The sequence below is a fragment of the Centropristis striata genome, chromosome 18 (assembly GCF_030273125.1).
Source record: "Centropristis striata isolate RG_2023a ecotype Rhode Island chromosome 18, C.striata_1.0, whole genome shotgun sequence".
NCBI classification, from domain to species: domain Eukaryota; kingdom Metazoa; phylum Chordata; class Actinopteri; order Perciformes; family Serranidae; genus Centropristis; species Centropristis striata.
The window spans coordinates 22,297,915-22,419,810 of record NC_081534.1 but is presented as its reverse complement, the minus strand read 5'-3'; the positions used below and the strand labels follow the sequence as shown (position 1 = coordinate 22,419,810).

Genomic DNA, 121,896 nt, shown 5'->3' with positions numbered 1-121,896 from the left:
CAGCTCATAAACTGTTAAGTGCTCATAAGTGTGTCATCTGAGTGCGTGGATGCATCTATTACCTATTGATTAATTTATTAAGGCTCGAAGCTTCCATCGGATCATATCGTTTAACCTTAAAATGAGCATTAAAGTGGTTTTATTGTCCTTTCTGGCCATTTTAATCCTTATATATCTGTAAGACAGTCATCTGTAGAAATAATTTAATAATAAGACCACGTAAAGTTTAGATGCATTTATTCCTGTTTAATGACGCTGATTAATGTTGGAGCAGTTGGTTTCTGTTTCCATGGTGTTTTTGTTGTAAGTTACTAGTAGTTTCTCTGACAGCTGTGGTGCGAGGGCTGCGTCTGACAAGCCGTGACGTCACTTTAGGCGGGTTTTTCATGGAAAGTGCTAGAAGAAACGAAGCACAACCTCTTGGTTTTAGATGTCCCTCCGTCAGGTTAAAAAGACCCTAACTCGTTGCTGTAAAATACCCGATTTACTTGTGATTCCAATTTAATGTATTTATTAGGTATTTAGTGTAGATATTTCTGCCTTTACAGTACATGGCGACAGCTACGTAGATTTGTCTTTTACCAAAAATCTGGCCTCTCAGTGTATCCATCTATCTAGTATTGTCCTTTAGCATAAAGTGCCACAAGATGGCAGCAATGATGCGCAATGGTGGAAAATTCATTCAAGTCCTGTACGATTAAACATAATCGAATTACCCCAATAATAGTGTGTATTGACTACCTTTTTATACGTGTGTTTAAATAATCTCTTTGATTTAAGGTCCGTATATTTAAACAGTCGTATTTGTCTGTTTTCTACCCACAAACTAGCTCTAGTGGTACATGGTGCACCGCGGATGGATACGGCCGCACACTGAAACGGTTGTGTATAAAGATTCCGGTCTATTAAAAGGAAGTCCCTTTCCATTTCCCTGCGTCAGTGAGCAGAAGGGACAGTGTATTGGTTGCATATTATTCAAGATAAATCAACGGAATTAAGAAAAAAAAACACAAGGTATGTAGAAAACTATTTTCCCTACATATGTAGCACATTGTGCGCCTTTTACATGTGTGTTTTGCTAAGCCATCACTGAAGTATGGCTGGACCACGATGCGAGCTCATGAGTCACGACGATAACCTTCGCTTCATAACCTCCTGTGAGCTAGACCCTGTCTGTTCATAGATCACTAATATGGTGGTTGATCCTTGCACTGTGGGATTTTTGTGTAACTTGCTGATAGGCAATTTTCGATGTACATGTACACCCTGTACATGAATGCGGCACTGTGCCGCACTGAGGCCCGGCACAGGTGTGGTGAAAGATGACAACGGTCACACGGTTTATTTAATGTTGCTGTGATAAAAACATGCACTAAATCCGACTTAGGACCTAAAACAAGACCCTCTTTTTACAGTCTGATCATTTCACTTAAGAAATAACCGTTAACTGTAAGACTATTAAAGTAACGGTTGCCTGCGGTTGATTTCAGTTGACGTTAGGGCAGTTAACGTCTGCTTGAATGTTACGTAAGTCACGTAACGTTAATATAAAGCAACTTGTTTGGGTGTTATGGATGTGTTTTCTGATTTATGCTACACGCTATCCTGAATGACAAGTCATTGTTTTGGCTTTTTCTTCCGTTCACGTGAAGAAGCCGCTTTATGTCAGCGCTAGGTTGATCGTCTTCGTCACCCAGTGGCTTTTAATGTAACACTTAATAACGTTTTAATTACGAGTGGACTTATAGTGCCGCATTTCTTCACGGTGTCCTTATTTTTGTCTGTCGCCGTCCGTCGGCACGTGTTTGCGGAGTCCATTGTCTATCAATCGACGCCATGTTGGTTAAATGGCTACTTCCGCCGATGTGAAGCAACACTATGGCAGCGGGCCTTTTTGTATGAAACCGGCTTGTGAACATGATCCCGTTTATTTCGAATGAAATCGGAAGAATTGGCATTTATGAAGTGGAATGACTCACGCCATTTTAGTCTTTCAAGGTCTGATTGTACTGATGAGTCACTGTTATGCTTATCCTTTTAAATATGAACACATTGCTTTCCATTAACACCAAAGACACTGCTAAGACGTGATTTCCTTTTTTTGTGCAGATGCCTGAAGAAATGCACCAAGAGGAGGAGGCTGAGACCTTTGCCTTCCAGGCAGAGATCGCTCAGCTGATGTCCCTGATCATCAACACCTTCTATTCCAACAAAGAGATCTTCCTCAGGGAGTTGATCTCCAACGCTTCTGATGTAAGGCTGCAGAATATTTGCCTAGTTTTTCTGATCCTACACAGTAAAGGGCATTTTAGAGACTTTTTTTTATACTTTTAGTTGCCTATGTTATGACAGGTAGTTTAATGTTGCATGTAGCTGTAATTATATTTCTTATAATGCTTCTAAACTGATGGTAGGCTCTGACGTGGTACATTGTCCTGAAGTATTTTGTCAATGTGTTTTTTTTAATTTACAGGCTTTGGATAAAATTCGCTATGAAAGCTTGACTGATCCCACCAAGCTGGACAGTGGCAAGGATCTGAAAATTGACATCATCCCCAACAAAGCAGAACGTACCCTGACTCTCATCGACACCGGAATTGGCATGACCAAAGCTGACCTGATTAACAACCTTGGTACCATCGCAAAGTCTGGCACCAAGGCCTTCATGGAGGCCCTGCAGGTACTACAGTGGAGCATGACTCAGATTGCACCATGTGGAAAATGAGGACTTTACTGTTATGTAGCGTTTTATGAAAACTAGGAAAAGCCAACATTTCTGCCATACTACAATATCTGGTCGTATCAATATATTGCCCAGCTGTAATGTGGCACATTCGTATAACCGCTGTAGCTTTTTAACTTTGGCACACCTCATTTTCCATAGCTGCTTGACCCATATACAAGCCCTTGTTTAAAAAGTTGATAAATCCAGACTATTTAAACTGCTGTAATCTAAAGTTTTTAATTGTTTTCCCTCTAGGCTGGAGCTGACATTTCTATGATCGGCCAGTTCGGCGTGGGTTTCTACTCTGCCTACCTTACTGCCGAGAAGGTTGTTGTCATCACCAAACACAATGATGATGAGCAGTACGCCTGGGAGTCCTCTGCTGGAGGTTCCTTCACAGTCAAGGTCGACAGCGGTATGTGTCCTGGCACACTGACAGAATTGAAAAAGCAGACAACGTCAAATGTTGCCATTTCACCTATTTGCAACAATTATTGACTTTTGTGATTTACATAGGATTATGACATGCTAGTAGTGCAAACACAGTTGCTGCCACTGACATCAGACCCTATGAAAACAGGATGTTGAATGCATTATTCAGGATGTTACCTCACAAACCTGTAGAGTGACTTGACCACTAATGAAGCCTGGCTTTCTCATCCTCAAACATTTTTATTTCCTCTGCTCATGACTTCAAATTTGTTTACAGGCGAGCCTATTGGCCGTGGAACAAAGATCATCCTGCACCTGAAGGAGGACCAGACAGAGTACATTGAGGAGAAGAGGATCAAGGAAATTGTCAAGAAGCACTCTCAGTTCATTGGCTATCCCATTACCCTGTTTGTAAGTATGAATTTTGACTTAAGTTTGGCTTGTTTAAAATTTACAAAGCAATGAAGTTAAACTTTTTTTTTTTTTTTTTTTTTTTTTTTTTTTTTTTTTTCCCCCCAACCTTCGTAGGTTGAGAAGGAGCGCGATAAGGAGATCAGCGACGACGAGGCTGAGGAGGAGAAGGCAGAGAAGGAGGAGAAAGAGGAGGGTGAGGACAAGCCAAAGATTGAGGATGTGGGCTCAGATGACGAGGAGGACTCCAAAGACAAGGACAAGAAGAAGAAAAAGAAGATCAAGGAGAAGTACATCGACGAGGAGGAGCTGAACAAGACCAAGCCCATCTGGACCAGGAACCCGGACGACATCACAAACGAGGAGTATGGCGAGTTCTATAAGAGTCTGACCAACGACTGGGAGGACCACCTGGCTGTCAAGGTAAACTGTGCAACCCAAAATTGTGTGGAACATGATTGATATATATGCCATCCAGCATTGTGGCTGAAAGTTAAGTCAAACTAAGATGAATTATTTTCCTTTTTACAGCACTTCTCAGTGGAGGGCCAGCTCGAGTTCCGGGCCCTGCTCTTTGTCCCCCGTCGCGCACCTTTTGACCTCTTTGAAAACAAGAAAAAGAAGAATAACATCAAGCTGTACGTCAGGCGAGTCTTCATCATGGACAACTGTGAAGAGCTCATCCCAGAGTACCTGAGTAAGTTGACTTGGCCCTTTTTTCTTTTTTTAAGCTTTGTGCAGTGATGTAGAAAACGACTCGTCTATCTACTACACAACACTTTTGATGGACTGCTACAAAGGTGGAATGAGTTTCTATAAGCCATGTTTTGTGATCATCTCCAGACTTTGTCCGTGGTGTGGTCGACTCTGAGGATCTGCCCCTGAACATCTCCAGAGAAATGCTGCAGCAGAGCAAGATCCTAAAGGTCATCCGCAAAAACATCGTCAAGAAGTGTCTGGAGCTCTTCGCCGAGCTGGCTGAGGACAAGGAGAACTACAAGAAGTTCTACGAAGGTTTCTCCAAGAACATCAAGGTAACTAAAATAAACCAGTTTTCAAGTAATGCATTGCTTTTAAAATATTGAAGTTTTTAATCTTCACAATGCACTCCTTATGTCTTCAGTGCACCTCTATGGATTCCAAAGGTTTACCTTTATTCTTTAATGTAGCTGTACTCTAGCTTTCTAAGGAGGTCTAGTCATAGCTTGTTGTTGGCCAGACATTTTAAGGCACTACATAGTTGAATAGTTGTAGTATTTTAAGCCATTTGCATAATCCCACATAGTAGTTACTTAGTGCTGTAGATCAGTTGCCTAATACTGCTATGATTAGTAACTCATAACCTGTTTGGTGTGTACTACAAAATAACTCACTTGGAAGAGGGTGTTTATGTTAATGCAGAGTTAAATGAGTTCATCCAAGATTTAAGATGGATAATCTATCTTGTGTTGTGATATAGGCTACTGGGCTATGGGATTGTTAAAATGAACATGTAGTTATAACTTTGTTCTCCATCTGTAGCTGGGCATCCACGAGGACTCTCAAAACCGCAAAAAGCTGTCTGAGCTGCTGCGCTACCACAGCTCCCAGTCTGGAGACGAGACTACCTCCCTCACAGAGTACCTGACCCGCATGAAGGAGAACCAGAAGTCCATCTATTACATTACTGGTGAGTTTGTCTCCCAAAAAAGCTGAGAAATTAACAATTTAAGGACTCTGCTGCACACTGCAACAAGTAAAACGTGTAGTGTTTTCTATGTGAATGGTATTAATCAGTCAGGATGAAGCTGATTGGCATTTACTTGCTTGACTTCTTCAGGTGAGAGCAAGGATCAGGTGGCCAACTCTGCCTTCGTCGAGCGCGTCCGCAAGCGTGGCTTCGAGGTCCTGTACATGACAGAGCCCATTGACGAGTACTGCGTCCAACAGCTGAAGGAGTTCGATGGCAAGAGCCTGGTTTCTGTCACAAAGGAGGGTCTGGAGCTGCCAGAGGATGAGGAGGAGAAGAAAAAGATGGAGGAGGATAAGGCTAAGTTCGAGAGCCTCTGCAAGCTCATGAAAGAGATCCTTGACAAGAAAGTGGAGAAGGTCAGTAGCCCTAATGAGCAAATACTCAGGTCAATCTAAACTTGTTACTGTAGGATATAAGTTCTTATGAATTCACAACTACAGTTGACAGTGTTTTGTTTGGCAACAGGTGCCCTAACTGGTCCTAGCTTATATTCTGGTGAGTTTTGTACAGTTGCAAGGAAAAGCCCCTTAAGTCTCGTCTGCCCGGAATGAGTTTTTGATTGACGTGTTTTTTGACAAGTGATGGATTCCAAATGATTGCAGAGATGTCCGGAACCTCTTGAAAAATTTAACTTTCGTGTGTGATCTCTAACAATGCCTGTTCCTCTTATTTAACAGAATGTGATAAGACTTGACTAAAGTTTTACTGGTCAGAATGTGTGTGTGTGTATATATAACTGTGCTACAAGGACTAGACATTTTAAGATGTGGTGGAATTGACTGTGCTGGTGTGGAGCATTTATTTCTAACATGACTGTGCATGCCTTAACTTTACTTTTAAAGTAGGTCAGCCTGCTGTAAAGACGCTCTGCATGTTGTGTGCTTAAAGTCTGAATGTCCTGTTTGACTGTCTCCACCAGGTGACAGTGTCCAACAGACTGGTGTCTTCACCCTGCTGTATTGTGACAAGCACTTACGGCTGGACGGCCAACATGGAGAGGATCATGAAGGCCCAGGCACTCAGGGACAACTCCACCATGGGCTACATGATGGCCAAGAAACACCTGGAGATCAACCCTGACCATCCCATCGTGGAGACACTCAGGCAGAAGGCAGATGCCGACAAGAACGACAAGGCTGTGAAGGACCTTGTAATCCTGCTGTTCGAAACCGCCCTGCTGTCCTCAGGCTTCTCCCTGGACGACCCACAGACTCACTCCAACCGCATCTACAGAATGATCAAACTCGGCCTGGGTAAGGACACGCAGCAGATTAAAAAGAGTCATTAGATGCCTGTTAGTTGTGGTGTTCTCTAACAAGAGCATAATCCTTGTACCTGTAGGTATCGATGACGACGATGTCCCCGTAGAGGAGGTTGCCTGCTCATCCGTCCCAGATGAGATTCCTCCCCTAGAAGGCGACGGTGAAGACGATGCTTCACGCATGGAAGAGGTCGATTAAACCAACCCTCCCCCTCTCAGATTTCTAACACTTTAGCCTCACTTTTCAATTGTTCATCCTTAAAACTGCAGTTCCTGCAAAACAAATAGTCATTCATGTTGTGTGGTGGACCAGTGTTGCTCTTGCGCCCAGAGCATTACTCTACAAGACCGTTTTAAGAAAAGCAGTTTTTGGTTTTTGCTGTATAAGTTCATGGTGACAGCACATATGTTTTAACAAGTACCCTGTTGCACTGAGTTTTAAATGTTGGAGCGGTTAGTGTGTGAACATGGGAATGGTACATTCCATTATAAGACCAGGTCTGTTGGCGGGTTTGGGGAGGTTCTGCTCATGTGCAACACTGCACGCTGCATGGAGAGAGGACTGTATGATTCCTTTGCCTGAGTCCAGGCTTGTCTGTATTCCAAGTCTTGTTTTGCAAAAAATTAAAGATGTAATACCTTATGTTTTGGTCTTGGTTGTATTTATGCCTTAAATTACTGGGATATGCTGATTTGTCTTAAAAAGGAGGAACTTTTTTATTTGACTGATCAAAATGTACCATCTGCTATTGCATTTTGTCTTGGACAGTTCTCTCAGGTGACCACTAGGTGGGGACATGCACCATAAGTTATAAGAAGTTGCAGGGAAGGTCTTCACAGAAATTGTACATTCATATCTGGATGTATTAAATGCATTTAATCAAAGCAGTCTGGTGTAAATCGGTGATTCCTAAAGTGGGTTTCATTGAAAAATAAAGTGATAAGTCTAAAACTAAAATTGTGCAAGCTATAACAAATTTTACATTCTTAAATCACATTTTCTTACACCCTTGTATGCACAAATGACTTGGTTACCAGACTTTGTTCATAATTTACTCTACTCACAACTGGAATGGAATTTTGACACAGCAGAAGTGTAGAGAAATATACATGGCCTCTAAATGTTTAAAATGTCTGTTTGTACCCTACTAATGCTCAGTTCGTCAACGCTCAAGATGGTGTGAAATTAATCTCTTGACGACCAAGCTAAGCACAAAAGTGACTTTTACATTTAAAAAAAAAAAAATCTGCCACACAAATTTACCCTTTATCCTTGGTTGGGGTAAAGGTAAACCTTAAACTTAAATTGGCCATAATTCCTATCAGGCACTACTGTAAAGTGTCACAGATGACCTTTAAACTTGATCTTATGTATGCACTTAAAAATTTTCTTTAAATCCTACTGACCTGTTTAATCTGGCCTCACACATGCATTGTCTCCAGTTGCTTGATGGGCAGTTTAACCTGAAAATGGATTTAATCAGACATGTCACATTATCAAGAAATATAGAAGCACTGGTTTATTCACAAAATTATCATTAACTTTCACAGAATGCTAAAATAATGGATCTAAATTTAATTTACATCCCATGAATTGTACAAAAATGTATATTAAAAATATAGGCATTGCTAAAACGGAATATACATTTATTTTTATGTAATTTTTCTATTGTAATGTATCTTTTTTTTAAATTAAATATATAAATAAAATACAAATGTATAAAGAAAAGCTTGCAAAGGGAAATTAATACATTAAAATGTTGAAAAATAACTTAAATAAAAAAATGATGCATAAAAAAATCAATTTGACACATTTTATAGACTAATTGACACCTACATTTGGTTAAATATTTTTGATAGATTAAGTGGCATATTAATCAATTTAGTCATTTAAGTATTCATTTGTTTGTTCTCTACAGTGACTTTAGCATTAGTAGCTGTAATTTGTCACAATCATTGATTGGGCAGAATCACAGGCATAATTTGAATCTGAGTTTCTTGAAAGTGTGAGGCATCATCAGCTGAAGTCTTTGGGGGAAACGTAAAGTGTGTAGTTTTCCTGGAAGTCATGTGTTTCGCACATGCATGAGGGGGCGGCGGCAGCTTTTCTGCTCTCATCAGTAAAAACGATGGAGCGTGGGTGTCTGTCCCTCCTGAGCGCACACTCAGTCTCCAGTCAAAGTGATAGTGGGGAACTTCAGCTGTGTCATTCAGAAACATGCTGAAAACTTTAAAGTTTATGTGACACAGCCAACACCTGCTTTAATTTACTGCGTCTACAAATCATTTGCATTACGGAGGAGAATTTAACTAAATATAACCCCGTAGGAGTACTCACTGTATTAGGAAAAAACATGTAAAAAAATGTTTTTTTAATGTGTTAACATGGTAAATCTACACACCACTGCAAACACTCAAAAGAAAGGAAATGCATATTAATCATGAAGGAAATGTCCTGATTTATGACTTGAAAGAGCAGCCAGTAGTGAGGTCTGTCGGGTTCAGCTGGTGGAAATTTCCTGATAGAGTTCATCAAGAGTCAGCGCAGGTTTCCCTCATGAAGTTGAAAGGTGCACTTGTTACAACAAAAGACTTCCTGTGGAAACATTTGACTTCTGTGTGTAAAACCTGCTCTCAACCCCCAAATGCTGCGTGCATTAATGGGGGCGGAGTGGATAACATTTGATTTCACTGTCACAGCTCTTGTGACCTTTGTATCCTATCATCTCGTCTTCTCTTTCCTTTGCAGAAATGCAAAGACACTGACAATTGTTATGTCGCACAGACTTGTCTCTACGCGTCTTTGTATATTTAATAGTGACTTTAGCAAGCGTGCCTTTGCTTTGATAACTGAGAACTACGGCTTTTGTATCACTGAAGATCTGCTGATAACATGACATAAAAAGGTGATGCTTGGCATTACAGTACATGCTGCAACCACACCATCCTGCAAGCCTCTGTGCAAAAGTGGTGCAAATAAGTTTCCATGACATTTACAACCCAAAAAAAACAATTACTACTCATAATCTGAAACAAGTTTATTGCGCATATCAGGTGTAGACTTATTTCTCATATTTGGCAGCGCTTGGCAAATACGAGACAGGATTAACACCCACGCTGAGTAGGAAGGAAGCAAGATGAAGAGACATAAAAACATTCTATTGTGAAGAATAAAATGCAGCAACCCACGAAAATGATGAGCTTTATGACTGGGTGTGAGAGAGTCACACATGGTCACAGGGTGTTTGTGTTCCACATGTACAGTAAAGGAGTGCGTGGTCGTGGTGGCCTAAAGGTTTGAAAGGTCTTATCTTATTGTTAATCATGTCTTATTGGTTATATCCTTGTTCCATCCCAGGGCTTTATGGTATATTATTGAAATAAACTAACATTGAAAGTGATTGGTAAGGGCTATCTTTTCAGGTCAAACTGCAAAAAAAAAAAAAAAAAAAAGGGAAATTGGCTTTTCAAATGCTGTTTGAATGTTTGAAAAAAATTCTGTGGAGATTTTAATGTCCTCACCACAAATGTGAGGGTGTATGTTTCAGGCTATAAGCTGTAGGTGGGTGATTTCAACATACTGACCCAGGGAAACACGGTGACATTTGACTTGTGGAAAAAAAGAAACTTCCAAAACCATACAACCTTTAGAAATGTCTCCTTAATGGGTCATATTAAAAGTATATTAAGCTGAGAAACTCTCAGAACTCTGAGAACATAGATATGCTCCTATCCCAAAGCTGATTGTTTAGAGTCCAAAAAAGTAGTTAAAGAAGAAGTTCAACATTTGTGGATGTGAGTGCCCAATCCGTTCTGGCTGCCTGATTCATACTGTGCATGTGCAGGAAGTGAGGCGGCTCACTTGTTACTACTTCAGTCATTAGCTTTGGAAAAAAACAATGCACATCATTGAAAATGTTATAAAGACTTATTAATAACGAGACTTAATATCTAGTTAGCCACCTAGCAAACGCTGGCTTGGTTTGGTGAAGCTCAACTTCTGTTTTCAGTGACAAAGACACTGACAGTCAAAGCAGTTTTAAATAATATTTGAGCTTGGCTATTATAAATTAAGTCATAAACATGTCTTTGGTGGTGATCCATTTTCTAAGGTAGATTTAATGGCGTCCTCTCCTGTGTTTCTGACTGAAGAACAGGTGAAAATGAAAATTGGCAGGATCATTTTTCACAGTTACTTTTTTTTTTCATCAGTGAAAGAAATGTTGGCGGTAAAAAAACGGAGCAACGGAGCAATTTTGTCTGTCTGGGCTTTCGTACCTCTTGTCTAACTGCAAAAAAACTGTGATAAGTGTATGACCATAATGTCAAACTTTTCTTCCCTTGAGTCGAATACAATGATTGTTTCGGGAAGCTCCCGAGTCATTCCGGGAGTTGCCAAAACAGTCAGATCCTCATTCCGGCTAATAAGAGTTAGAATAAAAACACTCATCCCTGCAGTCAGAGTGAGAGACCAGAGTGACTGGTTGTTGGGGGCTGAAACCAGAGGTCTACAGGTCTGCAGCCTCTGTCAACCCCCTGTCCTTTGTTTGTCATTTGCATTATTGAAAAGAGGACTCAGACGTCGACATCGTGACGCACTACTCCAAACCAGATGGGGTGTAGGACGTGAAATGAGATGTGCGGGGAAATTCCCCCTTTCAGCAGCTGTGAGATTGATAAACCAGGGGGAAATGTTTTCTCACACTTCACAGTCAAACACGGTCTTCAGTTTGATGCTCAGTGAATCATAATAGTGTTCTGGTTTATGAATCAGTGAAGAATGCAAAGAGCAGCTTTGTTTCGAAAATAACATAAGCTGTCTTTTCTTGATAAGGCTGGAGGGAGTGAAGGGAATATAGAGGAGCGTCTCATACGTAAACCAATTTGCAGATGACACCCACCTCTATGTCAGTGTTCATCTTGTTGACCAGAGCCCGTTTCTGACTTGAAAACTGCATCAGTTTATCACTAACCCAGATTTTAGTTATGTGGCTAAAGATAATAGGGAGAAAATTTGCAATTAATTTACAAAACCATTTCAGCATGTTACACCTCAGGCAAGAAATCTGGGTACTATGATCAACTCTGCAAGTAAGGAACATGACGAGAACAATGCGGGGGCATCTTAGTTTTTCAAGTATTAGTTGTGCTTTTTGTGATAGACATTGGACAGTGGTAATATGACCACACGTCAAATCAACTCACCGCTCTCTTTTCATCGACATCCTCTGTGCCTGAATCAGTTTCCAGGAAATGTGGCATTTATCCTTGTTGTGCCATGGTTTGGCTAGATCTTGGAGTGGTGGCGACCCATTGTGTGCTGATCTGATGGAGCAGGAAGGAGGCGGCACCCTGATAGGGGACATTACTGCACAAATTGTAGGAACTGTAGGATTGCATTTCACTCTAATTGGAACCTGTATTATTTCATGAGACAGATAAAACTATTACTGCAATGCATTGTTATCAGCTTTCCCTAAAATGTCAGTAAATCAATTACAGCTAAAAGCTCCAACTGTGCTGCCAATTTTTGCCACATTGTTGGTCCATGCCATTATATTTTGAACAGTCTCAGAGGATGAATCCACAGGACTTGGGTGATCCCCTGACTTCATGTAGCACAACCAGCAGGATAAATGTTCAATTTATACAATACTTGCAGCCAGCGCTGCTGGGATGGCTGAAGGCTTATGCCACATTTTTACTGCAAGGCTCTACTCAACTTTCCTTGCACTTTTGATGGTTTTCAATTTGAAAAAGTTGCAGATAGCACGGAGTCAAGTCGAGTAGTGTCGAACCATGCAGTGGAAATGAGGCATTAGGCCATTTAAAGTGCAACTTTTTAAAATTGTCTGCTCTGTCTTTTTCTTCTCAGTCATTATTTCCAATGTAAAGCACCTTGAGTTGCAATTTGCTACATAAACAAGGTCATAATTGTATTAGCTGCAAAGCAAACAGCTCTGACCAGGAGGCAAATTCTGTAGCACAAGCAATGTCAAACAGTAAAATCAAACTTCCTCACTTCATCGGATTAAGTTAATTTAATATGTTTTATTATTAATCCAGTTACCAGAGGAAATAGTAGAATGATAAAAACAAGGTACCAGTAACATTGCATTTCCCTTGTATGCATTCTGCGCTGCAAAACAAACCCCCGGCCTACATTATCTCCACATCCTTTATGACAGCACTGAGCATCATCATCATCATCATCATCCATTCAGTATTCTTCCAAACATTCACATGTAACGGTGAAAACACATGAAGCAGTCCTTTTACAAAAGTACACAACAGACAAGTTGGAAATAAACAATGACTAAGAGATATATTTACAAGACTTTTTTTAGCCCGAAGTTAAAACATTAAGTAAAATCTGTGTTGAGACAACAACAACAAAAAAAAATCTTTAAACAATGCCGTGCAAAAAAGTACCCACAGCAGCATCTGGTTCACTGATGTTGGGGTAAATTATACAACTTGTAAGTAGTGCGCTCTTTATTTCACAAAGTGTTTTTTACCACCCTCTATGTCAGATGGTACCCTCTGGAACATGTTAATATACATTAAAGGTGCTTTACACAACATTAAGAGCATTTCTATGGTTCAGAGCCTCCCCACAGCTCTCCTTCTCATTCCCAACTTGTATAAAGACAGACGGCCTAACAGATCCCAATAAGTGAAGCCAAAACATCTTGATTGACCCAGATGGGACATGAGCAAAACAAAAAGTTAAAAGTCCACATCAAAAACATTTTTAACAAAGATGTTTTCTGTCATTTTCGGTAGTTATCACGCTGATGTTTCTTGAAGTGTCCAGTTATCTGGTCAGCTTGGTTTAGATTAGTTACTTGATGCTATAAAAAGAGGTCCTTTGATTGGGTAAGACTCTGGCTCCAAATGACATCATTGCAAGATGGCAGCGCCTGTATCCAGAATATTCTGGCTTCACTTTTTTTTTTACAGTGGGCAAATGTGAACATACGCTGTCCATTCTTTATACAGTCTATGATTTAGACAATTATGGACACTCCTTGGCATCACATTTTAACGCACTGTGTACTCACATGCACAAACATGCACGTATAGTTGGACCAGCTTACACAACAAAGAGCGGAGAAGCTCGGATTCCAACAAAAAGAAAGGGAGCATGACTTTATTGTCTGGTCAGGACGCCCTTTCTCCACTGACAAATATTTGTTTCCTGCCATCTCCATGCTCTGAATGTCGTGCACAACACCTTTAAATGAAACAGTAATGTGTGCACCATGTATTGAGGCTATGTTTACAGCTTTACAAGATACAATCCCACTTTAAGACACATAAAGGCCCCTGCTCTCCAACATGGAGGACGGTGAGATAAGCATCTGACTATTATGACTGAAAGATAACTCAACAGATAAAAAGTGTTGTCATTAAAGAAGGTGACAGTCTTGTTTAACTATTTGGGATAAAGATAAAGTTGGGGTAGGCAATTTTTTGGCATTACTGGGCAAAAAATGCTTAATAACCCTTTTAGAATATTGTAATTCAAGTGGTTTGAGAGAAAACTAGACCTGGTTACTTTGGTTACAGCTAGCAGGCTAAACTACTGTTTCCTAAGTCTAGTACTAGGACCAGGCCCAAAGCCACTGCGACACCTACTTCAACCATCCAAACGAGGAGACACAAGAAGCAGAGGACATGTAAATCTGACAAAAGAGCCTGTATTGATGCAAAGCTACATGCCAGCAGACCGGCAGCTCTTCTGACTGTTTTCACAAAAAAGTCTGCTCCCTCTTCACACAATTTCATTCCTCTATGGACTCTACATACTGAATATAAATAGATGAAAAAAGTCCTCCTTTCCCAATAGTTAAGCATGAAATTATCCGTAACTGTGGCTAATCGAAGTTCATGTTTATGTTTTTCCGAGTCACAGTATGTGAACATGATTTCCGTAGAATTGCCACTATATAACAGCATCAGGATGATTGAAGTGGATGATGTCTCCTCTCTGCATGAATCACGTGCATATGCCTGTGCCCTGTGCCTGCTAGCCTGGTGGGAGGGGGGAGCTGCAAGAGGAGCGCTGTAGTTTCAAATTCTGGCATTTTTTTCTCTCCTCCAGAAATATATATACCCCAAATCCAGCACTTGAAATATAGTATTCTAAAAAATTATCAACAATTTTTGCCCAATGATGCCAAAACTTTAGGTGAGGGGCGATGTCATTAATGCTTGAAATTAATGCTAAGAAATAGAGCTCACATACATTTTTCAGAGTCATAATAACCTGTAATTGGCTGCACAAATATGGAGGTTTAGGAAAAATATTCTTCTGTTTAACTGTGAAAGAGGTGACGAGGCAGTTTTTTGCAAAGTTTATGGTTTGGGACTCGTGTATAAGACAATCTTACAGGCACTCAAAACTTCTGTGACTGCTGACCTGACAAATCACATGGACCCCTTGGGGGCATCTGGGTGTAAGAGTCAAAACTGCAAAATCCCTTTCTGTACCATTGCTAAGAAAAATAAGAACCAATGAAAAGAACAGTAAAAAAAACAAAAAACAAAACAAAACAATAGATACACACAAATAGACAAAAAAGCACCACAGAAAACGTGGCCTCAGTTCCCAGTTAGGCGCCACTTCCCAGTGCTACACCTTCTGTGCGAGCGGCAGCGCTGACCGCCGCCCTGACTTCATGCGGCTACGTGCATACACCCGTAAGAAAAGTGCCAAGAAAACTACCGCAACACCAAATCCACCTACTAAGGTGACGGCGTGACCGTAGAGGAAACAAGAGAGGAGAATGGCGATCGCCTGTCGCAGGGTCATAATGATGGTGAAGACCGCGGCGCCAAACTGGTTGATGGTGTAGAAGATGAAGAGCTGGCCGCATGCCGAGCACACGGACAGCAACACGGCGTGAAAGGCAAACTCGGAGTGGCGTGTCATGAAGGCCAGCGAGTCGAAGAAGGCACCCTGCTCCAGCAGCGAGCCGACAGTGAAGAGGCAGGAGAACAGGTTCACCCCGAACATCATCTGCACTGACGACATCTTGTACTTGAACAGGTTGTCCTGCCAGTTGGAGGTGAAGCTGTCGAAGACGATGTAGCCGATGAGGATGACGACCCCGCTGAAGGTGGTGACAGTGGACGGGTGCTTGCTGGGCGTGCTGGACAGCAGGAACATGCTGACACCCACCGAGATCAGCACGGCGGTAAAGTACTCCCAGTATTCGTAGCTCTTGTGGGAGACAATCTTACCCATGAGCATGACGGGAATGACCTTGGAGGCCTTGGCCAGGACTTGAGTGGGGAAGCTGATGTACTTGAGCGCCTCGTACTGGCACCAGCTGCTCATGATGTTGGAGAGCGAGGCGAAGGAGTACTTGTACATGGGTGCTCCGTGGCGAGGCTGCTTGAACAGGACGCACCACAGGCCCGACACGGTGAGAGCCAGGATACGGTTCATGAAGACCAAGAACTGAGAGTCCTTGAATCTCTCACCCTCCTCTTCTGGAGTCGTGGCCCCGTATGAACGCGTCATCACCCTCTCCTGCAGGACTCCCCATGTCAGGTACGATACCTGGGAATAAGAAAAAAAAAATTTTTTTTAATGACTTTAGCCTTTTAAGAGGGCATTCTTTTGGGCATTTCTATGGCACTATGTACCTGATCCTGTCAGCAGGCTTACAAAACGCAAGAAGTTCCATGAGGTTCATCATTTAATTACACCTTTTTGACTAAATAAGCTCGAAGTTTGGAAGATGGTTGATTTGAATGATTTGTCAGGACTGGGTTTGACATGGACATGACAAGAGCATTATTGGCTGAACTTACGGCTGCGAAAAAACTAGTGGCAACATGTTAGAAACCTCCACACTCACTTTCTTTAGGAGTATGGATTTTGGCATATTTGAACATTATTTATCTGGAGTTGTCGACAGCCAGAGTACATGGAGCCAAAGAGTTGGCAATAAAGGCTTGGAGTTCACTTCTAACTATTCTTCGTGGGCTTCAGGTGTAAAATGGGACTGGGATTTGGAGTTCTGGATCCAGGGAATGGGTGGGTTATATTTGGGGTTGTAACTTTTAGTTACTATTATTTTTACTGTTATTTTATTTTAGTTGTTTACTCACATGCAATTGTATGTAAGCGTATAAGTGTGTGAATATTTGTTTTGTGATCTCTGTATTTAAACATGCTCACATGCCTACGTATACTTTCAAAAATGTGATTAAACCCCCCCACCGAAAAAAAAATCTTTTCTTGGAACCTCTGTGCTATCTAGTGAAACAACCACATTCCCACCAGGATGTGTGATGATGATGATAAAGGATGCATCATTAACAGAGGGCGTTGGACAATCCGCAACTAAAGTAAACACTTGTAGCAAGATGGCAAATTTGCACTGATTACCCATGAGCTTCTATTCTGTTATTCCAGATATTTCCTTCTATTCTTAAAACAAGCCTGGATCAACCATTAATAAGTCCACTGCACACCCTGTTTCTCTTCTTGACGTCTCCATTATAGTTTCTCCATCCTCTTTCCAACCTGTAGAATTTAACACACCTCTTGATATCAAGATTTCCAATTAGGTCAAGGAAAGGCTGCAATTTTTTTTATTCTAACCAACTTGTTGTGCTCCAAATTAGTTTATTTTTAGTCAAAATGCTTAGAATGGATAGAAATGTGTTGCACAAACTGGAACAGAGCCCGGTCCTTGTTGTTGGAAAAGAGATTTATGTGTCAGCTGCACCAGTGTCCCTTGATCTGCACCTCCCTTTATACAAAACTAATTTAAGCATCTTTTTAAAAAGTGAGATCAGAGCAAACTGGAAAACCAACATTCAACCCTCCCACAGCTGCACAAACAACTCTGCCAACCACCCTTCAAATATGGGTGTTGCTGCAAAGAAACTACAAACTCAAAAACTTGTGTCACTGATTTAGTATCCGAACAAATGTGAAATACAGTTATGGCTTTGAAAAATGGTCAGAAATTTGTTTTTGCAGAAAACATTGTGATGTCACAGTGAATTTGAATATAAAATGTCAAAACTTAATCACTTCACCCTTCAGTCTAAGTGGACGTTTGTGCAACACTTGAAGAAATTCCCTTCAAACATTACTGACATATTGCATTCACAAGAATGGGATGGACAGGTACCGACAGACCAACCAACAACATATTACCTCCAGCCGTGCCTGTTATGGGCATCAAAATAACATGTGGTATTATAGAGAAGAGTCCACATGTAAATATGAAGATCCCCACCTGAAGTCCTGCAGCACAAAAGATTAACTTGACGACCTGTCTGACTGACGAGCCTGAATCACCCTCATTCCTGGGTGCTACTGACACGTCATCCAGCAGACCTGTTTTGGCCTCACTGCCAAACACGCAGGTCTTTATGATAGGGAAGCAAACCCCACTACCTGAAAGAAAGAAAAACACATGAAAAATGATTAACAAACTTGATATAAAGGTGGATCTGTTGAACTACAGCAACAAGTTGGTGTTCTTTAACTGTCATGCATTTGTAAATTACACGTCAGTATCTCACAAGCCCAAACCTGTTTCTAAGTAATTGGTGCGCTTGAAGTAGCTAATGAGGAAGTAGCCGGGGATGATGATGGTGGAGTATCCCAGAATGTTGATGAGGAAGCGGAAAAGCCAGACATCGTGCCAGCCTTCCAGTAGTGACGACTCCTCAGCAGCCACAGTGGAAGGCAAGAGAAGCAACACAAGTGCAGGCCAAACCCTACAGGGTGATAAAGCATGGTATATCAGACAACATTGTGGAGGAAAAAACTACTAAAATTGTAAAGGCTTACACAATTCTATTGGTTTACTACTTCATTAGCTATTTGAGCTCATAAAGCATAAACTAAGTAGCCAATACAATTTTTTTTGTAGTTAACTTGTTAGCATCTCAGCTCATCTTCATGACACTTCCTTCTTGTCACACTAGGTAAGTGTATATTGGATTTTATATATAAAAGGCAATTACTCAAATACCACAGTTAAAAAAACACATCATCATACAGCATAAAGACCCTGTAATCTGAAAAAGGTGTAGGCTGAAGCAACAGGTTACTATGCCTATTCTTTTTACAATACACTTCACATTCTACATCGGGAGAAAAAAAACTAAGTGGGAAAAAGAGACAGAAACTTACATTCTTCTGTACCTTTTCATACTTACAATAATAATGTGGCTTTCTGATCATACAGTTCTATGTTTAATAAATGATTTTGAACTCCTCACAGCAGCTGTTCCCTAAATTCATCCCTTTCCCTGAAATACAATTACTTTTTTCTTTTTACAGTGGTCCTCACTATTTGTTTTTTAAACATGCAAATTCCTTTTTAAATCATACTGAAAAAAGGAAATCAGTTCCACATACGCCAGATATCCAAACCTTTTTTTCACTAGGTTGAGACAAGCTTGGAAAACACTGGAGCCTACACTTCCCATAATACAAATACACAATACTAAATTAAGGACTGTGATGCTGTGGAGATGTCCTGACCCCCGTTTTTTCTTCCATTCTACAAACGTGTGAAAAACATTGTTTGGGACTAAGGATGAAAAAAATGATAACACCCTCCAATATTGTGACTCTTAATTGCAATATCAGTCAAAATATTCACATTTAGCTATTTTTCCCAAATCATTCAGCCCTATTTGAGATCGTGTTCAAAGCAGGCACCAAATTCTGTCCTATGAAAGCTGCTACACACGCCAGAAAAGCCTACATAAGCTCATGTTTATGCGTGGGAAGTCAATGTGAATCACGATATAAACGCGAATGTTGCAATACCATGTGCAGCCTCTATACCAAAATTGCTTCACAGCTCAGCTCTGTTCCCAGGTTATAAGTGGTATGACTGGTACAAACTACTTTTCACGTGTAATATAGGCAAGCTACAGAGACAGTATGGGAGGTATAAAATCACGGAAAACAACCCCAACCTGTCAAACTAGCCCTGACGAAGAGAGATGAGCTTCATCACCCACCCCCACAAGCAGCTTAAGTAACACTAATGACTCAAGCACACCTGTAATCAAAACCTAGCTTCCTATGAAAAAGGTGTGCTCCTTGCAGTCGTGGCATTCGGTGTGTATCCCATTCAAGTGAGGCCGGGCCTCCTCCCAGGGGGGCTGTGAAACTGACTCACACAGAGCCTCTTTGTGTGGGACTCTGCTGTAGCCTGGCCAGCCACTGCAGAGAGACCTGGGCTCTGAACAAGCAACTTATTACATGGAGGAATGCACTGAAGCACTGGCCGTCAACCCACAGACTGCTGCACCACAGGCACAAGGAGAGCAATGCCAAAAATGTACCTGGGGAGATAATGAGTGCTTGTGTCTTGTATGAATACATGAAAGCAGATCATATGGAGTGGAAAAACAGCATTCCATCCCATTTCATATCATCACACTGTTCAAATAATTGCTTAAGTCATTTTTTGTCAAAATTGGTTGTTTTTTTTGCCTAAATCATCTCCTCATGACACCTTCAAAATAGTGTTACCATATCTTGCTTAAGTCACAAAGGCATGTTCAAAAATTGCCTAAGTCATTTATTTCACTTAAGTTACATACTTTACACACAGTGTTATTACTATACCAATAGCCATCCTTTGTTATATCCTTTTTGAGTTAAATTATCAATAAATGTCATATGTTACACTTTTGGTTAAGTTTTTTGTGTTTCCTGCAAAACTTGAAAAAATGAGGCGACAGTATTTGGTTAGCAGCGTAATTTTGACCCTCCCGGGACACCATTACTGTTGACACCTATCAAACCAAAGTAGGTAGTAAAGTATAATAAAAGCACTTTTAGTGGAAATATAAGTCTAACTAAGAGTAGCTTAGTATTCTCCGTTCATGTACACAAACCGTACAGTTTCACGTTAGCCAGCAGGTTGTTTTCTGTCTTCAAAACACACTGACAGTCATTCAGTTATGAATAACGGAAATTAACGGTTAGATAACTCCACCGCCACGCGGACAAACGTAAGTTAACGGTCAGCCGAGCTCGTCCACACACTAAACTCATCTTTACCAGCACATATTTATCCAGGGAGCTATCGTTACTCTGTCTTCAGCGTTACCTCCATGAAAAAGATGACATTTTCCCCAGTCTCTGTGGCCCGACACCTGGCGCAGCACACCCGCCGACACACTCAAACGCCCCCGCTGGAACAGAGCATGAAGCCACACGGATTCGGCGGGTGACGATGGTTTTCTTTTTTTAATAATAAGGGATTGTCTTGTTTCGGACTAGCCGCCTTTAGCTCTGATGTCTTCAACTTATCCTCAATGGCCGATGTGTTCACTTGAGCAGGAAAGGCTCCCTCCTCTGTGCTCAACACCAGCAGTGGATGCCGGAGACGGTCAACAGCGCCCTCCCGGCGACACTGCCCCCTGTCGGCGTGGAGGAGGAACTGCGACACAAAACAGGGTTATTGTATTTCATGCACTGAAGTAATGATATCGTCACCCTGTCAAAAATAACTCATTTTTTAAGCTACTCTTAGTTAGACTTATATTTCCACTAAAAGTGCTTTTATTATACTTTACTACCTACTTTGGTTTGATAGGTGTCAACAATAATGGTGTCCCGGGAGGGTCAAAATTACGCTGCTAACCAAATACTGTCGCCTCATTTTTTCAAGTTTTGCAGGAAACAAAAAACTTAACCAAAAGTGTAACATATGACATTTATTGATCATTTCACTCAAAAAGATGTAACAAAGTAATAATACTGTGTGTAAATTATTATAGTTAACTTAAGCAAAATAAATGACTTAGGCATTTTTTTGAACATGCCTTTGTGACTTAAGCAAGATATAATAAGACTTTATTTTGAAGGTGTCTACATAAGAGTCACACAAGCCTGTCAGAAATGAGGGAAACTGGCTAACTGATGTTTTGAGTTATAAGGCAGGACATTCATTTACTTATGATTATTATTATTATTTAATTTTCCTTTTAAAAAAAAAAAGCTATTTCTCTCAAAGATGAGATTATTGTAAAAAATATTTTTTTGTTTTTGTTTTTACTACTCTTTACTTCTTTCCAGAAGTTTGTTTAGTTTTGTTTATATTGGAAAATGCGATGAAAATATTACAAAAAAAAAAAGAATAATGAGAAGCTTTCTCACAACAATGACTTGTATCTCAAAATAATTACTTACTACCTAAAAATTATGAACATTACCTTCAGATCTCAAGAAGCTGTAAGAGGAAAAAAGAAAGAAAGAAAGAAAGAAAGAAAGAAAGAAAGAAAGAAAGAAAGCAAACCCAAACAGTAACATAAGAGACAGAAATAGAGAGAGAGGAGGGGGTGTCATGGAGATAAACATAGTTTTTTAGTGAAGTGAACGGGATAAGCTGACAGAGGCACTACCATATTTAATAGATCAAGCTAAGAAGGTCAGATTATACAGGTAGTAAACAGGCCAGAGTCTGACTCTTCGTCTGGACAGGTTATTAAAATACTCAATAAATGGTTTCCATAACTTTATGAAATCATCAGTGGCTCCCCTGAGACAGCATGTCATTTTTTCCAAGCTTAGAATAAAAACATCACATCATTCAACCAGATTGAAAAAGGTTTTGGAGATTCCCGCGGAAGTAATAGCTTTCTAAGTCCCATGCTTTTAAACAGTTATAGAAATGAGGAAACACAGTGAGCAGCGAAGCAAAGGTCAAAATTCCAGGAACACTTGCAGAATAAAGAACAACTTTTATTATGATAAGACGACAAATATGTTTCAGCTTTTTTCCTGAAGGATCAAAAACACCTCTCCATACACAGCGGAAGTATTTGTCATGAAACTACCCAACAATATACCAAGGAGTTCAAATGAGTTCCACCTTGACCAGATATAGCATTTAAATGCACAGTAAACAGTAAAAGAATGACATAATGCACCAAAGAACATAGTCGATTAAAACAGCCATACTGCACACAAGTATTAACACCTTTGATGCTTTTTTAAAAATATTATGTGCATGAGCAACATTTTTAATACATAGCAGGAGAAGCCCAGGTGGAGGGAGCACTGTTCATAATGGCTCTGTTCCATTAAAGTAAGCACACGTGTGAGTGAGCACGAACAATACGAGACACATCTGAATGGAATGCATCACTGTTATTAGTTACACTGTTTCTGCAATGATGTGTCAAACGTGCACTGAGAGAAAAGGCCTCAGCAGGACTTTCACTTGTGTAATGAAGTGAAATTTACATTATATAATAAAGAAACTAAAGGATGTTGTTCCACCACTTCTTTTTTCTCTATAATTAGACCTACATTTAACCCATTTGTGCCCAAAGACTTTATTTAGTTTGACAAGGAAAAATGCCACATTTTGTCTGATTTGTATAAAGTCTTCAAATTTGGCATTGACATACTTTGGCCAAGGATTTACCAGTAAAATGTTGACATTTCTAGATCACATAACACTCTTATCAACAGTGAAAATCAGGAATTTCTGAGACTAACAATGGTTCTTAAATATTTTCCATATTAAATATCTTTTCAATGCATGTGTGTATTTCTTTTAATGTTTAACTTGTGAGTTCAGGATTTTGCCCCTTGTAGGCACACTTACACAAAAAAATGCATAAAAATGGCAACTAATATGTTGAGTGTTGTAACACTTATTACGAAAACTATGCCTCATTCAGAGAAGGAAAATGTGTGGTAGATTTGCTGATAAGTGAAACCGGCTTATCTAACTTTTAATAACACCTTTATGTTTTTAACGCAGCCCATGGCAACATCAGTATGGCCTACAGTAAACTGTATGTATAACACAAATAGGTGCAGGGAATAGGCTCAATGGGGAAGTAGGTATGGTTTCATAACTCTCTGTTCTTGCTGTTTACCACAGTCTGTGTAGGAGCTGTCACCATAATAAGTTGTATTTGTGCACATGAATCTGCTGCTGTCAGACCCTCAGAGTGCTGTTTACCTGACCACAGGGAAGCTAAATTATAACTATTACTGCTGAGAGTGATTCCGGCTAATATTCCTGCATGACAAGCTGCCAGCTTGTTATTCAAACAGCATTGTTGTTGGTATGTGCTTTGAAAAAGAGATACAGCTGAGCGGAATTTCCAGCCGCTCCACAGTCATTGTGTTATAGGAGCCATGAGGAAGAAGCCACTTACAGGAAAACAAAAGATACACCTAACCGAAGCATCTGACAGGAAACAAAGACGAGAACTCGGTGTTCTGTCATGAAGTGCATTTATTATTTTACCATTTAAATGTATGAGTGGATGTCTTCGCTGTACACAAATCACAATTGTGATTAAAATAACAAAAATAGTTCAATTTAAGCACTTTTCAAGTATTTTCAAGGTGCACTTTAAGCTTTTCCAGCACCTCACAGCTGTAGTATATTAAACACTTATATACAGCCCATAAAGTTTATACAACATACTGATTATTTCACTTCTGTATCACTTTGGATAATGTCATTGTGCTATAAAGAAAAACTAAAATATGTTTTATGAAAGGCTTCTAGGGTTAACAAAGTTTAATGTTTCACAATGTGTCACCTGTTCATAAATAGATTCTGCATCCAATATAACCTGATTTTAACGCAGCCTCAAGCACTTTATTCAAAACCCACACAACCTTGAAAATACCACATTTAAATTTCAGTGATCCCTGTCACCGATCTAACCTTTGATCTGTAAATCCTACCGAATTTTGCATTCCACTAAAATGGCATTTAATATTGCTTCTTCTGTCTCTTTTTGCACATCTGAAAAATCTTTCTGATGCTTTTTTATAAACCTACAGTAACCCGTGCAGAACAGACAATGAACAATAATGTTCATTATCATTAAAAATATATATACATGTACATTTTTTTTTTTAGTTGTGATGGTTCTAATGCTTTTTGTTTTTGTGTGCCATTTTCTCTCGTTTAATTGCTTGCATCGTATTCATATTCTGATCTTTTAACCTTTTACTCCCTCAAGTATTTGCAAGGTACCTAAATTAAAAACTTTCCGGATTCTTGAAGCCTTTATTATCTATCTATAAAAGCAAGCAGCGTCTGTGTGTGTGTGTGTGTGTGTGTGTGTCTAGGGCATATCTCGCTGACCGTTAGTCAGACTGATCTAAGATTTCGTATGTGGCTTGCACATGGCACGAAGGTGTGATCCTCAATTTTGAAGATTTTTGAATTCATTTTGAAAAAAATATTATTTACATAGGACGTGTTGCGTCATTGCACTGTTTTCCGATCGGACGTCTTTTAGGGGAGCTCCGCCCCATTGTGTGATAGGCCTACACCTGGTCAGTAACACAATTTGCTCTGGATTTCCACACCTGACTCATCTCATCTGTAATAATAATATATAATATAATAATATTCTAAAAGTTTCCAGCGAATATCAATGTTCAATGTGTATGTACTGGATTAGATTAAAATCAGGCATTTTTTAAGGAACACATTTAAATTCAAGTATGTACATTACCATAAAAATATAGCACTTAAAATTAAGCATTTACCTAACTTTCAAGACTTCGTACGAACCCTGACTGATGCATTAAACACAGGTTAATATGTCCTGAATATCCCCCTTATTCCCAGGAAAGAGTACAATATGCATTTTATTTTTCTTCCATTTTATTACAAAATAAACAAACTGCTTATAATAACTAGACAGGGCAGTGTAATTACACACCAAAGTACAGGAGCAGTTACTGCAGATGAAGGATAGGATGAGATAAATAAGAGAAAACCTAAAAAAAATCAAAAAGAGGAAGCTGCATTTCGTGTTATATATTACATTTTTTGTGGGTTTTCTCAGAAATAACAGGGTTGTGATTAGTTTGTCTTTGTATGATTGCAGGTTTCTTTGGGGAACACAGTTAGTTTTACATTTGGGTAATGGTCATTCATTTTGTTCTGCCTCCGACTGCACTTTTAACAGTGCAAGTATTTACGTAACCACAATAAAAGGCCAAGGAAAAAAGGCATTTCAAAGCACTTATACAAGTTGAAAAACGGCAATTTGAATGTTACATTTATAGCCATTAAAACAAGGTTTCTGTGATAAAGAGGTAGAATTTCTTATGGAAATTGAACATGTTGATAGAAAGTTTGACACTCACATTGCTGCAACCCCTTCAGAGGCAAAGAAAAATAATTGAACAAATGACTCACATTTTATCAGTGTTCAATTAAGCAGAATCACTCTCTTTGTCAGAGCGAAGTAAGATTTATATGGTGCACATATTTGTCTAGATAATGGCTAAATACAGGTCAAATCAGAATGTACTACAAATAGAGGCACTATTTAATGAACACTTTAGCTCAAATGCAGCTTTTTTTCTTTCTTTTTCTGTTTTAAACCAAAATTGCAGCCACAGTGAAGCTCCAGATAATTTAAAAATTGTTATTAAGCCTACGATTCAGCTCAAAACTTCACACTGACCACCGACCTCCCGGAGATCTGGATGTCATCAAAGGGAAATAGAGCAAGAATCTGAAAGATAAGGAAACAAAAAAAGTCTCATTTTACTGATGCATTCTCTTATTTTTCATTAACAGATGACAGAAATACAAAATATCTGCCACCCAGACTTTATACAAGTATACAAGCTCACATTATGAAGAGTGAAAACTTTAAAGAATATTCTATATTAATGTTGTTGTCAACAAATCCCCAAAAATGACAATGAAAACAATGATTTAGTCCAACAAATTTGTCAGTCCGTCTTTCACACTTTCCAACTTCTCAACCCTGTGTCATTCCAATTTCCTTCTACTGAATCTATAATCCATCATTTAACTGTAGTACTCAGACGGGAGCAGATAGTTGCCAGATAGATAGGGACTATTTTCACCTGCGTATTGATACACAATTGATGTTTAATGGAAGCAGAATGGTGTGTGTAGGACGGGGCCGTCAAAATTGGCCAAAAATAACGTTTGAATCACAAATGCCCTTTTCTTCTGCTGCTAGCTATCGTGTTCTTAATGTGTTGGCTCTGCTACTTAATAGTGTGTCTGAAAAGTTTTTCTTTTTATTTAAGGATGAACAATTTTCAATATGTATTGCCGTCTTTTGATGCACTGATTGGAGCTGAGGAGGAACTATATTTTGTTTCTTCCATGTATGAAAATATTCAGGGAAATGACAATAAAATTAATCTTGAATATTTCTTCTAAAAAAGCACGCACATTTGAACTATTTAAATATCAACTTTTGTTCACTATCTTCATAAGAGGGAAAACCAATTCACAGAGAGACAAAACTATAGGTACGTGTATACCATATAGGTATGTAAAATGTACTCAAACAATGTAATTAATTAGTGAAAACGGAGTATATATTTCCAATACAAAAGGTTATCAGTTTGAACATAAAATATACTGTCTTTACACAGTTTTCAATAAAATGTATGTCACAAAAGGAGCAAATTATCACATTTTAAATAATTACGTTTTAAACAATTTCTCAACATTTTTGGAATTACCTTTGAGAGATCGACAAACCCACACACTTCAAAATAAACAACTCAAATAAGCGTAAAACTTAAAACAAGCACATGAAACATGGAGCTCTATGGCAGAGTCTACCCTAGCTTCTGTATCTGTACCTTCAATCATAAGAACTTACATCATCATTGCCGTCGGCCAGATCCAGCGCTGTTTCGTCCTCCATGTTTCGCAGCATTGTGTCAGCTCCCGACTGGCAGAGGAGGTTGGCGATGTTGGCGTCTTGCCTCCCCACAGCGAGATGCAGCGGTGTGCAGCCGTTGAACATGGCGGCGTCCACGTTGGCGCCCCTGCTGAGCAGCAGCTTCACCGACGTGATGTCATGCAGCTCGGCGGCGAGATGGAGAGCTGTTTTTCCACTGGTTCCTTCCTGCGAGTGGCAGAGATGGAAAATAGTTCCAGAGTGGAGAAATGGGCCATAAAGTAGGGCAAGTTAATTGAAATAATTGTGTTACTCTGTTCAAAAGTATCCATATATAGTTCTGCACTCTACAAGCCCTAAGATAAGGACACAGTTAGTCACATGACAATAATATTCATAATAATAATAGTAGTAAATGGGATGTGAGGCAGAACGATATGTTTGTCCGGTGATTTAAACTGAGAGGAATGTCTGGGTTAGTTTGGGGACTGCCATCAATAGAAAGTTAAGAGTGTCTGGTGAGCCCGGCCTAATCATATCTCAAATCTAATTATGTCTCCATGAATCCTGCAGGAAGCCGGAGCTCAGCTCATATCACTATCAGCATTGCACAGGTGCAGCAGATTTATAGACAAGAACACAACATAAGGCGAGACGCAGTAAACACAGAGTGAAGTGTGATTATAAATACTGGAACACATGAGGGACACGGCAGGGAAACCCGACCAGCAGGCTAATTAAACAAACTAATGCTTTCTCATCCTCTCCTTCACTCATCATCTTCAAAACATATGTTAAAAAAACCCATAATGTAACATGTATCTTAAATCAGCTGCAGGTAGACGCTTACTGTTGATATAATGTAACTGTATTTTCACGCTGAATTACATAGAAAAATAAATCTAATTTCTATTCTGTGAGAAAACATTCAGTGTAGATTAAACTGCATTTAAGTACATTTTTTCCGTACTTTACTTAAGTATTTTTCTTTTATGCAACCTTATAGTCAACTCCACATCTCAGAGTCAAATATTGTTCTTCTTACTGCACTACATGTATGGTAGCTTTAGTTACTTCTTGATACATTATATATATAATTTATTAGTTGATTTAGAACATGTATTAATATTTATTACACAATATATTATTATAGTTTAAGCAACCAAACAAAATATGAAGAACTTGCAATTAGCTCTATCTTTACCTGCTGCAACAATAAAGTGATGCATGAAGTATAATCCAGTAATATAATATATACACAATTCTGAAATGGTCCATTCTGTATAATGCATAGATCTACTTTTGGCACTTCAAGCACATATTGAATACTTTTGTTTTGTAATATGCCAATACTTTTACGTGTAACAGAGAGTATTTCTACACTGAGGTACAACTCAGATTCCAAAAAAAGTTTGGACCCTGTGTAAATATGTAAATAAACATGACATTCAGAATTTAGATTGAATATTTAGAAAAAAACAAAAGTTTATCAGTTTAACATAAATTATTTTGCCTTCGTACAGTTTTCAATTGAATATAAGTCACAAAGGATTGGAAAATTATTGCATTCAGTTTTATGCTTTAGACCCTTTAGCCTGAAAACTGTAAATATCCATTTGATGCAGTAAAGTAAGGAGTCATTTCACAGACTAACCTGGATATTCAGGTCTGCTCCCTTTTTCACCAGGAGCTTCATAATCTGATGTTGTCTGTTCAGTGCAGCCAAGTGAAGACAGGCGAGACCTGCAACCACACACCTTCTTTAAAAGTTGGAACAAGGAGCTCTTTTGAGGTCAAGGGGAAGTTGAACAGAATTCTGCAGATTCATTATTTTCTTCATTCATGTTATATAGGTTAAGCAATGGCATCCAAGTTAATTATTCCCTTTAAAGAGCAGACAAGATTAAACATGGCCTAAATGCACCAAAAGGCCACGTTACATTTGGACACACTAAAAAAGTTGCACAATGTGGGAAGTTCAAATTCAGTTACCCATGGACAAATAATCACACAGATCATGCCTACACATAAAAATGCCCCTAAGCTGTTTGCTGATGAGGCCCTGCAGCAGCTGGTTTTTATCCTCACCTCTCCAGTTCTGGGTCTCGAGGACCGGCGCCAGCTTGCTGGGGGAAACCTCTCTGGTCATCTCAGTGGCACACTCTATCTGCCCGTGCTGACAGGCCACGTGGAGCGCCGTGTTCCCCTCCTGGTCCTGCAGCTCCAGACTGGCCCCTTTCTCCACCAGGCCCTTCACCACGTCTGTCAGGTTCAGGTAGGTGGCCAGGTGCAAAGGGCTCTGAGGATCAACACACAAAGGATGTGAAATGCAATCGGCTGCACAATAAAAAGCAAAAAAACATTTTTTAACTGCCGTTATGATGTCAAAATGCACAATAAGAACATCATCGTATCACAAAAACGACTCAATTGTTGGCGGTGAATTTAATATTTGGAAACTAATCGATTAATCTCTGCAGCTGTTGTACCTGTTGCATGAAAAAAAAAAAGAAACTGACAATAACTATTCCAGCTAAGAAAGTGAGAGTCGCACCTTCTGTCTGACACAAACAAGCGCTTGTGGTCGCACTGACCTACTGTACTGAGACTGCTGTGGGTGGAAGATTTGAGATCTATGTTGGCTCAAATATTTGAATATCATACAAAAAAGGGGCCGTCCACACCATGAATGATAACTGTAAGGATGTGAGAATCCACAGTGATGAATGATAACGGCACCAAACACACACCAGCTGTGTCAGACTCCCACATGTCCCTTGTTTTAGTATTATAATGCTTCCTAAATACATCAATTAGTTTACCTGAAAGAGGTACTCTTAAAATACAGAAACAAAACACCTTTTTTCTCGTATACAAATACTGTTGAAGTGATTGTTCTCAGTGTTATTGCTTTTACTGTCCTTAGTTGTTGTTGATTATGATTCTGTTTAAATTGTTTCTTACTTCTGTTTTTTTAATATGTAAAATGTCTTTGAGTACATTTTAAAGCACTACACAAGAAAAGTTAAAGAGCTGCTCAGCCGTACTGCTATGAATCTTTTAGCACCAGTACACTTTATCACACTTTTTTATTCACACATTTTAAAAATTCTTCTTACAAACCAGCTTTTCTCCTTGGCGATCGACACCGTGTAGATGCTGATTTTATGTGCATCTTATTGTACTTAATGTAATTTGTTATGCATTTTATTTTTATTTTATTGTGTTGTTTATTTATTGCTATGTACAGCACTTTGGCCATCTGTGGTTGTTTTAAAGCGCTTTATAAATAAAGTTGGATTGGAATATTATATAGAGTTTGTTTGTAACACAGTCTTAATTTGGATGGTTTTTGATTGTCTGTCAGTGTTTCTACCCCTAAACAAATCACCCTGAAAGTGATCTCAACAATATTGTTTGCCACTGTCGAGCTTGAGTTAGAAGAATTTTTAACCTTCATATTGTCTTCCTGTCGGTCATGCAAGTTTGTCCTGCCAGATCATAATTGAATAATTGACCTGTTTTTTTCTTGATTGCTCATAGAGCATTTAGTATAAATTATCACACAATTATGTGTTCCACCTTCATTCCAACTCTTGCCACAAGTTTTAAGCTTCTTTTTGGAATTTATCCATGTTATTTTGAGGCAGTTAGATCAAGAGATTCAAATGTGTGATAGAAAAACATTTGAAACTGGGTCAAATTTGCTCCCATGTCAAAAGGAATGTTGAAATTATATATTTATATTTTCCCTTAAAGTTATTGGTGTGGACCGGCCTCAAGACTGAATTGCGTCTGTGCAACACACAATAAAACTACAAAAATGCATCATTACTGGCCGTTTTTATGCAAGTATGCAAATGTCTGAGGGGGGATTTTCCTTTTAAAAACCTGAAGGGGTAAAGAAGAATTCTTCTGTGTAAAGTCTCCACATGTGAGGTCCTGGAATGACTACAGGGAGGAAATGAAGCAACCAAAAAATGCTCAGGCTAACTGAGTCACTGCATGAAATGCTGAGTCTTAACTTCTGATGTTTCCTTTTGACAGTTCTGTCAGTTTTCTCAGTCTTCACTTTGGTTTTTACACTGAGTCTGACATCTTGAAGGACTGGAACAAATCCTCCACCCACATCCACACATAAGGATCGACTCCACAGCTCCCTGTGGTTCCATTTCTACAGGAGGTAGAGGAGGGGAGTTTCCATTCAAAGTCCCTTCTGAGCTAACACTGGAACCACCCACAGTGACGTCCCCGAGAGAGGACGGACTGCAAATAAAGAGGAACAACAGCTCTCTGGAAGTACTGAGATATAAATAATGCCACTGTTTCCACGAGCACGGTCTGACTATGAGGAAGTCACGTTGGATTTTAAAAATTCCCGTAGAGGCTGCAGCGTGTTTGTGTAGTGGAAAGAGTCACGCTGCACTTACCTGATAGAGATTGTTTTGGATGTCCAGGACCTCTTTTGGGAATAGCTGTATCAACTGTTGAGCAATAAACTTGTCTTCATGGATGATTGCTAAGTGCAGGATTCTACAGAAATGGGAAGGTTAAAAAAACAAACATTATCAATCATGCTTACAAAATTCTGCACGCTTACTTTAACTTACATTAAGCAATCGACCCACAAAAGCAGTAGTAGAGCAGCATAGTAATGAAAAAAAAAGAGGCTGAAAGTGTTGCCTAACAATTTTCCTCAGTATTCATCTCAAGAGACTACCTCGAAATGTAACACCCAGTGGGCTGAATGGCAAGATTTAGTGGTGGTGTGTATTGAGCAATACAAGAAAGTTTTATAACACATGGCTGTTGGAGAGAATCAGCATGTTAAAACCCACCTATTAGTACTGTAGGTGCATCCTTGTAGGCTTTAGTTGGCAAAACAAAACAAAAACACACTAACCTCAAACCTGAGTGGGAAGTCGTAGCAAACAAATGTGCAAAAAGCAGGAAACGGCAACGAGCATTAGTGCTTAATTTAGACGAAACTAGAACAACACAAAGAGGGCCTTATCTGTAAAACTATTTTAACTGATTCAGATCAAAGATTCAAGCTGCTTTGAATGGCTCAAATGTCAGGCTTTATATATTGAGAGCTGGGGTTTTTTTAGTCACAAAGCAGCATGAGGATGTTCATTTATATATTATAGTGTAAAAAAAACACATGTTACTACAGTTACTGTGGTCACTTAAAGATCAGCAACGTGTTGAAATGTCATTGAACTATTCAGAGACAGACAGTGTGGGATCAAACGTTGCCACAAAGTCTCACTGCACAGACATATCAAGCAGTTAGATATTACACTTTTTTATCCTGTTTTTTGTACTAGTTTCAACTTTAAGTGGTTTGGTGGTTTATAAGGCTATTTTTGTTAACATTTAAGTCTGCAAAAACCTTCAATGCAACTATATAATTCAGTTAATTATCACAAAAGAATAATAAATTATTAATTGTGCATTGCCTGATTAATATAACACATATCTGCCTGCAATTATAATGGGTGCAATGGGTGATATATTGCATGTGTTTTTAACTGGTTGATCAAGGTTTTATTTATTAACTTTTATTATCTTGCACCATTGTTTCACATTTTTTCACACCCAGCAAAAAAAAAATCTAGGTTTAAAAAAAAAAAAATGAAAGTACAAGATTCATATGAAATGATTAATGTAAACCTTCTAAATAGTTTCACTTTGAATAAAAATGCATATATCATTTTTTTGAGGTTGATGTATTTATATAAGGGGAATTAAATTAAGTTCTGTTCAAAAACATTCAGAATTATTTTAAAAGGATTCATTATGAGACAAAACACGGTATTAGGGGGTGGAATCAAATATTAAGTTGTGATATAACAATTACATTATGTTCGTATATAGTATATTTTCTTGTTTTGTGACGATTACAAAACCGAACCAACATCACCAGTTCTGTGTAACTGTGAGGAAACATCGCTCTGACGTCAGAAAACATTTCTGAAAAAAGAGGGAACTGGTCATTTACAGTACCTATGTGGTGTGTTACTAAATATAACTAGAGCTGAACAAATAGTTGGTTAATTGTTAAGTAGTAAGTCAATAGAGAATGAATCAGCAACTATTTCAATAATCGATTCATCATCGTTAAAGGTCATTGTTCAAACAAAAAAGTTGACCTATTATAAACCTGGCGAGTCGATGCTGACTTAAATAACTGGATCAGATATCAGTGACAATGGGGCAGATCTAGTCAATTCAATTCTATGTGTACAGGCTATACACATTATAAACTCGGATATTAATTCATTGCACTGAAAATGTTTACACTTGAAATTATAATCCCGATTAATTTTGATGATTTCTTAGCAAGTTGCTTGTGTAGAATTTATGATTTTGATGATAAACAAAAATTCAGTAAATTGATATTAATGTATTTATTTTCTAAATTTAGTTTTACAAAGTTGGGAAAGCAATGTCTAAATTAAGCGTGAAGTTGCCTTACACTTAAAATAATGATTCCCGCCACTTTCACACAGCAAGGAATACATTTTATTAAATTATTGATTAATAAGCTCATTAATTACTGGTATCGGATCGGTACGCCCAGGTATCGGTATTGAGACTGAAAAATTGATAAACTAAAATAAAATTATTCCAGCATCTCTAATGTGAGGATTGCTGTTTTTTCTTATCTTAAATTATAGTAAACTGAATATATTTGGGTTTTGGACTGTTTTTGGACCGAAAATGTGCTGAGTAAACAGTTAATCTAATAAACTATCTGTGATAAATGGAAATGAATGAGTCGATAAATTACCCCTGTATTAGTATAAGTGTACTAATAACGTGTCTCCAAAGAAAGTACCACAATATGCAACTAAATAAATGTAATTTGTAACTACTGAGTGCAGCCTAATGTATCTGCTGTACAGAGAGTACAGCGAGTCAACGCTGTGAGCAAACCTCTTAGTGTGAAAGGGACTTCCTGGTTTGAGTAAGACTTGAATGAATAAGAACTAAAAAATCCCACGGAGGGAAAAAAGTAATGTTTGCATGATTCTCTCTCAGTATAAGCAGCAGTGTGGTGTGTTTCAGGTGTTTTTTCCCCCTCCCAGGTATCTATAGTTAGGGTGTGAGAATGAAACCATGTGGCCCCAACAACCAGCAAGCGGAAATGAAAAGAGGTCAGACACACAACAACACTTGTACAATGCTGGGACGACATCAATCGTTGGATCACGCTACTCGAGGCCGCAGGAGTCATTAGCGCGCCTGTGTTCACGTCAAAACAGACTGATGACATTGCAACAAAAGAGGAGTGGGTCACACCAGAGAGATGGGGCTGATAAGGCTGTGTGGGGAGGTGGAGGGGTTTGAATTGTGTGCAAAAAAAGCAGCAGTTTCATTGACTCAAACTGAGAGAAGAACAGCAGCAAACAGCCACTGTGAGAGGCAAACGACTGACGTTTATAGACTTTGGTGTGGTAGAAGAAAAGGACAGAGAAGACAGACAGCAGCTTGTGAATTGTGGGATCCACCAATAAAAACATGCACATACTGTCCCGTCCTGATCAACAAGTTTCTTGGATGAAAGACATCCACACTGCTGCTGCCTCACAGCATGTGCTTTGTCTTAGCTGCATGGGGAAGTCCAGGCCTATCTGTTTCACTTCTGCTTTCTCAAAGAGACGCCTCACAGGAGTCCGTCCACATTCATGACAAGGACAAAGTTCATTTAAAAAGTCTGCAGTATCACAACGCTATGAAATCCCCTTTCAAAACCAGTATCACGGGAAGAACTGTGCCTCAGACTCAATGTGATTTACAGACTCCATTAACTTCCATTTATGGGTGTTTTGATCCTCTACAGTGGAATAAAAAAAAAAAAATCATGAGCAAGAACTCACTGCTTGCACCAAAAGTGGATCTAAAACAACAGAAACTATTGCATCAACTATTTTTATAATCATGTAGGGTAACTTTTAAAACAGAAATGTCAATTTTTCTCTGGTTGCTGCTTTGCAAATGTAAGAATTTGCTGTTTTTTGTTTTTAAATCATTGGAAACTGAATATATTTGGATTTTGTGCTGTTATTTTGACAAAATAAGACATTTCAATGTGTCCCATTAGTACTTTGCAAGTTGTAACATTTTAAAAAATATTTTTGAAACAATTTTCTGGCCTTTTATAGTAAAAAACATGAATTAATTTAAAATAGTTGCAGCCTGGACAACCCTAAAAAAAGCAAAAGAAAATGGTGATTAAATTATGCTCAGGGAGAAGAGAGGGTGGCATTTTGAATGAATTTAAAGGAGCGTATATAAGAGGTAAATTTCCTTTTTAATTTGTTTTTTTCTGTGATACTGCAGACATCTTAAGGAGAGAATAAGCAAACTATGTGGGGTAAAAAGTTGGTTAAAACTCTGAGAGAAGCAGTTTCGATGCAAGCCACCATGTTTCACCCAGCAGCAGCATGCATCAGACCCAGGCAAGCTCAGAAAAGAATTGCGTTTAAATAAGGAAATATGACAAAAACATACGTGTCTCCATCTTCAGTGATAGTTGTGAGCAAGTTCTCCTCCTGTTCAGAGAGTTCAGAGGTCTGTGCTGGCTCGTCCTTGGCGCTGGAGAGCGTGCAGCCCCCCACTATGTCTGACAGACTCTCCACCGTGATGGACGAGGAGCCATAGGCTGAGTCCAGGCGCCCCTCCTCGGTGGAAAGCTTGTCCCTCGGCCCGCTGAAGTCTCCATTCGAATCCCGGGGCTCCTCCGACTTCAGTATGGAGCTGTACGACTCGATGCCCGAGTCTGTGCGGTTGTCCTCCTGCAGCTCATCTTTCCTACAGCCGTCGCTCGCCATGGTGGTGGTGGTGCTGGTGGCTGGGTTTCCCCCTCCCTCCGTCCCCGAGGTATTAAAGGCTAGTAGCGGGTGTTGTCGCCGCGGTGTGCCCGGACTCCGAGGATAGCCTGCTGACACCTGAGGAAACCACCGCTCCTTTGTGAAACCAGAGGAATGAGCCGCTTCGTTTCATGCCACTAACCGATAATACGTTACCTCACAGCGAGAGGCCATCGATTATAGAGTTTAAAGAAGTTTAAAACTATACTGCGGTCATTACAAACTTCGCTGAAACGCGTTAAAAGCAAGCGAAAAGAGGCGAAACGGCCGCCCGTCGTCTAGATATCCGGTAACAGCATGAGCTCCAGGCGGAGGGCATATGAGCAATGAAAGGCGATAAGCTGACATGTGAAAGGCGAAGCTGTTTTTGTCACGCGGGGGAATCCCCAGTTAAAGACAGACAGTTAAAGGCGAGCGAGCGGAAACGACGATATTTCAAAATAAAACCTGGATTTAAAAATAACCACAAAAAAATGCAAATCGTCACCCTGTTAAAATAATCGCCTAACCCATTTTTTCAGGTTTTGCAGGAAACACAAAAAACTTCACCAAAAGTGTAACATATGACATTTATTGATCATTTCACTCAAAAATTATGTAACAAAGGATGGCTATTGAGATAGTAATAACACTGTGTGTAAATTATGTAACATAAGATAAATAAATGACTTTTTTGAACATGCCTTTGTGACTTAAGCAAGATATGGTAACGCTTTATTTTGAAGGTGTCTACATAAAAGTGACATGAGCGTGTCATAAACATGACATGGGATGTGTCATGAACATTAATGTTACTTCAAAGTGTCATTAATGTTCATGACACATCCCATGTCATATTTATGACACGCATATTTGACCAAATTTCCCCAGTATGATGTGAATTTCTCCAATTGTGATTAACAAATGCTGTTATCTTCTCCATTTTAAAAATGTCCATTGTAATATCCGTCCATATATTTAACGTTGGGCTCTCCTGTGATAACCACCTCTTTTCGGCCATTCCTGAGGTATGTGTCCAAAAAACATAGTCTTACTCTCAAGGGGTATTTAAAAAAAGTTATTTTTTAAACCACAGTAAACCATTTTGCAATACATTTTTGCCAGCCATTGATTTCAATTAAATTATATGGAAGCCGATTTCAAGAATTTGTCAAAAATTTAGTGATTATAATTAAGAAACTTTTTGAAATATAACCAACTTTTTTCCACATCGTTTTATAGTTTTATTCTCTCACAAAGAAGTCTGCAAAAGATTGCTTAAAAGAGAAGGGACTTTACTCTACAGTTTACCTAAATTAATCCTCACTTTCTTTTGCTTTTTTTTAAAGTTCTCTAGCTCAGGCTGCAACTACTTTAAATTGATTATTGTTGTAATGTGCACTTCACAAGTTCCCAAGTACTAATCAGAAACCTTGAAATGCCTTTTTTTGTCAAAATGAAAGCACAAAAGCAAAATATATTCAGTTTCCAAATATTTAAAACTGAGAATAGCAGCAAATTCAGCAAAGCATCTGAAAATAATTTATTGGGACAGTATATATTATATTCACTTATATGCACCTTTCTGTTGCGCATATGTTGCTGTCTTACCGTACATAAACACTCATCAGCCACTTTATCAGGTAGCAAAGTGTACCTTTTAAAGTGGCGGTGTGGTCCTCTGCTACTGTAGCCAGTCTGCTTAAAGGTTGGATGTGTTGTGCGTTCAGAGATGGTCTTCTGCAGACCTTGGTGGTAGCGAGTGGTTATTTGAGTTACTGAATGGGGTTACCATTGGAAATGAGTTACCATTCTCCTCTGACCCCATTCTGATGCAGTTTGAACTTCAGCAGGTCGTCTTCACCATGTCTACATGACTAAATGCATTGAGCTGCTGCTATGTGATTGGCTGATTAGATATTTGCATTAAAGAGCAGTTGAACAGGTGTACATAATAAAGCGGCCTGTGAATGTAAATGTATTCATATAATTACAAGCAACAGATGCATATTCATTCATATGCCTCCTGTACATTATATTTCAAAACATATTTTACATGTTCTTCTGTCCAACACCATTAAACTTTACTGGGCATTTAATATTTTCCTTAGTGGTATTTTAGCTTAGACCAAGATATTTCAATGCATATGCACTCAAGCTGTGCAGCCCTTCAAAGTACTCCAGTGTTACTTTTTTTAAAAACTTCTTTATGGGTTTTTAATTGATTAATTGTTGCTGTCAAGTCTCAAGTAATTCAAGTTTGTTACATTACAGCCATTTTAATGTCCTATTTTTGGTAATTCCAGTCCAAGCATTAAGACTTGAAAAAATTGTTCACCAAGATAACGCAAAAAATAGTGAACTATATTTTTCCACAGCACGAGTTTTATTTTCTAGTCCTATCCGGAAGTCCTTATCTCTACTTTAGCAGGCTTGTCACTGGCTGCAGTATGAAACCACAAACACTTTATTATTCAAGGGATTTTAAGCCTTTTCCTGAGAAGCTGCAAAACCTGAACAAGCAGGTTCTTACATAGAAGTTGTCCAATTATATGTGACAATGACATAGAATGATTAATAGTGCTGTGCTGTGAGTTATGAGCTTCTGTCTTGGAGCGACTGCAAAGTGATTCTGCACTTTGACATACTGTATTACGTAACATCATAATATACATAGTTGTTTTGCATACTTGTGCGGGCGTTCCGGTATCTTTCCATTCATAGTTTCAAACAATAACTTCATTTATCTCAGTCGTGAAGGGATCAAATGCTCCTATTTGTCCTGTATTTTCTGTCTCAGCAGAGGCCTGCATGCAGGAAAAGATAATACATGTAAGCAGAGTTTAAAGTTGCAGTTTTTGACCTCCCAAAAGTTCAGGAATAACCCAGCTATCATTTCTTGTTTCCTTTTCCGTCATGAAAATGCTTGTTGTGGTTTGGCCGTTAGAGGGCTCACTCACATAGCCACTGCTGAGGGCCAGATTCATCATAAATATAGTCTATAAAACAATACTGACTGTCAGGGAGAAACCTTTGCTGCTGCCAAGAGCTGCCATCTGTTTTCATGTCATCGACTGTTGTGTTTACTTATTCCATTTTCTGCCAGCAGTCCAGTCCAATGTCCATACTGTGGGCTATGATAAACACGGTTTCGTGTGCCAGGACTGTAAGGTAAAGTGTTCCTGTGTAAATAGTGCTGTTTATAAAAGGAAAAACACATAGCAGGAATATCTTTTTTATATATTTCATCCTCTTCTTTCTTGCTGGTTTCACATTAAAAAATGTTTAAAACCCTTCCACGATCTGACAGCTCACCAGCGGACCCGGCCAACTTTTGCAGAGGCTGCAGCTGGCTCATTTTAAATGCATGTCATGATATCTTGTTGGGAAGGGGGCTTAATCATGCTCCAGAATTAGTCCAAATGTTGGCAAGGGGAAATCTGGTACATCCATTTTCAAAGGGGTCCCTTGACCTCTGACCTCAAGATATCATGCACATGCACACTTTATGATACTGTTAGGCAGTTTGGGGTAAAAAAAAATCTGCATCTTATTTAAATGCTGGGGTGCCTAAACAGTCTCGGAATTACATAAATTGGATATCACTGGAAAGCTGACACTTGTGCCCAATTTTAAACTAGAGACCTAGAGCATTCAGAGGATTTATAGGTTTGCTGTCTTTATTGACAATAAGGGGATTTCTCAGCAGTTCCCAAAACAGAAGTTGTTGTCAGCTACTCGCAGAAAACGTGCAATTCTTGCAGAAATCTACAAAATGTCAAAATGTTTTGAAACCAAGTCACAGCATGGATTTTTTTGTGGTGTTCCTCAAGGTCTTGGTGTCTTCATGTGGTATTTTGGAGTGATTTCATAAGACAAACTTAGCACGGGAATGGTCTTTTTACACGCCCATCATAATGTTCTAAGCCCTTATGCACCTCCACAATGACAAACAATTAATTGTCTGTTTTAAATTAGATTTATGGAAAACTTGACACACACTGCTAAGCTTCAAATTAACCTTTGGGTTTTGTAGCAGCACGTCTACATGCAGTTTTTGAATGAGAAAGATTAAAGATTAAATCACCTCCAAATAACAAAAGATATATTTAAAAAAAAAAGGTTAAAACAATCATACTTAAAATCTTCAATATCCACTATTTTCTCTGCATTTTAAAAATCTCAATAGAAATTCTTTTCCTTATAATTTTGTATTAATTTATCATACGAAACATTACAATGCCTTACTGTATTTTTTTCTTGTGTCTGTGGTGTCGCAATACTGTGGGGGTTGAATATGTTTAGATATAAAATGCAATGCATAGGCCTATTTAGCTGCATATTTCTGCAGTAACCAACTCTTTTTATCAGCCTATTTCTTACAGTATTATAATATTTTCAAGAGGATATTATCACAATTGGTCCCTACTAAGAAGGTCATGCAGCTAATGGGATGCAGGGGGTGGTCTCGTCTCTGCAGCACCGCCTCTGTGTTGTGATTTAGTTGAACAGGGATGTGTGTGTATGTGTGTATGTGTTATTTACATTGTGGTGTCAGTGTGGCTGCTCACACGTGCCTCTGCCAGTCGTCTTTGTCCTGCTTCACAGCTCTGCTGGCTGCCATGGGCACTGCCTACAGGGAGAGGAGCTGACTGCCGCTTTTGCCATTTCCCAACATTGCATCCCTTGCAGCAGTCTCCATCAGTGTAGATAGTCGTTGCATCGCGGGAGGAGACTCAGCTTGTTTTTGTGTGTCTTCCGAGGCACAATGACCGGATCCCCGTAGGCGATACCCAACGACGTCTGCCCACCTGGACGATGCTGGGATGATGCATGTTTTCAGCTTTTCCGTTTGGGCTCCGGCCGGACGGGTTTCTTTTGGATGACGCGCAGAGGGGTTCTAGCTTTCTTTATGTTTCACCCTGATTTGGAAAACCCCCATCCCATCAGGAGATCCATGACCCGGTTTTTGCACCGTTGTCATCATGTCCCCAGCATCGGCTGCAACGGCCAGTGAAAGCAGCACCACCACCGTCCCCGAAGAGGAGCCGGACAGCCCCCGGGAAGAGGTGAGGACACATTGTTTGCATGCGAAGGCCAATTTTCTTTCGCAAATGCATGTGGCGCAAATTCAGCCTTTAATTAGTGTGACATATTTCATGAATATCACAGTGCAATCCCAATTATCATACTATAATCACCGGCTTTTGGAGATCAGGGTTTAACTAGGGGCCAATGCACACGGGACGCTGGGGAATTAGTTGCATTAATACAGTTATTAATGCCCTAATATGCAGTAATCTATGAATCTGTGCGCCCAAGAAGCGCGCACCCGAGAATGTGAACGTGCATGAATGTTCTCCTTTTTGTCTGGCTCCAGACAAGTTTCCAAAATGTGGTTGGAGGACCTCTTGTAGGTCTTGGAAAGAGTCCAAACAGGTCTTCAGGAACCTCAACCAGTCTAATATCACAGGCACTGTTACAATGAGAGAATATGAGAAGGTCTGCTTCCTTCAAATGTTTCTGTACAGCTATTTTCCCATAATAAAGCCCCTAACAGGAACAACATTGATGTGAGTTTGTAACTTTAAAGGGAAAGTTCAGATTTATTGAAGCAGTGTTGTATGAGCTACTTATCCATAGTAAGTACAGCAGTCAGCATGCACCCAATTTGGAGATGCAAGCAGAAGTATGACTAAGAAGGTAAGCAATGTACTGCTGAGGATGGGAACAGAGCAAAATATGTTCTAGCCACCTGAAACAATTACCAGTTTAATATGAGTTCAAGTGCATGCTATGTTTAGAATATTTTCACTGCTCTATCTTGCTGTCAGACAGCCATATTTAAGTTTATGAAGCTGTTATTGATGCGCTCGTCAAAGCCACCAGACTAGATTGACAAAAACTGTAATTTAGAGAAGTTGCTGGTTTACCACTGGCTCGATCGGTTAGTTAGTTAGTTTTATTTTGTGACTTTGGTGAATCTGAACTAACCCTCTAAAACATAAAGTCACATAATAACACAAATAAACTAACTGATCATAGTAGCGGTAGACCAGCAACTCCTGTTTTCTGCAAGGTAAAATTACTGTTTTTGTCAATGCAGTCTGGTGGCTTTAACGAGAGCATAGATCATAGCTTCAGCTCCCTGTAGTTAAGGGCTGTCTGAAGGCAAGAGAAAGCGGTGAAAATATTCTAAATATAGGGTACATTTAAACAGATATTAATTTTTTAGGTGCTGAAAATACGTTTTGCTGCTGTCCCTGAGCACATTGTTTAGCTTCTGACTTACTCTGTCCACCATCTACTGTAGGTAATACACTGACTATGAAGTAACTCATACAACGCAACATCAATAAATCCGAACTATCCCTTTAAAGACAAGGAAGTCTCGCTCCAGACAGTGAACTAAAGTTTCTGTGAGGACAGGCATGAAATGTTAATAACAAAGCATGTTCTGTGGCTGTCAACAATTGTATTCACACCATTGCAACAGACAGATGCACTTCAAATGTTTCCTGCATGGGGAAATTTAAATTAAATTATTTCCTGTCACTGTGTAGACTTCCTCTTCAAACACACATGTTGGATAAGATACATATCCATTACACAAGAGGGTTTTTATATAACGCCCGCTGGTCTTATTATGTCAAGAGAAAGTGTCCATGAGAGGCATTTATAGTTAAAGACACCACAGTGGTCTCATGAATTGAGAAGTGTTTCCGGTCTGGAAGGTTCTGACTGAAACATTTGTTTTCTAAAATATTGATTACATTTCATAGCAGGCTGTTTTATGGATTGGAACGACACACATTCCATGGCAAAGCTCTTTTATTTGAGAAATTTAAGGTTAAAGCACCCATAATATGTAAATCTTATAAGTGAAAGCCAACCTATAAAAGTTTAGGGACATTTAATAAACAATATACTCTATGCAAAGTGAAAAAAATGTATGCATATCATCATCTTTAGGATATGCCTTATTTTGAAATTCTCACTTTATAGTGAACAACAGGAGGTCTACCTCTATTGTTTTTATGAAAGGGAATATACCGTTTTTCATTTAAATGTCTAGAAAAGCTCAGTCATAAAATGTTTCCTTCATGTGAGTTGTCCAGCTGTCCAGAGAATCTATGTATTCTTGATATTCCTGCTTTATTATCCCCCTATTGGGAATCAAAAACACTGGTGGTTTCCTCTCTGTCTCATTTACTTTGGTTGTCCCTGCATGACGAATGTGTGAGGTACTTTCCATCCATGTTTGCTTAATAATTAGTCGTTCGTGCTAGTCAACCAGGCCACAGGAATGTCTTTGTCTAATACATCAAAAATGTCAACACCATTGTGTTCATGTGGTGAGTCACTTCCTTCCTTTATCCATAATGGACAGCTCTGTTGTGACCTCAAGCTGTCATTTTAATGTTGCTATTAATCCTAAAGCCTTATACTCATCTCTGGTATAATTCTTAAAGTGAAGGGTGAAACCGGCCCGTCATTGAATCATGTGAGCTACACCTTAATTAACATAGCTGCAAACTTCCATGTATAACTGCTGCTTAGAGATTACATTTGCTTCGTTTTTAATCAAATACTGCCACATACATGTATATTTGCTTTCCATAGAAATGTTCTGCTTAAACAGAGGCTGTTAAAGTGTAACATGAACCACAAAGTATGTCATGTTGTATTGATTATAGTTGCCGAGCGTGTGCAGGATGCTAGTGAGTAAATACTCCTTCTGCAGTAGGTTAATCTCAATGGGGACCTTCAATGTTAATCTCTTTTACCCTGTGGGGTGTAGCCTTGGGTTGCTGAGGGACTTGGGGACCATGAGGCCAAGGTGAGGAAGATAATTATGGAGGAAAAACATCTATTATTTATGTTCATCTGTCACACGAAGAGCACAGAGCTGACATTGAATTCAATACATCAATGCAGTGATGCTGCTGGTGGTCACACGTATGATGGTGCTGACCTATGGAGAGGATAACCATTGCTTTTTAACTGATTCAGTGCCGCTACAGTACAAGTGTTTTACGTCTTTGTACAGTAGGCTCTGCCCAAGTGTCTGTTATGCAAATTCTAAGAATTAATTTTGTTATATTTCCTCCTTGCTGGGGCCTTTGAACCTCTGCCAAGGTTTGTGTGGCAGTGCTCCCAAAAGGCGTGACTAGCTCTTGATGCAGGCACTGGGGCTTGCTGTGCCCCGCGGTGATAAAGGATGGCACCAGCTTTATGCTGCCAGAGTCAAACGACTGCTTTTTTCTGGCTGGCTTGACATTTAATGTGAAATCTACCCCTTAGAATATTTCTGCTCTTTTTTTTTCACTTTCTCAAATATCATATTTTTATATAAACACGCGCCATGGCCATGTGCACACCCACACAAGAATCAAACAGAAGCTCACAGTGCTCCTTCCAGACATCAAGGTATATACTTAACATTGTACTTTTGCATTAATCAGACTCCTTTTTTTCCTTGAATTTGATTATAAGAGTGGGCGAATCTTTTGATTATAACAAGCACAGACCAGGGCATGAGCAATTCAGCTCACAGCTCATGCATAAAGTATGTCAAAGCACTTACAACGCAGAAAATTTCCTTAAATATTTTATATCCATGAGCCACTACTTTTTAACAGCCTCTAACTTTCTACCTAACAGATATTCAGGTCATACTTATCTTCATTAATTGAATCACAGTTTTATTTTGAAGTCTACCATTACAGGTAATGTAAAACTTGATGTTTCAAATTGCTGCCATCATAATCTCATCATGATCAGTTAAAGGCTGCAAGATTCTCCAATTCTAGGATTCGACTAGAATTTAGGTTTTAAGGTCATAATTCCATTCAATTTGAGACTACTGAGTTTTGATTCTTAAAGGTTTTATGTCATGACAACTGTCTTTTATTACTTTCAAATTCTTTCCCATGGTATTAAGTATGATATAAATGCCATTTTTGGTTGTATTTTTGTCGATACTGTTTTTGATTTTGATAATTCAAAGTGAAAGCTCAATTGATTTTTGATTTGAAATTGATATTATGATACTTCAAGTATCTACAACCAACATTTTCTGTCTCTGTACTTGTATTTAGATAGAAGACTGGAAGTGAGTAAAATTTATACTGGAAGTCTTGTTAAATCAAGCAAATGTTGTAAATTTGAACCTTTTATTCATTGGCAATGCAAATTTTTGTGGCTTCAAAGCATCAAAATGCTCTACCTTTCATCGTTTCAAGAAGCATAATGTCTGATACACGAATGTGTAAATTATGGCTGTTTTTCCCCAAATAATAATGAGGAACTTCCCATAGAGGAAATATCTGTTTCCATTGCAGAAAAAACATCCCTACTAATTGTTTTCAGTGTTTTTTAACGGTTATATTCTGGGAAATTGTAATGGCAAAACATACATTTACAAATTTGTAATAAAGAATAGAAACAGAATATACTGACAGTATTGTTCCACTGACTTTGCTGTTTTCTCATCTTTTCTTTTAGCAGCGGCCCCAGAAACAGTCCCTGACTAAATCCCTGTGTCAGGAAACTCACTGGAAATGCCTGCTGCTGTCCCTGCTGATGTACGGCTGCGTCGGGGTGATGGCCTGGTGCCAGGTGACCAAGGTCACGCGCCTCTCTTTCGACAGCGCTTACAAGGGAAAGTCTATGATGTACCACGACAGTCCCTGCTCCAACGGCTACATCTACATCCCGTTGGCCTTCCTGGTCATGCTCTACGTGGTCTACCTGGTGGAGTGTTGGCACTGCTACACCAGGAACGAGCTGCAGTACAAGGTGGACGTGGAAAACGTTGCAGACCGCATCCTGAGAATGCAGCAGGCTACACCGTGCATCTGGTGGAAGGCCATTAGCTACCATTATATCAGGAGGACGCGGCAGGTGACGCGCTACCGTAATGGAGATGCTTACACCACCACGCAGGTCTACCACGAGCGAGTCAACACCCATGTGGCTGAGGCCGAGTTTGACTATGGTAACTGTGGGGTTAAGGACATCGCGAAGCAGCTGCTGGGCCTGGAAGACTTCCCCATCACCAGGCTGAGGTTCACTAAGTGCTTTAGCTTCGCCAACGTGGAGTCAGAGAATTCGTACCTGACCCAGCGGGCCCGGTTCTTCACAGAGAACGAGGGCCAGGATGACTACATGGAGGCCCGTGAGGGGATGCACCTGAAGAATGTAGACTTTAAGGAGTATATGATTGCCTTTTCTGACCCTGATCACCTTCCCTGGTATGCAGCCAACTCCACTTTCTGGGTGGCAGCAGCTTTCACACTCTCCTGGCCTCTGCGGGTGCTGATAGAGTACCGCACTGCCTGTGTACACTACCATGTAGAGAAGCTGTTTGGCTTTGACTATGTGCCAGCAACACCGTCTGAGGAGCGGCCACATTGCAGACACATCCCGCGAGTCAACACAATCGACAGCACGGAGCTGGAGTGGCACATTCGCTCCAACCAGCAGCTGGTGCCGAGCTACTCAGAGGCAGTCCTCATGGACCTGGCGCAGCTCTCAGGGAGCTGTAACAACTACTCCGTATGTGGAGGCTACGGTAGCTACAGGCAGAACTGTGAACGCTGCCACCGTGCCATCAGCAGCTCCTCCATCTTCTCTCGCAGCGCCCTAAGCATCTGCAACACGGGGAGCCCCCGCATCCCCTTTAGCGCCAGCCGCTTCTCGCTGGGTCGGCTGTACGGCTCCAGGCGGAGCTGCCTGTGGAGTAGCAGCGGCAGCCTGAATGAGCGGTCCTGCCCCACAGAGAGCACGCGCTGTCTGTCAGGCCAGCAGACCAACAGTGAGGAGAACCCTCCAGCCTATCAGGACGCTCTGTACTTCCCAGTGCTCATAGTACATCGCAACGAAGGCTGCCTCAACCACGACCACCGCTCTCTGCACAGAAACGGCTCCTGTGTGGAGACTTCTCTATGACCCAGACTTATCTGAGCAAGGAATATTTTAAGTGAGAAATCTCTTCACACCAGGGCTGAGCTAACATTGACTCCTGCTTCTTCTTTTTACAACTCAGTCACCTGCAAGTTACCACAAACAAGGATTTGTTCATGTTTCTAAAGATACTGTAGCCTCAAACAAACAGGAAACAGTCTATCTGGGAAGGTCCTTACAGTACAGTTAATAAGTCAGGGAAAAACAGACTTGATGCTGTTGATGAGACTGTTAAAATACAATGTGGCTTTAAAGGACCAAAATGCCAAAGTGTCATGTACAGCGTCCAAAAGGACAAGAGTCAAATAACCAAGGAATACCAAGGGGATTCACATCCTGCTGTAAATGCCATATGTGTAGAACTTAGTCACGGACGAGGACATGAGTAACACTTTCTAGTATTTGAAGCTGAATATAGGATTTGACTCAGCAGTAGCCTAAGAAATTGCCAAGAAATGAAAGGGATACGACGAGTATGGATGCATGAATGAGCAATGAAGGAATATTGGGAAAATTGTTGACTGAGTCATGACATGTGAGTCATGTGAATTATGAGACAGCCTTCTTGTCCATGCATAATTAACAAGACTAAATATTTTTGCAGAAACAAAACACATGGCTCTTATAAAGTGAAGTTAACTTAGGCTAAAATCTAAACATCTGCATGTAAAACAGTGAAATCCATTTCAAAGGGAATACATTTCCATAGTATAAAAATAAACGTCTGATTCAGATGCTGAAATATCAAGTTAGCTGAAATCGGCTTGGCTGCGATGACATTATACTTCCCGGCTTGCTAAATATAGCAAAGCAGTCGATGAATAATTTAGCACAGGAGGGCTAAAGGACACGGAAACTTCAAACTGAATCAACAACACTTCTTCAAACTGTTAATTGCTGTAAACTGCACATTTTCTATGACGGCCAACTGCTTAGTAATAAACCTCACCATGATATTAATAGATCAGTGTCAACTCAGCTACTTTAAAATCTCAAAGATGCATTTAATTTCATGTTTGGCAATATTTTTATTCAGCCTACCTCCTTATTTAAGTGCCTAGCGATCAACTGTTACTGATGAACATAAGCTATCATGACTAAAAGTCGTCTCATCTCAACATCCTCCCATTAAAACAAGTTGAATTCACACTCACAGTAACATATACAATGCATAGGAGAAATGTGATTTAATTCGTGTCTAAAAGACACAAGGTTTAAAGAATCAGGCTCTAAATGATTTCAGATGATCCTCCTAATATAACACAGCTCTCATATACTGGTGCTGCTTCTGCTGATGCATATCAGAGAGACAGCCAGAGAGCTGGCCATCAAAGACGCCAGAAATAGGCAGAGGCCTGGATTCACTACTGATAGTGTCAGATTTAATAATATGACAGGACTACTTTAAAGAACTTACAAAAAAAAAAAACTTCCTCTCAAATGAGCGCATGCAGTGTCCTAGTCATGGTGAATTTTATTTTACAGCCAACCAGGCAAAAAAATAAATGTTTAATGGATGAAAAACAGGCATGCCAGAAGTTTTTAAACAAATGTTATGTAGGAACTAGTAACGATTAATCTCATTTTAACTGTAAAATTAGAGTTGTTTATGTACAAACCAGCCTTCATTTCATGGGACATGCAGTGAAAAATAAACAGGCATGGGTGAATCATTCTCCATCTTAAGACCATCAAAATGTTAAAGGGGACCTATTATGCTTTTCCTTATTTTCTGTTTCCTAACAGTTTTTTCTACTGATGTCAGCATGTGATGGATCTTTAAATCATTTGTTCCAGGCACATTACTGCAGTGTTTGAATTACATACACTGCTACATGCTAACGTCTGGGGAACCTGTAATCTTGGACGCTGATGTTGTTTGTTTCCCCCCAATTTTGAATCATTTTGCTACTGGAACATGTTCAATTTTGTACTTTTTAGTTTAGAAGCTTTATATGGGAATTTTCACAGTAAAAAGTGCTGCTATACTTTATCACAGTCTTTCCTGTGGCTGCAGTGATAGACAGTACAGAGTTGGCAATAGCACAGATGCGAAATACCCCAAAAACACTGGCTTATTAGAGCAGAATTGGCTTTTTCTGGAGTGTTTTTGAACATTAAAGCATGTGAAACATGTTTGAGTGAAAAAAAACAATTTAAAACCTGAATATGAGCATAATATGTCCCCTTTAAATATCAGAATCTTGCCCGTGGTCAGACGTTTTGTGTTACTTCCTGTTACAACTTGTCTTCACAATAATGAGCCTGTACTGTAAAATTGTGACCAATTAGCCATACTCATTACATTCCATGTTAAGTTTGCAGTTGCGGACTATCTTTATAGCAATACTAGAAAATACACTGAAAATAGTCAAAGGGAGGGGAGGCATGATAAAAACACGGACTCTATTGAACCTCACATTTCATTCCACAACGGACAGTTCAGCATGAAAACAGTAAACTGTTTGAAACCGTTTTCATAACTCACAGGTCATCTATGCAAGCCCCTAGAACTCAGGATAGTATTCAGGGCAAAGGTTCTGCTTTGCAACAACATCCCAAAACCTGTTCATACTCCTGTCTCCAAACTTCAGCCACTCTTTCATTTGCTCTTCAAACACTTCAGCAAAGGATCAGCTGCATAATAACCAGATTGTTGTTAAATGAGGGGTTTGCAAACACATAATGCCAAACCAAACTGACAAAATGTTACAAATGTTCCCATTCCAGATAACAAAATGTGCACCGGCAAGTCAGATACAACAGAGAAACATGTTGGATATTATGGTTGCACCAGCTAGCATAAATCCATCCATTTCTAAGTTCTTAGCAACTACTAGCTAGTTTCAAACTACCGATCTGCACCATTAGAACTCTAATTTCTTAGTTTCTTAAAGTTATATTGTCATTAGTTACTGACATAACTTTTTGTAAATTGAGGTATGATTACTTCTTCTTGTGAAATATAATTACACATTGTAATACATCATTAATAAACAGCATTTAAATCAGATGTCAGGTCATATGTGTTGACCATATTACCTCTGTTACTTTTAAATATAAATAGATCATGTATTAACTGATTAGTTTAGTCCAGTTATAGTTGGTGAAAATGTTTAGCAACAACTAATCTCTACTTGAAGGTGGAGTCTGCTATTCTAATCAAAGACACTTTTTGTTAAATTCAGCAAATATCTCCTCATGGTCCGTCATCTGTTTGTGTGCTTCAAAAAATACACAACCCTGGCTCTGTAAATGGGAAACAAACAAAGTGGCCATGAATGTATAAAGAGAAAGGCAGTGGAAGCGAGAGGGGCCATAAATCCTTCACGTGCTTGTTTTTAAAGACCACTGACAGGAGAGGTTTACGGGTTGAGCTCAAATACCAACAATCTTTTCCCCCAGAATTGCAGACTCCACCTTTGAGAACTAGTTTGAGTGGGGCATCCTGTTTTAATTCAGAGATGTATAAATCTTCACTCAGTACACACAACAAACCTGCCACAACACGGGCAAGTTTGAACTTATTAACAGTCTAGGGAACTGACTGGTTCTGATGTTCATGGAACTTCTGTATTTATATCAATCTTAAGATGTGGTCAGACTAAACGCAAAGGAGACTTTTCACGCTGCATGATAACATACAATGTCGATGCAAAGACATGAATTTAGGAATACACGTCTGCACAGTTTGAAATGTTTAAACTTAAATTCACATGACGCTGTGTCACGAAAACCTATCAACGTTGGGATTCTCCTGATGTCACCGAAATTGAGAAGAGAAGGACAAACTTTGCTGTAACACACATTATAACACACACTATTGTGCTGCACAGAGACATAACAATAATAAAACTATAGGACTACAAAGCTTTTTTATTGTACTCTACTATGGTGAATATGTGCTAGTTACGAAACACTACAAAAAAACACCCCAGTGGCTATAAAGGCAAAAAACTCCTTTGCGTTTAGTCTGAAAACACCTTTAGAATGAAACTGTTTATATATATATATATATATATATATATATATATATATATATATATATATATATATGTACATATACATATACATATATAAACAGTTCGGTTACATTTCAGACTATCTCTTAAAAGGTTAATGGGTGGTGTACCATGCAACCTTCTTGAGCAACATGAATAGCATTTCAGCAGGAAACCAAATTAGCTAATTCGGTTTCTTGTGAAGGGCTGGTTTATATCCCAGCATGCATTGGTCAGAAGGCAGCGAATCCCATACTGTCCTTGGGGTTTAAGTGTAAAATCATGAGGAAACCACAAGGAAGTGCATGCAACTCCACAAATCTACATGATTTTGGATTCTCGTCACTGTTTTATACAAAAGTCATCACATTCTCTCATTCATGATTAGCCAACAAGCCTGTCAGATGGCTCACTGTGATCCATACATCGTCATGTGTAAGAATAGAAAAATGTGTTTACCAGTGCAATGTTTACATAACAACAGTGACAAAAAAACATTCAAAACGGATTTAACTCTGACTGAAAGGTTCATTACTAGACATTTTTTCTTCCATAGACGACTGTTAGCATAAAATACTTTGTCAAGCAAAGCACTGAACCCTTTATCATGTGTATTAAGTAGATTAGTTTGTTATGATATGTACTCTTTCACTCAAAAATGCTCTTGGGGGGGGTTCGTCTTTTTATATATTTCAATGATTTTGTGGATTTTCAAGACTGTAGGGCAGAAAGGATTTGTAATGTAAATAAAATAGAGGCGAGAGGTTAGAGTGACTGTCGATGTGTTTAGCTGAATGTGTCACCGAGAGGTAACTAGAGTAGGGACATTTCTGATGCGCGGATGTTGAACGGTGAATTTGTTAAGTCACAAATGGCAATACAATCTGTTGTAAAAAAAAGTTTCAGGCAACACAGCCGAGAGCATCTTTTTGCTGCTTCTCATTTACTATTTTGAATAATGTTTGTTTCCCTTTACACCCATTTTTACATTTTTGAATCATATTTGATACACCTTTATTTAACTGAAAATGTTTTCAGGACGATTTGACTGATTTAGGATCGGGTGCACACATAATAAAACAAACATCTTTTTAAGGAAAATGGTTGGGTGATTATTTAGTGATTACTGAAATAAAAATATCAGTATTCTATCATATGTAGATTGCTATATGTAGTAGTCCACCATCTTACAGAATAGCCTCGCCTCTCTTCATATGATTATAGAAAACAATTAGTCATTTTGCAAGATTTATTACAGTACAGATGTAGTAAGATGTGACATCAGTAGATATAGGTTTAAAAAACAACACAAGTCTGTATGTATTCCAACACAACCACAACGTTGCCTTGATGTTACATAAGGACTGAATACCAAATCTGTGTATCAAAATGGAAAAAAGGCTCCTCAATAAACTGAAATGCTCACGAATATGTGTCAAAAATGACTTTATCACGATTGTTGCCACAAGTGTAAGAATGCAATGCTTTGTGTTTTGTAAACTGGATATATGTCTTCATGAGACATATATCTACATTTTTTGTGCTTGTAGTTTCAACATGGGTTGTTTAAATTTAGTTGTAGTACAGGCTGCAACAGGTACAGATAATAGAGACATCCTGGTGTGAAATCACAACATTTACATTATGCCAATTATCTGTTGACATCAGAAATCAAACTTCACAATGGGTGTCACGATTTAAGTTCTAAAATGAAAACTGATCAAAAAAAGCTCTTGATTTTGACCATTGAAATCTAAAGCAGAATTGCAGATTCTCCTATAATTTTTTTCTTGCACCCCAGCTTACTAACTCAAGTCTGGAGTGAAAAACATCAACACTTCAAAGACGATTCACCGTAGCCTGCAGCTGCACTTTTTCAGATACTATGGCCCCTGCCAGAGTCGGAGAAAGCAGAAAAACATCAGAGATTGAAAATCCTCCTGCTTCCCCTGTAGGGGCTGTGCACAAAATTCAGAATGTTATTACATCTGAAATGGATTATTTAAAATTGACCTTCTGGGCATGGTTTGGTACATTCCAAATACAAATTATTATATGATATTTTGCATGGCAATATTATATTGATTCATGGCTGCAGGCCGTCAATATTTTTACCATTTTTTGTTTTTTCCGGAGTCCATAGCGGGCTCACCTTTAGGAATATACCGGAGATACCGCGTCGGGTATATCGTGTCGGGAAGTTGTCGAAATAACACTGCAAACGCTTTTTTTATATTTCATTCAAAAAAATTCAGAGCAGTGAAGCTTAAAGTTGAAGAAAGTTTGAGAAAATGCTGCAGTTGTCGTCCATACATGTTTGATATCAGTTCAGTTCAGTTTGACTGAATACTTTGTTGGTCAGTCTGTGGCTTTGACTCTCATTGTGGAGAAATAAAAAGACTAAAGTGAGATGAATAGACTGAGAATTTTCTCTTATTTGACAAAACAATTTTTGATTGAATTTAATTTTGGGGACACAAAATGCAGTTAAACAGTTAAATAGCAATATATTGTATCGCAATACTCACCATATCGCAAAATGCTTAAAATCACAGTAATATATCGTGACTCAAATATCGGGATAACATCATATCGTGGGGCCTCTGCTGATTCCCAACTCTGGTTATCAAGGCATAAAACAAATGATCTGCTGATCTTTAGGAATCAATACTCAATTTTTTAAATAATTGCATAGCCAACAGCCCTGGAAAAAATTGTTTAACTTAAAAATTTAATCAAATCGTGGATTTAGAGAATCGTGACACCACTAGTATATCTTTCACTCACTATGACCAATAGGACTGTATATTAAAAATCACTTACTTTAGTGAGGCATACTGTGGTCATGCTCTGTGGCTAAATAAATACGGGAAAGCTGAAATCAATCATTAATACAGATGGGTTTATATTTCAAAAACAATCTGTTTACGTGTACTTGCTTCTACCCCCTCAAGCATGTCTCTTTTGCTCTACACTCCAGTTGGTCCGAACCACCTGGTTGATGAAGGAAACGCTCTGCTCGTCCACCTCCGTCTGACGGATATCACATTCTGTAACACTGGTGTTTTTAGACATGGCGTCCACCAGAGCATTACCTCCGTCCTGTACACACACAGAGGTAGAGAGAAAGAACAAACACATTTGGCACTGATGCATGTCCATGTTGAACACATCACAGGATGCTGCTCTGAAAATAACCTTGAAAAACTACCTCTGGGCATCTCTTGCTGTCTGAAATAGCCCACACTTTCTAAACTGCTTAATGTGAGTGTCATCCGTGTTTTATTGTTATGTCTGAAACACACATTTCTATTTTGGTGAACAGTAGACCAAGGTCACAGATATTGATGGTACTGCACGTTGCATTTCTGCTATGTGGGTGATTTTTGATCCTCCGCAGTGTATTGATGTCAGACATATACTGTACAGTGAAATCTTAAAGAGGAAAGAGCTCGACGAGGGGAAAATCTGATCCACCTCTCATGGGGAAACAACACTTACTTAGCTTTCCATTATTGCATGTTTTTCCACACATTTATGAATAATTGAAAAGCCTTATACTTTCAAGCTATTCTGCCTGTTACCTCACTGTACTAGGTCTATACAGGCACTAACATGCTTCGGGAAGGAAATTCAACGTTTCAAAATAACTCAAAGTGATTCTCCTGATTCTAAAGAACCACTTCTGTGTACATTTTTTAAAATGTTTTTTGGGAAAACAGATGTTTCTTTGTCCTTGCTGTATCTTGATATAACTATGAATTAAGTATATTTTCATTGTTGAGTAATCTGATTTATTTTCTCAATTAATGTAGTTGATAAAATGTCAGAAAGTTGTGAAAAATGGAGAGCCCAAGTTGACATATTTACACCGCTTGTTTTGTATGATTAACAGTCCAAACTTCCCCAAAACATTACATTTATGTAATATACACACATAACAAGATGGAACCAGTAAAGTAAAAGTACAATGCAAATGTTAATGATTGTCCCTCCATATTTTGTTTTTTTTCCCACTCACAATACCACAAAACACTCACTTTAACAAAGGTTAAAAATTAAATTAATAAATACTTAATCATGAATAAAATAAACATTAATGACAGTAATAACAAGGCAATTAATTTTCTATCAGACAACTAATCCTTTAATAGATTATTTATTTTTAAATCCATTGCAATGAAATGTGCCATGATCTCCAGAGCGTGCAGCTGAAATTAGAAAACATATATATTTGAATGAAATTCATGCCAAATTAAGCTTGACACTGTGCAGTATAGAGTTTGAACCCTTTATGTATTAGTGACAACATGGCTTTTTCTCTGGCACCACCCTCAGGTAAAACTTTATATTTATTGCCCCACTCGTAGTAAGAATCAAAAAAGAATAGTGATTTACTTACCACACCCAGGTTGTTGCAGGAGAGATTGATGCTCTTCAGGGTGTTACTCTGAAACAGAGCTTTAGACAGTGCCATGGCAGTCAGGGCTGTTAGCTCATTCGCTCCCAGATGCAGGTGAAGCAGGGTGTTGTTGTTCAACAGGGCCTTGCCAATAGCCTCCCCCCCCTCATCTCTCAAACGGTTGAGACGCAGGTTGAGTGACAAAAGGGTGGAGTTCTTGGACAAGGCGTGTGCTATAGCTTTTGCTCCGGGGCCTCTTATATTGTTATCACACAAGTTCAGGGTCTCCAGTTGACTCCTGGTTAGCAGCTTACCGATGGCTCTGGCTCCTTGGTCTCCAATCACATTGTGAGAGAAGTCGAGCGTCCTCAGGGATGGGTGGTCCAGAAGCCATTTCACCAGCAGCCGGCACTTTTTATCTTCAATGTGGCTTAGATGGAGCCTCAGAAGCTGTGGGAACAAAATATTATGAAGATTAGCAAGAGTATGTGGTGAGTAGCAGGAAAGATATACTAAAAGCACAGATGAGATGAAAATCAGGCCAGTAGTTTTTCTCTAATCCTGACAAACAGATCCAAAAACATCCTTTGTGGAGGTAACAATCTCTTGTACGGTTCTCATATCAGGCACAGAAATAAGCAGCAGATATTTGCCATGTTCTCATGCAGTAAAAAATTGTGACAAAACTTTTGTGTCAAATAGTGACTTATTTAGGTTGCAGCCAGAGGCCCTACTGTCTTTTCTTTGATGTAAATAGAGCATGAATTTAATACTTGGGTAGTGCCAACAACAATTTTCCTGTTTCATGATATCAGGGACTGTAAAATGTCTGTAAATTATGCTTCACAACTGGCAGGAAAGTAAGAAGTGCTGAATTACAAACAAACAAACATTCAAGATAATCTGTACTTTGCAAGGAGCTACAAAAGGCGTCATGTCATAAACCAGTGAGGAGGAATTAATATTCACCTTCAAAGTCTTGCAGGACTTAATGGCCTTGGCGAGGGACTCACAATCTCTGTCGGTCATCTCAAACAACTTCCATTCAAAGTTCATGCCACATTGTTTGACTCTGTACACTAAATGGAGTTCTTCCAGGTTTGTCAGCTTGTCGAGCAGGATGTTAAAGTCAAAGTGGTCCATAGACGGTCCCTCATACTCATTTTCACTTGCCAACTCTGAGCCATATTCCTCCTCCTCCTTCTCTTTCTGGGGCTCCTTGATAGGGGGCAGGAGTTGGGAGATGTCCAATCTCTTGATGTAGTTATTACAATGAGGTATCATCTCTAGAACTGTCTTTGGCTCTGTTACATCTGGGATAAAAAGCTCAATAATGTTCTCCATGTGCCTCTCAAAGAACATCCGTTTCCAGCTGTGGCCATAAAGAGAGACATCACAAAGGTCCCACCGCTGCTCGCAGCACCGCTTCCAGTACACACCATCGCTGATCAAGTTTGCTGTCACATGCAGGGGCAGGGAAGTAGACAGTCCCTCGTGCACAAAGTCTTTCTGGGTGTCTGAGAGCTCTTCATATATGGGCTTTTCTGTAAGAAGTTAATTTACATGAAGTTCAATTTATATAAGTAAAGGTGTAAAAAGTGTGTATAATAATGGAACTAAAACAAAAACATACCTTCAAAATTTTTCACAATGCTTTGCAGACACAGGTTTGATAAACAAGGAATGATAGTCAGAGACCAGTCTGGATACTCAGCAATGATCCTCCTCGTCTTTCTTAAGTCCTCAGTTGAGGTGAGTTTGGCTCCAGGAGGATAAGGGGACCTGGACATTGTTGCAGGGGTTTTGTAGATTTCTTAAAAAGAAGAAACATTAAAATTATACATTAAAAGTTGCACATCCCAGCAACTGTACATAGCGTCTGTCATTGTTTCTATGTTTTTATATGGTGGTAGTTTGTTTAATGACACTTAACACCTATTGTTAACGGTGGTGGAAAAAGTATTCAGATAATTTACTTAAGTAGAAGTACTAATACCACACTGTGAAATTATCCTTGCATTCTACTTTAAATAATTTGTAGCGATGCATTTATTTAAGCAGCGTTTTAATTTTGTAAAGACATTTTAGCTACTTAATATAATTTTGTGAGGTTTAATTTAATAAAAATATATAATCACTTTAAATTGATCATATTTTTTATGTTAAATCTTGACCTGAAAGGCAACTAAAGCTTTCAGCTAAATGTAGTAGAGTAAAAAGTACAATATTTGCCTCTAAAATGCAGTGGAGTAGAAGTATAAAGCTGCATAAAATGAAAATACTCAAGTAAAGTAAGTGACAAGTACCCCAAATTGGTAGCGACTTAAGTACAGTACTTGAGTAAATGTACTTAGTTACATTCCACCACTGATTGTTAATTAACTCTAACTATATTTATCTATGAGCATTAGCTAACATCAACATGCTGTCATAGACTTACACATTCTGCTGCTAACGTTAGCTAACACTGTCGTAAAGTATAGGCCAAAGTTACGAGCTAACGCTAATTTAGTTAGCAGAACTTCCATGCTAATATGTGAACTGTAACTAGCTCACCACTATGGCTATCTTGTCAATCGTTTAAATACCTGGTAAAACTGGAAAACTTGTTTGTTTTTTCAACATGTATAGATAAAAAAAATTCAACGTAACTAAGGCGTTTAAACCTATTCATATACAGTCTATGGTTTAACCGTTAACGTCTACCGGTTGGTCTGAGCTTTAAATCAGTCTCCTAGGTAACAGAACGCTCTCAGCTTACTTCAACGACCCAGGACATTTGAGAATTCCGCCCTGAACATTAACCAACGGCACCAACCAACGAGTATTTTACTTTGATTACTTTGCTGTAACTATCTAAAGCTTAAAGTATTTACAGAGATGATCGTTGTGTTTAAATTACATTAGATAAATATGGGGTTGAGAAATAGAGAGTTTCCCTGTCGGAATAACGAGTCAACAGTATGTTTGTATATATTTTACCGTTAGAAAGCCAGAATTTCCGATTTTAAGGGAACGCAACAGCAGACCGATGTAAATGTAATGTATGGACTGAAATGGAAAAATCTGATTATTAACACAGTTCTCAAAAAGCAAAATATTATAAACACGACGATAAATCTATAAAAACCACCAGTTTTGAATGCTCTTTGAAATACATTTCACCTTTATTAGAAATCCCTGAAATATATGAACTTGAAATCTGCAAAAGGACTGCAAAGAGATTAAAGATTGTGAGATTGTAAAATTGACTGCCTGAAGGCAGGCACTTTAATCACACCAGTAATCACAAATTACCTCAATGGAATTCATTGTTATCTCTTAATTATTAAATGCAGGAATAAAAAAAGAGAAGCCTGGGGAAGATCACAAAACTGAGATTAAACAGCCTAATTAGAAATAAATTTCAGTAATATTTCAACAGGTCGACAAAAATGATAGTACTGACACGAGTGCTGTGAGCTTTGTTTTTAGGTGTGTGTGTGAGACATCAGTGTTTCAGGAGCCTTTGTGTTGGAGCTGCTGCAGAGTTGAGCTTGATCACGCTGTGAGGAACATTTGGATTCTACAAAGTGGGCAGATGGACACCGATATGGACCATGGGCCTTTTGGATAGGAGCACACTGGAGTGGATCCATCTTTGTTAAAAACAACAAGACAAAACAGGTGCACAGCTAGAATAAAGGTAGGTAGAAATCAGTAAAGAGAATCCTGATTAAAAAAAGTATTTAAAAAAACAGCATTTACGCATGGTTTACTCCATCTCTTAAACAAATCTGCTGTTAATCAACACTAAAATAAATAAGAAATTCTACTTCCTTTTAAGATTAAAGTGAAGATAAGTCAGTTAATGTCCATGTATATTACAATATGTATTATCTATACACATAACATAGATACATATGTATGTTGTTTTAGTGCAAGATGCAAAACAAAATACTACTCTGTAAAGGAAACCTTCCTGGCTAAATAGAGGATAAATACAGAATGATTATTATTATGACCTTAATTATATAATATTTTGTTAGGGCTGTAAGTAACATTTTTTTTGTATTCAAATAACTTTTTTCCATCTTAGTATATTTGTCATGCTATAATATAACAAAGAAAAGCATGAAATGTGTACATTTGACAAGCTAAAATCAGTGATTTTTTTGGACTGGAACAATAGTTGCAGATTTTTGTGTGTGTTTTTTAACCTCTCATTTTTCAGCTCAAGCTACTTGCATCAATTATGTAATTATAACACTGTAGCATTTTCACATGAGCACACATGGATGGAGGCAGGTACATGATGCAGCAAAAACTTATTGTGTTTCCTGTATGGAGAGAGAGAGAGAGAGAGAGAGAGAGGGAGGGAGGGATGAGAGAGAGAGAGAGAGAGAGAAAGGAAGGGAGAGAGAGAGAGGGAGAAAGGGAGAGAGGGAGAGAGAGAGGGGGGGAGAGAAGGGGAGAGGAATAGGACGAGAGACAGAGGGAGAGAGGGAGCAAGAGAGAGAGGGAGAGAGAGTGGGAGAGAGAGGGAGAAAGAGAGGGAGGGAGAAAGAGAGAGGGAGAGAGAGAGGGAGCAAGAGAGAGAGAGAGAGAAAGATGAGAGAGAGAGAGAAAGATGAGAGAGAGAGGGAGAGAAAAAGGGGGAGAGAGGGAGGGAGAAAGAGAGATGGAGAGAGAGGGAGAGAGTGAGAGGGAGAAAGGGAGGGAGGACTGTTACTGACTTCCTAAGGTAGATCCAAGAGTCGGGTTGAACGAAGAGGCTCCAACTGTAGCCCCGAGGCCGTCCATCACTGTCGTCCTCATGTAATCGGGCCTGACAGACACACGCTTCCCTTGTACTCCCGCTTTAATGGACTGGCGTGACATCAGCCGTCCACAGCACAGGAGGCACACTTCCTCTGTGAGCTGCTGTTCCAGTGCACTCTGGCTAGAGTCAGTGTGGGGTGAATCACGGTGCTGGGCGTCCCTGAATCTGCAGCAAACAAGAAGTGCACAGGTTCACTGATCAGTACGGAAACTCAGTGTTTTGGCACGAGGTGGCATGACTCAGCTGTCAAACGTTTGTTAGGATTGACTGTAAGAAACATGGAATATTTCCAGAAATTTCTTTTAAAAAACGTAACTGATACTTGTATGTAAAAAGATGAATAAATGGTAAGAGTATATATTTTTTGTACTGATAATAAACAGGGCCATATAGAGAATTACATAAATACTGAGGTCGTGAGTTGCCTTGCAATGATAAAAGTTTTAAATATTTTAACTATATTTTTTGTAAGTATTAATTTAATAGTGTAAGAGGACAACTTCATTTATCTGTTTAGTTTTTAGTCTGCCAAAAACATGTCAAATTTAAATCTATTGGTCCTAAAAATAATTGCACCATCCTTAAAAAAAAAAAAAGTTTTATAAAGTCCCCAGGACATGACCGCTGTACAGCCCCGATTATATTGATAATATCTAATTTTGTCAGTGCAGAAGGTCAATTTAATTTACAAAAATATGTTTTTAGTCTTTAGTCTTTAATTCAACATTTGATCACATGCATACTGTAGATGCTAATTTAACCACTGACACATATAAAATATAAATAATTATTACTTTTTTTTTCCTTAAAAGAAATTACTTCAGTTCATTTTGCAGTTAATTCATAAAGTAAACTCACAGCTGCTCTTTTCAAATTGTCGGACCTTTTTCACAGCAGACATTTGGCTAACCATGGCAGGAAAACCACAGGTGTTTAACAATGTTTAACAATGACTCTGTTCTATTTCCAGTAAGCCATGACAGTGAGCCAGCATGCAAAAACCAAAACCAAAGCCGATAAAAACAATTCAGACATCAATAATTTTTTTTTTACATCTGTGCTTCTTCTATTGTGACATCTTGTAAATTCTTCTGCCAGAAAGAAACATCTGCTTATAAACACAACTAAACTCTGACTGCAGAAACATTTTTCTTACATTTTCTCTTGAGAGAAAAAAAGAAGACAACTTGCATCAATGCATCATATGTTCCTTACTGTCTAAATCTGCTCTCCATCTGTGTGCTGAATCATGAATCCCACTTGATCATATTTGTTATGTTACATAGATAACATCCTGTAACCTGTTATTGTTCAAATACTTTTTTGGTGGTTGTGGGCAGTGAATGTTTAGGGGGAGATAGCAGGTCAACAAGAAATGCCACATAGAAGTGGTGACATCATCTGCAAGCTGTGAACCTGACGATTCATTTGAGATGTAACTTAATGAATGAATTATTTATTTATTGAAGCATATTATGGCGAATAAAGGGTCATAACATTAGGGAACGCTTTCTAAAGTCCAATCCATGGTCAACTATGTCCCATAAGTTGTTGCAGCAATTTTTTTGCTACACAGATTTGGTGCTCAATAATGCAATTTTATTCATATTGAGAATGGATGAAAATGGTCCGAGAAAACCTCCAGAATATTACATCAATATACCAAGACCTTTGGAACAACATAGTAGAATCCATGCTCTGATTTGGGTTAAAAAACGTTGGTCATTTTGGAGATTTCTGTATTTTCAGCGATTGGATGACGAGCACTTCTGTTCTACAAATAGTCAATATACCTAAGAAAGCTGCACATCCTCTGAATGCGCCAGGTTTCTAATTTATGGTTGTAAAGTTTCATGGGGCTGTGATTATCCTAGAGGTCACAGCAGCTCATTTTATACACTGAGGTCGAGACTCAAGAAATGCCCTCACTGCAATGAACTGGCTACTACTGATGACTAACATCATCCCACATGAAGAAAACTGGGCTCATTGTATCCACAAGAGGCTCAGCTTTCCACTGATACCCAGTTTATGTAATTCAAAGCCTGTTTAGGGACCTCAGTATGCACAAATATTCAAATACAGTAGGCGGAAATGGCAAATTTGTGCTACATGAGGAAAACTATTAAACTGCATGACAGATAGAATGACGTGAGAGGTCACATGACCGCTTTGAAAATCGCCAAAATCACCTAACTTTGCAGCCTTTTTTCAACAGATTCCAAACATGGTATCCTAACATGCTTGGGCTCTTGATCTTCTAGTTTTATGGGATATCATTATATTTAGTATACTCCTAAAATTGAGCCCGCTACGGCCTCCGGGGGAAAAAAATGCAGCGTATGATTCCACTTCTGAATAGTAACAGGGTAAACATTATATAAATGCAGGTGTTGGGCTGTGTGCAAATACTCACAGCACCAACGACTGGACACCATCAAAAAAGGCTGCAAGAAGAAGAAGTTAAACAAGATACTTATGTAATTTTCTTCAGATTATCAATGCTGGCATTACAGGAAAATCTTTAGGAAAAGAAAAAAATACAACCAAAATAATAACACACAATAATCTAATATATAATGATCATAATCTATGATATATGTACTTCAAAATGTGACTGTACATTTAGAATGTTCCTCAGATTTAAAAGTTTTGTTGGACAAACCAATTGAATTGTGAAAACGTTTTTTCTTTTTGCTGGAGTGCTTTTGAACACAAAATTTCTTACCTAAGAAGAGAGAGAAAAAAAGAAAAATTTAATATTAATATTAAATTACAGAAGATGAGAACAAAATAAGAACAAATCATTGGTACGACCAAAAAAATCAAACAAAAAAAGAGGATTTCTTTTCATAAATCGCTTCCTGCACAAGGCCCACTGTCTCATTACTTTGACTTTTCCCTATGTGGCACCAAATTACATAATTCTTCCAAAATATTATAAAATAAAAGGGCTTGGATGCTTAAATGTGATACCAGGAATACTCATTAATAGAAAGCCATTAAATAACCTGATTAAATTGGCTTGTACATCTTATTGAGTGCCGGGTATTTCATATGGATATTGGAGTATTGAACACATGCCGAGATTATTTATGACACAATTAAAGCCCGTCGTCCTCTGCTGCAGGAGCACAAGCAGAGGATTTACAGACAAACGCAGCACCAACTCTGTGATCTCTCTGCAGCAGGAACGCTGAGTGCTTCACTGCTGAGGCCGCAGCGTCACACGTCCATTTGCTCTCAGAGCCCAAGGAGCTGCTGCATTAGTGGCTCCGCAGCAGCGTCTGGGTAGAAACCAAAAGATGGAAAAAGGATTTTGGCAAAATCAAGAGTTTTTATTCCAAGATTTAAAATCTTAGGTAACGCTTTATATTAAGGTCCTTGTAATAACCATTAATTAACAAGTAATAAGGCCCTTGTAAGTCCTTACAAGATGCTTATTAACATTATTGTGTGTTTATAAGCTTATATAAGTGTTAATAATGGCATTACAAACACCCATGACCCATCCATTACGTCTTTGCCATGCCTTTATTAATCTTATTTTGTTTGCTTATTGATATTAAAATATACTTTATTGCTCATCTATTATAAGTTAACTATAAGTTAACTATGCTTTTTGCAACTACCGGATCTAAAGTGAGAACAATGCCTTATTACTTGTTAATTAATGGTTATTAAGGACCTTATTATAAAGCGTTACCAAATCTTATTTTTAAATGCGACCACCTCAGTAGTTATCGTTTAACATGCAGATCTAAATGTGTTATTTAATGAGAAACTTTCTCAAAATGATAAGTATCTCAAATGTAATTAATTGAAACTTTGTCAAGACATACATATTATTTTAAGAATGTTTCTTTTTGAGGTACAAAGTCATTATTTTGGGAAAGTTTCTCATTATCTTTAGATGCTAAGTAATTTTTCTTTTTTGATAATTCATATTTTAGAAAGTTTCAGGCTGTTTCAAGGTGCTAACTCACTAACTTCATATTTTCTTGAGATATTTAGTCATTTCAAGAAAACTTTTTTTTATGAAAGTAAGTCATTATTTTCCATGTTATTTTGCTGTACTAAGTTAGGAGTTTGCAATACCAACACATTATTTTTAGAAAACTTGAGATACTAAGTGATTTATTAAGATAAGTCATTATATTTTAGGAAGTTTATATTTCATTTTCAAGATATCAAGTCTTTTTTGAGAGTATTTCTCATTTTTTTAAGATACCAAGTCATTATTTTGAGAAAGTTTCACTATTTTGATAAGTCATTATTTTGCAATATTAACATTATTTTGAGAAAATTTCTCATTATCTTGAGATACTAAGGGATCTTTTTGAGATACATTTCTGAGATAAGATATTTCCGCAAGTTTCTGGTTATTTCAAGATACCAAGTTATTATTTAAAGAAAACCTCTCAACATTTGAGATACACATTAATTAACTTGAGAGTAATTCTCATCGTTTAAAGATACTAAGTCTAAGTCATTATTTTGAGTGCAGTCGTAACACAAGTGACTGAAGTTCTGAAGTTTCTCATCATAATGACTTAAAGGATTGTTTTTCCATCACATTGGCAGAAATTGGCGTCCGTATTCTTCCGAATGGTACCATGCTGTTTACTTTCCAGGACACTATTTACAGCATCATACCAGAATAACAAACATGAAATTTATTCTTCTTTTCCATGCTGATTATTACTTAAAATTGCCAAAGAAAACAGCCTTACATAAGGAAATAGTAGCTAAACAAGCTTAAAACAAAGCTTTTGCTTACTAGTGACCTTTAAGTGAACTTACTGAATGTTTTTCACATCATCTTATGAGGCGAAAGCTTCCATTTGTTTACATAAGTACGGAGCAGCAAGATACGAGGTAAACTCTGGTGTGTTGCCAGTGGGAGTGATTAGTGCTCGGCCCAGGAGCCTTTCAGCCAAGCACTACAGCCTGTGTGCCAGGTGAGGCGAGTCCCAGATGGGCAGAAAGCAGAAACATAAAATAACAACAATGAAAAAATGATAAAGCTCTAGGTGGTGCAGTCAAGCCACGTTTCTGGAATCACAGTATCATCACATTTCTATTAAAAATTAGGACAATTTTAAGAAATTAAAAAGAAACATGCTTTGCCCTTCTTACTTCGATAGGTCAATTATAAAGTCAGGCAGAATAAAAAATTTTTTTTTACAATTTGTAGTTGATGAAATTTATGATTGAACAAAATGAATCAATGTTTGGACAAAGCGATCTGACAGTGAAATTTTACAGGAAGAAACTTTATTCCTTTTGTTGAAAATAAAGACCACAAATATCAACAGATCTTACAAAAACAAACATAAACCTAAGCTGAATCTGGTGAATGGACTCATGATGAGACCAAATTTCGCGAACTACTCAAGAACAAATCGGAGGGAAAAACGTAAACATCCACCCCCCAAAAAAGTCCATTTCACATTGCAGGAGAAGAAGTTTTAATAAAAATCCTCATCCTCCAAGTCAGAACTTTCATCCGAGTATCCGCTGTTCTGCGGACCGGAGACCAAGTTGATGCTACTGTCTGTGTCCACTGAGACCACAGAGCTCAGGCTGCTGTCTATGGACACCATACTGTCCTCGCTGCTTCTGCTGCTGTCGTCATCGTGGATCACCATCACTTGAGCGGGCCCAGCTGCTGCAAAACACAGAAACAACAAACTGTGACAGACTATCTTTGCAGACACTGTTTCCATTTCCATGAGCACCAGACTCCCTTTAGAAAACATCTAATTTTACTGCAGCAGGGTCTCACAGTCTGCCCTGCTCAGTCTTGGTTCTGGTTCTGCCATGCATGCCTCCCCTCCTCCGGGCCCAGCTAAACGCCGTGGCGCTTGAGCAACTTGTTGGCTCCCAGGAAGCAGGACAAGCTGGGAGACGAAGCTCTGCTCCTGTCTGGATGTGGAGCTCTCTGCAGCTCAAAGACAGTAGCAATGGCAGGTCTGGTTGCTGGAGTCTGATAAGCTTTTTACAAACTTTCAGGACAGGAATTAAAGTTAACTTACCAAATTACTTGAAAATTGTAATGCTCTGTATCTGTCTTATGATCAATTATCTTTAAAATATTCACTAAAGTGGCAACAGCATTTTATTTTTTCCACTTTTGTTTGTCAAGAGAATGTAGCATCATCATAGGGCTGGGAAATATATCTATATATTTTTAAATGTGATATGGAATTAGACCATATCGCATATATCGATATAGTTTTTTTTTCTTTTTCTTTCTTTATATATAAATGCTGCCCTTACCAGGGTTTGTCATATTTAGTTGTTTTGTAATGTTCTTTTCTCACATCAATATATTTTGTTCAGAAAAAGATTGGCCTATTTTATTTCATAGGCGATTTTTATTTAAGATATTTTTTAAATAATAGAAATAATACATTTTATTAATAGAGCGCTTTAGAAGGTACTCAGAGAGGCTTCACAGTTAAAACAAAGTGAAAATGCAGTTACAAATAAAAACAAACAATTAAAATCAACAACATTGGTCATACATTAAAAGCAGTTTTGAACAGGTGGGTTTTGATATAAAAAATAAAAAATTTGATGTAAAAAATGTTTTGAATGTGTACTTTATGGAGCTTTGATTTAAAAAAAAAAGGTTCTCCTGTTGTTATACAGTATTTATGTTCACTTAAATAAACAAGTTAAAAAAAACTACTTGTGATATGTCATTTTTGACTTTGAACATTTGCTCTCACTTTGAGATAAAAATATTGGGATATATATCGTATATCGATTTTCAGCCTAAATATACCGGGATATGACTTTAGGTCCATATCGCCCAGCCCTACATCATCACACCTTATATATATTTATAGTAGTATTTTAAGATAAGATGAGATATAACTATTTATCGCACAGTGGGGAAATTTAGTTGTCACAGCAGCTCAAGATACAGACACATTAATAAAGAAGACAGAATAAAGAATATCAAAAATAAGACATATACATACATTCTACACGCATTATAAACATACATTTCTGCTATTTGGCATTTATTATTAATACGTATATATTTTTTGTGTTTGTTTTCCTGAAAGTACTTTTTTACAGATATTGCACATTGGAGAAAATATATTTTAGTATGTTAAATAGGTTCAATAAGTTGTTGCATGTAGTAGTATGAACATCAATGAACAAATATATAAGTGGTATTTGGCATACATAATGTAGAAACAATGATACATACATACATTTTAATACTACATACTGCTTTTTAGCTTTTTATGTTGAATTGCTTATGATTTTAGCTGTTATTTTATATTTCTGGAATCATTTCAAACAGAATCTTGAAGCGGCCTCGTTGTGCTGCCACCTTGTGTTAGAAATGGTCAACACTATGCACAGCCCAACGCTAACTCCACCAAGAAGCTCATTAAAAACTATGCTTTTAAGATGAGACAGGCCGTACCAGTGAGAGTAAATACTCTTTGAAAACCACATTTCTTTTGGACCCTCCGAGCAGCTTGACTGCACCAGCAGAGGGTCGGGCACTCTGCTCAAGGACACTTCAGTTACTGCTGGAGCCGATGGAGAGGAACATTAGTCACGGAGCTCACACAGACGTGTCAAGGCTCCTCAGTCATTCGATCTGATGAATGTGGCACTGCACACCACTGCTGGTAAGTACAGTGTCAGTCTGATATTAATGCTGTGTGGGTCACGACTGTGAACCTGACTGAGTTCTACATTACTGTCACATACTGAGGTTCAATGCGAGTTCTGTGACTGAAACTTGATGGAGATAATAATGAAGTAAAAATTAAATTAGTTTAAAAATGTAAATCTGATGGTAAAAGTTGAAAGTGCTTGTCTAATTTAGTCAATGTTCCAGCGTTTAAGTATAACATAGGCATTGGCGATATGGCCCTAAAATAATATCACAATATTTAAGTGTATTTCTGCAATAATTGATAATTGATTTCAAGAACATACAATTGCTACAAAGTAAGTGTAATAGTTATATATATATATCAGCATAAATGTTACAGTTTGCCTTCAAATATTCGGCAAAAACTTAACAAATATGATCTCTAAATTATTTAGTTTGAAAACAACTACCCTAAATTAAGAGTGAGATGCAGATTATGTATAAAATATAAATATTCTAATTTCTGGAAGTAACTCCTTCTCTGTGGGAACAGGTCGTAATTTTGCTTTCAGACACATTTGTTGGTGCTGTGCGTAACGGTATGATAACATCAGAATATTGCTGTAATCACCACATGATTTTTTGTTTATCATATTAAAAATTATACATTTATTGTGAACAATATGATATGGCACATCCCTATATAAGAACATCTCCTATTTTTTATTGTGTAACGTACTTAAGACCTTCAACTGGGATGGATTTTGGTCCAGTTTCACTTCTCCTTTAGACCAGAGAAATGTATACCAATGTAGAGTATTTTAAAATGACAATTTGCTGCAGCCACGGGGCTGCAAGGGTTAATGTGCACCGTTAATGTAATGTTAAGTCCACTGAACGTGATTGTTTTGCCAATAACAGACTAAAAATTGTTATTAGTGTCTGACAACATTATCGAAAGGAACTATAGACCCCGTATGAGAATACGTCACGGTATCGTCACAGACGATTACAGACATGGTTGCAGAAGGAATCAGAAGTAGTCTTGAATGTACAAGAAAACTTTAATCACAGGAAGAGTTGTAATCAGTTCTTAACATATGTTGTGCTGTCAAAACCAAAAACGCACTGATAAGTCTTCATTTTAATACACATACTTTACATTATTATTTTATACATTTACATATATATTTTTTTATACTTGCCTATACCAAAATGACAAGAAAGTATAATAAGCAAAATATAAATAAAAAAGTTGTTTAATTACTTTGTTGGGTAATTTCTATAATGTTGTCAGACTTTTACAGTAAATTACAATGACGCCACTTAACTGCCCTTGACGGCCCATTTCTTTGGTGTCGGATGCAGCATTGTCGCTCAACATTGGACCAGTGTCAAATATTGTTGTCTCCATTAGTCACTTCAACAGAAAACAACTAGAGTCTAGATTGACAAATACCGACTAATGTCACTGTTGAACGCACCTCTCACCTTTCCGCTCAGTGATGAGGGTCTGCCGCCTCGACTTCATGTCCAGGCTCAGGTTTTCCACCATGCTGTCGATGCAGTTGTCCAGGGCCAGGCAGCGGGTCTGGGACAGGATGGCCTGTCGGCAGATGGGACACTCGTCTTTCTTTTTGCGCCACTGCTGGATGCAGAAACTGCAGAAGCTGTGAGCGCAGTTCAGGATGACCGCCTGGAGACGATGCAGATCAAAAAGTTAATCTTATTATGAAAGCATTTGTGTTTTTGTGTCTATCTTCTGAAAAAACTGCACATTTCATTACTGTTTATTTATGCTGTATTCAGCAGTTCTACTCATCTGGAACACCATGTTAATCCTACCTCAATGAAGAGCTCGGAGCAGATGATGCACTGAAGCTCGTTCTCCAGAACTTCAGTCACTTGTGTTACGACTTCCTCTTTTTGAGCCCTCGCCTTCTCTTTTTCCTCCTGCAATTGAAAAACAATTTAAAAAACGATTAAAGCTTTGCTGAGGCCATGCCAAACTAAACAGACATACGGCATACTTTAATGCCTATGAATATTGTCATACCTTTGTCACCTCCAGCTCTTTATTTTTGGCAGAGAGAATCTCTTCAAAGCCTTCCCGAGAATGGGCAAGTTCATCTATTACTTTCTTTTGCTAAAGACAGTGAAAACAGTTTGGAAAACAAAAATCAAATACTTAAAAATGTCTGTTCTTTTATTGCATACCAAATCACTTTTAAAAGACTAAATGTTAACATGTTTAAACATCACATCTTGACTCTATACATTCTGTGTCTGGTTGCTTGTGTTAGTGGTGTAACAATAAATAAAAGCTGTGGTTTTATATAACAAACCTCTTGCAAGGCCTCATCCAACTGTTTCTTCAAAAGCTCCTCTTGCTGCTGTGTTTTCTGCGCCTAAATACATAGAAAAAATACACTTTTTTTAATTAAAAGACGCTATTTTAGTTAAGCCTGTTCTTCACTAAAAGGTTTCCCTCATGCAGTTAATAAGCTACACTACGAGGGGTAATGAAGCAATAGAAAATATATATATAATTGTGAAAAATAGCAATATTTGATGCCAGTGTATTTGTAATGTATCACAAGAAGGAGGGAAACGATATAATCACCCCCACTTTAATAATTCAATAACGGAAAAGCACTATTTTTAATTCTGCACACTGGAGTTTTAGTTGATGCTGATGTATATTTCATGCATGAAAGACGTTACTGAAAAATGTCTCACCTCCAGCTGCCTCTTAGATTCACTGAAGGATTTCTCTAACGTCTCCATTCGGTGCATCTTGGCTCTGAGCGCCTCCAGCTGACCCTGCAGCTCCCTGACGTGCTCCTCTCTGAGCGGGTCAGCCTGCCGGGGCTCTCCCCCCAACGAGGCTACCTGCCGCTGGGTGTTGTCCACCTGCTCCCTCAGCATCAGGATGTTCTGGCTGTACCTGCAAACATAAACACATTTTAAAAAAATGTAAGTTTCTAACAACTGTTTGGGTTTTTAACAATGGACAATAGGGGTGTCTTAGAAAAACTGATGTAAATCTAATGATAGAGTCACAAACTGAGGCTTACATGTGCAAGTTGTCCAGGTCACACAGAGTGCTAGCGCCATCTGAGGGCCGGTCTACTTCCTGGGCTTGTCTGCTGGATCCAGTTTCCTCCGGCTGGGTGTGACTGAGCCTCTGCTGCCGTTTCACCGGCGACAGAGGGCACGGCTTTGCAAACGACTTGCCCGCAGACGAGCAGCGGTAGAGCTTGGGCTTTGAGGTAGACGGCTCAACTTCTTCAACGTTCAGCTTCCTTTTGGGCTTCTTTTGAGAGTGTGCTGACCTGGCACTCTCTTTGTGTCCCTTTGCCAGGTTGAGTTTAATGTCTTTGAGAGTTCGTTGGACCAGGATGTAGTCAAACTCCACATCGGTTCCAATTACAGGAACCCCGAGCTGTATGGAGTCTCCCAGCCTCAGCTGATGGGCTTCTTCAGCCGGTATCCGGTTTCCATTCACCCACACACCATTGAGACTCTGAGGAAAAATAAGCAACACTTTCTTTAGCAGCTGCAGTTGAATATAATATTCAATTACAAAGAATTTCAACTGTTACAATCTCATTCAGCAGACACTTTTATCAAAAGCAACGTACATCTGGGAGTTCATACAGCACAATCTAGTCAGATGACAACACAAGTGAGAGCCATAGGTTGAGTTTGAGTCCAATAGGATGTGGGTGCCATCAGCCAGTGTATAAGGACAGTGCAAATAGTGCATAGAAGATTTTTTTCTCTCTCTCCAAATTGTATATTTATTCCCCATCGTCCATGTTTATTATGTGTGATGGTGTTCACAGAAGACCTGGGTCTCTTCTTTAAGACTGAGAGGGACTCTACAGATCAGATGGACTTTGGTAACTTGTTCCATCAACAGAGAACTACAGAGGAGAAACATCTAGCTTGAGACTCGGGGCTACTTGTAAAACCAATGCAATCAAATACACCAGCTCAGCAATAAATACATGATAATAATGTTCAGGGTTTTTTTTCACACTTTCTTAAAATTTTCCTAATCTAGTGCTGCCACTGATAACTATTTTTATCATCAATTAATCTTATGATTAATTCATTTGTAAATAATTTGGTTAAGAAATGAAATCACTAATTTCATCAGTCCAAAACCCCAAAATATTCATTTTAATATAGTGTAAAGCTAAATCTTCATATTTGAAAGGCTGACGACAGAAATTTCTGTCAATTTTGCAAAAAATAATCCAAGAATATAAATAGATTATCCAAATAGTTTGAGGTTAGTCGTTATAGTTGCAGCCCTTTTCTATTCTCTATAGTTTTTGTTTGTATTTTTACACCTTTATGATTTAATGATGTGTTTATGTAGCAGAAACTATAATATATGAACAATGACAAAAAGGGGCAGAGCATCGTCTTTCTCTTAAGGAAGGTCAGATCTCTGGACATCTGTAGTAAGATGCTGCAGATGTTTTATCAAGTCCATGTTGAAAAACCTGCATCATCCGCTACACAAAACCTTTATGGACCAAAAAAAAAACAGCAGTGGATGGCTCCTCTCTCTCCGTTGCAGGGAGGAGAGATACAAAAGATCCTTCCCTCCTACAGCCATCAGGCTGTCTCATTCTTTAAGAGATTCTACCAGACTAACTGAATATCCCCTCGGGGATAAATAAAGTAATTTTGATTTGATTTGATAGAAATTTGTCAATTTTGCAAAAAATACTTTATAGATTATACAAATAGTTTGAGATTAGTCGTTATAGTTGCAGCCTTTTTCTATTCTCTATAGTTTTTGTTTGCATTTTTACACCTTTATGGTTTACATATGAGAGCATAATTGCATGTGTTTATGTGGCAGAACCTAGAATATATGAACAATGATAGTACTTTGTTGTCTGTTACTGTCCACAGTCCATCTTCCCTTTGCTTGAAAGTGCAGTGCAGTCTGGAGATCATCAGGGGACAACTTGGAGACAACAGCTGGTGGGTCACATCCAAGCCACGTCCCACAGTGTTCTGCACAGGCAACAACAAACATGTCCAACAGACTGTTAGCCTCTACTGTGCAGCTTTTAACTCATTAAAACACATATATTCACTTCTATAACGACAAAAGAAAGAGAAAACAGGCAATGCATCATGAAAACGTGATGCAGTTTAAGTAAAACATCGTGAACTTGAGAAAGTTTTGCATAAAATGCTAATTTAGCTAGCGAGTTAGCTAGCGTTAGCATTAGCACACTGCACCTCAGTGTTTTCGATCAGGCGAAGCCAGTCTGAGTTTTTTCCAACTCTCATCAAACACAAAACCTCAGAGTCCGAACAGTCTTCCTCCTCCGCCGCAGACGAGTCCGTCGCTAGTGTTTCCATCTTTATCTCATTCTGTCAGCAGTTTAAACGACCCGAAAAACATCACAAACTGTGTTGTTGCTCCATTGCTAACGTTGTAGCTGATGCGGATCAAGACGGAGACTGACAGCGCGACTCCGGAAACCGGTTGGTTTATTTTCAAAATAAAGGCGTTAGATCAGTGATATAAAATAGGCCAATCTTTTTCTGAAATAAATATATTTATATGAGAAAATAATAACAAACATTACAAAAGAACTAAATATGACAAATCCTAGTAAGGTCAGCATTTATATTTAAAATAACATTTAAAAATATATATCGGTATATCTTTTATATTGATATATCGCCCAGCCCTGATATGTTCCCCCTGCTGTGGATACAAATTTGTTTTCTAAATAAATTATTTTTAAAATAAAAATCATGGTGATGATATAAAATGGGCTACTGTTTTTTTTTTTTTTTTGTCTCCCTGCAGCAGTATTTTTTGGGTAAATATCATATTCATTGTGTAAAGTGGAGAAAGTCTAAGCCTTCCTTCTGTTTTATTTTTAATTAATTTAAATTATTTTTCTTATCCCTTAAAAAGGTAAAAAGCAAGTATGCCATTAAATTAAGTCTGGACTTTGCCTGTCTCCTGATGTTCTGAATTATAATTTATTTTTTATTATTGTGCAGTTCCGTTTTTTGTTGTTGTACTAAATGCCTGATAATGTCTTTTTGTTTCTTGAATCCCCTAATCCCTTTTTTGCACTTGTATTGTACACACTTTTCATTTGTATTATTACTAATATTATCCTCGTTGAGATGCATTTTTAATTATTCAATAAAAATAAAATTTAAAAAAAGTATTTTGTTAACACGTTTCCAGCCCAGACATCCTGTTGCCCCGTCCACTCGGGCGACCCCGCGTCCCATATCGCGCGCACCCCGAGCTCCGGGCGGGACTTCCTTTCTCTTGCGGATGCGATATCAGGGTTGAGCAGGCAGAAAGGGCTTGGTCGGGGTGTCACTGGTGTGTCTGTGCGGCTCTGGACAGCTTGTTACCGGGCTGACGACGCCGCCTCTGCCGCCACCGCTGCTGCTGCTGAAGCCCCGTAGATGAACCTCCTCCCCGGCTATGCTGCCCTGAGAGAACCGCGAGTATCCGCCCTGCCAACATGTCTGATGTCAACAAGACTATTCAGAAATGGCACGCCAGTTTTAAGAAAGGCACAGACTTTGACTCGTGGGGACAATTAGTGGAGGCTATAGATGAGTACCAAATGTAAGTTGCATTCAACATGTGTGTGTTGCCTCTCCACGCAGCTGCTTTACCCTCTTTTTCCTTTAATAATCCATAAATGTGCAGGAAGATAAGAGCATGTAGTGGCTGCATGATGCTCCACAAGAAGTTTCTAGCCTGTGAGCTGTCAGTCAGCTCTTCTCAGCAGTAAACAAACCCTACCCATCCATGACGTGATGTGGCAGTTGTTGCAGAGGCAGCACAGTCGCTTATGTGTGTGTCTGTCTGTGTGTGTGTCAGTGGATGTTGCATCCCAGATTCATTCAGCAGCAGCAGTCTGAGCTTCATAAAAGCCTGTCATGGAAAAAAGAAAATCATTCAGCAGTCAGCAGTGCAGTGTGTTTCATTATGTGTCATGCAGTGCAGAAATGGGGCCAATATTCCCTCAGAGTATTGAGAAATAGTCAGCCACACCCTCTCATTGTTATGGGTGGGTTTTCATCTGTTTAGTGAGGAATGTTTCCTGCTTTCAGACAATATCTAGCCTTTACCCATGTTTAAAGATCTGCTTTATCCACTAATTAATATGTTTTAGGTGTAATTGTGCTAACAATGTAAAATCTAGATGATGAAACCTTCTTTTTTAGACCAGAAGGGGGTGCAAATACACACAATTCACCATCCTTACATTAGAAGAATCTTTACTGCAAAGCATGAAAGCACCTCTGTGTTGTGATTGTTGTGTCTTTAGTTTGGCAAGGCAGCTGCAGAAAGAGGTCCAGTCGACAAATTCAACAGACTTCACAGAGGAGCAGAAGGTAATCATTACACCGCTCTGTAACTTCCAGACAGGAAAGTCAATTATTCTGCATAAACTAACACAAAACGTGTTTTTCTTCCTTGTAGAAAACTTTAGGAAAGGTTGCAACATGCCTGGAGATGAGAAGTGGCAGTCTGCAGGTTTGTCATTGTTTTTAATTAATTATTAGTTTATTACTTTTATTTGTTAGCGACAAGTTACATGTAGGACCTGAAGCCAAAGCAAATTTGCACACAAGAGAACATGAGTTAACCTCTAAAAATCCACCTGTCTGCCAGTGGATGAGGGTTAGACCAAAATAAAACCTTTTTTGACCCAAAGCTTATAACAAAAGAACTCTAAGGCCAAATTGCAGGCATTAGGCTTTATTTGAAAGGTTACATCTTTAAGTTTATGAAAGTGTGCTTGTTTAGTATGTGGCTAAAACACAACCGAAACTACATCAGTTTAAAGAAGCTTCAAAAAAGGTTGTTTTGGGTCTAACCCCAACTGCATGAATAACCCAATAGCACCAGTGGTCAGGTGGGTTTTAGGAGGTTTTTTATTATTATTTATGCCAGAAACACAAAACTTTCAAATATCAGAAAATATCAGAATCAGCCTTAAAAAATAGTCAATGTGCATTTCCTGTCTAGAACACAGAAACTCCTCTTTAGGTCAGTAAAGTCTATTCAAGTTTTTGGGAAGATTTATGTTATTTCTAACATGGTTACAAATAGTGTTTTGACTCCTAGTAAACAGTCCTAAACATGGAGATAGCCTGAGTATATCTTGTAAATTGTAACCTAAATGTTGTATTTTAATGCTTTTTCATCAAATGTACAGTTGTAGTTGTAGGCAAAGAGTAGAAGAAGACATTCAGCTGCATCATTATCAAAAGATTGTTTGGTTAGAATGGAGGAAAATCTTCTTATTCTTCTTTTTTTGCATCTCTTTCTCTGTAATGGTGATAAAATAGGTTTACTGATAATAGATTTATTTTCGATAGCTTCTAACCTCTCGTGCATATTAGCTTCATGGTCGAGTAACTATTTCTGATTAATTTTTTGGTTATTTAGCCGTTTTTCCCCAGGAAAGGGCTCAACAGGTTAAAGCCAAAGCATATTTTCTTCTAAATTGACTTTACTACAGATGTAGAGGGTTTAATGTGTCTGTTCTTCTGCAGTGCACCCAGTCCAAGGAGGACTTCAAGCTGGAAGAGCTGAAGAAAGTGGAAACCAGTAAGTGCAGCAGCTGTCAGTGTCAATTCCTGTAAATTCCTGCTGGTCTACCTGATTTTTTCTGATCTTATTCCTCCTTTTGTCAACAGTAATTCAAAATATTCTGACCTACAACAAAGAATTTCCCTTTGATGTGCAGCCGGTGCCCTTAAGGTAAATATCCACCACTAAATATTGCATGTTTTGAGTGTTTTGAGTTTGTGTTTGATCGAAGATCCTGCTGTTCCTTAGAAAAATCCTGGCTCCAGGTGAGGAGGAGAACCTGGAGCTGGAGGAGGAGGAGGACGCTGCAGCAGGAGCCGGTTCTACAGAAGCTTTCCCTCCCAGAGCCCCCGGTACTGTAACACCCCGCTGTTAGAGGGACGTCTGATTTGTTGTGTCACGTTGTCCAGTTTCAACGGGCCGTTTGACCGTGTGTCTTTTTGTTCCTTTCTGTCGGTGCTGTGCATGGCTTCATCGCTCATTCCTGCCTGCTTCATTTGCAGCTTCGCAAGGTACGGCTTCTATCAACCCACATCTGAACATCTTTGTTCTCTGCTGCATGACAGACCTGTTCTTTTATCACAGGAAACACACAGCTTGATGCTGAATTGACAAAAGTGTGTATAAAAAAGACGAACCATTCAGAGCTAATTTTAGAATCTTTTGACCGTGAAGTAAAAGTATGTAGATTTGGCTTTTAGGTTTTCTCTAGCACACACAGAGCTGAAGTCTCTTCCACTTATAAAATCAGCCTTTGCTTCTCAAGCTTTGGCCAAACAGTCTACTTTTTCCACATTTAATTTCTTTAATCGATCTTTCCAACAAGCAGACACATAAAAGTCAAGTTCTGGGGCCTCATGTATCAAAGAGTGGGTAGCTTTCATACTGAAAGATGGCGTACTCCCAAAACTAGGAAAGTACGTACACAAACTTACCTCCACATGTATCAAACTGTTCCTACGCCAGGTTCAGCGCACCTTTCCTTGATTCATCCCAACCAGTGTGGAACTGAGCGCACATGCACGAGCCACCAACCACGCCCCGGCTCCTCCAAAAAAATGAATACGCAGATGACCTGCAAATGACTATAAATCGCCGGCATGCCCGCTAATTATCGACAAAACAACGGCAAATCAACTTACTGCCATTGTGCGTGAGGTGGACGTGGTGATCTCCGGGGTGGAGGCAGGAAAAATGAGCTTTTTGTTGCCTCAGCTCTGGGATCAGCAACAAGGTGTCATTGTGGCTGTTAACGCAGCCGGATCAGAGAGCTGCACCATGACAGAAGGATCCCTCCACACACACTCCTTCTAAACTCCACCGTTATTACATTTAGTCGGAGCCGTTAGAGCTGCCAGTGCGTAATGCGTGCCAAAATCCTTTTTTACGTATCAGTTTATAAGCCACTCTTAACTTGTTTTTCTCACCTTGAATTCTTGAAGAAAGCAGAGAAAATTCTTGGTTCAGTGAAATGAATGGAGACAGCAACAGCAAAATGATATAAAAACATCATTACACACAACTCAACACAAGCAGTTTAATCCAACTTCAGAATTCCAGAAGAGCAGAATGAGAAGTAGTGAGCATATGACCGGACAATTGGTAATTTTGGGGGGGAAGTTTTCCTTTGAATGCACATCTACTACTTCAATAGAAGTTTGTTGTAAAGATATTTCTAAAAATGTGATGTTATAGTGGAAATGAGCATCACTGACATTTTGAGGTGATGATGTATACATTTTGTTCTGTAAGTTGCCAGAGTGCAGATTTAATATGTGGTCAGAAAACACAATTTTTTTTAACATTAGTGTATTTAAATGTAGAAAATGAGATGCAGTCCACTGTATGCCTTTAAATTGTTGACAACACCATGCAGGCTGCCCCACAATCTGATGAGGTGCCCCTTTCATTTTATCGCCGCTGTGATTTAGCTTTCCAGAAAGAAAATCCTCTTTCGAGAAAAAGTTTTGCAGTTAACCATGCAGTATGGAGGGACTTTAGCTTGATATGACTGTTTATTTTTATTATTTAACACTTTAGTCTGTAATTTGATGGTTAAAATCTTTTACATCTAACCTTTGTCCTCTGCAGGTACCTTGTTGCCACGTTTACCCTCAGAGCCTGGGATGACACTACTCACAGTGAAGATTGAAAAAATCGGGTTGAAGGATGCGGGGCAGTGCATCGACCCGTACATGACCATCAGTGTTAAAGGTAACGACCCTGATCTGCACATTATAAAACATGTTGTCTGAGTTAAAGAGGAAAAGAAATACTACTTTGGTCATGTGGAAATGCTGCTGGTGTGCATCACCTTGAGATCTTGAAAATGTGCCAAAACAGTTGTTTACAGAGTATAAAATGTTCTGTGTTTGTTTGCCTGCAGATTTGAACGGTGTAGATGTGAACCCAGTGCAGGACACTCCCGTGGCCTCCAGGAAGGAAGACACCTACATCCACTTCAGTGTGGAGGTGGAGATCCAGAGACACGTGGAGAAACTACCAAAAGGTAATACCTGACTGCTGATCCAAAGTCATGTAACATAAATATTCCGAGCATCACAAAATTCCTACACATTTAAAGGATAACTCTGGCTATATTCCACTGTTTTCTGACAACAAAACCCATGAAAAGTTAAAAAAAAATTTTTTTACACAATAGGTGCGTTTGCATTAGGTACTCTTCCCTCTAGTGAGCCGCTATGGGTTTGCCTTAGGAGAGAAGCCCGCCCAAGATCCTCCCAACTTCACCAATTAGTGGCTCAGGTAGCAGCTCAGAAAGTACCTGCTTCGTGTAGGTACTTTTCTGAGCTGCTACTGAGCCGATACGAACTATTCAATGCTGACTGGATACGGTTGAGGCCTGCTACTCGTTAGCAAGAGTAGGAACGAGTCTCCAAAAGTCTCCAATAACGCCACAAAAAGTCAATAGATTTGTCGCTTTTTTGAGAAAGAGTCGCTGGAGGGGTCTGAATAGTCGCTAAATATAGCAACAAAGTTGCTAAGTTGGCAACACCATGTCGGTCTGTTGTTACATTCGAACTCCGTTGGTTAGCCAACACAAAAGTACCTGTATGGGAACAGAGGCCGAGGGGAACTAACTAGTGGGCGGAGCCAAAACACTGCTTTCCAAAAAGTACTCAGTAGAAACACGCCTATAAATGACTCACAGTGTTGCATATTGGGGTAGTGGTAGACCAGAAAACTGTGTGTTCTGCAAGGTTAAATTACTGTTTTTGTCAATGGAGTCTGGTGGCTTTTGAATAGAGCATTGATTCAGCTTCAGTTCCCCCATGTAAACTTGAACCGGCCTGTTTGCCTTTAATTTATCCTTAATTCTTTAATGTTATTGGCATATAGATGTGTGCATAAAGTTTTTGAGGTAATTATTTAGTATCAACTGTGATATTAATTCTTCCAGGAGCAGCTATCTTCTTTGAATTCAAGCACTACAAACCCAAAAAGAGGTTCACCAGCACTAAATGTTTTGCCTTCATGGAAATGGACGAGATCAAACCTGGCCCGATCGTCATCGAACTGTGAGTCAACGGAGAAGTAAATAATCTGAGGGATTATTGTGTCTTTTTAACACATGAAGTATAAACCGATACCTTCTTGTATTTCAGGTACAAGAAGCCCACAGACTTCAAGAGGAAGAAACTGCAGCTTCTCACAAAGAAACAACTCTATCTCCATCTTCATCAGACGTTACACAAGGACAGCTAAGTCGCAGCACGCCCTGAACTCTGAACCTGTTTTTAAAAATCTCTCTAAAATCCACATACAGCAAAGTGTGGTGTTCCACCTCCTTACATCGAGCAATACGAAAGCAAGCATTTTTTTTAACTTTTGGTCCATGAGTATATGAAGAAAGTAAAGGGAGTTAGTCACATCAGCTCAGACTTTTGTATTCTTTGATTTTGTTAAGTCAGGACGACCTCAAAAAACACTTAAAATAAGTCTCTTACTATTTAAAGATACAGGACTTTTATATCACAGCAGTTAAAACTGTTAAACCACCTCATCTCCAGTCTTCCTTGGCTCACTGATTTTGGGAAACATGGGTTAAAAGGTGAGTTTGTGCTGTTTGGATTTTGGACCCTCAAGTTAAATTTAGCCAAACATTAAAAGCAACTAATAAATGCCAAACTATGTTTTGTCATGACAAAAATTTTCAAAGGTGAATAAATAAACAGCCTCACTTTTTCGCTCCATCAAACCACCAAAAGTTCCTTATTTCTGTCATAGTCCAGAATGGTTTGTGTGTGCCATAATAAGCAGTTAAATAGATTAATTTTAAAAAGCTATTACAAACTGGTTAATGAAAATTGCATTATAAAAATCTAAGTAGGAATAGTGATAAAAAATCAATTAAATTCCACAGTTGATTATTCAGTTTTATTTATTGTTGCTTAAAGTTACTACAAGGATTTTTTTTTAACTGGTTCTGAAACAATGTCGCTTCATTTACGGCTCAAAACAAGACCATCAGTAAGAAGATTGTCTGTTTCTGTGTAGTTATTCTTAATGACTGTACCCGGATCCAATTCACAGCAAAATCAGACAAAATCGTGCAGGTTTACCAGAACCACTTACAGCTCAGACTCTAGTGGGGGGCTCACCTTAACCCTTTATCGGGCGAAGAACCGTATTTGGTAACTTCGGCGGATGTCCAAAATAAAAATATTTAGAGAAAAAAGGTGCAAATTTACTAGATTAAAGTGGCAAATCTACAAGAAAAAAAGTCGCAGATTTAAGAGATTTAAAGTGGAAAATCTGCGTGAAAAAAGTCAGATTTACGAGAAAAAAGATTTTTTCACCACTTTAAATCTCATAAATCTGAATTTTTTTCTCGTAGATTTGCCACTTAAATCTTGTGAATTTATTTCTCAAAATATTATCCCCCTACCCTGGGCCGTATGTTGTTTTTTTTTTTACACATTCTGGCAGTATGTAATATCCTCCAATATTCTCTAGGGTTGAAATTTGGAATTTGCAAGTATTTCAATGAGTGCCCTATTAAGGGTTAATGCTCTGCTGATGTCCTGTGTGCTAACTTCGTCACCGCTGCCTCCTGGGAGCTAACACAGACAGTGCGCTGCTTGCTCACGCCGTATTGTTGGGCCTGCGGAGGGGAAGGGAGGCACAGAAGAACCAGAACCAGGACTGAACGGGGCAGACTGCCACAGCCAGCTGCAGTAAAATTAGAGGATATCTAAAGGGAGTCTGGTGCTAATTGAAACACTACCGCTTTTCTCCACAGAGGGGCGCCAAACTCAACACAAAATTAAAATTCCTTGCAGTAACTTTAAATGACAAATTATTGAATATGATCACAAAATACATTCTAACATGTTCTCTATTAAATTAAAATCTATGTTAATCCATTTACTAATGCATCTGGTGATCATATACAGTATCATCTCACAATTTGTTTGTCTGCTTTAACATACAGTTTCCATTACATTAAAGAGATCATAAAATGGGAACTGCAAAATTATATATAATAAACATTAAACTAAAAAAAAAAGTCAGAAATCATCCTGGTGGCACACTCTATAATGGTTTGTTATTTAATCACATGGTATTTAATTGAGCAGTGGCATTTATAATTATAGGTTAAATATACAGTTTGTGTTATGATGCACTGAACCATTTTATTTCTATACTTCAACCCAAAGTGAATAAATATGATTACGACTTTGTAGCACTTAAATGTTCCCATAATTCAGACGGACTCAACATTTCAGTTCAGTGTTCAGCCTTCAGTATATATTGGATTTAGTTAAATGTTTTAATGTATTGTTTAAATATGGTTTTATAATTGCATTAAGAGTTGAGTGGATGCAGCATGGTTTGCATGATTCTGTATTAAGTGTTGAACATCCTGTCCACTTTTTTTTCTCAGCAAGCAGAAATGCAGTGTTCCGATTGGATGTTTATCAGCCAGCCAGTGTTTTTAAAATCTAGTGTTACTTTGCAGATCAGATTTATGTCTACAGTTATGTTTGTTGTCTAGAGGAAGCATTTTTTATCTGCAGTTCAAGGACAGCAACTGTGCTTTCTGACTGTCTCTTAAGCCCACTACTTTTATTTTGAAATTCCACATCACCCTGTTATAAAGGGATTTTTTTTTTACAAAAATAAAAGCTGCATTTTTTTTTGTTTCCATTTTGATTTTCCAGATGTTCGTCTTCACTAAAACATCTACATTTTAATATTTGATTTTAGATTTTATTTTTGTAATGTCACAATATTCAGGACTGTAAATTAACTGAATTATACTAACGGATGGACAGACAGTAACTTTATGTGTGTATGAAGCGCTACGATGTGGTAGGACTGAGACCTGTGGAGTGTTTTAGTTTCGTTGACAGACTGACGGGAATTGTATCAGACATTTACAATGCTTTTAATTTCTAATAAACTACAAATGAGCAGTTTTGTGGATAATTTCATCCAGTGAGCAGAGTGATTTTAAAAAAAATACTTTCAGGTCAAAATTCAATACATTAAATAAATATGCCAGTGAAGTAAATCCTAGAAAGAAAAAAAATGACAAATAAGGCATTAAATATGTGAATACATATAATGTATAAATGTCAACATAGTAAAATACATTTTTATTATTATTTATTTGAAGGACTACTGAAATAAATGTGGAATTATGAAAAAACATTTTTTGAACAACTAATTTTCTGAATCACATTTTTCTTTAAATAAAATCTATTTTTTAAACTACTGGTACATTGGCTCATTTAGATATTTATTGCATTACTTATTTCACAGGCATTTATTGATTTAATATTGAATTGTTTTTTAGCCTGTTATTTATGAAAATATAAAATTCCTGAATGTTACGAATACATTATATTTGCTCTATTAAGTGAGGATTACATTAACTTTTAAGTAGGGTTAGAAACTCCTCTTGAAAGAGCTATGACTCGACTTTCAGGCTCTCTAAGTTAAAAAGCAAAACAGATAAACGTCTTAAATCATTAATATAAATGGTAGCAGTGTCAGTATAAACACTAAGCTAAATATGGTACACTCCGTTTTGGGATAATTCAACATGTCAACTGACTTTTAATGAACAGAACTGAAGTTAATGTTTTTGTCTCAGCAGCAGCACTGAGCAGTCTTATTTTCAAAATAAAGCAAACGCCTTAAGACACATGTAAGAAGAGCCTGTGTAAAATACATCCACTGTAAGGGAACTGTAACCAGTTAGTAATTTAACACTGACAGCTTTTACATTCTTTATTATTAAAAGTTCTACCCACATAGTAAAATAAGTTATACATCTGGCCATCAAATTACACATTTGCTTTACAGTCGACTCTAAAGCAACAGCTTTGGGAAATTATGGTTTTCCTGAAATGCTAGAAGCTAAACTCCCTCCTTTTTTTTCCAAAATAATTTCCACAGGAAATGACATTTAAAAAATTGCCCCTTAAAAATCATTGCTATATATTTTTTTAAAAGATCAACAAAAATGAAAATCCTCTGGCATATAATGACTTATTATTGCACAATAAGCAGTTTAGAAAAGTGGCAACCCTCTCAACTCGTATTGATTTCAGACACATAATTATTAATGCTTTAATTTAAGGACCATGTTTTTTTTTTGTTTTTTTAATAAACATCATTGCAGTTTTTATTTTATATAACTGAAATATGAAAATAATCATGACCTATGTTTGGGTTATTAATGTGATGGGTTCGGGGTAAATTCAAGTCCTCTGCCACAGCCGGCGGCGTCTTTAAGGCTTGACCATCGCTGGCCTCGCTGAGTCCTGAGGGGCCTCCTGCTTCACATGCAGGTCCTGTCCCGGCCCGCTGTGAGAGTTATGGAGGGCGTCGGGTGGAGCGTGACCGTATGCGTCACCATGTGCAGGATGGGGAGGGACGCCTGGAGGCAGGTTCATTGGTAGACCGCTGTGGTCACGCGGTCCTGGGTAACGCATGTCAGGAGGGATGGGTGGACGTGGTCCCATCGGTCCACGGACACCTGAACACAACAGTTGAAAAGGGAAATATTAGAAAAGAAATTAACCACCTTTTATGTTGGCGTTCAATCACTGTTGGCAGACTGAAAAAGCGGAGTTCTCCTGCTGCAAAAAATGTTCTTCCTGCATCCAGCGCCGTCATTTATTGTGACTGTGTAGGCTTTCTGGATGCGAGGAAAAACTAAAGGGTAAATCGAGGGCCGTGCTCTTGCTTGTATTGCAAACTAGTTATTTTTCCAACAGCGAATATTGTATCCAAAAACAATCTTGAAGATCGTTAAGATGAAGATACATATTAAAGTGTTTGAGCCAGACAAGTGTACAGATGAAGAAATGCTGCAGAGAAAGGCAGAGGTGATAGCTGCACTGGGAGGATAAGGCCAGTGGAGACCCTACACAACCTGAGCTGCTGAGAGAAAACACCAACTGGTGGTGCCTTTGCTCGGATAGCAACAGAAACAATCATTCTGCTGTAATTCTGCAATAAATGTCAGCATGGACAGTTCTTGGACGCTGATGCCAATCCAGAGAGAGCCTGTATGTGCTTTATGCTTGAAAGATTTACTCCTCACTTAGACAGAGGATCTTGAAGATAACATGAAAGAGACAACAAACTCTAGCAGGGCTGAGAGGGCCGATGACCATTGAGTAAATACTTTTATCATCTAATGCTACTGTGAGCCATTTTGTTGAGTTTCCTGTTAGCAAAATGCTGAGTGAATTTAAGTTGTGCTTTCATTATGAAAGGTAAAAACGGATGGAGTGACAATGTGGAAAATGATTAAGAGTTGTTGTCGTTTTAGTTCATGCTGGTTTGGACTATGGAGCCTCCGTTTTCTTTTTTTATTCTCTCGTGTGGGCGCAACACATAATACCCCTAAACATATTCTGACCGGGCGTCAGGAGCTTCAGTTGACTACAACACTGACTGACCATTCACACAAAAGGTTGTGAATTTTCCCCTTAAGGATGACCGGCTGAAAAACAACTAAAATGCTTCTTTTAGTTCCTGTAAAGTCCTGTATGTATGGGTTGTATGGTTGTATGGGTTGTATGTGCAGTGGTACGTGCTTCTTTCAGGAATTAGCCACAGCCTTGCATTTGCAACAAAAGCTCCTACACGAGTAAAATTAAAACCAGCACATTGTGTCAGTGTGTCCTGCTGCTCATAGCATGACTGCTCACGACACTCCAACTTCCAGCGCTACTCACACAAACTGTTGATGTGTTGAAAATGAAAACAGAGGGCAGAACATACCATGTGGCAGAGGCATCGGTCCAAAGTGATGAGGTGGAGGGGGACGGAAGTGTGGCGGTGGTGGACCCCGAGGATCCATGACATGTCCAGGGCCTGGCCTGGGGTGGAATGCATGTCCGTTGGCGGGTCGAGGTCCAAACTCTCCTCCCATTGGTCCGGGCAGCGGCATGCCTGGGTGCCCGTTGGCTGGTAGTGGTGGCCCGTGATGAAGAGGAGGTAAATTTGGAGGAAGAGGACCATGAGGACCTGGTGGGAGGTGGTAGGGGCCAGGTCGTGGCGGTCTGTAAGGTCCAGGAGGTGGCAGGCGGCTGTGGGGTCCAGGTGGGAGGAGCGGGTCATGGGGTCCAGGGCCGGGGGGAGGTCCGGGAGAGTCCCTGATCGGAGACGCTAGGAAGGATCCAGGTCCCTGAAAAATACAGATGATAGTGAGAAAGGGAAGCATGCTGCGTTTTCAAAGCTGTCACCAGAATTTTAGTTGGTCCTTTGAGTTTTTAAGGATTATAATCTTAGTCATGCAGTGAAAGGATCCACAAGCCACACAATTTGCTTTAAGTGCAATTAAACATGTGCTCAAGTCAAATGACCAGTTACCTCACACCATGATTATTTGATGATTAATCAAACCACTTTCACAAAACCTCTGACACACATACTCAAAACGGCCCAAATATTTTCCAAGACGCATTAAGGCTGAAGTTTAGACTTCAGAAAAGAATCTCTGCTTCTCCCGGTGCTGTGAGAACAGGTGAAACCACACACTCAGCCCAAAAAGTTAAGTCAGCCCCAGTGAAGCAAAACACTTTCAATCTCCTCCCAAATTGAAATCCAGCTGCAGGGACACCTGGACTGTCCAGCCTCTATACTCACTGGCTCTGGACTGTCTGTGGAGACCTCAGCCTGAGCCTCTGCTTTTATCTGTGGATCTATTGCTTCTGTCTGTTTCAGAGCAAGGACATACACAGCGGACATGTAGGTAGGAGCTCTAAGCCTTCACATGGAATGAGGGAAAGTGACGTGTAAAAATGAACCGATTATAAAAAGACTTACAGATACGTCCATGTTGGCAGGTGATGAGCTCCGGGGGCCCATCATGTCTGGAGGAGGAGAAACAGGACGGTGTTAAAAGAAGGTTAGAAGCAAAGGGAAAGTCTTTGATTAACAGAGACCACAGAAGACATACCCATCCCAGAGATGTGTTTGTTTTCAGCGTAACGACCGTGTGGGTCTGATGGAGGTCGTGGACCTGAAGGGAGAAGATAAAAAAAGACACAATGATGAATGAATCTCTCAAGACTCAGCCTGTAGTGCTTTACCAGGGAAGAGGAAACAAAAAGGAAGAGGAAACAAATTCTTATAAATGGCAAAGATTGGTCATCTCTACTTGATGAGGACAACAGTCAGAGGAACAAAGCAATCAGGATGAGTTTAAAGCCCCTAAAAACTTGGTTGCAAATGAAATGATCTGTAATTCATGACAAATAAGCAACAATCAGATACTTTCTGTATTATTTATTATGAGTTTAATACTTAACCCTTGTGCACCCCTTTTATAAAAGTTGCTTGGATGTCAGTGTCAAAAAAACTATATATACTGCCCACTTTCAGAGAGTTATATTTTTCAACCAATTTACCAAATATGTATTTATTTTCTTTAAATGCCAGTTTTTTTTTTTTACATAATGTCTTCTCACAGTCTCGAATATTAGCAACAACATAGATTTTGCTGCATTGCATCAAACACTGCAGTGCTCCATGATACAACAGCAATAAACCTAGTGGAAAGGAGGAAAATAGCACTATATTTGCTCCATAAGGCAAACATTATAAAATAGTCAGGAGGAAAATAGCGAAAACTACAATTCTGAAGCCAAGACTCTAGATTTAATACCTGGGGGTAAAAAATCAATATTTATATGCTGAAATGGTTGTGGGATCAAAGACTGTGGTTTTAATGGGGTTCTATTTGGACATTTCTGTCCTTCAGAGTGAGAGTGTCTGTGTTTTGGCTACACAGTTTATCATAGACTTATTACAGGAGCTGAGGTTGAATTTGCAAATTTCAAAGAATAAAAACAACCTCTCAAACCCTTGCCAAAATGTTTGACATATGCATTAATAAAGTCAAAGTGACCAAAAATGTCCCAAGTGATGCACAGGGGTTAAAATTCAGTGTATCTGCTGAATCAGAACTGTTAAAGGTTTAAGTCCATGTTGCTCATATAAAGAAGATGGTTGAGAAAATGTTTTTAGGGTCTTTAAAGAACGAAAATGTGAAGCACATTTTAACAGTAACACAGTACTCCACAAAAGGACATTTCTGACTGGACTACAGACTGGAAAGAAACAAAAGGAAGAACTCAGGAGGGTGAAAGATCTATAAAGAAAAATGAAGTCAGGTGTGCAAGAGGAGAAAGACTGAAGGACAAAAGGTTGTAGTGGAGGGATGAAGTCCAGCAGGCGAGGATTAAAGAAGGTGAAGAAATCCACTGGGACTCACCATACGGGTCAATTCTTCGCCCCACTGGGGCAGAAGGAGGGCGCCTGGGACCCTCTATCATTATCGGAGGGGATGGTGCACCTCCACTCACAGGAGAGGGCCCATATGAATCACCTGTCATGATCAAATTATCCATTTACCAAAAGAAAACAAACAGCTGACAAAACATGCAAAGACGAGGTCCTCGTCCCAGGCTCACTGAGACAGTGGGGTACATAAAAATAACAGATCAAAACAACCTCTTTCTCATTTACATGCTGGATTTTATTAGAAAAGATAATCCTCTTCTCAAAGCTCTGACCTAATGGAAAGAAAAAAGAAGGAAACATGTGGTCTGTCTACCTTGGCGAGGGCCTGCCGGCTGTCCAGAGTTCGGCCTGAAGAGAGGAGCGCGGCGCTCATTAAGCTGGGAGGTGAGCACAGCCAGTCTGTTAATGGGGGAAAGAACAAACAAAAACATTTGGTCAGATATAAATTTAGCTCCATTATCAAGTAATCCTTGCACTTTTCATAAAATCGTGAACATTTTTTCAGAGCGCAAAGTGACATCAAGTTACTCCTTTTGTCCAACAAACAATCAAAAACCAAATGAAATGGACATCTTAACATCTCAATAACAAAGTACTTATACATTGACTAATAACACTTACTTTTCACGGAGCTTTGATGCTTCAAGCTTCTCCTGATTCAGCGCTCGCTCTGCATTACGAGCATTTACCTGGAAACATAACAGTGTTAGTGTGGAACTTTAATATTAAGCTTATTATCAAGCTTAAATATCAATTTACAGCATACTGGCATAATATGTAACACTTTGTGCAACATACCCAGTTTGAGTGAGTTTTGTTTTCCTGTTCTTTTATCTAAAACAATAAAGAAAGAAAAAAAGATGTTCAGTCAAGGTTCAGGTTTCAGTAGGAGTTCTCTATATACTTGCTCATTTAAAAAGGAAAACATACCTGCTCTTTATAGACCTCCTCCGTCTTTTTCATCTGGTCCTCCATTTCATTAATGCGCTGTCGTAAGATTTTAACCTGCTCCTCGGCCTCGACAGCTTTTCCTCCCACCTCAGACAGCTGGCTCTCTTTGCTGCGGCGCTCCAGCTCTTCCTTCGTTAATCTCCTGTTAAGCCACAGAAACACTGCTCTTCAAAAAAAAGAACATCCTTTCCATTTCAAAGACACATGCTTTTATTAATGAGATACTTGACTGCTGAAACAGTATCGCTTATTTGGGTAAAATGGCATTAAATGTTCTACAGTGTGTAACAGCAGCTAATAAGAAAGTGCTGATTGACGGTTGCCGGTTCACTTACTGCTGCAAAGCATTTTCCTTCTGCTGATACATTTCCACCATGATTTCGTTTTTCTGCTGGAGGATCTTGAACTGGTTTTCAACATGACTCTTCTCGCCTTTGAGGGATGCGATTGCATGTTCGAGCTCCTGGTGTTGTTCTGTTGCAATGTATATGATGGTATGGTTAGGAAAAAGCAGGAAGAATGTCATATGTCAAACACAATGCCTTTTTGCCAAAAAACAAAACAAACACAATATTTTTTAATAAAAAGAAGCATGACCAACATACCTTCCAGTGACTTTCTGGTCTTTTCTTCATTCAGTAGTTTGGTCATAAAGCGATCACGCTCTTCCTCGACCACAGAGAGAGTTGTCTGGACCTGGAAACAAATAATATAAATAACATTTTTAACATTTTGTCCATTCATAACAACGTTTTTTTTTTTTACTTTTGTGCCTCACTTTATCTAAGCTTTAATGTCCTTAGAGAACAAAAATGTCTGTCAAAAAACTGCCAAATATGATATATTTATATTATTTTCCACTTTCAGAGTCAAAGTGTGGTTTCAAAGGAAAATTTGAGTGTTTATTAACAGTTAATTATAGACTAATTATTGGAGCTAGGGTTGAACTACCAAAATAAAAAAATAAAAAACTAAAACTGTTGCCACATTTATACCATATGCATTAACACAAAATTACAACAAAAATAAAAACATGATGAACAGGTGTTCATGTTATTTTGACATCTTACCCGAGAAACATCCATCATCTGTTTGATCCTGTTCTTTATGGCTGTCTTCTTGTCTGAAAAAGACACTGAAAGAACATAAACAACTTAGTATGAAGCTGAACACAACATCATTTATATGTGGTGGATTGAAAAACAACTGAATGAATGAGTAGAGTTGGACTAACCAGGTGCTACTTCACCATTGGCTAAAACTTTGGTGTCACCTTTTTGGGAATCACAAGCGTCTAGGTCACCCAGAAGGTCGGACAGCACCTGCAGGGAGACAGTTTTGTGTTGAGGTTAAGTTAATAATTTCTTTCAAGTTAAAGAGTTATAATTTACAGCCGATAACCGGGAAAAATCCTGACCTCTACGTTGTGATCTTTGAGCACCACCGAGTCCTCTAGCTCTTTCTGAGACTTCTGATAGACTTTAATCTGCTCGTTCAGCTCTTTGTGTTTGTCCTCCCATCCTTTAATGGTCGTCTTGAGCTGTAAGATAAAAACAATGCATCAATCCATCAATGTAGCCCTATGTTAACAGATCTCAGTGATAAAAAATATATTAAAAGTCTAAATGTTGTCTCACTGTTTTATTTTCTTGTTTTAGTGCTGCGTAATCTTTCTCAAGACATTTGTGCTGAACATTTCGGGCGTCTTCACGAATCTTGGCCTCGTCCAGGAGAACAGCAGTCTGTGACAAATACACACAGTTAGTTAGAGCGGCTTGAACCACAGGCTTTGTGTAATTTCACAGCATGAAAAAGATTACGCAAGCGGTTGTACCTTAGTGAGAGCTTCCTGAATCTTTTTCCTGCTCAGCTGTAGCTTCTCATTTGACTTCTCCAATTTCTCAATCTGTTAAAGCAACCGTTAAGCATCATGACACAGAGGTGACAGCTAGAGGTGACGGGACAGAAAAAATATTGAATAATTACCCTGGTGCCGTTTTGCAGCGAGTTTGCTCTCTCGCCTTCGAGTAGTTTTACGTATTTGTTCTTTTCCTCAACCATGTGTTCGTTCCGTGTTTCTGCTGCTAAAACTTTACTCTGCAAAACGGAAATGAGAGAAACCTCAGTGACAGCCCTTAGAAAACAAGGAGCCTTTTAACTTGCTGTCCAAATGACACACAACACCCATAACGATTTACAGGCAGAACATGTAAACTTCTCCCAAACACCACAGTATGAATACATAAGCAAAGATAAAAAAGTATCCTTAGTGCTCACCTCCAGGTCTTGCATCTTTTTCACTGTGGAACTAACAGTTTCTTTTGAATGTTTTTGTTTTTCTTTTAGGTTTTCAGTCTTAAAGAAAAGAAAAAAACAATTAGAAAATTCCAGAAATAACAAATGTATATATTTTTTCAAAAATAGACTGATATTAAATCACATTTTATTTGTAGCTCACCTGTTTCTCAAGTTCAGACATTTTGGTGAGAGCATCATTCTTCTCTTTTTTCAGCAACAGTATTTGCTCGGTCAGCTTTTTTTCATCCACTGTGTTCACAAAAGTGAAACAAAAAGTACAGAGTTAGTTTGATTTTACACATCTGCAATTTGTAATGTGGCGTGATGTTTAAAAAAAAAAAGTAAAGAACTTACCAAGGTATTCTCTCTTCTTTACCTAAAAACATATAGAAAGCAATAAGTAAAGATCAGTTTGATGTCACAGCATGTCATGTGAACATAGTAATGTAGCTGCATCATATAAGGAATAGTGTATAAATGACCAACAGTTATTCAGATAATAAAATTATAATAATACGTTGCTTTACTGTGCTCTTATATGGGCAGTAAAGCTGACACTTCAATAAATTTTGAAGCCGTGTGCATCTTCAGAGTAAGATCTAATTAAATTCAGCTCATACAAGTACAATATTTTTTTTACTATTGGCAAATGACAACACAAACTTTGAGCAGAGATGAGAGCAGTGATATAACAACACTTACTGCCAACACGGTCCTCCAGAAGAAGAGGGTGAAGGTCATTACTCCAACCAAAGCAGTGATGACAACAGCTTGCCAAGGACAACCCAATATGGTTTCTCCTGGCTTCCACTCTTCTGGCAGTAATGCAATCATCTGAGGGCACACAAACACAAGTACTACATTAAGAAATGAACAGTGAACAAATCAGGAATGATCAATTAAAGCTGGTTAAACAAAAACTTGGAAGGTAGCGAGGTCTGTCTCAGGGCATGCAATGGATGAAGGGTGTCTTCGTCTTACTGAGTTTCAAATGTGAATAATATGTCAAGACTAAAAATAGAGACAGAAGGCAAGTTAATATTTGTCAAAGCACAGCCAGACACTCACAAATCCACAGTGAGTTTAACCTCAAAGCAACTATTAATATTAACACGTGCCACAAGACTGTGATACTGTGTATTCATTAACTGAAATCTGATGAGCACTAAAATAAATGAGTGATCTGTTACTCTAGTCACACAACTGAGAAGAAAGCTCATCAACATGCAGGTCATTACCATACAATAATACACCAAGCAGTGTCCTTATGCAACCTTTACCAATAATGTTGAACTTTATAAGCATAGAGCATGGGAGTAAAATGGGCATAAAGTTATGACGCTAATCAGCTCTTTTACAAGTTTCCTGCCATTAACACAATTGACACACTCATAGGATCCTGTAGGAAACATGTTTTTTGACATAAGGAGATGGCAGTATTGCTCTATCAAAGGTACTATTGAGACAGCACTTTGCAAGTCAAACCAAGTGTCGTTAATTGTAGTTAAGTCAATCATTAAACAATGGTTGTTTGCTGTCAGAAGGCTGACGTATTTATGTTTTGCATCAGTGGGAAAAATGGACAACAATTTTACCACTTTATTAATGTCTAGTCATGCCAGAAAGGACTACCATATTGCTGCAAGCACAAAGAAACCTTTGAACCGAGCATGTGGCACTTCAGACAGGAGCAAACACAGACTCTATGGCTGTAATGAAATGCAGGGATTACAAATAATGAACACACCACGTTACCTGGAGGGATTAACATGCCATTTTCAGCCAACTGCATTTAATAAGTCTACTTTTTCAATATAGCAATGCACAAAGACAGAGTGAAACCTTACTATATTTAAGAGCAATCAACCTCCAAAAATGCACAAAAAAACAAGATATGAAAGAACCACATGGAAGTTAATTATCGTCTATCAGCATTTAAGAGGCGAGATCAAGTTTGGTGAGTAAATTTAGGAGTAGTTTAAATTCAAGTCAATCTGCATAAGCCATATGTTCATTAACACGTCAGCAGGCCATGATAGCATAATACATGCTCGAGATGAGAGACTCAAATGTTCACTTACATGTTGCAGCTCCTTTAGAAAAAACACGTAAACATGATCCGGTTCCATTACAGGTCTGGGTAATGTGTCTCCCTCCATGCTAGTCTTTGAACCGACAAACGGAACTAGCACAAGTATGCTAGTTTGACAGCTCGCTAGCACGTTAGCTATAACCAAATAAAGCCACTAGCGACAATTAAGCTAACGTTAGCCGTTCACAATAAAGACTTCGGCGTCGCTACAAACACTGACAACGTCGGTTAGACGGTGAAGACAGGCGATACGTGACGTTAGGACTCGGCAACAACAGTTGGCTAACGGTAGTAATAAGATGAGTCGTCGTATCTCATTCACTATCAAAAACCTACCGACAACAAGCTGAGCTGAAGCCCCTAATATGGATTAAAATCAAAGCGCGCCAGGCGATTAATAAGATAAATTAAACTGACAACATATAGGCCATCAAAGTGCTGTTTTTGAGGTAATTATCTGCCTTTTAAAGCCAAAATAAGGCCCGCCGGTTGTAGTAGCCAGCTCAGCACCGGCTGTGTTGAACTTCAGCCTACACCGCAACAGTCAACAAGACAGGGGAGGGCCGTGGGACGTTCAGGGGCAGTCGGAAAACCTGACGTTTCCGCAGAGACAAAAGTCTCGATGTTAAGCACTGACACCTCACACTTAAATTGATCTGTGTGTTGTCTAAATGTGCGAGTGCAGGAGGATTCAAGTATAAATGCTTAAGAAGCAATAGCACAGTAATGTGTGACACACAGATTTCACTGTTGCAGAGGCATATCAGACGCCAGTCAAGTGAGAATTCACATTCACAATTAATTCCACAACCAAGAAAATAGATATTTAAAAACTATAATCATGGGACCAAATTACAACATTTTTGCAGATTTTCCTCATATCTTCTTTCTAATAATGGGGCAGTTTTCAAATTTCCAATATTCTTGGAGATCTTGTGTGTGTGTGTTGTAGACCTGACAGGGAGTTAGGCAAAGGGCAGCACAGACAGACTTAGTGCACTTATCTCTATAAATAGATATTTGCCTGTGAATTCAGAAATCTGTACAAGATTTTGTTAATAGAGGGTTCATTGGCATGTTCCATAAAACATGTTAGTCTGCCTCATTTTCAGTTAATTCAGTTCCATAAAGCAAATTCAACTAGTTCTCCAGAATATTATGCCACAACTGAGGTTGAACTGTGCTGAATTTGCTTTAGGGACCAAAATCAACTGAAAATGAGAAATGAGGTTGGTTTCCATCTGAATTTATATGAAGATATTTGTTTAAAAGGATTGGCCGTAATGCCACGGATCTAATATGGATCTAATATACCTTCAAAAAAAATATGGATAGGGTTGCTAATCGGACTGTAAACAATGATTGCTCAATGGAAGAGGAACATTTGGACTGGATAGCAGTTTTTGGTTGGGAACCACTGGTTTAGGTGATAGTTGAAGTCACAAAGTAAAGAGAGACTCTGTCTTTCAAAGATGAATGCCAAAGCTTACAATCCTCAGACTTACCTCAATAGTCCACTCTGTAATTTTACTTTTTGTCATCGAAAGGATGCAGCCCATGTAAACAATTCCAGTTGAGAATAATCCCACTTCTTCTTCTTCTTCTTCGTGAATTTCAGGTACTGGTTCCATGGGATCCAAAGATCCTGGAGGAACAAAATGTACCTGTTAGACAGTTTATGTGCCTTATGGACAGTAAAAGTAAAAAATCTTCTGTTACAGTTTATCATCTCATGGATTCAAAACAATTTAAGTATTATCAAACAATTCTCCAAAAAATGAGTGAATCACAGACAGAAACAAACAAGACTCATCTATGACTCCCAAGAATGAACTATTGAAGCTACTACAACATAGTTGTGCTCTATTTGATTGTAATCCAAGTGCAAAAAGTGATCTTTTTAGGTTACAGAAATCCCTTTTAATAGAAATGAATGATCAATTAACTGTAGATAAATTAGTTGAATACATCATTTAGATTACCAACCTGAGGGTGACTGCTCAACCTCGACGCCGAGGCCCATGTCTAAGGGGTTTTCCAGGGTGGCTTGAGGGACCTTCTGCATCTCGTCTGATGCGCTGAAGCTCGGCTGATTGTCTTTGTTTTTATTAAAGTGTCCACCATCCTCCTCCACGCTGATGTCCGGTCCACTGTGCACCTCATCCAAAACCACCTGCTCCTCTTTAGTCTCTGCTGGCCTTTCCTCCTGATCTGTTACTGTGAGGTTGTCATCGCTCTCAGCCTCAGGGACGCTCTCAATAATGTCTTCTGCAACGATGTGAGGTGTGTCATCTTTTACTTTTAATTTGTCTTCATCTACAACAAAAACAAATACATATGAGACATTAGGGATTAGTCACTCTGTTTAGTCCAGGTCTGTTTGAACAGTTTCTGGTGATAAAAGATTGTAGTCTTGGGAGAGGATTTTTTTCTGTAGGGTGTGTTTTTCTGTAGGGTGTGTTTTTCTGTAGGGTGTGTTTTTCTGTAGGGTGTGTACCATGAAACCGATGTGATCTAATGACAGCAGGTCATTATTGTTTTGTTAGGAGCAACATATTTGTTTAGTGGGAGGTCATGACTCCCTTTAATGAAAAGGGAAAATAATTCATCTCTAAGAGTTAGGGCTGGTACAATCATCAACTGAAGAGAAACTATTTTAAATCTGTGTTTCGGCTCGACACTACATAACATTTTAATTCTGGCAGTTACAGACAAAGGATGAAAGCAATCAATAGCTTGCTGCAATAGGATATCACATGTTTTCTTTGGGACACACACTATAAGCATTTTCAGGCCATTCTACTGAGGCTTAGAGATGAATTCAGGAGAAAACTGGAAAAGGCAAAAAAAAGTTGAAGTCCCTTCTCTGCTGAGAGAGTTTGCCTGACAACAAACTTTTTCATTTTACACACAGTACACTAAAATATGCATCTACAATTTTACGAGGTAAAAAATAAGAAATGTGAGTGAATCTTGATTCATATTTAATCAGCACTGCCTAGTTTGACAGTTAGATCACAGTTCACAAGCAGTCACTGACATGACTGAAACCTGCGTCTGAGATTTTTGGTCTGATTGGTTGTTTTTGTTTAGGCACTGTGGATTCTGGCAAATACCATTAGGAGCACTAGGAGGCGATAGAGGAACATGATTTTTTTTCTCACAGATTATCCGTCTCATCTATTACTGTCAGGATTAAGTGACAGTTCATCTAAAAGTTACCAACTGTAGCTTTTAGTCCTGAATATAATTTTAAATTAAAGCCTGTGTTACTTGACAAAAAACGAAATGTGTGTGAATGTGCTTTAGTCTTCAAAACATAACAGACCGTCAAAGTGAAAGCAGATCTCTAAACCAACTGTGTGTGTATGTGTGGCGGGGGGGCAGTCTGATGGTCAGCACTCAGTGACTCAAGTTACAGCTGGAAGAGTAGGGAAGAAATACCAGAGTGCACAGGTCCAGGTGGAAAAACAAATCTTGTTTTAAAAACAGAAGAATAAATCCTTCTGTTGGAGATTGTAAGGAAAGGTTTGAGAGAGAGAGAGGTGGGGAGGCTATATTTTGCGTAGTGTGTAAAATGTTCTAAATAAATGGTGTGTCGTAAACAAATACTAATATTGAAATTTAGAAGTTTTCAATTCCTTTTTTTTTTTTTAGAACTTGTTATTACAGAGAGAGTAAAGTACTGGAAATAAGATACCGCTGGGTACTGCTTCAGAATTCCAGGTACTGGTACCAGTATCAGGTCAAGTATGAATGATAGCCAAGCCTAAGGAGGACAATCTGGAAATCTGGAAACAGGATACTCGTCTGAACTGAGCCTGAAGGCACAATTCAAGGCTGCATATCTGCTGTGCCACGGTCTCAAATTCTGCACTCACTTTATCTGCAGATCATAGGCTGATGCAACAAACTGTAGCTGTGTTTGAAAGGTCCAAATCAGAGGTTCAAAAAGAATACTGAAGGGTAAAACCTGACTCCATCAATCACAGATGTGTGAATTCTCTAACCCTAATCTCTACCAGACACTATCAGTAAAGTAATAAAAACAAAACCTACCTTCATGAATATCTGAATGGTTTCCTGTTGCCAGAGGCGTGCTGTCACTTGCTGTCGAATACTTTTGTCGTAGGCTGAATGCGAGCTCCTGGAAGTCATCCAGTATTTCAGTCTCCTCGTCTGAACTACTTATGTCCCTTTCTTCTTCATAATTCTGCTTTGCGTCTCGCTCATCCAGCATCTTCTCGATCTCATCCAGGATGGCGTTCTCGGAGGCTTCCAGGATGCCCTCGAGTGCATTTTCAATGTCTTTGTTAGCACCTGTGTGCGAGACACGGGTAGCCTGCATTTCTGTGTCCAAGTCAGAGAACATGTCCTCCACTTTGAAGAGATTCTTGAGACCCAGAAGCGTTTGGATCTTTGCCATTTTTTCCTCTGTGAAGTGGCCTCGGAGCAGAGTCAATCTCAACACGCTGTCACTGTATTCTGGCTCTGGGGTCGACTCAGTGGGCAGAGCTGATTCACGCGAGGGTTCGTCTGGGTCTGTGCTGTCCGATTCTGAGTAAGAAAGTGCGTTTTCATCTTCAAGTAATTCTACTTTCTCCTCCTCGTCTCTCTGTTCCTCCACCTCTCCTTCTTCTTCATCTTCCCACACATCTGTAACATAATCCTTGTGAATCTCTTGTTCCTCCACAGATAATTCTGTCTGGCTGCTATTACTCTCTAAATCTATCACTAAATGATCTTGTATCTGATTAGGTATTTCATCATTAACTGTCTTTTCATCATGTTTTACATCTGAACTTTTTGATTGTATCTCCTCAGTGATCGGCACCTGATGAGTTTCAGTTTCGGTACCGGCTAATTCTTCATCCGTCGCTGTTTTGTTCTCGTCCAATTCATTGTCCAAATCCTCACTATGCTCGATTACAATGCTGCTGTCATTATCATTATTGATCTCCACTTCCTCCTCTTCCTCAGGGGCTTCATCTATTGTTTTAATATCCAAGTTTTGAGCCTCTGGAGTAGTAGACGTATCATCTTGTGATACTGGATCCACTGATATTGTTCTTGTTTCTAAATGATGGTGTACCGGCTCCTCCGTTGGTTTTAAAGTTTCCTCCAAAGCGTCCTGGGGTCCGACTACTTCTCCATCACTCTCATCATCCAGATCTAACTCTTCTGGCTCTATGGTTTCTGGCTCTTTTGGCGATTCCACCGGTAGTGGTTCTTCTTCTACAGCTGGCTGTGTCTCCTCATAACTCTGAGGTGTTTTTGGAGTGGCTTCTTCCCTCTCATCTTCATCATCGTCTTCGTCGTCATCCTCCTCTGAACTCAGATCGTGTGCTGTCCTTTCTCCCCCAGTGACAACTGAAAAAACAGCGTCTCCAATCGATGTCCACATGCCCTTCTCCTCTGGAGCCGCTGGCTTATCATCATGCGTTGTTGGAGGACTTTCACCCTTTTCGAGGGAATCAGATGCTGGAGTGTTCACTGTTTCTTCAGTGAAAGACAGCAGTGGAGTTTTGGCTTTAACATCAACGTCTTCTTCTGAATTATTCTGCACATTTTCGCTCTCCTCCTCTTCATAAGGGGTTACATTCTTTGTGATTTCTTTGTTGCTGATGACAGCATCGAAAGTTGATCCAAGGGTAGTTTTTATTTCAGGGATTCGCACTCCTTCAGAAGTCGAGACTGGTTCGTCTTCTCGAACAAAATTGTCTTTGGGTGCAGATTCCTCTTCAGATTTTAGTATCTCTTTGGCTTCACTCTCTTCTAGCACGACATTTTCAGGAACAGACTCTACAGGGGTTTTCTCAACTTCTTCTGCAGCCCTTTCAGTAGGATCAGGTGTAGCTGCTGTATCAGCCTCTACTTCTTCTAGTTCTTCTAGTGAAGGTGGTTCAGTTACCACATCAGGTTCAGGTAAAGAGGCACTTTGATCATCTGGGACTTTATCAAGATCCTCAGAGTTATCAGGATGCTCAGTTTGTTTTTCACCGTCACTCGCTTCCTCTGCTGATGGTTGTGTTTCTTGGATTTGGTCAGATGTTTCCTTATTTTCACCCACATTCTCCTCTAGCGAATAGCCTAACAATAAATCTATGTCATAATTGTTGAACTTATCAAATCCAGTGTCAAAACAGACAAAATCTGTTTCCTAAAAAGAAGATAAAGAATTTAAATTATAGTAAATATGTATTAAATGTACAGGGTAATATGTAACTTATAGTTTGAAAGCTGTGTTAGTGAGTAACGTATTTTCATACCTCTGCTGGAATTTCAATTTCCTTTTCAGTATAAAGGTGGTTAACTGAAAGAACCTCGCTTGGGAAATAGCCAAAGTGACTTCCAACCTGTTGAAAATACAAGAAGAGAACATGTTATAACTCCAGAGCAGAACCTAGATGTTATCTGTTACTGATCTATAGAAATCAAAAGCAGAGTATACATACACTTCCAGCCCATATGTCGTTCCTTCTGCCTGCAAGTTTGTAGTATACGTAGATAGTTTCTGATTTTTTGACAGACAGGAACCGACAGTCTGGTCCGGAGAAATCTTTCATAGCTTTTCCCCGACACAGAAGCACTGTGAAAAGAAAACATTAATAATTATAATCCGAAGAAAACAGTTAAGCTTTATCACATGGAGATATTTAAAGAATGCAAAATGCTGGCAGAAAAAAAGGGGAGTTATAAACACCTATTTTAGATCCACTCATAATAACACAGTTCTACAACAAATTATTATTTTCATCTCAACTTAAACCTTTGGTCCAGGCCAGAAAATGCAAACATTTTTAATACAAAGTCCAAAATTACATTAAAATGTATTTGTCCATCCAACCAAGTCAAAAACACAAAGCTATATGGTTTATTAACAAAATCAGCCATATTCCCATTAAAAAATGAATTTTGCACATGTTTTGCTTAGAAATTAATGAACTGATAAATTGTAAAGTTGTCATACAAGAACTTGAATACAATACAAGTTTAAAAACAACAGCTATACTCTATACCTCTTTTGATACTATGGCAAAAGTGTTTTCCTCACAAAATGCTGGCACAGAAGAAGTCATTAAACACCGACCAATACATTTTGATTTGTATGTATTAGTTGAAAAGTTGAGTGTACATCTGTGGTTAGTAATTGTTGTTATGGCTTTGATTGTTTCGATACCATAACATTTGGTGATTGTATCTTTTTAAGTATGAGGGATTGAAGAACTATAAAAGTATTGATACTTTTGTCAATTACAATTGTATGTTTGTTGGAAATGATTGCCAGCTTATTTCTGTCCATCCATTAATTGTTTCAGCTTTAAAAAGATAGTAAAAATACTAAAGGGAGATGGCAATTAAAGAGTTTACTATCTGCTTATCTCCCTTATCTCACTGTTGACAATAAATCCAACATAGGCTATCATGTTTTTAGTCTTATCTTCAGATTTATCTTTTAAAAGATTTTTCGATCAGGGTAACTGATCTTTTGGGGCCTTTCTTTGTTGTATGTGTTAAGGTTTCTAATGTTTTTAACGGTTTTATGAGTCAAAACTCGCTTCTCCTCATAAGTCGCCAATAAAACAATTTCTTATCACTACACCCGTCTTTTGGGGTTGTTGTTAACACTTTAATGGTATGTTCAGATAAATATTGTCTATAACAACAACAGCTGCAACAGTCCCCTCAGGCTCAACACATAATGTTTGTTGGTTACATTTAATAAGAAATACATCCTAGGATGTAAAGACACATTGGGTTACCAGTAATGTGAATATAAACGCACATTTGACCTAAAGCTAAGGTTACATTTTAATTCAAGCGACGCAGTCAAGAGTAACGTTAGTCTGTGTTGAGTAACATAAGCTACAAGGAGACAACCAAAGCTAATGTGGCTTAACAATAGAGCTAGCTGCACCTTGTTGGCTATGTTAACTATTGTTTGTTTCTAACATTAGCAGAGCTTTTGGTCAAAGCCGGCCGGTGGCTAATTAGCTGCTAACATTAGCCACCAGTATCCAGCCAGCAGGGCAGGCCGGACTTGCAGGCAACCTGCCAACACTACGGACTGAGCGATATCCACCTCAAGCTCACAACAAATGGTAACATTAGCTTTGTCTGTTTTTTAATGAGCCACACAGCATCAGAAACACTACAGGAAGCTACCCAGGAGGCAAATATCGACTGGCAACAGGTCAGAGATAAGGCGCAGTTTATGGCTAGCTGTGGAATCTGGATGTGGGAAGAAGCATCCTTGAAGTCTAACAACAAGCCAGCAAACTTACTGCTGCACTCCTCATCGGCGCATCTTTTAAAGTCGGAGAACCTTTTTTCCAAGGCTGCGGTTGAGATAAAATTAAATAGAAGTAATAAAAAGCCCTGTCGGTAAAAGTGTTTTGCTGCCATGCTGGCAGTTTTTGTTGCCTGGCTTGGCTTGACTCCGCTGCTGCTGCTGCTGCTGGAGCATGAGCACTGGAGCTGGAGGAGGCGACACGTCAGCAGATCAGATCCGGCTGGGTGTCGGCACGGATAGGTTTACACAGGATATAAGGTTGGGATTTGGCTGCTTCGTGACTGTGGGGAAACTATCTCACAGCAGATGTACTAGTGAGAAGAGAAACAGACCTCATTTAGCATGTGTAGTTTCTTCTGGAGACGTCCAATACATCAGCAAGGACATCTTCAAAAATGCACAAAAAGGTTTTTAAAAAAAAAAGTAAAAACGAGGTTTACTCACCCAGAGGATTATGGCTGGTGTGTTGTAATATCCTTTAATCCCCCCCGAACCTCCTTAAACAAATATAGTTTAGCCCTACAACCAGAAAAATAACATAAAGGACTTAGTTTAGTTCTTAGAATTAACTATTATAATAATGTGCATATGGTGCATATATATATATATATATATATATATGGGGGTTTAATAGGTTTGTTTAATCAATAAAATATGGTTTAGGCGCATGTTTTGTTCATCATTACTTATTAGTAGTGCACGTATTATAATTTCAGGTGCAAGAATCTTGTGCAATTACTAATTAAAGACATATCTGTAACAAATGTGTATGTAAATGTGTATCAAGTGTATGTAGAGTAGCTATTTTATTCTATTTTCTTAATTGTACGTTGCATTTATTTTATTTGTATGTTTTGTTTTTAGTTTTTGTTATCCTTCAATCACTTTGCTGTGAAAATGGAATTTCCCAGCTGTGGAGTTTATCTTATCTTCAAAGAAAAATCAATATGTGCTGCCAATCAAAAATCTTGTGAAGCAAAATCTAATTTCCAACAATTTTATTACAACACAATGATGCTTATTTGCTAATATGTGGTTCTTGAAATAATAATAAAATATAATTGCTATGTTGTTAACAGCCACATACAATTTCACACATCATTTCCAGAGAAATAGATCACCAGAGGGGAAATTAAGTATTTGTAAAATAGCAAAACATAATATAGTAGGCTACAGCAGATATTAGTATAAGACAGTTGCTAGATTCATAAAACAAAAACAAACAGCATGAGGACACTATTAGAGAGGTAAATAATAATTAAAATAATAAAAACACAATTAAGCAACCATTAGCTGTTACAAGTATAACAGTGGAACCAAACACGACACAAAAGCTGTAAAATAACTGTAATCAGAGGTTTTATTTCTGAAACAAAAGCCTTTGCTGAAACACCTCTCGACCTCAGGAGACATAAACAGAAGCGAAGAAGAAGAAACTCTTAGCTCCGCCTTTTCCGGCATCAGCAGCCAATCAGCGCGCAGCTTTGCTCTCCACATCCTTTTCTACTGCACTGGAAGCATAGCGGGGCAACAGTTAACAACATGTGGAAGTCACATTAATCTACAATAAAACACACCGCTTTATGCGAATTTTAAAGAGTAACAACAGAGACTCCAAGTCTGAATAATTACTGTACTGTAACGTTTTAACGTTAACTTGGAGGTTAGCTTAGCCGTTTATTTTACATCGGCACGTTGTTTACCTTCACAAACATCAGCAGGTAGGAACTGATCCAACCTTGTTTTACAGGATAATCTTTCCTCTTCTTACTAAAAGCTTTCACCTTAATATAGTTACTATACAGCAATAAGTGTAACTTAGGAGGTAAATTCTTCATTCAAACTGCTGCGAGGGCTGACTAGATCAATTAACCTCAAAATACAGCTATATTGTCTTGCAGATGAAAAACAATACTAACACTGGTGTATAAATGTGGGTTTTTTTTTTTATATCTGTGATGACTAACCGTCTACTACTTATCCAATGTAAGAGATAAAACCAATTATTTTTGGCACAACCTTTGCCCCTTCTGTCTAAAAGAAATCGAGGTATTTACTAAATTTTGGAGGCAAAATATTTCCTAGTGCAAAAAAGATGTTGCTGTGTTTTTAATGTGAATGTGCCCAAATGCATACAGTAATCACCACCTTCTGCCAACACAAGTAAATAGAAAAAAAAACACTATTGGTGAACATATATGTGACAGTGGTGTTAGTTATCAGGAAGTTAATCAGCAGCCATAATCGTTTAAGTCTGATCTGACATAATTTGCGTTTGCATTTTCCAGCTTCTTAAATGTGATAAATTGCTGATTTTCCTTGTCTTACCTCATAGTAAATTGAATATATTTGTGGTTTAGATTGTTGGTCAGACCCAAAAAAAGCTATTTTGTAGTCATCATTTTGGACTTTAAGAAATTTTGATGGCCATTTTTCACAGTTTTCAGTTGTTTTATAGAAAAAAAAAACAATTTGTGAATTGAGAAGAAACTCAAAACTCTTACTTAATACATAAAGAAGACAGTATAAATCAGAAAAAGTATAAACAATATCAGTATATAGAAGATACAAACAACAAAAAACAGTTAAAGCAATAAGGGATAAACAGTTAATAGTTACTATAATGAAATACATGATTTATGTAACTTAGCAATCTTAATGTCTTGTAAAGAAGTTGTCAACTGACAGTTTTTTGTCTCCCTGCAGGTGGATGACATACACTGAGCATCAGAGGAGGTTATAAAAGGCAGTTTACCGTTTTACCGGAGTTTAAGTGCTGTGTGGATTATGGATGATTTAGAGGCAGAGCTTGGGCGTCATGAAGACCAGGATGTTGATGATGATGATGATGATTCCTCAGACGGCAACTCCTCAAGAAGCTCGAAAAGACCAAAGCTTCCTTTGGTTATTCCCCCATATGAAGGTGAGTTTTATCTGCCTTCATCACATATAAATATAAATATATATATGTTGCAGGTCATTCAGAAGCATTGTTTAATCCATTACATAGATTGGTCGTGTCAGTCGAGCTTAATCATGTTTATGACGAACGCATTTACTTTGTTTGTTTTTTTATCTGAAGAGACACCAAATGAATCTGGGTTTCACAAGACTAGCAGAGTGTGTTTGGAGAAGATCAGAGACGCTCTGCTGCATCATAGATGGCAGGAGGCTGCAGAGTATATGGCCTGTTACCCACAAGTGTTAGAAGACTCAGACAAGGGCACAGGGATGCAGCCGCGTAAGGAGGTAAGTTTGGTTTTGTCTCTGTTAGTATGTTTTACTGTCATGCAGATATACCAGCAAAGAACATAAATTACAACATATAATTTGACAGCACAGCATGAACACACAACTGTCAGACTCCTTTTCAAAGTTTCCACAAAACACATTGTTTAAAGATGCAACTTAATTATTTTACAGTCATTCGGACAAAATAAATGAGTTGTTTTATATTTTACATTTGTGTAATGAAGGTTCCTTACCACGTGATTTTAAAAAAATGTTTTTAATTATTTACTTTTGTGGATTGACTTTTGCATTTGCATTTTTTGTATTTATTGTTGCAATTATTTCTTATTGAAGGATGATTTTTTTACTATAAGCCTTTATGGTGATTTTTTTTATATCTCACCCACCCAATTCGCCTTTTTTTCTGTTGTTGTGTCTCTGGTCCTTGTTTTATAGTGCAAATTAAATAACAAAAAATAAGATTGAGATTGAGAGATTGCCAATGTCTTAAGAGAGTATATTTATAAAGCATCTGAAAACCATTCATTTAAACAACTGTGCACAAGTTTCCACAATCTTGATTTATATTTAACACTTTTTTGCAATTTCCACACCAGCTTATTTGGAGAATCAGCGCTGAGATCCTTCACCATCACCCCAACTCAAAGCTGGAAGACTACAACAACATCTATGAGCGAATGAAACACTCAGGACTTAAACATTACCTGATGGTAAGTTAGACCCGACTTCACAGTTCACACACTCTTAATCTTAACATTACAGAAAGACATTTGTTCCTTTGTGTCTCTAGATCTGTCTGGAACATTCCTTCCACCTGCTGCTAAACGGTCACATCGAGGATGCAAAGCGTCAGCTGTCTGCCGCTGAGAGCTGGAGGCACGGGAAGGAGTCAGCGGCTCAATATCAGATGACGAAACTGATCCACGCCTACAGAAGCTTACTGGATTATATCATCTGGTGTGACAAAAAGTTTACACACTCCAACACAGGTAGGGCGATACACGGCTCAACACCCAAAGCATCTATTATTCACTCGTCTCAGTTACACAGACATGTGTCAAGCTCGTGTGTGATGTCATACTGCCACCTACAGGTCAGACTCAGTTACTGCTCTGGTAAAAAAAGGAGCTAAAGAGGCAATTCTGGTGTAGGAAACCTATGTGTGTGTATACTCATTCCCTCTGGTGGGATTTAATGTTTGAAAATGTCTTTATTGATTGTTTAAACCAATCCTACTGTTTCAGAGGATCCTGACGACAACCAAGACATGCACAACTACTTCAGACAGGCCTCTGTGAATCTGAAGGAAATCTTGAAAAATCCTGGCATCTGGGATCCTTTTATACTGAGTTATGTCGAGGTGAGAACTCTTTCCTAACTGCCCAATTAAATGATTAAATTAATGACAAAAAGAAAAAAATTCCAGTACTTTGCAAAAGTCTTAGGCAGGTGTGGAAAAAATGCCTAGAAGAATTGATGCTGGTTTGAAGGCAAACCATCTGATGTCAAAATCATGTCAGAGAAGAGATGAGAAGTTTTGTTTTGACTTTTTTTTTTTAACTGAGCCATGTTGGTTTTGTAAAAGCTGACTCTTCAGAATGACACGGATCACTTTTCAGTTGCAAATCTTACATAGATCTTTATTGTTTTTTAATTACATGGGAGTCAGGTTTGTTTTTCACTGCTTTCTGACATGGTCATGCGTTTTTTTCTTTTTTCTAATGATTACGAAGAAAAAAATGTGAATTGATTTGATTTAGATTTTTGTTATGTTCACTCACTTTGCATTTTGTTAATTGCTAATTATAAACTTTTATACATTTTATTTATTTATTTTTTAAAGCATTCTTATTTAGCAGCATTTTTCACACCTGTCTAAGAGACAGTACTGTATTTAAAATAATACAAATAAAAATACATTAAAATGAATTGGCATCAATCTTGATAATCAATAAAAAAATATATTTTTATATTATTAAATTATATGTGCTATGTTGAGGTAAGAACTTAGTCCTAGCTACCCGATTGAGTTAAAGAAAAATATATTTACAATATATATATATATATATATATATATATATATATATAAAAATATATAAAATAAATGTAAAAAATAAATATAAAAATAAAACAATATTTCCTTGCTCTTGAATAGATTTATGGTTAATGTTGCAACTAATGGTTCATTTTATTAATGGATTAATATGTCCATTAATTTCTTGATTAATCACTTTGTCAATAAAATAAGAATAAAAATAAAGAACAGAAAAAACAAACAAAATTAACAAGGATGAAACGGAAACCGAGTGCACAAAATAGGTGGCATTTAATCAATTGACTGTTGTAGCTCTGCCTACTATGCTTTTATTTACATCAACATCAGTCTGTTTCATGTGTTTGCTCTTTAGAAATAACATTTTTGTCTGTCCTGTTTTCAGGTGTTTCTGTCATGGCTGCTTTTGTTATGTTTTAAATGTTGGGCCGAGTCCAAGTGACATGTCTGTACTTCTTTATAACGGTCGTTTTATTTTGTCAGATGCTGGAGTTCTATGGGGATCATGATGAGGCTCTGAAGGTCCTGAACGATTACGCATATGACAGCAATTTTCCTCCCAACCCCAACGCACACGTCTATCTGTACGAGTACTTAAAGCGGCAAGATACTCCGGAGAGGAAACTGATGAAAGTGTTGAAGGTAGAACTAATTATTAAAAGCACTGAAATGATACTGACACTTTATTACCTACTGCTTAACTACTTTATACTGATATTATAAAGAGAGATTATGATCCCTGTGAAACTATATTATATTGCAAAAACACACTGTGTCTTATGTATTTTAAAACTTTACCTCCTTGTGCTGTAGATCCTTCATGTGTTCGTCCCGAGCCACGAGCTGATGTTGGAGTACAGCTCTTTCCTGCTTCAGTCAGGTAAAAGCACATTAAATCTAAATTAAAGGTATAATATGTAACTTTTGTGCATTAAAATGTCTAAAAACAATTTGATCTAAGATGTATGCTTTTCATATACGACTGAATTTTCAGTTTTGAGCTGGATTTTTACAATACACTTTCAAGATCTTGGATGTTTTAACTATAGATTTTAACCAAATGAAGGATTTTTCCATCAGGTCTCTGGAATCTTAAATTATCGAGAAACAAGCAGAGAAACTGTTAGCGACCGTTGTACGCCAGACAGTGTCGGAAAAACAATTATTTTTAAGATGAAACTGCTTTATTCAGTATTTTGACCGCTTTTATTCACCATGTCCATTTGTTTTGTTGAGGAAGAGACAGATAATTCCACTTCCAGTAAAAATATAATAATTCCTGAACCACAAACAGTGAAGGAATGGTGGTAAAGACAACAACTCCCATGATCCCACGCTACTTCATGACATCATCAAACTCAATCTTTTGTTATTGTTTTGATTGGGAGACCACTGGGGGGAAAAAATAATTACATATTGCGCATTTAATGTCTACCATTTGGCAAAGAAGTTCACACTCTTACCAGATAATCAATGATTCGCAGAATTTAAATAAATTCTATACTTAAAATAGGGGTTTTTTGGTGTATTGTTTTGATATGCAATTTTTTTTTCATAGGGAAATGTAATTTTTTAGATTTTAATGAACACTGTCCTATTTTTGTCACAGCCCTGTTTCCTAATAACAGTTTCTCTGTTCTGTAATATTCATTATTGATGCATTGTTTTGTTTTCAGAGAAAGAAAAAGACCTTCAAAAAGCTTTGGGAGTCGTTCTAGAAATGCTGGACTTTGCCTGCTGGAGGAGCAACCTGGACGTGTGGCAGCGTTTAAAGGCTGTTATTGAAAAACTACAGTTACGGTGAGTAGATGTTTGGATGACTAGAAGCTCTACTTTTGAGGGACTGTAGTTGAGAAACTAATAGTTGTATATTTGTGTATTTCAACAGAAAAGACTGGGAGGACATTGTCTTTGGAAAAATGGCTGAAAGAAAAGACTGGTGGCCCACGCTGCACTTCACAAGCTTCCACGCCAGCAAAGACTCTAAGGAGAACCCCGAGCTCATGAAAGTGAAGAAATCACTGACAAAAATCCTTTGTCCGGGTAAGTAGGTGCATGAAATCACTTCTGGAAGTTTTGTTAACTCTTAACTGTTGACTGTCATTACTCTGGATTTTACACTAATCCTGAATGTTTCCTGTAATTATAAAGAGTTTCTTCCACCACGATGGCCAAGAAATAACTCTTTTATCTGTCTTTGCTTTACTTAACAGTCAAGTTTTCACAGGCCTACAGTAATCTGTGTTTATTTTGAAATTTTATTGTGAGATCTGGGGGTTTGAGGTATCTTCGAGATAAGAGATCAACACGTATAAAAGCACAGCCTATTGACCAAATAATCATATAGATTTTTCATGGGACGGTTTGACTTTTCTGTGTCAGCTTCTTGAGCCATATGTCTCTGTTATTACATAAATACTCCACACATGGAACTCACCTTTCCTACAAATATTTTACAAATGACGTGTGGTTCATTATCTCTGAAGAAGTTGGTGTATTAATCAGCTTTTTCCTCAAGAGAAAGCAATATACTGTGGTTTGTGAAAATGTTGGTTTGTTGCGGTACTATTGTAAGCATCCAGCTAGAAAACAGAATAATTCAAAATTAAATCTGTACATATACTGCAGATCTTAACATATCAATGTCTTTTTTCTTACAGACTTAGAGCTCAAGTACACAGCTCAACAGTTAACGAAGAGAAGAACTTGAAGATAATCATCAAACCGGTCCTCATTATTCACAATCGAGAACAGAGAAAACAATTGAATAAGGAGTCCAGAAGAACAACACTTTTTGTTTTTTAACATGAAGCATATTTTGATATTTTAAGAGATTTTTCCTTTCCTGTGACCAAATATTTTTTATTAAGTTTATTGTGCCATTTTCCCCCCAATTTCAAGGCACCGTCTGCATTGCCCACTATGTGGAGCTCATGTTCTGTATATTTGCAGTGAGTATCTGGAGGCTTTGACCACCTAATTCTGGCAGAAACTGAGTGTAGCTGTGAATGTCAGTGTCCATGTTGGTTTTTTGGTTTCTGTAAACATTTTAATGGAGTCTCACTTTGACCTCAAGTGACCTTTGACTGCTGTCAGAGGGGATTTAAGGTCACAAGTGTGTGTGTACACTACACACAGCCTGGGGGGTTTTCTCTCTGTCAGGTCTAGTGTCACATCAGAATAATCAACACAGAGCTTTCAGCAACAACACAGGAGAAGTTTAAGGAAGTGGGACAGGCCGTTGACAGGTGGTTGCTGGTTAATAGCTTCTGTATTGCCTTCAGTAAAATCATAATGTTTCAGTGTGTATATATGCTTGTATTTTCACAGAGAGGCTTGTATATTTTGATCTACTTCTGTAAAAAATAAATGAGATTTTTGTATGTTTCTAATGACAGGACTCTGTGCTCACTCTCCTTTAGACTGAACCAGGAAATAAAGTCTTGCATCCAGCAGCAGGCCAATTTAATAAGTGAAAGTGTTTGTAATGATTCTGTTTCGGCTTGCCACAATGTTGGCCATGCAGCAACTCACTGAGCCGTACTGTATGTGTATGTGTGTGTGTTGCTTTGCAGTCATTACATAAACCAAAGCCCAAAGCACTTGCCCGACCACAGGAGCAGCTGCAGAAGGGATCTGGGAATACATAACACATGTCGTTTGAAAATTCAAAACTCGGGGAGCGGTGAGGAGGATGGAGTTAGGAGCTGGTCACTGCTTTGGATTGTGTCCTGGCTGTGACCTTTTTAAGGCATTTTTTTTTTCCCTCCTGAGGCTTTGAATTTTTTAATCACCTCCACAGATGCTCACAGTCGAGGCAGTCATTGCTCTGTTCTCGAGCGGCTCTGTGGGGGGTTTGGTTTCTTCCTCAAGGGCACCTTGACAGTTTAGACAGAATTTTTTTGTCAAGGGATTCAAAGTGGAGGCTCTCTCGGGCCCTGTTGTACTCTAAGCCTGTGGTTTTTGGTCTGAAGGACCCCCATGGCCCTGTCAGATGAACTCAAGTGCCCTTTCATCAATTCTCAATATAAGCCTTCTGTATGTCCCAAAGGTTTAACATGATTCATCATAATAGATTCATTCTTTTCTTCTTATTCATACAACTGAACTGTCAATATTGGTTTTGTCAGCAATCCTTCTACTACTAATGTTACTTTTACTACCATTTATTCATTATTTTAACTAGCTATTTCAGCTGTTTTATTCAATACTATTTACTGTTTATCCATTACAATTATTTTAACTGTTTACCACTTATTTCAAACACTTATCCAATACTTTCAGCTATCTATTTAACCGTTTATCCATTACCGTTACTTTTCGATGATAATTTAACCGTTATTTATTAGTGTTAGCTAGCTATTACAGCCCTTTATCCAATACTTTAGGATTACTATTTCAACCATGTATCCAATCCCTTTAGTAAACTATTTTAATTGGTTATCCAATACTTTAAGCTTGCTATTTCAACCATATATCCAATACTTTAAGCTAACTGTATTTAACCATTTATCCATTACAGTTACTTTTAGCTATTAGTTCAACCATGTATCCAAACCTTAAATTGACTATTTTAACTGCTATTAAAAAACTTACCCAATACTTTAAGCTATCTATTTTAACAGTTTATCCATTAACGTTACTATAAGCTTGTTTTTTAACCATATATCCAGTACTATAAGCTAACCGTATTGAAGTATTTCTCCATAGACACTATTTTAAGTTGATTATTTGAACTTTAAACAAACTACACTAATTTATGCATTACAATTTAGAATTTCAACCGTTATAGCTAACCATTGGAACTGTTCAGTCAATACTTTTTAGCTATTTATTTCGATCATTCATTCATTGCTTTTAAGCTACTTAATTTAAACTTTGATGCTCTCTTGCTAACCAGCTTTCACACACTCTTACATAACTGCTACATGTAGTGTTAAGGCGTTAGGGACAGTTAAAATGTAGATTTTCTTTAATTACTTTTCAAATTAGTTGTACTGCTTCACAAAACCTTCCATGCAGAAGTACACCTGGTTGGGAATCACTGCTCTCACCCACTCAAACGTTTCTCCACAAAGAAGCTTCTGTGGATATTGTAGTTTGTTGTTCCTCACCATCTCACCTCACCTCTTACATCATTAGAGGTTTTAATCCACTTAGGAATCATTGAGAGTCACAAGTAACAAAAAGTGTCCCTGTTTAAGCCGCCAGCTTGTTGTTGCAGGTTGGGGCAGCAGCAGGAGTCTGGGGCAGGGTGTCCCGGCTGCTGACAAGTCTGCAATGTACTTGGTAAAGACACTAGAAGTAGAGGATAATTTTATTCTGCAATATCGCATTATAAACTATATTATTTAAAAATTAAAAACATAGAGCAAAAGTGTAATTTATATGCAAAAAAATTAAATACATTCATAGTTTTTTTAGTTTTTAAAAAAGTTGTCTTTATTTAATCTTATTCATCTTTTTATTTGCACATTTTCAATGTTATTATTGTTTAAATTATTTTTAATTTATTTTGCCACATGTTTAATTTTATTATTTTATTTATTTTTATTTATCTTTCCACACTTTTTTAAAATTAACTATTATTTTTTTACATTTATTTTTATATTTCCACATTTTTTAAATTTACTAATTTATTACTTTATTTATTCCTATTTATCCCCATCCCAAATTTCTTTTCTTCTTTTTTTCTTTTTTTGATAGATTTTTTTTTTTACATTTATATTGATATGGCACTTCTATGAAGTTGCTTCATTACCATTATATTTGGTGTAACATTTATTTACCCTGTTTACTCAGGACACACTTGTTTTTACTGTAACATTCTGGGAGAATAATGGCAGGTGGACGGAGTGTTATATATTTACGAGCTGCTGAGTACATCCTCTCTGCTACTGGCCACTAAGCAGCTCCACTGGTTCTACCAGCTTGGTCAGTCTAAGAGGAAAGACAATGATGATTTATGTTCATCTGGGAATGCACCCCAAGGTTGTTGGGACACACTGTACTGTAAAATCTATCAGGTAAAAAAAAAACCCCTCTCTGTGGGTTCATCTGACGACTCTAACAGGCCCTTTATCCTCAAACCTCGGGGAGAAATTTACTGACGTCTCTGGCCTAACCTCACTGTGAACTGACAGGCATAATAATTGTTGTATAATTAATCATCTGTGCAGGTTGCAGACCGAATCTATTTGCTGGAGTGAAATAACACACAAATCGTGTCGGGAGAGATGTTTTAATTATATGCCCGGCGCAGAGAGGCCCTGGATGTTGCTCTGTTGTGCGAGTCTGACGTTAATTGAGTTTTCCCTTCTCTTACAGTCTCCTCCTCTCCTTGCACACACACACACAAACACACATACACACACACTGCAGTTGGTGACTCAGGGTCTCGCTTGGTTGGTCTGCTGGGCTCTGAGGATTTGTAACCTAAAATCCAGACTTGCACAGTGACAGTGTAACATCTCAGTAACTCTGCAAGACATTTGAAGTCTGCTGTGGTTTGAGAGTGCAGGGAAAAGAGGGAGAAAGCGTGATAATTCAGCCATGCAATTTGGACTTAACATACTGATGTGCTGCTGCGTGCTATGTACAAGCAGGACGGAGATAAAACCATGAAGCCTGAGTCATCTTCAAAAATGCAACTGAAGATCAAACTTTAAAAAATGAAAGGGGAAATAAAAATCAACCTCTTGAATGGAGCCCGCTTTAAATCTTATCATAATTACATTTGGTGCAAAATAGCCAGCGTGTAATGGGTGTATTCCAAACCTATGATGGCCCCCTTTGAACAGAACGATAACAAAAGGCTTTCGACACACTCATCATACTGGCAGATGCTAAGACAAAAACCGCTTGAGGGGAGTCAAGTCTTGGGGAACTTCAGGGAGAGGAGAAAAAACAGATTCCCAAAATATCCTCCCCATTCTGTCTGTAAAGTTGAAAGTGACAACTGCAATACCTTTGTTCTTGGAGTGCAGCTGCAAAAATAGCTTTCAATAATGTATTAGGAGAATAAAGACTGTGAGCTGATTTCTGGGGAGACGGCGCTCGGCTCTGTGTATGTGCCAAAGACCAGGAGCTTTCTCTGCTGTGCAGCGACTGTGAGGATAGATCAGGCTGCTGAACACAAACTGATCCTCTTGACTTCTAAGATTGCTCTACTTATCCAGGGAGGAATAAAACCTTGGCCTCGGAATAAACAGCTTATCCTTCTACATATATTTACGTCTGATCTCATAGCTTCACTGGGGACTGGACAATCACTGGTAATTACTCAGGACCTGAAATGTTGCTCATGCACACAGTTGCACAGACAAACACTGCCTCCCCCCCTCTCCTCTCTACCCCCTGAGCTGAAGACAAGCAGTGCAGAACAGCAATGTAATGACTCTGAAATGCAAAGTGCCCTGACCAACAGAGCATTCACCTGAGGCTATGGAGGTTTAATTTCTTGCGTGCCTGAGTGTGATAAGTGGCAATCCGAATGTTGTGACTTTCCTTCAAGCTCTGTAAAGGCCAGCCAACTGGAGCACAAATAGGGGGGGAGAAAAAAAGAAAACCCTCTGAATGATCTGAAATCTGAAGAAAGAAGCACCACAGGCATCAATTATTAAGACAAGCAAGACAGCAGTGACACAATCTACAGATGATCCCTCTTTTTGTTGGTTTGCTTGACAGTGTTTTGGGTGCTTTTACTCAGAATGAAATATTGCATACAGAAGTGAATATTTTAACAAAGGCAAGCCACATTCCTACTTGAGTTTAAGATTTGTGGTGAGCTTTTTTCTGTCCTGCATGGCTGCAGGGTTATCAAACAGTCATCCTAAACTCTGTGGAGTGTTTAAATCCCATAATAAAGCTGCTCTAAGCTTGTTTTTTTGTATCAAGAATGGGTCAAATGAGAGAGGCTTCTCTCCTGATGAGCTCACAATGCAATTGTGTTATTGATGGCTACTAGAGGTGTAACGATGCATCCATCAGGATCGGTATATATATCGATTCAATGATCAATGGTCCAAAATCATCGATGCCAGGTGACAATATCGTTACATATCATCTTTAAGATTAATTTATTATCCATAACTGCTTACCCAAACTCAGATCGGAGCACACATTGGGTGAGAGGCGGGGTACACCCTGACCTGGACTATTACAGGGCTGACACATAGAGACAGACAACCATTCACACTCTCATTCACCTAATTGAACCTAAGCTGCATGTTTTTGGACTGTGGGAGGAAGCCGGAGTACCCGGAGAGAACCCACGGTGACACGGGGAGCCAAAGGTCGGATTCCAACCTGTGATCCTCTTGCTGTGAGGGGAAAGTGCTAAACACCAGTGTGTAGCTCCCAAGCTTTACAATATACTTTTCTTTTGAAAAGAGCAAATGAAGCATGAGTTTTCAGATTTGTCTGGTTCTCAGGCTGGTGGACACATAGAAAGAGCTTAAGTAGATAGTACATTTTCAATACCTATTTGATGCTTTTTTGAAATGGTTAAATAAAGGTTGTCAGGTCTTGGAAATGAGATAATGGATTTCAACAGCTTTTACCCGATTAAATTTGGGTTGAATACATTTTAAAAGCTAAAAAACAAGCAGACAAATCAGGAGACCAGTGATGTGCCAGTATCAGTTATTGCAGGTTTGATGTTTTTTCTGTGTGTATTTGTTCCTCAAAGACATTTTATTGATGCTTTCTTACCCAAATGTATTTATGTTTTGAGGAATGTTGCTGAACTCTTTCATCGTACTTTCTGCTTCTTTTTTTCAGATTTGTTATGTTCTAAACTTCTCTGTAAATGTAGCTGTGAATCACCTGGTACCACATAAATAAAGTATATGTTATGTAATTGAGTGATTATAGCCCTGTCCTGCAGGGGGCACTCCAGCCACCTGCAACACACTGCATGTTTTTGATGTTGTGTCTTTATCTCGGCCTTAAAAGGCTTTTATTTGAAGTGTTGAAGAGTCTCTGAAAGATAAAGATTGCTCTTTATTCAACATGTGGGCCTCTTTTGTGTGGATTCACATGATGTCATCTTTTAAATTATGCCCTTTTCTTGTCCTGAAAGAGTGTTTTGACTACACAGAGACGGATAATGACTCTAGTTTGCAGTAAACATGTAATCTTAGAATTTCACCTCTTATTCTGTTTCCCCCTTTTCCCCCAAATATAAAGGAAGAATAATGGCTATTTATGCAGTTTGGGAGGTGATATCATCAAGGTGATATCATCCGCCAACAGACACACCCACCCACCCACACACTCACTTATCAAACCCGCAGACTGCAAATGAGGTTGACACTTCCTCTGAAACTCTGCAGGTATAATACCAAGTAGGACGATTCTTTGAAACGGTTTTCCTGAAACCAACTACGTACGCCACACTGACTCATGTCAGCGTACATGTGCCCACTGACTCATGTTGCTCTTATCTGTAATTCTGTGTAAGTACAGTGAGGGATGAACAAACAACGAGCCCGACCTGACCCCAAAGAAGCCTTGTTTGTCAGCGCACCGGGTCTTCATGCTGGGGGATTGTGTGGTCGGAAAATATAACAAAGCCGGGTGCATTTTGAATGAATGTGGGAGCTGGAGAGTCTGTCTGTGTCTGCATTTCCACCTTTACTCATCCGTCTCTCTGCACTTCCTCTCACCCCCTGAATGTCTGCATGGCTGTTAGTGGAGATAATGCCGTTGAACTTTTCAATATTATGTAACTCTGACATCAGTTAAAATTCATCATTTTGATATTTATTACCTAAAGGGTGACAGGTTATTAAATGCATTAGCGAGAAAGCTTTTAACCCTTTATAAACAAACTGTGGAGATAATGGATGTAAGCTGATCAGGATTCAGCAATTTGGACCCACATAGTTAGTCGTGTTTGTGATATGTCTCAATGGATGGCAGCAACTGAAACAGCTCAACAACTGCAGGATGGACTGCCATGAAATTTTATACACATTCATGTTTCCTGAGGATTTATCTTAGGGGGAGACACTACAGGTGTCTGTAAGTGCAGCTGAAGTTGAGATTTTTGGCTCAGAGCACGAGAAAAAACGTATTTTTAGAAAACGGCCTTTAAATGTTTTTATACATTCTTTATATAAATGACTATTTGAAAATAAAATCTTGAATGTAATTCACAGCAACAATAATACAGAACATGAAAAACACATAATATTGTGCAGCAGAGTGGGAGCTTTCAAACGAAATTTCAGACTACGTTTACGGTGCTACACGCTACAATAGAGCGCTAACTTTTAGTGAATTTAGGAGAAATCTACAAAATATAGTAAAATACACGTAAATGTTTGTTTTGTATGTTTTCTTTCCACTATTCTGAAAGAACACATGTCATGAGAGAAAAATAGGCCAAAACCTCAGCAATTGACCAGTGCAGGAAAAAACGTTTTTTTGCCTGTAATGTCTCGCCTTAATGAATTCGGTGAATTTAGTTGTTGAGACATTTCTCTTAAAACCACAATCGGCTGAATTGTACTGAACAAAATTTGGTAACGACATTTGTGTCCCCTCATGTAAATTTGGTGAGCCATTTGTTTTTACATATAGCAACATCATGAGGTCAAAATTTCCATTTTTCGACTACTTTGGTTTGCAAAACAAACGTCATTCCCATCAGACTCAGCTGGACTTTGAGTTTAGAGCTGATTACCAAATGTTAACATGCTAAACACACTTATTTTCTATTTTTATTGAACCCATATTGAACCAGTTTAATCATGTTGCTAAAAAGTTAAGATGATGGCATTAAATTCATGAAAACATTGAATTTTTGGTTATATGGTTTTATGAGTTCTCACAAGTCTCCCTCTTACAAATAAATATCCATTATTACAAGCTACGGTCTAATCCAATAAAAGCTAAAACAATAAAAGTCTAAAAATATATATAAATAAAATATATGTGTTAAAAAAATATTAAAGTACTGCAAAAAAAGGATTCTGGACTGTAGCGGACTGAGTTTTAAATATAAAGTGAAAATTCTGGTTTCATATGAAACTAGAAGAACTCAGGGAATCCATCCACGTCATGGTGTGTAGGCTAGAATTTGCCGTAAACTGAGGGAAAAATGGCACTTCAAAGGGGTGCATTGACCTCTGACCTCAAGATATCTGAATCAAAAACAGGTTCTATGGTTATATGAATCACACTAGTCTCCCCTTTACAGATAAATATCCATTATTACCAGTGGTGGAAAGGTATTCAGAAAAAGTACTAATACGTCTCTGGGACACTACTCCACTACAAGTAAAAGTCCTCCATTCAAAACTTACTGAAGTAAAAGTATGAAAGTACCAGCATCAAAATGTACTTAAAGTATCAAAAGTAAAAGTACTTTTTATGCAGAATGGACCCACTCAGACTTATATATTACAGACACATTATTGAATTATTATTTTCGATGTGTGTATGTAAGCAGCGTTTTACTGTTGTCCAGATCGGGCTAATTTTAACTACTTGATAAATTGTTACATAGTTTAATTTACAATAATCCATAATCATTTTAAATTGATCATGTTTTTCATTTTAAATCTCGTCCTGAACAGTAACTAAAGCTGGCAGCTAAATGTAGTGGAGTAAAAAGTCCAATGTTTGCCTCAAAATGTCATGTAATAAAGTTACAGAAAATAGAAATACTCGAGTAATGTCACCTTTAAAATTGTACTTAAGTGCAGTACTTGAGTAAATGTATGTATCACTGATTATTAGAAACTACAGTCTTAAAAAAAAGCTCAAAGAGACAGTTTTTATTCGACTGAAAGCCGTAATTTTTTTAAAGACAATAATAGTCTATCAGGCTTCGGCCACAGAGACAGTTGTTGATGGAATAATCTTGGTGTTGGACTCTTTATGGGATTTGTTGACAATAAGAACAATATAGAATAACACCAGACTCTAATGAAAGTCTTCATGATATAGAAGCCAAACCCTGAGGTAATACACTGAAGCTTTGCTGAATCGGTCTGCTAGTAAATGTTCATTGCCTGACCTCACTCAAAACTGTGTGCTTCTTCTTTTGTATTCAAAAAGCTGTGATGGTGTATTACAGGCTGACATTTCGCCACTGGCCCTTTTTTCTGTGCTGGCCTTTAAATTTGCTGTTTGTGTGTCTTTGTCCTGTGTTTAACTGTGTGTTAGGTCAGATTAACAAATGGTAAGGCCGGTGGCAGGCTGAATAACAGCATTAAACCGGAGGACAATGGGAGCGTGGGACTAAGCCCTTTCACAACCTGTCTGACAGCTTGTTGCGTTGATGTCATCCTCTGACTCAGGCCGTTACCACCGCCGCTGTCACCCTGGACGATTGGATGCATGACATCACCAAATGACACATATCACTCTTCACTTACTGCTTTCATTTTTCTCCTTTTGTCCCTCTCTCTCTCTCTCTTTCTCTCTCTCTCTCTCTCTCTCTGTCTCCAGTCGTTTGCATACTCATCAGCTTTCCTGCATTGTAGCCTTCCACTCTGTCAGTCTGTGCACAAGGAGGAGAAGAACATGAAAGGACATCATTAGTTTTCCAAGGAGACTCAGATAAAAGGAGAGAAAATCTGAGAACAATGATCGTTGGGTCACGTGAAGTGCTCTCAGGAGGATTGTTGTTAATAGAGTAGTACGATTTTTTAGTAGTAGTTGCTGATGTTGGCTGCAGATCCCAGATTAACAAACATACGGTGAATATCACCATTCATTACTTCATTAAGAAGAAGCATTCGGAACAATAGGAGTTAAAATAGGAGGTCATGTTTTGGGTTTAGGTGACAGGATCAACACACTGTTGTTCAGGTGAAACCATGCATCTCACAATTTGAAATTACAACACCTTATTCTCTTGTTTAAATAAAAAAAAATCTCTTAATTAGTACAAATTTTACAGAACTCAGCCTCTAGGCTTTTAACCTAAACCAAGAAGTATGATCACGCCACACCTGTTTTAGTTTCTTTACACTGGCTCCCTTACCTTAAAGGATCTTTATGTCTTGGCTCCAGATTATAATATGCAACATTTAATCCCATAAGAAGCTTTTTTTGTGTTTTTTGTAGATTCTCAGGCAGAGTCCAGGCTAAAAACTAAAAGGGACAGCGATTTTGTAATCAGGGCCCAGAGGCTCTGAATCAAACTGCCTGAGGAAATAAGTCTGAGTCAGTTCTTTTTACATTCCCTTCCAAAAAAAGTAAAAACCTTTTTTTTTTTTTAGATTTTAGATTACATTTTATTGTCCCAAGGAGGAAATTCATTTTCACAACACTGAACATAAAGACATCCGCAAATAACACAGACAATCAGCAATAGCATAACATAACACATGACCGGTAAACATTAGACTTTTTTTGTATGAGCTACATTTTAATTTATTAGTTTTAATTTCTTGTTTATTATTATTATGGTCGTATATGTGAGGACGGATTGTGACCCTGACTCAGTCCAAATATGGTCTCTGTGGATGAGCTTGTATCTGCTGTGGGTCTGGTTTGTCACGTTCATCACATCCTGTTTGTGTAACAACGGACATAACCGACACCGTAATATAATTTAGGCAAATAAAAAGAACCTACATTACACGTCACAGCCAGTGACATTTAGGCTGATATGGTGGGTTTATTTTCACACAATCTTTACGAGTGTAACGACTCGTCATACTGGTTGAGCGTACATGTAAAGCAGCTGTAATGGTGTCAGTCTGATGTTATCATGCTGAGCTATTTATTTCACACACTGTTGATTAAAGGAGAAAAATTCCACTGCATGCAAGTAAATTTTCACATGTAGCAGGAGAAAGGCATCATAAAGCTTTAATATGTTTCTAATTTAGGACCTAATGCAGATTTATTATATGTTTTATGTGCACAGATGGAATAAACTTCCTTATCCTATTAAAACACTTGCTTTTGACTGAAGTTTACAAACTTTATCATCAAAAAAGTCTCAATAAGTACTCAAAAAAATGTAGATTTATGTGTCCAATATAGATGTTGCTCATGGCAAAAGGCCATCGTTAAAGTTGAATATTTGTTTATTTTTCACTGAATGACTGAGCACATCTATTATTCAGCAGCTGATTCATGAACGGTTTTAAATTTGCTATTCTATCCACCTGGTGTCTGGTAAGTTTTTCCTTGCAAAATCATCCTCTGTCATACAGGAAGTGAAGCGTTTTACATTTCTGACAGCCGCAACAGCTTGTGTAGAATAATGTACGGAGACTGAGGAGTTAGCATGGAAAGTATTAGCAAGTGTGGCTGAAGAGATAAAGAGAAGAACACTAACTACAAATACTCTCACTTCATTCGACACTTCTCTTTAATAAGGCCCCCAAATCTAATCATTTCTTATTTAAAGAGACCTTTTATGCTTTCCCTATCTTCCGTCACATGAATGATGTCATAAGACATATTTGGCATATTTGGATTTAATTAATTTCAAGGACTTAACATAGAACTGAATTTCCTTGAGACTGTCCTCCTCCAAGATTCGACCTCGAATAGGTTGTTTGTACAGCAGCAACAGTGGCCCCTCTAGTGGCAATAGGCAATTATGTAACAGAGTGCAAAGAATGAAAAGGTTAACTAAGGGCACTTTCACAGGCCAAAGTTTAGTCCGTTT

General features: G+C 38.4%; 9 protein-coding genes across 17 annotated transcripts; 4 read left to right on the top strand and 5 right to left on the bottom strand.

Moving 5' to 3' along the window:
- The first annotated feature begins 862 nt into the window (after positions 1 to 862).
- hsp90ab1 (heat shock protein 90, alpha (cytosolic), class B member 1) lies at positions 863 to 7,204 on the top strand. The gene is made up of 12 exons (XM_059355914.1): positions 863 to 1,014; positions 2,110 to 2,253; positions 2,474 to 2,680; positions 2,981 to 3,140; positions 3,435 to 3,568; positions 3,686 to 3,991; positions 4,100 to 4,265; positions 4,412 to 4,602; positions 5,090 to 5,237; positions 5,388 to 5,656; positions 6,220 to 6,553; positions 6,642 to 7,204. Exons 2-12 carry the CDS (start codon positions 2,110 to 2,112, stop codon positions 6,758 to 6,760), a joined length of 2,178 nt encoding a protein of 725 aa, XP_059211897.1. The 5' UTR covers positions 863 to 1,014; the 3' UTR covers positions 6,761 to 7,204.
- Positions 7,205 to 12,592: 5,388 nt separating this feature from the next.
- Positions 12,593 to 20,926, bottom strand: slc35b2 (solute carrier family 35 member B2). Its single transcript, XM_059356436.1, has 4 exons — positions 20,676 to 20,926; positions 18,128 to 18,315; positions 17,829 to 17,989; positions 12,593 to 16,132 (listed from the first exon to the last, which is right to left on the bottom strand). The coding sequence occupies exons 1-4, from the start codon at positions 20,693 to 20,695 to the stop codon at positions 15,200 to 15,202; spliced, it is 1,302 nt and encodes a 433-aa protein (XP_059212419.1). The 5' UTR covers positions 20,696 to 20,926; the 3' UTR covers positions 12,593 to 15,199.
- A 4,276-nt stretch (positions 20,927 to 25,202) lies between these two features.
- Positions 25,203 to 36,535, bottom strand: nfkbie (nuclear factor of kappa light polypeptide gene enhancer in B-cells inhibitor, epsilon). Its single transcript, XM_059356329.1, has 6 exons — positions 35,761 to 36,535; positions 31,671 to 31,773; positions 29,329 to 29,539; positions 28,895 to 28,983; positions 27,220 to 27,468; positions 25,203 to 26,082 (listed from the first exon to the last, which is right to left on the bottom strand). Exons 1-6 carry the CDS (start codon positions 36,078 to 36,080, stop codon positions 26,014 to 26,016), a joined length of 1,041 nt encoding a protein of 346 aa, XP_059212312.1. The 5' UTR covers positions 36,081 to 36,535; the 3' UTR covers positions 25,203 to 26,013.
- A 4,152-nt stretch (positions 36,536 to 40,687) lies between these two features.
- On the top strand, positions 40,688 to 49,992 carry tmem151ba (transmembrane protein 151Ba). The gene is made up of 2 exons (XM_059356330.1): positions 40,688 to 41,167; positions 45,606 to 49,992. Exons 1-2 carry the CDS (start codon positions 41,084 to 41,086, stop codon positions 47,049 to 47,051), a joined length of 1,530 nt encoding a protein of 509 aa, XP_059212313.1. The 5' UTR covers positions 40,688 to 41,083; the 3' UTR covers positions 47,052 to 49,992.
- Positions 49,993 to 53,948: 3,956 nt separating this feature from the next.
- Positions 53,949 to 58,542, bottom strand: tcte1 (t-complex-associated-testis-expressed 1). Of its 4 annotated transcripts, none has more exons than XM_059357176.1 (5): positions 58,058 to 58,540; positions 57,103 to 57,282; positions 56,439 to 57,013; positions 55,470 to 55,919; positions 53,949 to 54,169 (listed from the first exon to the last, which is right to left on the bottom strand). In XM_059357176.1, exons 1-5 carry the CDS (start codon positions 58,092 to 58,094, stop codon positions 54,017 to 54,019), a joined length of 1,395 nt encoding a protein of 464 aa, XP_059213159.1. In that variant the 5' UTR covers positions 58,095 to 58,540; the 3' UTR covers positions 53,949 to 54,016. The 4 variants fall into 4 exon arrangements, with proteins under 4 accessions (XP_059213159.1, XP_059213160.1, XP_059213161.1 ...); XM_059357177.1 differs by having other exon boundaries at positions 58,026 to 58,155; XM_059357178.1 differs by lacking the exon at positions 58,058 to 58,540 and adding an exon at positions 57,910 to 58,014.
- A 6,381-nt stretch (positions 58,543 to 64,923) lies between these two features.
- Positions 64,924 to 73,400, bottom strand: rnf8 (ring finger protein 8, E3 ubiquitin protein ligase). 3 transcript variants are annotated; one of them, XM_059357098.1, is made up of 9 exons: positions 73,172 to 73,398; positions 72,812 to 72,940; positions 70,978 to 71,426; positions 70,640 to 70,847; positions 70,246 to 70,308; positions 69,957 to 70,046; positions 69,746 to 69,853; positions 69,392 to 69,596; positions 64,924 to 65,941 (listed from the first exon to the last, which is right to left on the bottom strand). In XM_059357098.1, the coding sequence occupies exons 1-9, from the start codon at positions 73,292 to 73,294 to the stop codon at positions 65,742 to 65,744; spliced, it is 1,575 nt and encodes a 524-aa protein (XP_059213081.1). In that variant the 5' UTR covers positions 73,295 to 73,398; the 3' UTR covers positions 64,924 to 65,741. The 3 variants fall into 3 exon arrangements, with proteins under 3 accessions (XP_059213081.1, XP_059213082.1, XP_059213080.1); XM_059357099.1 differs by having other exon boundaries at positions 65,768 to 65,941; positions 69,385 to 69,596; positions 73,172 to 73,399; XM_059357097.1 differs by lacking the exon at positions 64,924 to 65,941 and adding an exon at positions 67,022 to 67,826 and having other exon boundaries at positions 73,172 to 73,400.
- Positions 73,401 to 74,250: 850 nt separating this feature from the next.
- aida (axin interactor, dorsalization associated) lies at positions 74,251 to 82,958 on the top strand. 2 transcript variants are annotated; one of them, XM_059355811.1, is made up of 11 exons: positions 74,251 to 74,540; positions 75,250 to 75,316; positions 75,405 to 75,458; positions 76,484 to 76,538; positions 76,628 to 76,691; positions 76,770 to 76,873; positions 77,024 to 77,032; positions 78,612 to 78,734; positions 78,907 to 79,029; positions 79,942 to 80,059; positions 80,147 to 82,958. In XM_059355811.1, the coding sequence occupies exons 1-11, from the start codon at positions 74,434 to 74,436 to the stop codon at positions 80,244 to 80,246; spliced, it is 924 nt and encodes a 307-aa protein (XP_059211794.1). In that variant the 5' UTR covers positions 74,251 to 74,433; the 3' UTR covers positions 80,247 to 82,958. The 2 variants fall into 2 exon arrangements, with proteins under 2 accessions (XP_059211794.1, XP_059211795.1); XM_059355812.1 differs by lacking the exon at positions 77,024 to 77,032.
- A 389-nt stretch (positions 82,959 to 83,347) lies between these two features.
- On the bottom strand, positions 83,348 to 102,125 carry mia3 (MIA SH3 domain ER export factor 3). Of its 3 annotated transcripts, none has more exons than XM_059355809.1 (28): positions 101,940 to 102,125; positions 100,110 to 100,243; positions 99,924 to 100,010; positions 97,714 to 99,814; positions 95,641 to 95,970; positions 95,160 to 95,299; positions 92,265 to 92,396; positions 91,917 to 91,938; positions 91,723 to 91,811; positions 91,542 to 91,619; positions 91,251 to 91,361; positions 91,099 to 91,170; positions 90,902 to 91,006; positions 90,682 to 90,804; positions 90,538 to 90,586; positions 90,335 to 90,399; positions 89,870 to 89,960; positions 89,600 to 89,738; positions 89,244 to 89,406; positions 89,112 to 89,147; positions 88,935 to 89,002; positions 88,627 to 88,712; positions 88,285 to 88,398; positions 86,968 to 87,030; positions 86,835 to 86,881; positions 86,655 to 86,723; positions 85,788 to 86,193; positions 83,348 to 84,531 (listed from the first exon to the last, which is right to left on the bottom strand). In XM_059355809.1, exons 1-28 carry the CDS (start codon positions 102,058 to 102,060, stop codon positions 84,284 to 84,286), a joined length of 5,289 nt encoding a protein of 1,762 aa, XP_059211792.1. In that variant the 5' UTR covers positions 102,061 to 102,125; the 3' UTR covers positions 83,348 to 84,283. The 3 variants fall into 3 exon arrangements, with proteins under 3 accessions (XP_059211792.1, XP_059211791.1, XP_059211793.1); XM_059355808.1 differs by having other exon boundaries at positions 90,499 to 90,586; positions 101,940 to 102,124; XM_059355810.1 differs by lacking the exon at positions 86,655 to 86,723 and having other exon boundaries at positions 90,499 to 90,586; positions 101,940 to 102,124.
- A 1,323-nt stretch (positions 102,126 to 103,448) lies between these two features.
- Positions 103,449 to 110,644, top strand: taf1a (TATA box binding protein (TBP)-associated factor, RNA polymerase I, A). The gene is made up of 11 exons (XM_059355678.1): positions 103,449 to 103,668; positions 104,654 to 104,870; positions 105,030 to 105,196; positions 105,796 to 105,909; positions 105,990 to 106,188; positions 106,444 to 106,559; positions 107,736 to 107,894; positions 108,066 to 108,132; positions 108,929 to 109,052; positions 109,141 to 109,295; positions 109,913 to 110,644. The coding sequence occupies exons 2-11, from the start codon at positions 104,735 to 104,737 to the stop codon at positions 109,960 to 109,962; spliced, it is 1,287 nt and encodes a 428-aa protein (XP_059211661.1). The 5' UTR covers positions 103,449 to 103,668; positions 104,654 to 104,734; the 3' UTR covers positions 109,963 to 110,644.
- The last annotated feature ends 11,252 nt before the right edge of the window (positions 110,645 to 121,896 follow it).

Excerpts from the sequence above, each read along its gene's own strand:
- hsp90ab1 (XM_059355914.1), top strand. The coding sequence starts at position 2,110 with ATGCCTGAAGAAATGCACCAAGAGGAGGAGGCTGAGACCTTTGCCTTC. Across the intron at positions 4,266-4,411 it reads GCTCATCCCAGAGTACCTGA|ACTTTGTCCGTGGTGTGGTC; the intron begins GTAAGTTGACTT and ends GATCATCTCCAG. Across the intron at positions 5,238-5,387 it reads GTCCATCTATTACATTACTG|GTGAGAGCAAGGATCAGGTG; the intron begins GTGAGTTTGTCT and ends TGACTTCTTCAG.
- slc35b2 (XM_059356436.1), bottom strand. The coding sequence starts at position 20,695 with ATGTCATCTTTTTCATGGAG. Across the intron at positions 18,316-20,675 it reads ATGTCATCTTTTTCATGGAG|GGTTTGGCCTGCACTTGTGT; the intron begins GTAACGCTGAAG and ends ATCACCCTGTAG. Across the intron at positions 16,133-17,828 it reads TTTGTGCTGCAGGACTTCAG|GTATCGTACCTGACATGGGG; the intron begins GTGGGGATCTTC and ends TCTTATTCCCAG.
- nfkbie (XM_059356329.1), bottom strand. The coding sequence starts at position 36,080 with ATGGCGAGCGACGGCTGTAGGAAAGATGAGCTGCAGGAGGACAACCGC. Across the intron at positions 31,774-35,760 it reads ATCACTGAAGATGGAGACAC|AATCCTGCACTTAGCAATCA; the intron begins GTATGTTTTTGT and ends CCATTTCTGTAG. Across the intron at positions 28,984-29,328 it reads CGAGACCCAGAACTGGAGAG|GTCTCGCCTGTCTTCACTTG; the intron begins GTGAGGATAAAA and ends GTGTGGTTGCAG.
- tmem151ba (XM_059356330.1), top strand. The coding sequence starts at position 41,084 with ATGTCCCCAGCATCGGCTGCAACGGCCAGTGAAAGCAGCACCACCACC. Across the intron at positions 41,168-45,605 it reads CGGACAGCCCCCGGGAAGAG|CAGCGGCCCCAGAAACAGTC; the intron begins GTGAGGACACAT and ends CTTTTCTTTTAG.
- tcte1 (XM_059357176.1), bottom strand. The coding sequence starts at position 58,094 with ATGTTGAAAAAACAAACAAGTTTTCCAGTTTTACCAG. Across the intron at positions 57,283-58,057 it reads AAGTTTTCCAGTTTTACCAG|AAATCTACAAAACCCCTGCA; the intron begins GTATTTAAACGA and ends CTTCTTTTTAAG. Across the intron at positions 54,170-55,469 it reads CCTGCAACAACCTGGGTGTG|GACGGAGGTAATGCTCTGGT; the intron begins GTAAGTAAATCA and ends GTGTGTGTACAG.
- rnf8 (XM_059357097.1), bottom strand. The coding sequence starts at position 73,294 with ATGGAAACACTAGCGACGGACTCGTCTGCGGCGGAGGAGGAAGACTGT. Across the intron at positions 70,047-70,245 it reads TGGATGAGGCCTTGCAAGAG|CAAAAGAAAGTAATAGATGA; the intron begins GTTTGTTATATA and ends CACTGTCTTTAG. Across the intron at positions 69,854-69,956 it reads AAGAGCTGGAGGTGACAAAG|GAGGAAAAAGAGAAGGCGAG; the intron begins GTATGACAATAT and ends TTTCAATTGCAG.
- aida (XM_059355811.1), top strand. The coding sequence starts at position 74,434 with ATGTCTGATGTCAACAAGACTATTCAGAAATGGCACGCCAGTTTTAAG. Across the intron at positions 76,692-76,769 it reads GTGCAGCCGGTGCCCTTAAG|AAAAATCCTGGCTCCAGGTG; the intron begins GTAAATATCCAC and ends GCTGTTCCTTAG. Across the intron at positions 79,030-79,941 it reads CGTGGAGAAACTACCAAAAG|GAGCAGCTATCTTCTTTGAA; the intron begins GTAATACCTGAC and ends TAATTCTTCCAG.
- mia3 (XM_059355808.1), bottom strand. The coding sequence starts at position 102,060 with ATGGCAGCAAAACACTTTTACCGACAGGGCTTTTTATTACTTCTATTT. Across the intron at positions 92,397-95,159 it reads TTACAGAGTGGACTATTGAG|ATGATTGCATTACTGCCAGA; the intron begins GTAAGTCTGAGG and ends GTGTGCCCTCAG. Across the intron at positions 86,194-86,654 it reads CCACAGACAGTCCAGAGCCA|GGACCTGGATCCTTCCTAGC; the intron begins GTGAGTATAGAG and ends TGTATTTTTCAG.
- taf1a (XM_059355678.1), top strand. The coding sequence starts at position 104,735 with ATGGATGATTTAGAGGCAGAGCTTGGGCGTCATGAAGACCAGGATGTT. Across the intron at positions 104,871-105,029 it reads GGTTATTCCCCCATATGAAG|AGACACCAAATGAATCTGGG; the intron begins GTGAGTTTTATC and ends TTTTATCTGAAG. Across the intron at positions 106,560-107,735 it reads TTATACTGAGTTATGTCGAG|ATGCTGGAGTTCTATGGGGA; the intron begins GTGAGAACTCTT and ends TTATTTTGTCAG.